This window comes from Oncorhynchus clarkii, chromosome 23, assembly GCF_045791955.1.
Source record: "Oncorhynchus clarkii lewisi isolate Uvic-CL-2024 chromosome 23, UVic_Ocla_1.0, whole genome shotgun sequence".
NCBI lineage: Eukaryota > Metazoa > Chordata > Actinopteri > Salmoniformes > Salmonidae > Oncorhynchus > Oncorhynchus clarkii.
The window spans coordinates 1,189,271-1,305,773 of NC_092169.1; the positions used below are offsets into that span (position 1 = coordinate 1,189,271).

General features: G+C 42.5%; 3 protein-coding genes across 3 annotated transcripts; all 3 read left to right on the plus strand.

Moving 5' to 3' along the window:
• Positions 1-7,600: 7,600 nt before the first annotated feature.
• Positions 7,601-40,392, plus strand: LOC139381561 (peroxisome proliferator-activated receptor gamma coactivator-related protein 1-like). The gene is made up of 14 exons (XM_071125196.1): positions 7,601-7,701; positions 11,290-11,427; positions 11,612-11,764; positions 15,370-15,450; positions 15,694-17,791; positions 17,940-17,993; positions 22,894-22,954; positions 23,224-23,273; positions 23,587-24,304; positions 27,292-27,477; positions 28,259-28,337; positions 28,618-28,739; positions 32,201-32,352; positions 38,254-40,392. The coding sequence occupies exons 1-14, from the start codon at positions 7,621-7,623 to the stop codon at positions 38,355-38,357; spliced, it is 4,077 nt and encodes a 1,358-aa protein (XP_070981297.1). The 5' UTR covers positions 7,601-7,620; the 3' UTR covers positions 38,358-40,392.
• A 17,543-nt stretch (positions 40,393-57,935) lies between these two features.
• LOC139382041 (protein O-GlcNAcase-like) lies at positions 57,936-92,673 on the plus strand. The gene is made up of 18 exons (XM_071125990.1): positions 57,936-58,695; positions 66,182-66,233; positions 66,437-66,534; positions 66,933-67,063; positions 67,346-67,517; positions 67,621-67,719; positions 67,874-68,158; positions 68,892-69,050; positions 70,472-70,659; positions 70,901-71,155; positions 71,659-71,862; positions 74,968-75,142; positions 81,283-81,368; positions 85,660-85,764; positions 86,058-86,149; positions 86,243-86,435; positions 86,822-86,981; positions 87,342-92,673. Exons 1-18 carry the CDS (start codon positions 58,524-58,526, stop codon positions 87,476-87,478), a joined length of 2,763 nt encoding a protein of 920 aa, XP_070982091.1. The 5' UTR covers positions 57,936-58,523; the 3' UTR covers positions 87,479-92,673.
• Positions 92,674-94,512: 1,839 nt separating this feature from the next.
• On the plus strand, positions 94,513-97,229 carry LOC139381425 (nucleophosmin/nucleoplasmin, 3). Its single transcript, XM_071124935.1, has 5 exons — positions 94,513-94,693; positions 94,980-95,065; positions 95,333-95,452; positions 95,707-95,800; positions 96,152-97,229. The coding sequence occupies exons 1-5, from the start codon at positions 94,609-94,611 to the stop codon at positions 96,247-96,249; spliced, it is 483 nt and encodes a 160-aa protein (XP_070981036.1). The 5' UTR covers positions 94,513-94,608; the 3' UTR covers positions 96,250-97,229.
• Positions 97,230-116,503: the final 19,274 nt, after the last annotated feature.

Here is a 116,503-nt window from a genome sequence, read left to right on the forward strand (position 1 = left end):
AGTGCCTGCCATATAACATGAAATAAAATAGTCACCGTATATCAAAATTAAGTCACATAGCAGTGCCTTAAACAAAATAGGACCCCTTGAGACTAGTTACCCATAGTCATCAATATGCCTTAACCTACCATTTAGTTCCACCTCCCACATATGCGGTGACATCACCTGGCTTAAACGTCTCTAGAGACAATATCACTCATCATTACTCAATGCCTAGGTTTACCTCCAATGTACCCACATCCTACCATACCTCTGTCTGTACATTATGCCTTGAATCTATTCTCTCACGCCCAGACAACTATAGCCGTACCCTCATCCTAGTCATCCTCTGTTCCTCTGGTGATGTAGAGGTTAATCCAGGCCCTGCAGTGCTTAGCTCCACTCCTACTCCCCAGGTGCTCTCATTTGTTGACTTCTGTAATCGTAAAAGCCTTGGTTTCATGCATGTTAACATTAGAAGCCTCCTCCCTAAGTTTGTTTTATTCACTACTTTAGCACGCTCTGCTTAGCCGAATGTCCTAGCCGTGTCTGAATCCTGGCTTAGGAAATCCACCAAAACCCCTGAAATTTCCATCCCTTACTATAACATTTTCTGACAAGATAGAACTGCCAAAAGGGGCGGTATTGCAATCTATTGCAGAGATAACCTACAGAGTTCTGTCTTATTATCCAGGTCTGTAACCAAACAATTCAAACTTCTACTTTTAAAAATCCATCTTTCCAGAAACAAGTCTCTCACTGTTTCCACTTGCTATAGACCACCCTCTGCCCCCAGCTATGCCCTGGACACCATATGTGAATTGATTGCCCCCCATCTATCTTCTGAGGTGACCTAAACTATGACGTGCTTAACACCCCGGCCATCCTACAATCTAAGCTTGATGCCCTCAATCACACACAAATTATCAATGAACCCACCAGGTACAACCCCAAATCCGTAAACACAGGGACCCTCATAGATATCATCCTAACTAACTTGCCCTCAAAATACACCTCTGCTGTTTTCAACCAAGATCTCAGCGATCACTGCCTCATTGATGCATCCGTAATGGGTCTGCAGTCAAACAACCACCCCTCATCACTGTCAAAGGCTCCCTAAAACACTTCAGCGAGCAGGCCTTTCTAATCGATCTGGCCTGGGTGTCCTGGAAGAATATTGACCTCATCCCGTCAGTAGAGGATGCCTGGTTATTGTTAAATAGGCATGCCCCATTCAAAAAATGTAGAACCAGGAACCGATATAGCCCCTGGTTCTCTCCAGACCTGACTGCCCTTGACCAGCACAAAAACATCCTGTGGCGGTCTGCATTAGCATCGAACAGCCCCCGTGATATGCAACTTTTCAGGGAAGTGTTGTCTTTACTATCATTAAATTGAAGACTTAGTTTTTATCAAAGATTCTCTGTAATTAGTATTACGTGATTAGACTGATTAATCATGTAACCGTAATTAACTAGGAAGTCAGGGCACCAAGGAAAATATTCAGATTACAAAGTTATAATTTCCCAATATAACCTTTCAGATATTTTCATATCTGATCAATAGTCTTCTGATTAATTAATTATATATTTTTACCTCACGTTAGTCTCATTCCAAACGTCGTAAATTGTTGGTTATCTGCACTAACCCACTCTTCACTATGGGTCATCCATACATCAATTGTCTTAAATAATTTATTTATTAATAACTAAGTAATTCACAGAAATGCATAAACAAAGTAAATATGGTTACAAGAAATGATAGGAGAATGTGCCCTAGTGGGCTAAACCGGCATCGCGGCTTGGTGGACACAATGGGGAGTGGGGGTCAGCTGAGAAGTCACTACAGAGTTGATAATTATAACAATTGAAATGATAATCCTTTGCACATGAACGCTCACTCATTCGGGAACAATTGCAATCAATATATATATATTTACGCTCAGTGTGTCATCTTGATCGCTGGTGAAAAGTTTGTTTCTTTTGTAGAATTGAATCTCTCTCTCTCTCTGTTGTGGTTAGAGTGGATTGTTGAGTGACATTCCTTCATTCGTAATAGAATTGTTGTTTCGGCGGTTGTCGTTCTTCGCGTTCAATGATACCGAATTCCTAGCTGCAGACTAGTAATTAATATCAAAGACTTGTTCTTATTCTGTCGGTATCGATAGTCTAAGAGTTTACCCACATGTATGGTTAAAAGATTCAGCAATGGTCTACAACCTTTGTACTCCGTGATTGAGAGAAACATGGTCTATTTGAGAATTTCTCCAAGTTGGGTTTTATTCGGAATTGCAGAAAAGGGGCTGTCCCAGGATGCCTGACCCTAACTGGGCTCATAGGCGGTCCTCTGATTTAGTTCAACTCAAAAGGGAATTTCCTTCATTAAACAGTCCAAAATCACATTACACAATTTTACAACCAGTATCAAACTCACTCATTCATCGTATACAACAATTAGATGTAAACCTCATATCTGAGGCTATTATACAAACAGAGTTATGGTAATGTGGCCACACCGTCTCCCATGAGCTTCCCCAAAATGTAACAAATGGACCAGTTCGTAGCTGGATTCTTCACCGATCTTTTATACCTTGCCCGGAACATGAAATTTGTTCGGACCTCAAGTTCTGTGAGGTGGAAGAAATTCCTTTGTTCTCTATGAAAATTCACTCTGTCTCTATACTGTGTGCATGAGGAGATCCTCTCCTCAAGAATTGACGACCTCTCTCTGACCACAGCCAACTAGTTGATGGAGGCAGGGAGAGGGGGATGGGGCTTGCTGTACCCAAAGAGGGCAACGTCATGACAGAAGTTGGGAACAAATATACACAGGCAGTTAGGAAAGCTAAGGCTAGCTTTTTCAAGCAGAAATTTGCATCCTGTAGCACAAACTCAAAAAAAGTTATGGGACACTGTAAAGTCCATGAAGAATAAGAGCACCTCCTCCCAGCTGCCCACTGCATTGAGGCTAGGAAACACTGTTACCACCCATAAATCCACAATAATTAAGAACTTCAATAAGCATTTTTCTACGGCTGGCCATGCTTTCCACCTGGCTACCCCTACCCCGGGTCAACAGCCGGAAAGCTGCCCCGGTCATCCCCCTCTTCAAAGGGGGAGACACTCTAGACCCAAACTGCTACAGACCTATATCTATTCTACCCTGACTTTCTATGGTCTTTGAAAGCCAAGTTAGCAAACATTACCGACCATTTTGAATCTCACAGTACCTTCTCCGCTATGCAATCTGGTTTCAGAGCTGGTCATGGGTGCACCTCATCCACGCTCAAGGTCCTAAACGATATCATAACCACCATCAATAAGAAACATTACTGTGCAGCCCTACTCATCGACCTGGCTAAGGCTTTCGACTCTATCAATCACAACATTCTTATTGGCAGACTCAACAGCATTGGTTTCTCAAATGATTGCCTCACCTGGTTCACCAACTACCTCTCCAATAGAGTTGAGTCTGTCAAATCGGAGGGCCTGTTGTCCGGACCACTGGCAGTCTCTATGGGGGTGCCACAGGGTTCAATTCTCGGGCCGACTCTCTTCTCTGTATACGTCAATGATGTTGCTCTCACTGCTGGTGATTCTTTGATCCACCTCTACGCAGACAACACCATTCTGTATACCTCTGGCCCTTCTTTGTACACTGTGTTAACAACCCTCCAGATGAGTTTCAATGCCATACAACTCTCCTTCCGTGGCCTCCAACTGCTCTTAAATGCAAGTAAAACTAAATGCATGCTCTTCAACCGATCGTAGCTCGCACCTGCCCGCCCGTCCAGCATCACTTCTCTGAACGGTTCTGACTTAGAAAATGTGGACAACTACAAATACCTAGGTGTCTGGTTAGACTGTAAACTCTCCTTCCAAACTCAGGTTAAACATCTCCAATCCAAAATTAAATCTAGAATCGGCTTCCTATTTCGCAACAAAACATCCTTCACTCATGCTGCCAAACATACCCTCGTAAAACTGACCCTCCTACTGATCCTCGACTTCGGCGATGTCATTTACAAAATAGCCCATCCAGCCCATCTGTAAATAGCCCATCCAACTACCTCATCTCCATACTGTATTTTTTTTATTTATCTTGCTCCTTTGCACCCCAGAATCTCTACTTGCACATTCATCTTCTGCACAAATTACCATTCCAGTGTTTAATTGCTTTATTGTAATTACTTCACCACCATTTCCTATTTATTGTCTTACCTCTCTTATCCTACCTCATTTGCACATGCTGTATATAGATTTTTCTACTGTATTATTGATTGAATGTTTGTTTATTCCATGTGTAACTCTGTATGTGTCGAACTGCTTTGCTTAATCTTGGCCAGGTCGCAGTTGCAAATGAGAACTTGTTCTCAACTAGCCTACCTGGTTAAATAAAGGTGATATATATGTTTTAATAAACTACAAAGACTTTAGATGCATGGTTTCCAGTTTCTTAACAATCAAACCATTTTGAATGACTACAATCAAGACAGGCCTTTAAAATACAATGATGATATATGTTACCTCATCCCTGGCCATTTGTTACTCTTTTTTTATCCAGACACTTCAATCTGTCACATGCACCGTTATATTCTGACATGTCAGAAAATATTAAAGGACTTTGTGGCTGGGAACAACGAACTTGGACCGGAGGCTGTTCGAGCACAATTTAGGACAATGGGAATCCGGGTGCTTCGTGTTAACCCAAGTGCGGCTGCCCTCAGCCATGTCGCAGAGGCTGCATAGAAGGTCATACCGTACATTGTAACATTGTACATTGTCACGTCTCAAATTGTTCATCAACTGACAGTTCAGTTTAGCAAGCAATGGCCCTTGATACCATATGTCACTCATGGATAATAATTGTTTTATTGTGGTTCTGCTACTTCTGTGATTGATAGAATATCTGCATCATGAAATTAACAAACATGCTTACATTGAGGACATACGGAGGTAAAAACAGTTGGAGAAAAGTATTTGTGCCTAAGTGTGAACAACAGGAAAGTCTGTCCTTTTGACTCAAGATAAACATGGTTATTTTTCCAATTGAAGTAGATATTGTAATCACACATCTACCGCTGCAGGAAACAGTCTTGCACAAACCCTTGTTGTAGCCTTTAGAGGGCTAACAGAAGTACTTATAGTTGTGATCCGCGGTTAACATTGTTCCACATTTTGGATGTTCATTTAAAATTCGGTCTGCTGCTTTGTTATATACTGCAGGAACCTTTTGCAGCATCTAAGTGGTAAAGGAGGATGGTGATGTTTGTATATTTAATGTGTCTTCAGCTTTTGTATCAACCAGTGCTGTATTTTCTGATTTAGGTGGAGGATAGTCATACATGGGGAAGGAGCATGCACAATCAGCAGATTGAGAGACTATGGGGTGACCTGTGGTTTGGTATGACCAATGTGTACCATGGCCTGTTCAAATGATTTAAGTGCGAGTGCATTGTGGATGTGGACAATGAAATGCACCTCTGGGCTCTGTATTACGTGTGCCTGCCGAGAATCAATAGAGACTTAACGGAATTCTGCAACCAGTGGAACCATCATGGTTTAAGGACTGAGATGCACCAGTCCCCTCTGCAAATTGTTATTAGGGGTTGCCTTGCACAGCAAAGACTACCAAACATTGCAATGCATGACCTGTTTGCTGCCATACCCTCAGCAGTTGAAGGTTGGTAGATTGTTCATTAACAATCTACCAACACCAACAGGAGCTTCCGGGACAGGAGACGGCGGTGCTTCCGGGACAGGAGATGGTGGTGCTTCCCGGGACAGGAGACCGTTCTACAGCAGAAGAGTCTGTTGTAGCCTGGCCAGAGAGGGTGATTTTACCTCAAAACCCATTTGTTTAGGACAATGCTCACATGCAACTACTTGTCGAGCAAATTAATTTTCTCCAGAGGCTCTAGAGCAGGCCTAGGAATGAACATTCTTCAAGTCATATCTTTCCTTGGGTCCTCAAATGTTCAATAACTGTTGCGCATGTAAGATTTATTTTGCCTCTTGCTAATGCATACAAAATGCATGTTGAAAATGTCAACGTTGTTTTCTTATTCCATAACTTTTTTAATGTTTTAATTCAGTCTATGCTCAGTGAAGAAAATGAGTTAGTAACAGTAAAGTGAGCAGTGAAGTCCTATCTAGTATAAAGTACACCCATTCATTAAGCTAACATTGTATGACGGTCATTAATAATCACATTTTCATGAATAGCTGTCTAATGCGGTCTGTATTATCTACGTAACTGAAGCTTTTTATTATTTCACTGAGTATCTGTGTATTCTACAGTCAAGTCAGATTGACATCTAGTGGACAAATTAATACCTAAACGTTTATTTTGTTTTTACCTTAATATACAGATCCCTTCTATCCCACCCCCGCTCGAATCCCGTTAACGGAATTGATTTGACAACACCCAGTGAAATAGCAGCGAGCCAAATTCAAAAACAGAAATACTCATAATAGTAATTCATAAATTGTACATGTGTTATACATGGGTTTAAAGATGAACTTCTTGTTAATCCAGTCAGTGTCGGATTTCAAAAAGGCTTTACGGCGAAAGCAAACCATGCTATTATCTGAGCACAGCACCCCAGCAAACATACACATGAATATCACAATTCAACCCGCCAGGCACAACACAAAAGTCAGAAATAACATTTCATGCATGCCTTACCTTTGAAGATCTTCTTCTGTTGGCACTCCAATATGTCCATTAAACATCACAAATCGTCCTTTTGTTCGATAAATTCTGTCGTTATATATATATATCCAAAATGTACATTTATTTGGCACGTATGATTCAGAAAATACACTGGTTCCAACTCGCGCAACATGACTACACATTATCTAATTAGTTACCTGTAAACTTGATCCAAACATTTCAAACAACTTTCCTAATCCAACTTCAGATATTTTTAAACGTAAATAAGTGCGCAGAAGGGCATGAGACAAAGGAATGCGTAGTATTGGGGAAAGTTGTGGAATGTGTTAATTGTAGGGGTGCCCATGGAGCTGGGGATCAGACATGTTCCGTGCGAGAGAGGCAGGTTGAAGTTTCCAGGGTTAGAGTAGTGCAGAAGTTGTCATATGCTGAGGCAGTGAAGAAAGTAGAGGAAGATGGGTTAAGGGGGAGGAGTGGTGAGAGTAGTAGAGATATACCAGTACAGAGGGATGGGCCAAAAAGTGATATACATTTCAGTAAGATTGGATTTTTAGCATTTATAGCAATGGTTATCAACTGTACTGCAGAGATGGAACGGAAGTCGCAGAAAATTGATGTGGTGGCTGCTGCAGAGAGGTATTTGGGTATGTGAGACTTGACATCAGAAGAGTTATAGGGTGTGTTAAGTGGTGATATTCCATCCTTTCAGGTTGATGTCATGAGGTAGGAATACATACATTGAATTAGTGGAGTAGGGTGGTGTTAATTTTATTTTATAAAATTTGGAAATTAGTGAGTGTAGTGTCAGATGGTAGGGTATTTAAGTACATTTGTATTTTTCAAGAAAAGTGCAAGGGAGTTGTACTCCAGTCTAGTAGGTGGCGGTAATGCAACAAATTGGATGCCAACCACCGTTAAACCTCATAGAAGAAGAATTTTCACAGCGCGAGAGTGTTGTTAACTAAAATGGCGGCGCGGTGGGGAGCAGGCGATGAGATTTTAGCTGCCTGCAACATGGAATTGTTCTCTACAAATACACTAGACGAGGTAAAGTACAGTGATACCGTTGTATATTTGGTATCATCCGTGTATCTGTGCTGTATGGGAATGTCTCGTGTGCTGGGAATGATGCGCTGAAAAAGTGACACGTGGATACAGCCACTGTCCAGAACAATCATGGCATGGTTGATTATTAGCAGCCGGGTGGAGAATACCGATTACATCTAATCCCTTGATAAGTAGATCGATATTTGTGTTTTCATGGGTGTTTGTTTTAACTGCTATAGTGACTCGGTAGTATGTGAAGTTGCCGGCTGCATAACTAATGCATTGCTAGCCCGGTTGTGTAGTTAGCTAACAGTTAGACAACGTGCTTTTTGGCTTTAAATGTGTTGAACTCAGTCTTTTGGATTTCATTGTTTACTAACTGCCTCGGCCAAACGAACGTGGATGATTTATATAGTGTAGTTATCCAATGGCCGTTCTTTAATGTACAAATATAGCAAACGTAAAACCACTTGGACGAGTAACGTTAGCTAGCTACTGTAACGTTAGCTTTAAGTTGGGAGATGTCCAGTTTGTTCGTCCGAGGTGAGGCCATTGACAGCTAGTTGGAAGTCTGTAAAACATCGTGAAAGTCAATGTCTGGCAATGACATGATTGAACCAAATGTGCTGATTTTAATGAACCTTTAATATCTATCTATATGCCTCGTTGTTGATGGATGTTTCTTTAGCCTGTGCCTCTTCAAATTCAGTCTCGAGTCGGAGCCATTTACACGTGGTTCTAAATGCATGCCGTCGTAAAACGCTAAATTAGACTGCGTTCTCGTTATTATAAGTATTGTTAATAGCTAGTTACAGTATGTAATGTACAAAATTGTCACTACCGGTTACGTTATTTTACAGTTGGCTGCAGGTAACTCGAGCTTGATGTGTTGAAATGAACGAAATCCCTAGCTAACTTACACTGAGTTGAAAACATGCAGGAATTTTTATTTAAATAAATATATGTTGGCACCACCTTGGGTGATTGGCAACACATCTCTTCTTGCCTGAAGTTGTATATGATTATAATCGTTTGTAAAACAAAACAAAAACAATCCTCTGCCATGCTTATTTATGAGAAACACGTGGTGGGGAATGCATCACATGTTGACGGATTCAAACAGCTATACATTTACTCATTCAACTCAGAAACCAGCATACCAGTCATTGTGTACATTTCAGACCACAAAAATATATTTGCGGTATTATGAGCACAAGTGTGTTTACAATACTGCCTGTCTAGATTCCATGAGGTACCTTGCTTCTGCGATAGCGGAGCCCGGTTTGTTGCAGTGCAAAACGTGATAATTAGGAAGGAGATCTCTTGGGGCAAGGTGCGTGGTAGCAACATTTCCTTCTGGGCAGGGTCCAGTTCAATGGTGCACATTGGTGCACATTGAACACGTGGGTCCAGTTCAATGGTGCACATTGCACACGTGGGTTACATATGTTGGATACTTTTGTAACGGATGTAAAATTTCTAGCTAGTTAGCGGTGGTGCGCGCTAAATAGCGTTTCAATCGGTGACGTCACTTGCTCTTAGACCTTGAAGTAGTAGTTCCCCTTGCTCTGCAAGGGTCGCGGCTTTTGTGGAGCGATGGGTAACGATGCTTCGAGGGGTGACTGTTGATGTGTGCAGAGGGTCCCTGGTTCGCGCCCGGGTATGGGCGAAGGGACGGTCTAAAGTTATACGCTTACACTTGATACTGTGTTTGGACCATGAGTTTGTTGGTGACACTAACATCTGCGGAAGTTTCAAGTTTCTTGGTGTCCAAAGGGCTACTGTTAATTAATGATATTTATTATGCCCCGGCCGTGTTCTCCGCATCCCAGATTTTATAGCCGCCCCCTCGCACACCATCTGGATTTCGCTGTCATTATTTTGTATACCTTTACTTCACGTTCTGTGGGCAGTTGGTAATTTGCGTCCGAATGCTCCCCTCATGGCTCATTTTCATATTTGTTGAGGGGTGTAGTTTGTTTGTCCTGGCCTGCACCCATCGATTTGATTTTGATTTGATTCAGCCTATTTTTTGTCAATTTTGCTGCGGAAATTCTAAGGGGTCGACAAGCAGTCACATTTTTGCCATATGGTAAAAAAAAAAAACGTGACCAATTGAAAATACTGTGCAAGTAACTTACATTTTTCATTAAGAGCTTAATGAAAACAGGCTTGCTATTGTTGTACAGTCAAACGGCTATAGCCCATTATTGAACATGCAACTGCTCTGATGATGCAGCTTTTTGCAGGAAAACACTTCTAAACAGCGCATCTAATGCCAGCACATGTGACCGATATGAAGATCTCCTTTAAACATTTAGAGGGGGGAGTCTTGGTAGAAACAACAAGGATGTGTTGCTAATATGACAAGGATTGTGCCTTTGGGCTTCTGGACAAAGAAAGTTTATGAAAACCAATGCAACAAGAGAGAAATGCTGGTTATTCCTCGAGTCAATTTCCACTGCCCCACATAATTTTAATTACTATAATAAAAAAAATCCTAATTTAAAAAAAGTTGTTTTCATTATTTTTTTTTATACATTGGTTGGGTCTGTCTGTCAATATTGGCCTTCTGCAGTGAAAGGTGGCAGAGCAACAGCGGTCTTTCAGACCATGAGACATCCCTAAAATCTGTCTTCTCGTGAAAATATCTAGCGTCTGAACTGTTTGTCCTACAAACTATTATGAAGGTGAGATTCACAAACATGTACAGTAACAGTCAAAAGTTTGGACGTCTACTCAGTCCAGGTTTTTTTAAATATATTTACATTTTTACTAGATTCTACATTGTAGAATAATAAAGACACCAACGCTATGAAATAACACATGGAATCATGTAGTAACCAAAAAAGGGTTAAACAAATCAATATATTTTAGATTTTTCAAAGTAGCCACCATTTGCCTTGACAGCTTTGCACACGCTTGGCATTCTCTCAACCAGCTTCACCTGGAATGCTTTTCCAACTGCCTTGAAGGAGTTCCCACATATGCTGAGCACTTGTTGGCTGCTTTTCCTTCACTCTGCGTTTCTATGGTCTAATGGCAGTAACAGTAAGGCCCCTATTTTAATGTCTCATCAAATAATTATTTTACCATTACACTCCATTATCAGCTTTTTGAGGAGCTGCTTTCACGCTGTCTGACAGGTGATGGGCCATTTTCTTCTGCAAACTAGGCTCTGTATGCTATGCATGTGTGACAACTAACGAAAATACATGGGTCAATTTAAAGTCCACAAAATTATGCAAATTGACCTGTAGACTGATAAGAATGACCGGTAAAACGTATTTTCGGCAGCTAACCAATTTTAAAGGTTAACAGCTAACATCCCTAACGGACTTCATCATCTGCTAGTGTGTAGGTAGGCCCTCTCTCCATGTGTAGGTTTGAGAGGAATGGAGCATGCTTAAAGTAAAAACCGTGAAAAATAAATACCACCCAGCCTGTCAAATGGTAAGATGAAGCTATCAATAACTACTGGATATACTTCAAATATGACTTAGACACGACTTGCTTAGGTGCTTGGGGGGCGATTTTTGGATCGTTTGACTGTCTCCGGGCTTACTGACCCAATTTCCCCCCCATCAGGTGGTGGATCTCCATGGGGGCCTGTCCAGTGAAAGCCTGGCCAGACTGGAGCTGGATACAGGAGAGGCCCTGGAGGCCCTCCACTGCTGTTTGGACCCCTCCATTCTGTCCATCTTTGAAGACACACCCTCAGGAGAGGTAAGGCCCCAAGGACAAAGGTCAAACCACGCCCTGTTTCCAATATAGTACACTACTTTACTTCAGACCAGAGACACGTTTATGTAGTAATTTTACTTTTTTGGTAATTGTACAATAGTTCTAACTTTTAACAAACTTGTCTACTACTTTTTTTTCTTTCTGTTAATTAATTTTTCTCTCACAGAATAAATTTGGACTTGATGAGGTGAACCAGGCTACGCTCCTCACAGCTTTGACTGAAATCCTGGATAACGTGGACAATGAGAATATATCACACTTTGACACACTGTCAGACTCAGACCTACTGTCTGGCCAGAAACGTCGGGAACACTCTCCGGTGAGTCCTAATGCACACCATACACATAGGAACTGTGACCGTATCCCTCTTTGACATACTGCCCGAATCTGAACTATTATCAGTTCAGGGAACACACCCCGTGAGTTCCCAGCTGGTCCTGGCCAACGTGCAAGCACAGCTTGCACTAGGCTTGGGCAGTGTACTGGGGTATATGGAAATGGCCCCATTGTGGTTTTTCAATACCATTGAAACTATTTCTTTGAACTTTTTCTATATTTTAATATTTGTAGCTACTTAATCTTTCTAGTGTAAGCGTTCCGCTAGCGGAACCCCTCGACAACATTCCGCTGAAAAGGCAGCGCGGGAAATTAAAAAATATTTTGGGGAAATATGTTAATGTGTGAAAGTTGCAAGTTCAATACAGAAAATTAAAGATAAACATCTTGTTAATCTACCCATCGTGTCCGAAAAAAATATATTAAAAACAAATATGCTTCACAGCGAAAGCACAACATATGAGTATGTTAGGTCATAGCCAAGTCAAAAAAAACACACAGCTGTTTTTCCAGCCAAAGATAGGAGTCACAAAAAGCAGAAATATAGATAAAATTAATCACTAACCTTTGATGATCTTCATCAGATGACACTCATAGGACATCATGTCACCCAATACATGTATGTTTTGTTCGATAATGTGCACATTTATATCCAAATATCTCAGTTACATTGGCGCGTTACGTGCAATAATGTTTTGATTCCAAAACATCCAGTGATTTTGCAGAAATACTCATAATAAACATTGATAAAAGATACTAGTGTTATTCACAGAATTAGAGATGGACTTCTCCTTAATGCAACCGCTGTGTCAGATTTTTTAAAACTTTATGGAAAAGGCATGATCTGAGAATGGCGCTAAGAGCCCAATCCAGCCAGAGAAATATCTGCCATTTTGCAGTCAACAGAAGGTAGAAATAACACTATAAATATTCACTTACCTTTGATCTTCATCAGAAGACACTCCCAGGAATCCCAGTTCGACAATAAATGACTGATTTGTTCCATAAAGTTCCATCATTTATGTCCAAATAGCCACTTGTTGTTTGCGTGTTCAGCCCAGTAATCCATCTTCATGAGGCGTGAGCACTTCGTCCTGACAAAAACTCTAAGTTCCGTTACAGGTCGTAGAAACAAGTCAAACGATGTATTGAATCAATCTTTAGGATGTTTTTAACATAAAACATCAATGTCCCAACCGGAGAATTCCTATGAAGAAAAGCACTGGAACGAGAGGTTACTCTGTCGGGAGCCTGAGACACTCTGCCAGACCACTGAATCAAACAGGCCTCATGAGCCCCTCCTTTATAGTAGAATCCTCATTCACGTTTCTAAAGACGGTTGATATCTAGTGGAAGCCGTAGGAAGTGCAACTTTATCCATTGCCCACTGTGTATTGAAGAACTACAAACCACCTATATCCTACTTCCTGGTTGGATTTTTCTCAGGTTTTCACCTGCCATATAAGTTCTGTTATTCTCACAGACATCATTCAAACAGTTTTAGAAACTTCAGTGTTTTCTATCCAATACTACTACTAATATGCATATATTCGCATCTGGGACAGAGTAGGAGGCAGTTACCTCTGGGCACGCTATTCATCCAAAAGTGAAAATGCTGCCCCCTATCCCAAAAAGGTTTTAACTTCTTGACGCTACCATCCCTTAAGCGGGATAATTGTCATCAGCAACCGCTGAATAGCATAGCGCCTCAGTCAAATAATATTACTACAAATATTCATGAAATCACAAGTGCAATATTGCAAAACACAGTTTAGCCTTTTGTTAATCCACCTGTCGTCTCAGATTTTGAAATTATGCTTTACAGCGAAAGCAATCCAAGCAGTTGTAAGTTTATCGATCGCACGACAAAACATTAAGTACACTTAGCATCAGGTAGCTTGGTCACAAATCAGAAAAGTAATCAAATTAATAGTTTACCTTTGATCTTCGGATGTTTTCACTCACGAGACTCCCAGTTACACAACAAATGTTCCTTTTGTTCCATTAAGATTATTTTTATACCCAAAATATCTCCGTTTGTTTGTCGCATTGTGTTCAGAAATCCACAGGAAAGAGTGGCAACGACAACGCAGACAAATTCCAAATAGTTTCCATAATGTCCACAGAAACATGTCAAATGTTTTTTATAATCAATCCTCAGGTTGTTTTAAATATATATAATCGATAATATATCAACTGCAAATGTCTTTCACAGTAGGAGAGGGAAAAGCAATACCTATCCAAACTATGTTGCGCGAGCAAAACTCATGTGACCACTTGACGCGATGTTATCGTTCTGGCTCATTTTTCAAAATAAAAGCCTGAAACTATGTCTGAAGACTGACACCTTGAGGAAGCGATAGGAAATAGGATTATGGTTGATATCCCTTTAAATGGAGCAATGGGAGGCTATGGAACATGGAGTTTTCAAAATAGAAGCCACTTCCTGTTTTGATTTTCCTCAGGGTTTCGCCTCTAATATCAGTTCTGTTATACTCACAGACAATATTTTGACAGTTTTAACTTTAGTGTTTTCTATCCTAATCTGTCAATTATTTGCATATTTTAGCATCTGGTCCTGAGAAATAGGCCGTTTACTTTGGGAACGTTATTTTTCCTAACATAAAAATAGTGCCCCCTGGCTTCAAAACGTTAAGTAAATACCTGCAGTCAACTTGTGCAATATGTTAGAAGATAACGCAGACTGTGATCTTCATTTAACCTGTCACATTATGAAACTTTCCAATCTTCCCCTGTAACAGCTGAGACAGTACACGTGTTTTACACGCTTCAGCACTAGGCAGTCCCGTTCTGTGAACCGTTGTTGCTCTTAGTTGTTCCACTTCACAATAACATTTACAGTTGTCCAGGGCAGAAATTTGACTAAATTACTTGTTGGGAAGGTGGCATGGTACGGGGTTCAACGTTACTGAGCTCTAAAGTACGGCCGTTCTACTGCCAATGCTTGTCTATGGAGATTGCATGGCTTTTTGCACCAGTCGGCAACGGGTGTGGCTGAAATAGCTGAATCCACTAATTTGATGGCGTGTCCACATACTTTTGTGCATACATAGTGTATTTCTTATGCTTTTATCTTATTTTCCTGCGTGGAAAAATATGTTTAACTTGCTAGTTACCTAAGTGGCTGAATTAATAAGGTGACTGGGCATCATATTGTGTTGGCTTTCTGCCATGTTTGAGAAGTCAAAGCCCATTGGATGAGTTATCTGTACAGCTGCCACTGCTGTTTTTTAAAATGTATTTCTTTGCATTTTTTCTTCTGACATCTTTGCTGCAGTTCTCTTTTTCAAAACAAGATAATTAGCTCACTGAGGACTAGCATTTCTTTAGGATCTATAATTTGGATATGCCATGTAGTAGTGCATATGTCTTAGTCACTTGGTTGCAGAAGGTTGAATGGACACTGAGTATAATCTAGTGGAGGATAAGATTTAAGAAGCAAGGCTGTCTAAACTAATAGGCAACTGGAATTAATGACACCGTTTTATGCTTAAACTGTGTTGTGTTGATTCACTGTTGAGGTTGTCCTATGTGTGATTGTAATGTTTGTTTCTTCTCATATTGCAGCTGAGGAGAATGCTGTGCTTGTCCTGCTCGCCTCCAGAGAGAGAGACACTCTGCAACACACGACAGTTCTCCACAGGAAAGGTAGTTCATCTGCTTTCATTACCTCCCAGTTGTAAATGCATTAGACTGTATCACTTTAGTTATTTTGGTATTTTCATATTGACACATGCATAGGAAGTTCATGCAAATCATAATTATTGCTAGACATAACAAATAGTGTAGCTAGTGAGAAAGTCTGCATATACAGGTGGTCCAGGCATTTTAAACCTCCAAGCTGAACGGAGAAAGCCCCAGACGTTGACCTGATGTTTCCCCTCTATCTAGAGTCTCCCCAGGACACAGAAGTCTGTCCAGAGGAGTGACGGAGAGGAGGAAGAGGATGGAGAGCAAGAGTTCCTGAACTGGGATGGCCTGAACCTGCCTCTCCCACTGGCTCTGGAGCAGCACATGGAGGAAGAAGGCGAGGATGGAGAAAGCATGTCAGTGAGTCTAGGAGAGCTGGTCAGACATATGCACCCTTGCTGCATGGCCGTGTGCATGGAGAATGGAGAAGGGGAAGAACAGATGCTGGCAGAGAAAAGGATACTGCTGGAGGTGGTGGACCAGGGAGCACATAGAGAATCTATATTTGCCCTCCCAGATATGGGCCTCTCCCTCTGTCATCCCTCTTTCTCCCTGTCTGGAGTAGAAGACTCGTCCGAAGCGGAGCAGAGGGTTCCAGATGAAGTTTTGGAGGCCACCATTTTGGAGACGCCAGAGTCTGCGAATGATGATGTCGTAGTTGAGGATGACCCAGCAGAGGTGGCCGGCCCTTCTGACCCCGCGGTGACCCTGAGGTCAGAGGCAAGGGGTGAGAAGGTCATCGACAGGAGACCAAAGGAGGAGACTGCAGAGAGATGTCCGTCTCGTAGGAAAAGGAAACGGAAAAACAAAATTGAGAATTCACCTCCTGAAGTAACACCTGAACCTGACCAGGCAGAGGGGAGGGTCCTGAGGAGAGTAGCCCAGGAATCCTCGCCCCTCGAGCCTGTCAAGGAGACAACCAAACCAAAGAAAAAGGACAAGAACATGTCATTAACTTCCGCCATTTCTACGGCCGCCCCCGAGGCCCCAAAACACAAGACGAGTGTGACACATGCCGCCGAAACACAACGGCAGAGCCATGTGGAAGTCACCACCCTAGTACTGCCCACACAACCCAGCATTAAGGTCATCCCCGCCTCTGACCTGTTGCCAATGACTATGACCCCCGAGAAGGTCTCCCAACCAACCACAGCCTGCAGGAAGCCTCAAGGCCCCCCAGCTTCTACAGCTAACCCAACTGCCCACCAGATGATGGAAGCCCCCCAGGCAATGACAATTAAAGCTCCCAGTGCCAACCCTGTATCAGTGGCCCCTCAGCCAATGATGCAGCTCAACGTTGCCCCTCTAGTGGCCCCCCAGGTGATCCCACAGCCCATTGAGGCCCCTCAGGCTATTGAACCCAAACCCAAGCCCCTGTCCCTCCAGCAGTACCGGCTGCTGCGCCAGCAGAAGAAACTTGCCCCCCTAGAGAGACTGGTGGACCAGAGCGTCAAGTGGCCCATCCTCCTTGAGGCCCCTACAGAGCTGCCCCCCATCCCCTGCCTCCCCACCCCCTCCTCCAGAGGCCCCCACCCCTCCCTGGGGAAGAATGATATGGAGGAAGTGAAAGCAGCCTGGCAGCCCATGGGGCCAGGAGCACCTCCTACACCTGAAGCCCTGCTGGTGCATCCTACTTACATGCAGTCCCCCAAATCATATTCCTCTAGCAAAGTTGCTAGTGCAAACGCGGCCCTTACCACCCCTCCCCAGCAAGCGGCTGTTCCTACTCCACAGTCATCTAAAGCTAGCCAACTCCAGCCCCTAATCTCTGCTATGCCTGCATCCAGTACTGTGAAGGTGATACCACCCCAGACCCTTTCTGTGAAGTGTTGTATACCCCAGGCCCCCCAGCTTGCACTCTCAAACCCCCTGCTCCAGTCTCAGTTACCCTACTTGAAGCCCGTGGCCCTTATTAAAGGAGCCTATTCTAAAACCACTACAGCTGCCCACAGGTCCACCTTAATTGGTACTATACCCCAAAAACCCACCCTCGACGCTACTACTGTACCCAAGAGAACTTTAAACCCCAATGCTGCTGCTGTTTGTGTACAGAAACCTACCCCTGTTGCTCCTCTGAAGGTGGCTACTAATCTCCAGAAGGGAGTAGTTGCTCTGCCCCAGCCTAGGGTGCCTGAGCTACCTACCATCACTCCTGTGTCTACCCCAGCCAAGCCCTCCAACGACCAGGCCTTCAAACCTCCAGTCTTCAAACCTCCAGTGAGGTGTTCTCCAGCCCAGGAAGCCCCCAAAGCCAAGAGTCCTACTCAGGAGCTGATGGAGGCCTTCACCATTGAAATCGGTGAGAGGATATACTGAATTTACTATTGAGCCTCTGGTTGCTTGGATGCCACATCCGTAGAGCAATTACAAGCATGTAAAGTGTTTTCTCCTGGCTGTAGTTGTTGTGGTTTATTGGTATAGTAGTGAGTGGTTGTTCTCTCTCACAGGTATTGAAGCTGCAGACCTCACCAGCCTGCTGGAGCAGTTTGAAGAGACACAAGGTGAGTGATATGGACTCGGAGCTATTGACACGAGTTCTCTCTGGCTGTAGGGGAAACCGTAAAAAAAAAAATAAGTAGTTGCCATTTCTTTTACATTTCCATGTTTCTTTGGCATTGCCGATATTTCATATGTGACAAGGTACCGAAAAATAGCATTTCTGTTAGAAAACAGCCAGGAATTCTGTGCCGATTTTTATTTTTGATATTTTTTTATAGAATAATGACAATTACAACAATACTGAATGAACACTTATTTTAACTTAATACATCAATAAAATCAATTTAGCTTCAAATAAATAATGAAACACGTTCAATGTGGTTTAAATAATGCAAAAACATAGTTTTGGAGAAAGTAAAAGTGCAATATGTGCTATGTAAGAAAGCAAACGTTTCACTTCCATGCTCAGAACATGAGAACATATGAAAGCTGGTGGTTCCATTTAACATGAGTCTTCAATATTCCCAGGTAAGAAGTTTTAGGTTGTAGTTATTATAGGAATTATAGGTCTATTTGGATGTTCTTATAGGCACTTTAGTATTGCCAGTGTAACAGTATAGCTTCCGTCCCTCTCCTCGCTCCTCCCTGGGCTTGAACCAGCAACACAATGACAACAGCCACCACATCGAAGCAGCGTTACCCATGCAGAGCAAGGGAAACAACCACCCCAAGGCTCAGAGCGAGTGAAGTTTGAAATGCTATTAGCGTGCGCTAACTAGCTAGCTATTTCACTTCGGTTACACCAGCCCCATCTCGGGAGTTGATAGGCTTGAAGTCATAAACAGCTTGACGCACAACGAAGAGCTGCTGGCAAAACGCACGAAAGTGCTGTTTGAATGAATGTTTACGCGCCTGCTTCTGCCTACCACTGCTCAGTCAGATACTTAGATACTTGTATGCCTGTATACTCAGTCCCATTATATGCAACGCAGGACATGCTAGATAATATCTAGTAATATCATCAACCATGTGTAGTTAACTAGTGATTATGATTGATTGTTTTTTATAAGATAAGTTTAATGCTAGCTAGCAACTTATCTTGGCTTACTGCATTCGTGTAACAGGCAGTGTGGAGTGTAACGAGAGAGAGGCAGGTTATTGCATTGGACTAGTAAACTGTAAGGTTGCAAGGTTGGATCCCCCGAGCTGACAAGGTGAAAATCTGTCTTTCTGCCCCTGAACGAGGCAGTTAACCAACCGTTCCTAGGCCGTCATTGAAAATAAGAATGTGTTCTTAACTGACTTGCCTAGTTAAATAAAGGTATAATTTTTTTTTTTTTATCAGCAAATCGGCGCCCAAAAATACCAATTTCCGATTGTTATGAAAACGTGAAATCGGCCCTAATTAATCGACCATTCCGATTAACCGGTCGACCTCTAGTCTCCAGGATCACTTTCACTGGATTGTGTGATGGAAAAGCGGGGTGAAGGGTTGCAGAGCAGGTCTACCTCTGGCCTTAATTGACTGATGAGATGGTTGGAGGAATTTAGTGCCAAGACTCTTATGGTCCTTAAGAATTTAACCCAAGCATTTGGCTTTGCAGGTCGATCTGGAACGTGCTCACTTAGGTGTTTTGGTGCAGGTTAGGAGCTTGAGAAGCAGCGCTAGACGTTGTCTTTATTATTCATGGGTTATCTAGAGGGGCGTTCATACTTTGGTTTTGAGAACCACATTTTCCTTTGGTTAGTGAGGATGCTGGTTAAGTCTTGTCATGTAGAAACATCCCATTATCAACTGTTCACATGTAAGGAGCATTCTCAGTAGGTTATCAGTATGTCCTTCCTGGAGGCCTTTCTGTGTTTTAGCCTAGTTTTTCCATTCCAACACACTAAGGCAATTGAGTTCATTGTTGGTTACTTCATATACTGTTTTATGGTGGTGTATATTCTACACATGAACATGGTGGTGACATGATCTAATCTAGCTACGTGCCACCTCTGGCATTTTAGAAAGCATTGGTTTTCAGGTCCAAACATTGAGGTGTCAGTTGGAAACATGGGATATGGCTGTTTCAGGAGATGGATTTTGAGAACACTATGCTTTTTAGTAACCTGTTCCCATGTAATTATCCCCAAGGAGGAAATTGGGTTAACATTTTCTACCATTACTACTTTAATGTGTGAAGGTGCTGCGTAGTGAAATCAAATTGTATTCGTCAACAACAGGTTGTAGAATAACAGTGAAATGCTTCTTTACGCACCACACCCCCCAACAATGCAGAGAATGAAAATAAAGAAATAATAGGGAAATTATAACGCATAATAATAATAATAATATTATTATTATTATTATTATTATTATTGAGTAAAAATAACTTGGCTATATACACAGAGTACCAGTCCCGAGTTGATGTTCAGGGCTACAAGGCAATTTTGGTAGATACAGTTGATGTCGGAAGTTTACATACTTTCGCCAAATACATTTACTCAGTTTTTCACAATTCCTGACGATTAATCCTAGTAAAGATTCCCTGTCTTAGGTCAGTTAGGATCACCACTTTATTTTAAGAATGTAAAATGTCAGAATAATAGTAGAGGATTATTTATATCAGCTTTTATTTCTTTCATCACATTCCCAGTGGGTCAGAAGTTTACATGCACTCAATTAATACTTCAAACCAAAGTTTATTTGTCACGTGCGCTGAATACAACAGGTGAAATGCTTACTTACAGGCTCTAACCAAAAGTGCAAAAAAGGTGTTAGGTGAATAATAGGTAGGTAAAGAAATTAAACAACAGTAAAAAGACAGGCTATATACAGTAGCGAGGCTACATATATGATGAACAGAGAGTAGCAGTAGCGTAAAGGAGGGGGTGGTGGGTGGCAGGACGCAATGCATATAGCCCGGTTAGCCAATGGGCAGGAGCACTGGTTGGTCGGCCCAATTGAGGTAGTATGTACATGACTGTGGCTATGCAAATATGATTAACAGAGAGTAGCAGCAGCTTAAAAGGAGGGGTTGGGGGGGGCACACTGCAAATAGTCCGGGTAACCATTTGATTACCTGTTCAGGAGTCATATGGCTTGGGGGTAAAAGCTTTTGAAGCCTTTTTGTCCTAGACTTGGCACTCCGGTACCGCTTGCCATGCAGTAGTAGAGAGAACAGTCTATGGCTGGGGTCTTTGACCATTTTTAGGGCCTTCCTCTGATACTGGTGTAGAGGTCCTGGATGGCAGGCAGCTTATCCCCAGTGATGTACTGGGCCGTACGCACTACCCTCTGTAGTGCCTTGCGATCAGATCCCAAGCAGTTGCCACACCAAGTGGTGATGCTCTCAATTGTGCAGCTGTAGGACTTTTTGAGGATCTGAGGGCCCATGCCAAGTCTTTTTAGCCTCTTGAGTGGATGAGGCATTGTCATTGCCACGATTGATCCTTCGTGATGTCGACACTGAGGTACTTGAAGCTCTCGACCTGCTCCACTACAGACCTGTAATGTGAATGGTGGCGTCCTTGGCCCCTCAATTCTTGGGAGTCCACGATCAGCTCATTTTATCTTTCTGGCGTTAAGGGGGAGGTTGTTGTCTTGAGACCACACTGCCAGGTCTCTGACCAACTCCCTATTGGCTGTCTCATCGTTGTCGGTGATCAGGCCTTCCATCGTTGTGTCTTCATCAAAGACATTGCGCTGCAATGCAGTCGTTGGTGAACTGGAAGTACAGGAGAGGACTAAGCATGCACCCCTGAAAGGCCCCTGTGTTGAGGGTCAGCGTGGCAGATCTGTTGTTGCCTACCCTCACCACCTGATGGTGGCCCGTCAGGAAGTCCAGTATCCAGTTACAGAGGGAGGTGTCCCAGGGTCCTTAGCTTAGTGATGAGCTTGAAGGACACTGGTGTTTAACGCTGAGCTGTAGTCAATGAACAGTTTCTCACTTAGGTGTTCCTCTTGTCCAGGTGGTAGTGCAATTAAGATTGCGTCATCTGTGGATCTGTTGGGGCAGTATACAAATTGGAGTGGATGCAGGGTGTCTGGGATGATGGTGTTGTGAGTCATGACCAGACTTTTGAAGCATTTTATGGCTACAGGTAGTCATTTAGACAGGTTACCTTGGTGTTCTTTGGCACATGGACTATGGTGGTCTGCTTGAAACAGGGAGCATTTAAAAATGTCAGTGAAGACAATTGCAAACTGGTCAGCTCATGGTAATCCATCTGGCCCTGTGAATGTTAACCAGTTTGCCTTGCTCGCATAGGCTATGGCGAGCGTGTTCACACAGGTGTCTGGAACAGCTGGTGCTTTCATGTATGTTTGTCCTGTATTGAGGCTTTGCCTGTTTGATGGCTTGTCATGGCGGGATTTCTTATAAGCGTCTGGATTAGTGTCCTGCTCCTTGAAAGCGGCAGCTCTAGCCTTTAGCATAGTCCAAATGTTGCCTGTAATCCATTGCTTCTGCTACGTACGTTCACTCTGTGGTCGACGCACTTATTAATGAAGCCGGTGACACATCTGCTAAACACCTCAATGCAATTGGATGAATCCCGGAACATATTCCAGTCTGTGCTAGCAAAACAGTCCTGTTGCTTAGTCAGGGCAGCTGGTATGTGGTCATGTCGGCTGAGCTGCTGGAGTTCTGCCCTGTCCACAATTCCATTTAACTCGCACACCGCTGCCTTTCTCTGGCTGGAAGTACAGGCCCCAGCTAGAACAAGGAGCCAGGTGTGTTTGTGTCCGCCCCTACATTGGCGCGTGTGTTATGACTCCACAACTGACTAGTCCAGGCCTAGCAAAATGTCTGAAACCTCCATGTAGATGTCCCGAAATCTAAATTATATAATGGAAACAAGTCCGTATGAATGTTTTGTTGGTGGAGAATGGTTACTGTGCTCCCCTACCCCCTTCATCCTTTGCTTTTACTCATGCTTTCTCTTCCCCCCCCCCCCCCCCCCCCCCCCCCTCTCCAGCAAAAGAGGAGCCGTGTGTTCCGGAGGTCTCTGGTAGAGCAGCCGCTGTAGGAAACTCTAGGTGAGTTACCCTACAGCCCCATGCTGCTCTGGGTCGGTATGTGTGTGTGAATGGAGGGCCTTCGCCAAGACCTACCGCAAACCGAAGACCTTGACTTCTGACCCCACAATGGGCCAAGCGCTCAACCATTTTCTATTTGTTTCTGTTCAGCAGTTCGAAAATGTTCTACTGTCTTCGTCTGTGTGGTTTTTCTGGACTAAGCCATAGGCCCCCTCTTAGAATGTACATGTTCAATAAAGCACTGTGTTGAAGGTTTGTTTCTATCACAGTGTGGCGCCTGTGGAGAGAGTCCGAGCGCACGACCTGACAGGCACTGCAGGTACGAACTATTGTACACACACTGGTCACCCTGTTAGCTGCTAATGGTAATTTTATAGTGCAAATGCTAATCACAAAACAATCACCCGGTACATTGCTAATAATACACTGCTAACATACTAAAAAACAAGGAAGAAGTTTACACCACTAACCTATATCGCACTGTCACTCGGAGTAAATGAAAAGTTACCTGTTTCTCTTGGTAAAATGATTTATATCCATTTGTCTTGTGAAATCTACCTTCAAATGGCTGCCAGAGGTATTCTTCTTCAGATGGAACAGTAGCTGACTACTTTGTTCCCATCTCTTACCAGGTCTGACTCCTCCAGCTACCCCTCCTCACCAGATGTGGATGCCCCTGGTCCCAGTTGCCCTCCTTGGTAAGAGTCGAGCCACTGAGGCCCCCAAATCATCGCCCTCCAAGGCAATCCAGAATGACGCACGGCCCCTGCCCTCCAACAAGCTTCAGAGCAAGCCCCCCAGCCCCCCTATAACTCCCACCCCCAATCCAGTGTGTCTCACCCTGGCCTTCTCAGACCACGACTACTCCCTCCTTCAGAAGGAACCCATGGCTATTGCAAGAGAGCCAGGCAGGCGCTGGAATGTCAAACAGCAAGCAGCCATCACCATCGAGCCACTTGGCAGCAACACTACCTGGGTACCGCAGAGGATCCCTGCCCCCTCCCTCCAAACCCTCACAACTGCCCTCGGTACGAAGAACCATCAGGCCCCCCTAGGTCCCCAGCCCCTGGATGTAAAGACTGACAGGACTAGCTCTGTGCTGGAGACCCCTGATGCCTCTCCCACCAGGCTGATGGACCAGGCTGGTCACCTGGAGAGGAGTCCCAAGGCAGGAAGGTCTTACCGGGGCTACAATAATACCTTCTCCCCCAGGCCTAGCCCAAGCCCCAGGGAAGGAAAGCGAGGAAGGAGGAGGAAAAGGAGAATCCACCGTTCCTCCAGCCCCGGCTCTACTGACTCTGAGTCGGACTCCTCTTCTCAGTCTAGATCTCGCTCTCTACTCAGGAAGAGGTGAGATGCTCATCTCGTCTTTTATTTCTGTCTTTATAGCTATTTGTCCCCCCTGTCCCTGGGCAAGGCGGTGTCCTCTAATGGCACAGAGTATTATATCTGGCAGGGGAAAAGAGAATGTCATTATTCATCCTAGTCATCTCTATTCAGTGAGGAAAAAGGCTAGTTCATGGGCACAGATTAGAGGTCGACTGATCATGAATTTTTAACGCCGATACCGATTATTGGTGGACCAAGAAAGCCGATACCGATTTAATCGGGCGTTTTTCAAAAATATATCTATCTGTAATAATGACAATTACAACAATACTGAATGAACAATTAACCCTTTTATTTTAACTTAATATAATACATAAATAACATCTATTTAGTCTCAAATAAATAATGAAACATGTTCAATTTGGTTTAAATAATGCAAAAACAGTGTTGGAGAAGGAAGTGCAATATGTGCCATGTACATTTTATTTTTTTTAAAGCTAACGTTTAAGTTCCTTGCTCAGAACATATGAATGCTGGTGGTTCAATATTCCCAGTTAAGAAGTTTTTGGTTGTAATTACTATAGGAATTATGACGCGTCGAATATTTCTCGAAACCATTTTTACACTGCTCAAAAAAATAAAGGAACACTTAAACAACACAATTTAACTCCAAGTCAATCGCACTTCTGTGAAATCAAACTGTCCACTTAGGTTGCAACACTGATTGACAATACATTTCACATGCTGTTGTGCAAATGGAATAGACAACAGGTGGAAATTATAGGCAATTAGCAAGACACCCCCAATAAAGGAGTGGTTCTGCAGGTGGTGACCACAGACCACTTCTCAGTTCCTATGCTTCCTGGCTGATGTTTTGGTCACTTTTGAATGCTGGCGGTGCTTTCACTCTAGTGGTAGCATGAGACGGAGTCTACAACCCACACAAGTGGCTCAGGTAGTGCAGCTCATCCAGGATGGCACATCAATGCGAGCTGTGGCAAGAAGGTTTGCTGTGTCTGTCAGCGTAGTGTCCAGAGCATGGAGGTGCTACCAGGAGACAGGCCAGTACATCAGGAGACGTGGACGAGGCCGTAGGAGGGCAACAACCCAGCAGCAGGACCGCTACCTTTGCCTTTGTACAAGGAGGAGCACTGCCAGAGCCCTGCAAAATGACCTCCAGCAGGCCACAAATGTGCATGTGTCTCCTCAAACGGTCAGAAAGACTTCATGAGGGTGGTATGAGGGCCCGACGTCCACAGGTGGGGGTTGTGCTTACAGCCCAACACCGTGCAGGACGTTTGGCATTTGCCAGAGATCACCAAGATTGGCAAATTCGCCACTGGCGCCCTGTGCTCTTCACAGATGAAAGCAGGTTCACACTGAGCACATGTGACAGAGTCTGGAGACGCCGTGTAGAACGTTCTGCTGCCTGCAACATCCTCCAGCATGACCGGTTTGGCGGTGGGTCAGTCATGGTGTGGGGTGGCATTACTTTGGGGGGCTGCACAGCCCTCCATGTGCTCGCCAGAGGTAGCCTGACTGCCATTAGGTACCGAGATGAGATCCTCAGACCCCTTGTGAGACCATATGCTGGTGCGGTTGGCCCTGGGTTCCTCCTAATGCAAGACAATGCTAGACCTCATGTGGCTGGAGTGTGTCAGCAGTTCCTGCAAGAGGAAGTCATTGATGCTATGGACTGGCCCACCTTTCCCCAGACCTGAATCCAATTGAGCACATCTGGGACATGTCTCGCTCCATCTACCAACGCCACGTTGCACCACAGACTGTCCAGGAGTTGGCGGATGCTTTAGTCCCGTTCTGGGAGGAGATCCCTCAGGAGACCATCCGCCACCTCATCAGGAGCATGCCCAGGTGTTGTAGGGAGGTCATACAGGCACGTGGAGGCCACACACTACTGAGCCTCATTTTGACTTGTTTTAAGGACATTACATCAAAGTTGGATCAGCCTGTAGTGTGGTTTTCCACTTTAATTTTGAGTGTGACTCCAAATCCAGACCTCCATGGGTTGATAAATTTGATTTCCATTGATAATTTGTGTGATTTTGTTGTCAGCACATTCAACTATGTAAAGAAAAAGTATTTAATAAGAATATTTCATTCAGATCTAGGATGTTATTTTTGAGCAGTGTATTTTATATACCTTTGACTATTGGATGTTCTTATAGGCACTTTAGTATTGCCAGCCTAATCTCGGGAGTTGATAGGCTTGAAGTCATAAACAGAGCTGTGCTTCAAGGTTTGCTACGCGCTGCTCGAATGAATGAATGCTTACGAGCCTGCTGCTGCCTACCACCGCTCAGACTGCTCTATCAAATATCAAATCATAAACTTAATTATAATAAACACACAGAAATACGAGCCTTTGGTCATTAATATGATCAAATCCGGAAAATATCATTTTGAAAACAAAACGATTATTCTTTCAGTGAAATACGGAACCGTTCCGTATTTTGAAGAACGGGTGGCAACCCTAAGTCTAAATATTGCTGTTACATTGCACAACCTTCAATGTTATGTAAAATTCTAGCAAATTAATATGGTCTTTGTTAGGAAGAAACACAGTTCGCAATGAGCCAGGCTGCCCAAACTGTTGCATAAACCCTGACTCTGCTTGCACTGAACGCAAGAGAAGTGACACAATTTCACTAGTTAATATTACCTGCTAACATGAACTCCTTAACTAAATATGCAGATTTAAAAAAAAATAGAACTTCTGTGTATTGGTTTTAAGAAAGGCATTGATGACTCCTCTGTGTCCAAATTTGAGATTTTTGGTTACAACCGCCGTGTCTTTGTTTTCATTTGTTTAACACTTTTTTTTTGTTACTACATGATTCCATTCTGTCCCCCCCCTCCATCTGCTACCAATGTAGCAATCAAAAAGGTGATGTCATTGGCTTAAACCAATATGACTAATGGCGATATCCAGTCCATCCTAATCTGACATTACTGACAGATTCCCTTCTTCCCGTTCATCTCTCCTCCAGGTACAGGCCCCGTCACTCTGATAGCAGCTCATCTGGCTCCTCTTCTCGTTCCTCCTCTCCTTCCCTGGACTGCTCTCCAAGGCGGCGGCGATATTCCTACTCCTCTTCCCGATCAAGATCATGGAGTAGGTCCCGTTCCCGCTCTCCCCACAGACGGGCGTGGAGTAGATGCAGCAGACAACGCAGGTAATTTAAGCACTTTCCTCATAAACAACCATGAGTTTCATTTTTTTCTATGGTATTGGTCAGTTCAAATTAACCAAAAATGCATGCAGTGCAGTCAGATCAGTGTATGTTTTCCTGACTACTTGGGATAGGATAACATAATTTACAGTGCATTCGTAAAGTATTCAGCCCCCTTGACTTTTTCCACATTTTGTTACGTTACAGCCTTATTCTAAAATTGATTAAATTGTTTTTTCCCATACCCCATAATGACAAAGCAAAAACTGTTTTTAGAAATGTTTGCAAAATTATAAAAAATGAAATATAAAATGTACGTAAGTATTAAGACCTTTTTACTCATTGTTTTGTTGAAGCACCTTTGGCAGCGATTACAGCCTTGCGTCTTCTTGGGTATGAAGCTACAAGCTTGGCACACCTGTATTTGGGGAGTTTCTCCCATTCTTCTCTGCAGATCCTCAAGGTCTGTCAGGTTGGATGGGGAGCGTCACTGCACAGCTATTTTCAGGTCTCTCCAGAGATGTTTGATTGGGTTCAAGTCCTGACTCTGGCTGGTCAACTCAAAGACATTCAGAGACTTGTCCCGAAGCCACTCCTGCATTGTCTTGGCTATGTGTTTAGGGTCATTGCCCTGTTGGAAGGTGAACCTTCGTCCCCGTCTGAAGTCCTGAGCACTCTGGAGCATGTTTTCATGCTTTAGAATGCACTGTACTTAGCTTCATGGATACAGATTTTTTCAATTGTATAACATTGACCACGTCTCCTATTCCATTTCTTTTTACAGCCCGTTTTTCAGACCAGGCTACCGGCCTGAATCTAGAGAAAACAGTGAGGTGGTGAAGAGACTCAAAGATAAAGCCATTGTGAGTGCATACTTTTCTATTAAAGTGAAGTTGACCAGTGATGATACGATGATAAGTCGGAACAGGACAGTCTGTCTCTGGGGGTCACTGGGTCAAGGTCACGTTCTGTCTCTGGGTTCAGTTCCCCAGAGCAGCGTCTCCTTTTCAGTTGAAGACATAGGCATTTGTCTGAGAAGGGCCCCTTCTCAGACATTGAAGTCAATAGTGCCTTGTCTGATACCGTGTGCATGGTGCAGAGAAATAATTGTCAGCTGACTAATGCCGTGCTCTCTCCCCTCAGGAGGAGCGTAGGGTTGTTTACGTAGGGCGAATCCGAGAGACAATGACTCATAAAGAGCTGAAGAAACGCTTCTCTCTGTACGGAGAGATTGAGGAGTGCACTTTACATTTCAGAGGCCATGGGTAAGTACTCTGAAACACCAGTCATGTTTTGTTTCAATAACGAGTAATGCCTGGAACGGCACGATATGGAAAACATTTTTAAACTAAAAACTAGTTCTATTGAACAGGTCTGAATCCTACCTAGGGCTGTTTACGGTGATCATTTTACCTCCACACCGGCAGTCACGAGTCATGATTGCAGTCAAATTCCACGTGACCGCTGAGTCATGGTAACGAGGCTTCTCCAAAACTGCGCTCTGATGGCAAACTTGCTAACGGCAAGTCGCTAATGGCCTGGTACTCAATGCTCTATTGTCCCTCTAATCACGCTGACATCAATGTAAATGCAATCGAAAATCAAACATTTCATGAGAGCCCTGGCATTGAGATTGAGTGGAATAGGATCACTTGTTGTGTAGCGAGAGCCAGCTCCTCATAGCTGGTTGATGCATGCAATTAAATAAGTGGTCCTATAAGCCCACGTTGTGCAACATTTCTATAGGCTATGCAATTGTGTAAGAACAGTTTTGATGGCCTCCATCAGCTTTCTATAGACTAGGCCTACTATTTTATTTCTCAATTTTCCTAATGTTGATAATATTAAGCACAACTGGAGTAGCCTACCTAGCTGGAATGAAAATGAACCGCGGGAAAACGTCCTCCATTCGCTATTCAAGTGTGTACGGATGTCTTTGTTATGCCCCTGTTCCGACAGGTGCATAATGGCCCATTTTCTAAATCAAAGGTGATTTCACACATAATATTTAGTACATGTAAAGACAAGACTAAATTGCATAGTCTGGAGAGCCCATAGCCTACAGAGCCTAGTGAAATGTGTTCTTATAAGGCTAGTCATTGTGCAATTGCATGTGAAGTGTTTTGACTGCTCACTATATGAGGGTCCCAGCTTTCTCGTCCTGCTGTATTTATTGATAAATACCTTAAATTAAGCACATTCATTCACTTTACAACTGGTAAAGCCTACCTGGCATATTAAAAACATAATCGCACATATTCGCTACTTGAATGCAGGCAACAGATTACTTTTTTTGTGGCCCATTCTAAATAAGAAATAATTGCACCTGTGGCGATCAGTGCCGTTTTAAGAGGACGATTTGTTTCTCATGAGTATGGCCTTATTTCTATTAACAACCTATTGGGTGACTGTTACTCAAATTCCATTCACCCAGTTCAATGTAACAGCGATAGGTTTAGAATACTCAAATTTTCCCTATACCCATCAGGTTGCTACAACAAATTTGATGTGACAGACAGTAACACATGGACAGACAGTGTCATTCAATACCGCCTTGCACACTCTTGCCTGCATCTAGTTGATATAGGCTGTATTCATTAGTCCAACAGTTGCAAATGAGCGTTTCTGTTGGACAAATTCGGGTGTTTATCCCTGTTCCATTTAAGTAACATTTAACAGAATCAGTGGAATGAATACAACCCTGATCACGTGAAAGCACAGTGATTATTTTATAGCAGTAGTATTCCTTCTCGGATTTATGCGCTTTACCTCTTCCCTTTGCTTGTGGACTTCAATACACAACACATCAGCTGTGTGTCACAAGCCAAACCGCTACACACAGCCTACATCGTCACCATATTTGCTAAAGTAACCTCATAGTCAGCATAGCTAATAGAACTAATGCGTTACTAAACCCGCTACAATCATGCAGTAACGTTAGTAAGCAGTTACACCAGCTGGCCGCAGTGGCAATACATTTGTAAAACCAAAAGCTTACCTTGACTTGGAAGAGTTCCAGTGTTGCGTTGGATAGTCATAGCCAGCTAGCTAACATAACATCCCTCTGTTTCAGCAGGGTGTTTGAGTAGGTGACAATAGCTAGCTAGCTAAGTGAAACTGGGGAGGGGACACTTTCTCACTAATCCATTTTTGAATAAATTAATTTCAAACTGTTCAACTATCATCTTTCAACTACTCACTACATTTTAATGCACCGTAGTTCTAGCTAGCTATAGCTTATGCTTTATATACTAGATTCATTCTCTGATTCTTTGATTGGGTGGACAACATGTCAGTTCATGCTGCAAGAGCTCTGATAGGTTGGAGGACCTCTCTGGAAGCTGTCATAATTACTATGTAATTCTATGGAAGGGGGTGAGAACCATGCGCCTCCTAGGTTTTGTATTGAAGTCAATGTACCCAGAGGAGGACGGGAAGCTAGCTGTCCTCCGGCTGCACCATGGTGCTACCCTACAGTCCTGTTGAGGCTACTGTAGACCTTCTTTGAAAAAGTGTTTTAATCAATTATTTGGTGATATGTGATTATATTTAGTATAGTGTAATCGACAAATGTTTACTTTTTAAATGTTTGAAATGTAGTTTTTACAAAATTCACCGAGGATGGTCCTCTAATTACACACATTTAGGTCATAAGTAAAGACAAGATTACTTTGAATAGTCTGATGGGTGAGAATATTATGAAGTGCTTGTCAAATTGCGAGAATGGTGAAGTCTGTGCAGCCTGCACAAGAAACGGAGCAGAGTGCATGGCTTCACTTTTTTCAAATCATCATTAGTCGCATCATGCAGCCTTAGAATGTATTAGAAATCTAAACAAGGTTTGTGTCACACAATTTTTTTTCAAATTCTCAACACCAAATTGCAGCATGTGCGCATTCCATGGGAAATTGTTTGGAGAAAAATATCATTTTTATTTTATTCAGCCATGTTGAATTGTATTCTTACTATAAAATAATGCCACGGGAATTCTGAGCAAATCTTGTCTGCTTAATAAACTAGTGTAGCCCATAGTCACATGGCATATCAAGGGCAGAGCCTAACACAAGGATGTCTCAGAATATGCTATTCTGTTTTGTAAAATGTGCTACATTTTCTTTGTTTTTTTAGACCTGCCTAAAATGGATCTATTGTGATGGTCTAGGCTATATTGAATGGTTTTATTTGACTTTTTTGAAGTGTAGATGTTTCAAAGGTTTGCATTAGTTGCTTGTTGGCTAAGTGTGGAACCCCGAAGATGCTAAACGTGTTTGTTAATTAACGGTAAATGACTAAGACCAGCAGTTACTTGCATGATGGTTATGACAAAATTTGATGACCGCCACATCCATGGTCTTACCACTTCCGTCGCTAAACATTTTGTGCTTGCTGAAAACATCTTGAAGACTAATTTTCTTCCCAGACCCAGAACACCAACCCTTGCTTGACCCTTTCCGTGGTCTCTCAGGCCAAACTATAGCTGCTACAGCAACAACCAGGCTAAACCACCAGTGGCTCTTTTAAGAACTCACACCTCAACACGATCTAGTAGTGTTCATGTCACCAAGCAGCAGAAAACCAACCAACAGGGAGGGACTACCCAACATTGTCCACTAATTAATGCAAATGTTTGTCTTTTGAATTTTAAAATGTTTTCCATTTTGTGCCATAATGAATCAACCCTCTGTCTCTTGCATGTTTAATATTTGCTATTCAATCTCTGTGACAGGGATAACTATGGGTTTGTGACCTACTACGATACGAAGGATGCATTCACAGCCATCGAGAACGGCAGCAAGCTCCGTAAGCCTGACGAACTCCCCTTTGACCTCTGCTTCGGAGGAAGGAGACAGTTCTGCAAGACGAGCTATGCTGATCTAGGTAAAACATGACTTATAGAAATAATTTGTGTAAATATGAATGCCATTTTTTGGTTGTCAACACTGGTACTAGTTGTCAGTATTACGATAAAATTATCATATTGTACTGTCACCTTTCTTGGTATACACCTACATCTGATTGCAGTGATGCAAGGAGAGCTAGCAAAGAGTATGTTCCCTCAAAAATCCTGCAGGTGATGCTAATTAGGGTTGGACAGTATCCAGATTTCCATACCTACTGTTCCTGTACCAGTAGGTATGTCAAGTCAACAAACGGGTCACTGACCATCTCGAATCCCACCGTACCTTCTCCGCTGTGCAATCTGGTTTCCGAGCCGGTCACGGGTGCACCTCAGCCAGGCTCAAGGTACTAAACGATATCAAAACCGCCATCGATAAAAGACCGTACTGTGTAGCCGTCTTCATCGACCTTGCCAAGGCTTTCGACTCTGTCAATCACCATATTCTTATCGGCAGACTCAGTAGCCTCGGTTTTTCTAATGACTGCCTTGCCTGGTTCACCAACTACTTTGCAGACAGAGTTCAGTGTGTCAAATCGGAGGGCATGCTGTCCGGTCCTCTGGCAGTCTCTATGGGGGTTCCACATGGTTCAATTCTCGGGCCGACTCTTTTCTCTGTATATATCAATGATGTTGCTCTTGCTGCGGGCGATTCCCTGATCCACCTCTACGCAGACGACACCATTCTGTATACTTCCGGCCCGTCCTTGGACACTGTGCTATCTAACCTCCAAACGAGCTTCAATGCCATACAACACTCCTTCTGTGGCCTCCAACTGCTCTTAAACGTTAGTAAAACCAAATGCATGCTTTTCAACCGTTCGCTGCCTGTACCCGCACGCCCGACTAGCATCACCACCCTGGATGGTTCCGACCTAGAATATGTGGACATCTATAAGTACCTAGGTGTCTGGCTAGACTGTAAACTCTCCTTCCAGACTCATATCAAACATCTCCAATCTAAAATCAAATCTAGAGTCGGCTTTCTATTCCGCAACAAAGCCTCCTTCACTCACGCCGCCAAACTTACCCTAGTAAAACTGACTATCCTACCGATCCTCGACTTCGGCGACGTCATCTACAAAATACCAGGGTGTACGGTACTCCTGGAAATGCACACAAGGAGTGCTATTTCTTAACCAAAAAATGCAATCAAATGCTAACAAAGTACTAGCAAATTCCCATAGTGGATGCTAGCTAAATGCTAATAAGCTCAAGCAAATTCCATGGACAGACAACCATGCTCCTAGTTGTGTAACTATCTCAAAGGGGTACTCACATTTTGATGCTCTGCTCGAACCAAGATGCTTGATCTTGCAAACTATAGGTGGGTAGCTGGCACATTAACAAACCAAATGCGTAGTTGCACTACAAGCTTCCTCAGACCACTCATAGAACAGCTGCGTCATTTAGGTCTTTTTTTTGTTCATTACTTTATACAGTGCCTTGCGAAAGTATTCGGCCCCCTTGAACTTTGCGACCTTTTGCCACATTTCAGGCTTCAAACATAAAGATATAAAACTGTATTTTTTTGTGAAGAATCAACAAGTGGGACACAATCATGAAGTGGAACGACATTTATTGGATATTTCAAACTTTTTTAACAAATCAAAAATGGAAAAATTGGGCGTGCAAAATTATTCAGCCCCTTTACTTTCAGTGCAGCAAACTCTCTCCAGAAGTTCAGTGAGGATCTCTGAATGATCCAATGTTGACCTAAATGACTAATGATGATAAATACAATCCACCTGTGTGTAATCAAGTCTCCATATAAATGCACCTGCACTGTGATAGGTTCAGAGGTCCGTTAAAAGCGCAGAGAGCATCATGAAGAACAAGGAACACACCAGGCAGGTCCGAGATACTGTTGTGAAGAAGTTTAAAGCCGGATTTGGATACAAAAAGATTTCCCAAGCTTTAAACATCCCAAGGAGCACTGTGCAAGCGATAATATTGAAATGGAAGGAGTATCAGACCACTGCAAATCTACCAAGACCTGGCCGTCCCTCTAAACTTTCAGCTCATACAAGGAGAAGACTGGTCAGAGATGCAGCCAAGAGGCCCATGATCACTCTGGATGAACTGCAGAGATCTACAGCTGAGGTGGGAGACTCTGTCCATAGGACAACAATCAGTCGTATATTGCACAAATCTGGCCTTTATGGAAGAGTGGCAAGAAGAAAGCCATTTCTTAAAGATATCCATAAAAAGTGTTGTTTAAAGTTTGCCACAAGACACCTGGGAGACACACCAAACATGTGGAAGAAGGTGCTCTGGTCAGATGAAACCAAAATTGAACTTTTTGGCAACAATGCAAAACGTTATGTTTGGCGTAAAAGCAACACAGCTGAACACACCATCCCCACTGTCAAACATGGTGGTGGCAGCATCATGGTTTGGGCCTGCTTTTCTTCAGCAGGGACAGGGAAGATGGTTAAAATTGATGGGAAGATGGATGGAGCCAAATACAGGACCATTCTGGAAGAAAACCTGATGGAGTCTGCAAAAGACCTGAGACTGGGACGGAGATTTGTCTTCCAACAAGACAATGATCCAAAACATAAAGCAAAATCTACAATGGAATGGTTCAAAAATAAACATATCCAGGTGTTAGAATGGCCAAGTCAAAGTCCAGACCTGAATCCAATCGAGAATCTGTGGAAAGAACTGAAAACTGCTGTTCACAAATGCTCTCCATCCAACCTCACTGAGCTCGAGCTGTTTTGCAAGGAGGAATGGGAAAACATTTCAGTCTCTCGATGTGCAAAACTGATAGACATACCCCAAGCGACTTACAGCTGTAATCGCAGCAAAAGGTGGCGCTACAAAGTATTAACTTAAGGGGGCTGAATAATTTTGCACGCCCAATTTTTCAGTTTGATTTGTTAAAGTTTGAAATATCCAATAAATGTCGTTCCACTTCATGATTGTGTCCCACTTGTTGTTGATTCTTCACAAAAAAATACAGTTTTATATCTTTATGTTTGAAGCCTGAAATGTGGCAAAAGGTCGCAAAGTTCAAGGGGGCCGAATACTTTCGCAAGGCACTGTATAATGCATTGTCAGAAGTTTACATACACTAAGTTGACTGTGCCTTTACACAGCTTGGAAAATTCCAGAAAATGTAATGTCTTTAGAAGCTTCTGATAGGCTAATTGACATAATTTGAGTCAATTAAAGGTGCACCTGTGGATGTATTTCAAGGCCTACCTTCAAACTCAGTGTCTCTTTGCTTGACATCATGGGAAAAATCAAAAGAAATCAGAGAAGACCTCAGAAAATAATTGTAGACCTCCACAAGTCTGGTTCATCCTTGGGAGCAATTTCCAAACACCTGAATGTACTACTTTCATCTGTACAAACAATAGTACGCAAGTATAAACAACATGGAACCACGCAGCCATCATACCGCTCAGGAAGGAGATGCGTTCTGTCTCCCAGAGATGAATGTACTTTGTTGTGAAAAGTGCAAATCAATCCCAAAACAACAGCAAAGGACCTTGTGAAGATGCTGGAGGAAACGGGTACAAAATTATCTATATCCACAGTAAAACGAGTCCTATATCGACAGCAAGGAAGAAGCCACTGCTCCAAAACCACCATAAAAAAAGACTATGGTTTGCAACTGCACATGGGGACAAAGATCATACTTTTTGTAGAATTGTCCTCTGGTCTGATGAAACAAAATTAGAACTGTTTGGTCATAATGACTATCGTTATGTTTGGAGGAAAAACAGGGAGGCTTGCAAGCTGCATAACACCTTCCCAACCTTGACGCACGGGGGTGGCAGCATCATGTTGCGGGAGTGCTTTTCTGCAGGAGGGACAGGTGCATTTCACAAAATTGATGGCATCATGAGGTAGGAACATGATGTGGCATTCTTGAAGCAACATCTCAAGACATCAGTCAGGAAGTTAAAGCTTGGTCGCAAATGGGTCTTCCAAATGGACAATGACCCCAACCATACTTCCAAAGCTGTGGCAAAATGGCTTAAGGACAACACAGTAAAGTTATTAGAGGGGCCATCACGAAGCCCTGACCTCAATCCCATAGAAAATGTGTGGGCAGAACTGAAAAGGCGTGTGTGAGCAAGGAGGCCTACAAACCTAACTCTGTTACACCAGCTCTGTCAGGGGGAATGGGCCAAAATTCACCCAACTTATTGTGGGAGACTTGTAGAATGCTACCCGAAACGTTTGACCCAAGTTAAACCATTTAAAGGCAATGCTACCAAATACTAATTGAGTGTATGTAAACTTCTGACCCACTGGGAATGTGATGAAAGAAATCAAAAAATTATATATATATCTCTACTATTATTCTGACATTTCACTTTCTTAAAATAGTGGTGATAACTGACCTAAGACAGGGAATTTTTACTAGGATTAAATGTCAGGAATTGTGATTTGGCTAAGTTGTATGTAAACTTCCGACTTCAATTGTATGAGATGGGAGTGATCAGATGTCAGATGAGAAAGATGCAGAGGCAACTCGGTTACAGCAAAGACTAGCTAACTTGTAGCAGCCACAATGTTATCACATAACAGTTACTGTCTTTAATGGAGTAGCTGAGACAAGCTGGCTTGCAAGCTAAGCTGGGTAGCTGTAGCTAGCTGGGCTAGTTGAGGCCACATGCTCCCCAAACCCTTTCAGATAAAACGGCATCCTACCTATTGGTTGGTTGTTTTTGCCCACTCCTCATTTCGCTAACTTCATTCCGAAATGTTATTTCATCTTGCATTATATTGCGTTAGTGATCATCACTCCACTTGCTACACATTGAGTGTCTTTGCCACTTTCACTTTTTGATTGTCCAACATAAACAACAAGCTACACATCAAGTCTTCCGGTCTGCTACTAGGTACTTTTACGGGGCGCATTTCAAATTAATAATTTGAATGGTCATGGTATATTCATGTATGCAACAATGTCACGTGTATACTTTATTTGTATAGTCTTTTCAGTGTTAAAATAGGGCTTTAATTTCTCACAAGTATTCGAATACTAATGTCTGTTCGGATATTAAAATAACAATGCACATCCCTACAAACTAGCAAAGAATAAAAATATGTTTCAAATTAAAACTGAAATGACTGCATTAAAAGATAAATAGCCTACATTATTGGCCTATATAATTAAATAATAATGAAATGTAATTTTCATTCAGTTAGCCTACAATTTTTCAAATGAATCTCGTCTAATTTTTTTCCCAGTATGTTGCATGATGTGTAACATTGCCACAATGAGGTGCCTATTATAGGCTAAGCATTAGTATTAGATAACTCAATATTTGCAGCCATAGTTGATATCTTTCTAGGAGCTGATCTGTTGTCAGTGTTGTAGAATAATTATGGTAATAATTATGGTTCCGGTAAGATTTGAATGGAGAAAGCTGATCTGAGAGCAGCGCTGCCTGTCGATCCTATCCGTATCGACGTGCGACACACTTGGCGAGTGCTCTTTCTACGTGGTGTTTTGAGAAACGCATGTTACGTCTTCGGTCGTTTGTAGGAAAGCTGCATCATTAAAACACCTGTAAGCCCAAGTTCCCTCGCTGTCAGGAAATCGGGCCCAGAGCTGGAGAAAATGTATTTGGCACATTTTAGGTAGTTAAGATATTTAGTTGGGTAACATTAGTTGTGGGACTTTCAAGTGTAACTTTATCACCTCTTGCGCTGCTCAACAGTAGATCGTCATGTCAAGAAACTTAGATCGCGCCGTGTGCTCTTTGTTAACAAACATGCCATGTGACTTTCTCAATTGAATACTGACTTAAAATTTTTAAAAAAATACAAATTATGGCATTAAATCATAGTGGGTATTTCAAAATACCCCGGTATACCGCCTAATACTAATCTTCTTTCCCTCTTCACTCCTCCAGATTCTAACCGCGAGTATGACCCGTCGGCCCCCGTGACTGGCAAGTTTGATGCCCTTGACTTTGACACTTTACTGAAGCAGGCCCAGAAGAGTCTGAAGAGGTAACAGAGGTCAGCCCACTGGGGGTGCCACACTAAGACTTACCTTAGAGCCATTGGCAGGCTCCTCCCACTATCATTGTTGGCTTCGCCTTGACTGAGGGGTGGACCACAACGCACGGTCGATACATTAGCCAGCTAACATTAATTTACATGCAGAGAGAGCTCTTTTCTGGTTCATACAAGACAGTTTTAAAGCTGTAATCAGAAATTATAGAGTAATAGAACCTTTACATCTTGGTTTAAGGCATTGTACGAAGCTAATAAGGCATAGTTCTATTCAAGAATCAAATGTAATCAATGTCATTGATTGAAGCAATATATCAGAATCATTATTTGGAAACTGTTGAATTGAGGAAGTCTGCCTTTTTAATATGGGTTGTTTAAGTGTGAAATCATTCATGCCATGTTCATTTCAAGCCTGTCTATCTTTGAACTCTGAAATGCTATTTCTGAATGTTTCGACATGTTAGCTGTATAACACATTTTCCTGCTTTGTGATATACAGTGCATTCGGAAAGTATTCAGACCCTTTGACTTTTTCCACATTTTGTTACCTTACAACCTTATTCTAAAATGGGTTAATAAAATTTCTCCCCCTCATCAATCTACACACAATACCCCATAATGACAAAGCAAAAACCGGTTTGAAATTTTTGCAAATGTATTAAAAATAAACGGAAGTATTCAGACCTTTTACTCAGTACTTTGTTTAAGCACATTTGGCAGTGATTACAGCCTCGAGTCTAATTGGGTATGACTATGTAAGCTTGGCACACCTGTATTTAGGGAGTTTCTCCCATTCTTCTCTGCAGATCCGGACTCTGGCTGGGCAACTCAGGGACATTCAGAGACTTGTCCTGAAGCCACTCCTTCATTGTGTGCTTAGGGTCGTTGTCCTTTTGGAAGGTGAACCTTAGACTGGGACGAAGGTCCTGAGCTCCATGGAGCAGATTTTCATCAAGGATTTCTGTACTTTGTTCCATTCATCTTTCCCTCAATCCTGACTAGTCTCCCAGTCCAAAACATCCTCACAGCATGATGCTGCCACCATTCTTCACCTTAGGGATGGTGCCAGGTTTCCTCCAGACATGACGCTTGTCATTCTGGCCAAAGATCCTAGTTTCATCAGACCAGAGAATCTTGTTTCTCATGGTCTGAGAGTCCCGTAGGTGCCTTTTTGCAAACGCCAAGCAGGCTGTCGTGCCTTTTACTTAGGAGTGGCTTCCGTCTGGCCACTTTACCATAAAGGCCTGATTGAAGTGCTGCGAAAATGGTTGTCCATCTGGAAGGTTTTGCTATCCACAGAGGAACACTTGAGCTCTGGTTCTTGGTCTCCTCCCTGGCCATAGCCCTTACGCCCCGATTGCTCAGTTTGGCCGGGTGACCAGCTCTAGAAATAGTCTTGGTGGTTCCAAACTTCTTCCATTTAACAATGATGGTGGCCACTGTGTTCTTGGGGGCCTTGAATAGTGCAGACTTTTTTTGGTACACTTCCCCAGATCTGTGCCCCAGCTCTACGGACAATTCCTTCGACCTCATGGCTTGGTTTTTGCTCTGACATGCACGGTCAACTGCGGGACCTTATATAGGTGTGTGTGTGCGCGCCTTTCCAAATCCTGTCCAATCAATTTAATTTACCACATGTGGACTCCAATCCCAGTTGTAGAAACAGCTCAAGGAATTTCAATGAAAACAGGATGCACCTGAGCTCAATTGAGTCTCATAGCAAAGGGTCTGAATAGTTATGTAATTAAGGTATCTGTTAATACTTTGGCAAAAATGTCTAAACCTGTTTTGCTTTGTCATTATGGGGTATTGTGTTGATTTGATGAGAAAATAATTTAACCATTTTATAAAAGACTAATGTGGAAAAAGTAAAGTGGTCTGAATACTTTCCGAATGCACTGTAGCTACCAGTCTTTGTTTTGGTTGTTTCTTTTGTTTTTGCAAGCTTACACCTTCTATTGAAGTGAAGATTTGTATGAAAAGATTAAAAGCAATAATAAAAAAAAAGAAATAAAGGAAATGAGAAACTATGATTAACATTAGATCTGTCCTTTTTTAGATAACTACTAAATATTTTTATGTCACAATAATTGATATCAAACACTGTTTTAAGGTCCACAGTAGCATCAACAGCACTCAGAAGGGTAGCGCCATGATGGAGCCGAAGGCCAGCTAGTTTCTGTCCTCAGCATATGTTTACTTGGATACAAAACCTAGGAGGCTAATGGTTCTCGCCCCCTTCCGTAGACTTAGAGTAATTATGACAACTTCCGGAGGACATCCTCCAACCAATCAGAGCTCTTGCAGCATGATCTGACACCCAATAAAAGGATCAAAGAATGGATCTATACTAAATAAAAATATAAATGCAAATATGTCAAAGATGTTATAGTTCATAAGGAAATCAGTCAATTGAAATCAATTCATTAGGCCCTAATCTATGGATTTTACCTGACTGGGAATACAGATATGAGTCTGGTCACAGATACCTATATATTTTTTTGAAGGTAAGTGTGGATCAGAAACCAAGTCAGTATCTGGTGTGACCACCATTTGCCTCATGCAGCGCGATTATGGTGTCAATTTCACGCCATATGTATTGAATTCAAAATAAAATAAATAGTGAACATGAAAAATAAAGTTGAGAATGTAACATTCTCAAGGACCGGTGAAGTAATGAATGTTGATATCAAAAACCAAACAATTGAAAGCAAAATGTATTTAATTGTAAACGAATAAGACCTCAAAAGAAAAACGTCTAAGCAAGTCATTTTAAAGCTAGAGCAAAATGATAAAAAAAATATATTTGAAAATAAATGCAAAAATTGTATTTGGTTAAACTTTCCCAGCGACCAATCCTATTGAATACATTTTGCCTACGTTCTTGCCTGCATGTACTACCTTTTGGTTACGCTACTCATATCTTTTGGTTACGCTACTCATATCTTTTGCTTTCGATGTCTGTTTCTTTGCTTTCACTGCCAGTCTTTTCGATTTGCGAGTTTTGGTATTATTTTTCCGTGAAGGGTGAGGTTTAGAGGGAGGCATAGACAATGAGTCTTCATTGGTCCGCTAGTTTTGGAGAGACGGTTCGTCTTAACCCAATCAATGAACATGATTGTACATTATAATCAAGAAGTATTCAGACCCCCTTTTCCACATTTTGTTAGGTTAAAGCCTTATTGATCAAACATTTATTAGATCATGTAGATTGAGAGAAATAAACCCCCCCTACCCCATAACCACAGAGCAAAAACAGGTTTTTATATATGTTTGCTAATTTATACAAATAAAAAAGCACTAACAAAAGTATTCAGCCCCTTTTACTTTGTACTTTGTTGAAGCACCTTTTGCAGTGATTACAGCATTGAGTCTTGGGTATGACGCTACAAGCTTTGCACACCTGTATTTGGGGAATTCTCCCATTTTTTTATTTTTTGCAGATCCTCTCAAGCTCTGTCAGGTTGGATGGGGAGCGTTGCTGCACAGCTATTTTCAGGGTCTCTCCAGAGATGTACGATCGGGTTCAAGTCTGAGCTCTGGCTGGGCTACTCAAGGACATTGAGACTTGTCCCGAAGCCACTCCTGCGTTGTCTTGGCTGGGTGCTTAGGGTCGTTGTCCTGTTGGAAGGTACACTTTTCGCCCCAGTCTGAGGTCCTGAGCGATCTGGAGCAGGTTTTCATCAAGAATATCTCTGTACTTTGCTCCGTTCATCTTTCCCTCGATCCTGACTAGTCTCCCAGTCCCTGCCGCTGAATAACATCCCCACAACATGATGCTGCCACCACCATGCTTCACAGTAGGGATGGTGCCAGGTTTTATCCAAATGTGATGCTTGGCATACAGGCTAAAGAGTTCAATCTTGGTTTCATTAGACCAGATAATCTTGTTTCTCATGGTCTGTGAGTCCTTTAGGCAAATTCCAAGCAGTCTGTCATGTGCCTTTTACTGAGGGGCTTCCGTCTGGCCACTCTATCATAAAGCAATGATTGGTGGAGTGCTCCACAGAGGAACTCTGGAGCTCTGTCAGAGTGACCATCGGGTTCTTGGTCACCTCCCTGACCAAGGCCCTCCTCTCCTGATTGCTCAGTTTTCCCACGTGGCCAGCTCTAGGAAGAGTCTTGGTGGTTACAAACTTTTTACATTAAACAATGATGGAGGCCCCTGTGTCCTTGGGGACCTTCAATGTTGCAGACATTTTTTGGTACCCTTCCCCAGATCTGTGCCTCAACACAATCCTGTCTCTGAGCTCTACGGACAATTCCTTCGACCTCGTGGCTTGGTTTTTGTCTGACATGCACTGTCAACTGTGGGATCTTATATAGAGAGGTGTGTGCCTTTCCAAATCATGTCCAATTTACCACAGGTAAAACCACATCCAATCAAGGATGCTCAATGGAAACAGGATGCACCTGAGCTCAATTTTGAGTCCCATAGTGAAGGGTCTGAATACTTAAAGGTATGTCGTGACTTTCATTAATGTGATGACTTATTTATTCAATCCACGATGTTTAATTGTTACCTGATTAAATTACTGTAACAACTAACTCATTAGGAATTTGAGGCACAACGGAAGTTGTTTAACGAGATACCATCTCCCGATTTAAACTCTAGAAGAGATAACAATATATTGATAAATCACTTATTAATCATTACCTCATATCAGTTCTCATTCTGAACAGTCATGACCTTGCATCCGCAAGAACCCAAACTTTTGCTGATTATTCAGTACTACACATTGGTTTCATAATTTATTTACTAACTAACTAATAACACAGAATACACGTACACACTTTCATGACACAAGTCCCTAGTGGACTGACAAGATATGACTGCTTGTTACACATATGGAGAGGGTTGGGGAAAGAGATAGTGAAAGGGGACCTTTATTGTGGATACATTCTAGGACTGTCCTCATATTAAGCACATACCTTGCACATGAACTTCTGCCCGTTTGGGGATAAGAAATTAATTTACGTGTTGAATGTTCCCCTTTCTCTGTCAGAACGAAGCCCTCTCGGAAAGTTGTTTCGTTGAGCCTTTCCTGTGGGCCACTTGTACATGCTCTGATTGTCCACCAGAAGTCACAATGTCCTTCTTAGTTGTCCCATCTCCAATTGTGATGAGCGTAGTAGTATAGTCGTTTAAATTAGCTGTCTTACATTAGATATCGAGAAAAGCTAATCAGCTGTACCAGGGATTGTCTGAGGTGAGATTCTCACCTATTTTCATCCTCCGGTAGATAGTCAAAGTTCCACACCACTTTACACCTTGCAGCTGCAGATTGACAGTGTTTCTGGTATGGTAGGTGAGGTTATTTTCTTCAACTCGTGTTGCTCTGCACTTTACTGGTCTCGTGTGAATTTCATTACCAAGGCTTTTGCCCTCTGGGGGCATGGCTAGTCACTGTGCATAGTTTATATGAAAAACAATTGTCATTAGACACTAAAATCATATTCCTATCTTAACAAAAATAATTTCATCCATTTTCATATTACATAGACAATGTATTGGAAGGAAACTTGACATAAAATGGGTACACTTTGAGTTACAGTATTTTCTTGATACCATTCTTAATGACATCACAAAATAATAAACTGTGACATGATTATTCCCTAATGACCATTCTTAACATTCTCATCTTAGAAATATTGTTGCAATATTCACTTTTTGGGTGTTACAGTTTTGGCGGCAAAAGTATTCTGGGGGACAAAGGCATTACTTTCATTGATAATGAAAAGCAGGAGGGAGATTCCCCTCCCTAATTTGAGAGGGGTCTGGTCATCGTCTGCCATTTGCCAAGCTGATCTGAGGCCTTGGATCCTCACCCAGGAGAGTTATTTCTGTTTTTCAGCGACAGGGACTGGGAGACTAGTCAGGGTTGAGGGAAAAATGAACAGAGCAAAGTACAGAGAGATCCTTGATGAAAACTTGTTCCAGAGTGCTCAGGACCTCAGACTAGGGCGATGGTTCACCTTCCAACAGGACAACGACCCTAAGCACCCAGCCAAGCAGGAGTGGCTTCGGGACAAGTCTCTGAATGTCCTTGAGTGGCCCAAACATGTCTAGAGACACCTGAAAATAGCTGTGCAGCGACGCTTCCCATCCAACCTGACAGAGCTTGGGAGGATCTGTGGAGAAGACTGGGAGAAACTCCCCAAATACAGGTGTGCCAAGCTTGTAGCTTCATACCCAAGAAGAACCGAGGCTGTAATCGCTGCCAAAGGTGCTTCAACAAAGTATTGAGTAAAGAGTCTGAATACTTATGGAAATGTGATTATTCAGTGTTTTTTATTTGACAACATTTCTAAAAACCTGTTTGGCTTTGTCATTATGGGGTATTGTGTGTAGATTGATGAGGAAAAGGCTGTAGCTAGTGATGCACCGATATGACAATTTTGGCCGATATCCGATATTTTCCTTGCCCCAAAAAATAATACCGATAACCTTCTAAGCATTCTAGTACAGTTAAATAGTTAACACACACACATGGACGCAGCGGTCTAAGGCATTGCATCTCAGTGCAGGAGGTGTCACTACAGTCCCTGGTTCGAATCCAGGCTATATCACATCCGGCCGTGATTGGATGTCCCACATTGGGCGGCGCACAATTGGCCCAATGTTGACCGGGGTAGGCAGTCATTGTAAATAACAATTTGTTCTTAACTGACTTCCCTAGTTTAAATAAAGGTTACACACACACCACACTGAACAAAAAGTTATTTTGTTGGCATTTACGTATGTCCCCATTACCAGTAAAACAATCTAAACCTATTTCTTTCACTTACTTGCTGTGCTGTTTTGTTCATTTGTTCAGTCGTTTCATTCTCAAACAGGATTTCTATGGAACACCGTTGGGGTCTTTGACGTGTCAAATAACCTCATTGACAAATCAGGACCTGAATATGACTGCACGTCACATAATAATTTAACGCTTTCATATTTTTTTTTACATATTTATTAAACATTGATTACACTCACTCGTATTTCATATGTCACAACGATTCATCAATACATATGCTGGTAAAGTTGTCTCGCGCACCTACAGTGCTGGTCATAAAAAAAGCTAGCTAGCTCATGGATGCAAACAATGTTCTTCCCCAAAAACATAGCAAAACGACAATCTGTTTCAGTAGCTATAGTTAGCGAGCTAACTAAACTCAGCAAAAAGAAACGTCCTTTTTCAAAACCCTGTCTTTCAAAGATAATTCGTAAAAATCCAAATAACTTCACAGATCTTCATTGTAAAGTGTTTAAACACTGTTTCCCAAGCTTGTTCAATTAATCATAAAAATGTTATGAACCTGTGGAACGGTCATTAAGACACTAACAGCTTACAGACGGTAGGCAATTAAGGTCACAGTTATGAAAACTTAGGACACTAGAGGCCTTTCTACTGACTCTGGAAAAACACCAAAAGAAAGATGCCCAGGGTCCCTGCTCAGTTGTTGAATCTGATGTTAATACAAATATTTACACATGTTAAGTTTGCTGTAAATAAATGCAGTTGACAGTGAGAGGACGTTTATTTTTTTTGCTGGGTTTTTTATAGCTAGGTGTCATCTAAAATAACCCAAATTTTATAAGACCGTTCTTATTTGATTAATGGTGATCGGACCCATCTATGTGAAGCTAGCCACAATAAGGATTAGCCACAATAGTGGACTTTGCGGTTAGCCATCAAAATAAAAGTACAGCATAGTTCTACTATTTGTATTCATTTGCATCACTGTCAATTTCATACTTTTATTTTGAAAGCAACCCGCAAATTCCACTATTGTGCCTAATCCTTATCGTGTCTAGCTTCACAACACATAACCCAGTCCGGTCGAGCCTTACTAGCCAGATGAAGCTAGCTGGCTGCTTATAACATTAGCTTTGGGAAACAGGGTTAAGTAGCTGGCAAGCTATTTATTTTCATGAACTTAAAATCAATTTCAATAGGCGAACAAGTGGCAACCTAGCTAATACTAGCAAGGATTCCTAAATCATTGCTAATGATAATGATTGCAGTTTCTACTAGAAACAGGCTTTCAGGCTGGCTAAAGCTAGCTACCCCAGAAGTTGCGGTCGAACAAATTATGCTTTATTACCAACGCAGTATTGTAAACACATTCGTGGCCGGTGATTGCTGACTTTTTTGTACAATGTTGTGGAATAATCAGAATTTTTTGGTAACATAGGTAAAATGTTTTATATTCATCATATGTTTGTAAGTTACTTCTCATCAGAATGGTATTTTTGTATAATACTGTGGCGAGGTTGCAGTTATCTGTTCTATGTCAAGACTAAGTTGCATGGGTCGCAGAGAGGGGAGAGGTCAAAGTGTCATCATGTGTAAACATATATTTTGCTCCACCGTGTCTGTGCCAGTCACTCCCTACTTTTCCCATCGGGGAAAGGAGGATGGCAGTGTCTGGAATCATTCTATCCTCTCCGTGAGCTTGTCCAGGATTGGTTGTATTTAGAGTTGGTTGTATCTAAATGACAATTTGATATATGCCTGTTGATATGGAGGATTGGTTTATGGTTCTAGGGTTTGAGTAAGGAGACAAAGCTGAACGATTTATAATGTCTATGCTGTCTGACTGTGTGTTCTTTGCTATTAAAGGATCGCAGTTGCAATGCAGAGGGGGCTCTCAGAGAATTCATTGAGAGACACTGAATTTATCTGAGAGTCACAGGATTGTGATAGAGCTGATATAATTAAAGATGGACTTTGATAACTAACTCTGACTTGTGTGTGGTTTGCTCCCATGATTTGGTAAATAGAGGAAATTTCCACGACATTTGGCGACGAGGAGTGGATGTGAATCTTCACCCGGTGACCGTTCCTACGATCTAGGTAAATAAATCGTGCGCGAGGGATCCCCTAAACTTGGGATCTCAGGGAGAACCACACTTTGGGAACGAAGCAGATGGACCAACCTTTGATCTAAGAGGAAGCGAGCCGAGTGGATACCACATCTCAAACTGAGTTTTTTTAAAGAAAAAGGTGCGCGAACCACACAGATTTGAAGTCGAGTTTTTTAATTATGCCTGTTACGTATACTCTGAGCGTGAATTCCTTTGTAAGGAAGGCACCTTGGCGGCGTAAGCAGGGCCGAATCAGAGGAGAGTAATCTGGGGGTTTTGTGGACTCAAAAGATACTCTGCACTGTCCGGTTGCCAGTGACCAAGAGCCCTCCTGACACTGAATTGATCACAGTGGGGATTTGGTGAGGTCTGTCGGGGTGATGGGCCAGGGGGTCTGTGTGTTCTAGATGAAACACGGCACTTGGTGAAGCCCTATTGGAAGAAGGACCTCATTCTGTGCGTCTGTGTGATTTGTCTAAGTGACCCTCAGATGTGGTGAATTCCAATTATTTTAAATGTGCTAGCCAGGTATGCCCTGGGTTACTCTGTGTGAGTATTTTGTTATGGGATCACTAGGTAATAGTTGTCGGACCGTTCTGTGTGAGCGGGGTAGGGTTGACTCTGTGTGGGCAAACCTTTTTTTCTGATGTTCTGTGTGGACGTCTGACCAGTTCTATGTGAACATCTGACCAATCCTGTGTGATGTTGTGATAGAGCTGATATAATTAAAGATGGACTTTGATAACTAACTCTGACGTGTGTGTGGTTTGCTCCCATGATTTGGTAAATAAAGGAAATTTCCACGACAACAGCTTTGACAGTGTTACTGTATATTTTTTGACACGCAAAGACCCAAATGGCATTCCATAATATGTATGTCGTGAAGCTAATAGCAGGGACGCTATGACTGTGTTACTCCGGTAGGGCAACATCGGAAAAATAGCGCACTTGGTAGTGTTAACCGGTACTCGACCAGTCGGCGAAAGCCAACATCACCCACGCGACAGAGAACAGTTAATTGTCAAGGGCAATGAATTCCGTCATGTACCTTCATTATATAGGTATGCACGTCAGCTTTGACATCGGTTTTTCACATTGGGCGTTAAACTAGACATTGGCCGATACGGATGTTGGCATTTTTCGCTAATATCGGCCGATTCCGATATGTTCACCGATTTATCGCGCATCCCTAGCTGTAACCTAACAAAATGTGGAAAAAGGTTAGGGGTCTGAATACTTTACGAATGCACTGTAACTAACGAGATTACAGTGAACGAAAATATACACTTAATCCAGTATAAATTAATGTATATAATTTATTATACAAGAAACAACATTCACAAATTCTACAGCACAATGGCAGAGTCATGTCTGAAGTGTAAAACTAATAATGACTCAATAATCCAAGCCTAGGGCTATTACGGTGACCATATTACTGCCACACCGGTCACTGCCACACCAGTGGTTACGAGTCATGACCATAGTCAAATCCAACGTGACCATTCAGAAAATGGAAACTAGGCTTCTCCAACTCTGATGCTGCTGATGGTCATTAGTAGTCTACCAAACTTGCTAACTACCTGCTACTCAGCACTCTATTTTCCCTCTAATCACTCTGACGTCAATGCAAATGTAATTGAGAATCGAATCAAACACTTCATGTTGCCCATGAGCTCAACATTTTTATAGGCTATACAATTGCGAGAGAAAACACGAGTTTTGAGGAGAATCCCATCAGCTTTTTATAGGCTAGGCCTAGTATACTGTATATTTATTTGTCAACTTTACTAATATTAAGCACATTGCTTCACTGGGGCAGCAGTGTAGCCTAGTGGTTAGAGCATTGGACTAACAACCGAAAGGTTGCAAGTTCAAATCCCCAAGCTGAAAAGGTACAAATCTGTCGTTCTGCCCCTGAACAAGGCAGTTAACCCACTAGGCTGTCATTGAAAATAAGAATTTGTTCTTAACTGCCTAGTTAAATAGTAAAGGTAAAATAGCCTACCTGGCTGGCATGAAAATTAACCAAGGGAAAAGTGTCCTCCATTAGGTATTTAAGTGCATAGATGACATGTCATTTTTCCCCTGCTCCGAGACAGGTGCATGATAATGGTCCAATCATTTTTAATATATGTAAAGACAAGATTAAATAAAGAATAGTCTGATAGGCGACAATATTAGCATATCACTTGTGTATGATATATTATCACTTGTGAATGATGGCCACCTTTTTTTGCTACTTTTTCAAATCGTAGTCGCACACCTCCTGTTCCCTAGCCCATAGGCCTCTAAGGTTTGTATCACAACTAAAGTGGCCAAATAACTAAATTAATAACATTTATCTGCTTTACAACGGGTGTAGAGCCTAACTGGCATACATACACAGCCGTGAGTTTCAAGTTTTGGGAAGATAATTTTCACCATAAAAATGCACCTTTATAATAAAGCATTACATGCATAATCGCAAAAGCGGTAGCTTTTAAGAATGGTGTTTTCCCACTAATTGATTGCATTCTGAAACATTCATGCTTATAGCCTATTGCTGTGAGAGAGAATACAGTAGACGGCACATGTCAAATGTGTGATTTATGACCCTATGTCATGGTCACATGTGTATGCCCATATATGAGCATCCTGTCAGGACATCCTGGCGGGAAGTTATCACGTGCTCTAGGGAGTGCCCATATATGGGCATCCTGTCATTCCTGTTCTCACGCTTTAGAGTGAGTGTTAATTTATGTATACAGTGCCTTGCGAAAGTATTCGGCCCCCTTGAACTTTGCGACCTTTTGCCACATTTCAGGCTTCAAACATAAAGATATAAAACTGTATTTTTTTGTGAAGAATCAACAACAAGTGGGACACAATCATGAAGTGGAACGACATTTATTGGATATTTCAAACTTTTTTAACAAATCAAAAACTGAAAAATTGGGCGTGCAAAATTATTCAGCCCCCTTAAGTTAATACTTTGTAGCGCCACCTTTTGCTACGATTACAGCTGTAAGTCGCTTGGGGTATGTCTATCAGTTTTGCACATCGAGAGACTGAAATGTTTTCCCATTCCTCCTTGCAAAACAGCTCGAGCTCAGTGAGGTTGGATGGAGAGCATTTGTGAACAGCAGTTTTCAGTTCTTTCCACAGATTCTCGATTGGATTCAGGTCTGGACTTTGACTTGGCCATTCTAACACCTGGATATGTTTATTTTTGAAGCATTCCATTGTAGATTTTGCTTTATGTTTTGGATCATTGTCTTGTTGGAAGACAAATCTCCGTCCCAGTCTCAGGTCTTTTGCAGACTCCATCAGGTTTTCTTCCAGAATGGTCCTGTATTTGGCTCCATCCATCTTCCCATCAATTTTAACCATCTTCCCTGTCCCTGCTGAAGAAAAGCAGGCCCAAACCATGATGCTGCCACCACCATGTTTGACAGTGGGGATGGTGTGTTCAGCTGTGTTGCTTTTACGCCAAACATAACGTTTTGCATTGTTGCCAAAAAGTTCAATTTTGGTTTCATCTGACCAGAGCACATTCTTCCACATGTTTGGTGTGTCTCCCAGGTGGCTTGTGGCAAACTTTAAACAACACTTTTTATGGATATCTTTAAGAAATGGCTTTCTTCTTGCCACTCTTCCATAAAGGCCAGATTTGTGCAATATACGACTGATTGTTGTCCTATGGACAGAGTCTCCCACCTCAGCTGTAGATCTCTGCAGTTCATCCAGAGTGATCATGGGCCTCTTGGCTGCATCTCTGATCAGTCTTCTCCTTGTATGAGCTGAAAGTTTAGAGGGACGGCCAGGTCTTGGTAGATTTGCAGTGGTCTGATACTCCTTCCATTTCAATATTATCGCTTGCACAGTGCTCCTTGGGATGTTTAAAGCTTGGGAAATCTTTTTGTATCCAAATTCGGCTTTAAACTTCTTCACAACAGTATCTCGGACCTGCCTGGTGTGTTCCTTGTTCTTCATGATGCTCTCTGCGCTTTTAACGGACCTCTGAGACTATCACAGTGCAGGTGCATTTATACGGAGACTTGATTACACACAGGTGGATTGTATTTATCATCATTAGTCATTTAGGTCAACATTGGATCATTCAGAGATCCTCACTGAACTTCTGGAGAGAGTTTGCTGCACTGAAAGTAAAGGGGCTGAATCATTTTGCACGCCCTGAGCTCGAGCTGTTTTGCAAGGAGGAATGGGAAAAAATGTCAGTCTCTCGATGTGCAAAACTGATAGAGACATACCCCAAGCGACTTACAGCTGTAATCGCAGCAAAAGGTGGCGCTACAAAGTATTAACTTAAGGGGGCTGAATAATTTTGCACGCCCAATTTTTCAGTATTTAATTTGTTTAAAAAGTTTGAAATATCCAATAAATGTCGTTCCACTTCATGATTGTGTCCCACTTGTTGTTGATTCTTCACAAAAAAATACAGTTTTATATCTTTATGTTTGAAGCCTGAAATGTGGCAAAAGGTCGCAAAGTTCAAGGGGGCCGAATACTTTCGCAAGGCACTGTATAAGAGAAAAATGCATCGGTTGTGAGCTCAATCACCCCAGCCAACGACGACATCCATGTTTATACGACCCCCCACGGTACTACTTCTTCAACCATTTTGAGGAGCTGGTGAAAAGACTGTGGTCCAGGCGGTTTATACCTTCGACGGTCAGAGCCCTGGAGTCTATGGGTCTTGTGCCGTCTATTCCCACGGGGTAACAGAGGCTTTCCTACATGAACTGAAGGAGGCTATCTACATCCACGAGAAACTCAAAGAAATCCGGCACACCCTGGTGGACGACAACAAATACAAGGAAGCTTTGGTGGCTGGTGTGGTGACTTTCTGGCTCAATAAACTGCAAGAGACCGAGTAACAATACATATTTTTTATTTAGATGTAAAGCAATGGGTAACTATATGCATACGATGTTAGAGAGAATAAATACAACATTTATTTTGAGAGAACTTACAAATGTTATGCAGCAAATGATTGGAAATAAAGTGAACAATGTATCGTTCTACACAACCCACAATACATGGGCTAATGCAGAGCGTGTTCTAAAAATTGAGCAAATGATGAATCATGTACGACATACGGGCGAGAGTCTACAATGGACACAACTGATATCCCGTCTTGTGGATGATTCTGAAGAACTAGAAACAACCTTGTCTAAGATTTTACTTTATTTGTTTGAAACACCATTAAATTGTAACGTATCATATTTTTTGTTTATATACTTATATAATATCAAAAAATTCATCGACACAAGCCTGTAAATATAAACCAAATATACAAGGTGTTGCATACCTGGATCGTTGAGAAAACGGAGACTAGTATCCTGTTACGTATCCTGAATTGTCTGTATACATCATAAATTCAAAATGAAAATGAAATGTTCTTGTTATTTGAAAGGGGCTCATTAACGTTATTGTACATCAGAGAGGCAAGAAGAATGGCGGAGCAGATGTTGAAAAACATGTATTATACCCCCTCTAACCCAGGGTCTTATGGGGGTAAGGAGCGGTTACAGAGAGCTATACCCGAAGAAACAGGTAGCAGGTTAGGCACTGCTCAAGTGAATGAATGAGCAGAGCAGGATGCTTACACTGTATAAACCTGTGTGAAAACAATTTCCACAAAATAGTTCTCTAACCATTCCTTGTCCCAGTTTCAGGCAGATCTATGTGACATGCAGGCCCTTGCAGATAAAAAATGATGGAAATCGCTACATGTTATCGGTTATAGATACAGTATATGAATAACCAAAGTTAGAATTATACAACCAATTTTCCAAAGCCTATAGAGTTATCAGAGGCCTGGGAAGTAGGTCTCAGCGAGATAACATGCCCCCATAGTTGGTATAATATCAAGGATAAGGACCGTGATATTTATTGCAAAAGGATATTGCAACCCCCAAAACTTATAAAGGTTAAAAAAAGGGTTCTATAGAACCGTCGACAGGATTGTCTCAGAGTTGAACGAACACCTAACCCTGAACAATATGGAAATACTCTTGAACTACAACCCTGTTCATAAACGTATACAAATCTCAGTGGCTGCTGATGGGGGTATAAAGACCAGCGGTAATTTAGCCTACATGTTGGGGATGAGTTCAAATAAATGGACGTATGTGAGAGAGATTATTCCCATTCCCTGCGGATATACATGCTGGGTTTTTACAACATATTTGTGGATACCGACATCATATCCTATCAAAGGGTAGGAGACAGATATGTGAACCCCTGAGAACAGTGCATATAGAGGGAAAGGATGGTGATGTAGTCACTGTTAACTATGACAAGCCATACTATGTACTTGTAAGCAAGAAATATATTGAAAACATTCTGGTTGATCTTAAAACGGATCAGAACGAAAACATTGAATTTACATATCGTAAAACTCCACTTTAGACCCACCAAAACCTCTCTACATATCTAATATATTATTAGTATTATATATATATTTTTTTAATAAACATAATACAATTTTTTAAAAATGGTTATGAAACACAACCACCATCTCGACCCTAACCGCTATGTCTCATACTATGTTGATCAAGTGGGTAATGGATTACCCGGCTATCACGGATCCCCGACCATGTACGGTTCGGGGATAGGAGACATTTCGTAACCTCTTTAGGATGGTTTTACCGTTTATAAAGAGAGGCCTCAATATAGCCAAACCACATATAAAATCAGCTGCTAAAAATATTATGAGGTTGTAGCCAATGCTATGACCAGAAGGGCGTCATTAGATGCCGAGCATCAAGAAGGCTCCGGGCTTATGCTGTTGCCTCGAAGACCAAAAAAGAGACCTCTGGGTATAAGGGGCAGGCCTGCCCCTAAAAAGCGGAGGTTAACCGTTAAAATAAACTCAGTAAGTCAAAGACGTGGTAAAGTGAGGAGGTCTGGACCAAAAACGTCAAAAGGAATACTCAGAAGTATTTTCTAAAAGAACAAGCAACATGGCTCTTTTACACCGCATGTCCTCTGAAGCTATAAAGACAGAGCTCGATCTTTTCACGGCCCCCTTAACCCAATTTTCAATAGATAGGTCCTGTTATGTGGAGATAGCCCCACTCTCTGCCATTACAGACAATGGTCATTTAGAATTTTTCATACCAGGCCACGGTGACAACTACCTGAACCTCAACAACACCTTATTGCATTTACATCTCAAAGTGACCAAAAGAGATGGTACTAATATTGCAAATGATGCCAAAGTGAGTCTTATTAATTACCCCTTGGCGACCATCTTCTCCCAAGTGGATGTGACTTTGGGTGAACGCCTAATCAGTCAAAGCAGTGCCACCTACCCTTTGAGGGCCATCCTGGAATGTTTACTAAACTACTCCGAAGACACTCTCAAGACACAATTCAGTGCCGGGCTGTTTAGCAAGGATACTGCAGGAGTCTCTATGGAATCTATATACCCTTCCACCGGTGCAAACAAAGGACTGGCTGCACGTGCTCGCCACTCTCCACCATAATTTGCAAATAACTTCATTAAAAATCCTACAATGTGATTTTCTGGATTTATTTTCTTCTCATTTTGTCTGTCATAGTTGAAGTGTACCTATGATGAAAATTACAAGCCTCTCATCTTTTTAAGTGGGAGAACTTGCACAATTGGTGGCTGACTAAATACTTTTTTGCCCCACTGTATGTAGGCATCTTAATGCACTGAAAGATCTCTCACAGCTGCTTTACTGGGATGGTTAGCGCGGCCTGTATGATTGCTTTCAGTGATGGGAACATATCAGGGTCTAACAGTTTAAACACACAGGATATGTCAGAAGTGGCATTTTTCTTTTTTGAGAGGTAAGGTTTAGCAAGAATTACTACTTCTGGCTTGAGAGAAATATGACATGTTTGTCTTGTGTGGACCTCTCTATGCTCTCTCCGTACCTCCTGCTACTCTCTCTCGCTCCCCTCTCTTCTTTGCTGTCTGAAGTTCTGCTTTCCTGGAGCTCCTATATTATTACAGAGACGGCATAGTCTCAGAGCCTTCTCAGTGAATATTCTGATCAGACAAACACATACACAAGCAATATACAGTTGAAGTCAGAAGTTTACATACATTTAAGTTGGAGTCATTAAAACTTGTTTTTCAACCACTCCACAAATGTCTTGTTAACAAACTATAGTTTTGGCAAGTCGGTTAGGACATCTACTTTGTGCATGACACAAAGTAATTTTTCCAACAATTGTTTACAGACAGATTATTTCACTTATAATAAATTGTATCACAATTCCAGTGGGCCAGAAGTTTACATACACTAAGTTAACTGTGCCATTAAACAGCTTGGAAAATTCCAGAAAATTATGTCATGGCTTTAGAAGCTTCTGATAGGCTAATTGACATCATTTGAGTCAATTGGAGGTGTACCTGTGGATGTATTTCAAGGCCTACCTTCAAACTCATTGCCTCTGCTTGACATCATGGGAAAATCAAAAGAAATCAGCCAAGAACTCAGAAAAAAATTGTAGACCTCCACAAGTCTGGTTCATCCTTTGGAGCAATTTCCAAACGCTTGAAGGTACCACGTTCATCTGTACAAACAATAGTACGCAAGTATAAACACCATGGGACCACGCAGCCGTCATACCGCTCAGGAAGGAGAAGCGTTCTGTCCCCTAGAGATTAACATACTTTGGTGTGAAAAGTGCAAATCAATCCCAGAACAACAGCAAAGGACCTTGTGAAGATTCTGGAGGAAACAGGTACAAAAGTATCGATATCCACAGGAAAACGAGACCTATATCGACATAACCTGAAAGGCCGCTCAGCAAGGAAGAAGCCACTGCTCCAAAACGGCCATAAAAAAAACTGTGGTTTGCAACTGCACATGGGGACAAAGATTGTACTTTTTGGAGAAATGTTCTCTGGTATGATGAAACATAATATATAACTGTTTAGCCATAATGACCATCGTTACGTTTGGAGGAAAATGGGGGAGGCTTGCAAGCCAAAGAACACCATCCCAACTGTGAAGCATGGGGGTGGCAGCATCGTGTTGTGGGGGTGCTTTGCTGCAGGAGGGACTGGTGCACTTCACAAAATAGATGGCTTCATGAGGATGGAAAATTATGTGGATATATTGAAGCAACACCTCAAGACATCAGTCAGGAAGTTAAAGCGTGGTTGCAAATGGGTCTTCCAAATGGACAATGACCCCAAGCATACTTCCAAAGTTGTGGCACAATGGCTGAAGGACAACAAAGTCAAGGTATTGGAGTGGCCATCACAAAGCCCTGACCTCAATCCCATAGAAAATTTGTGGGCAGAACTGAAAAAGCGTGTGTGAGCAAGGAGGACTACAAACCTGACTCAGTTACACCATCTCTGTCAGGAGGAATGGGCCAAAATTCACCCAATTTATTGTGGGAAGCATGTGGAAGGCTACCCGACACATTTGACCCAAGTTAAACAATTTAAAGGCAATGCTACCAAATACTAATTGAGTGTATGTAAACTTCTGACCCACTGGGAATGTGATGAAAGAAATAAAAGCTGAAAGAAATCATCCCCTCTACTATTATTCTGACATTTCACATCCTTAAAATCAAGTGCTGATCCTAACTGACCTAAGACCGGGAATGTTTACTTGGAATGAATGTCAGGAACATTGAAAAACTGAGTTTAAATGTATTTGGCTAAGGTGTATGTAAACTTCCGACTTCAACTGTAGCTCGCTAGATGCTAAATAATTGTATTGTAAACACACACAAAATCTCTTCACTTACTCCTGCAAATACAGCAGTCTCTGTGTTTGCCGAGCTGCGTCTCTCACCCTCTTTCTCAAGAATAAATACCATATGTCCATCTTCTATAAATTATCTGTCAGTGCAGCTTTTGAGTCAACATGTTGAAATGTAAGTTACTCGAATATGGCTTACTTGTGAGTTCAATAACTCTGAATAACATCTTCATGCGCTAACAACATGTGCTATAGTAATAGCATGTGCTATAGTAATAGTCTCTTGTTCCCAACTTTGCGCGCGCCAAAATATAATTTCTTAGGACAAATCAAAAATGACTTTGGAAAACCACTTTGACTCCTCCTCATAAAGTGCCACCGTACACAGACGTTATGGTTTTAGGCAGCACTAAAAGGGTAGGGCACATGATTGGAGTGTTGCCCAGTTTGTTTTACACCATGCCAGCAGAGGAAAAGAGTCGGGGCTGAGGCAAAATCAGTCAGGGCCAAAGCCCTGAAAGCCCGAGTCTGGTGACTCCAATGCCCATGGGACTGGAGATCAGTGGTGTCCGGTGAGAGAAAAGCAGGTTGAGGTTGCCGGGGTTAGAGTAGAACACAAAGTGTTGTATCCTGAAGCAGTGAAGAGAGTGGTAGTGAAAGATGGGTACAGGGTGAGGTTGGCGGCAGCTGCATTGAAGTATTCGGGATTGAGAGATTTTACTGCAGAAGATTTGCAGGGGGTGTTGAGTGGTAGTGTTCTGTCCTCCCAAACCGTTGGCATGGAGTAGGATTAGGTAGGGGTAAATTGTAGAATGGGGTGGTGCTTTTCACTTTTTGTGTGGGCTAATAGCTGGCAGGGTAATTCTCCTTTTCCCCAATTTTGTATTACTGGATGTTAATGTTGGTCGGCCGTGACTGGCCTCACACTCCAGTACAGTAGGTGGCGGCGTACGCACCCAAAAGTTGGATGCCAACCCAAAGAAGAAGATGTCCACTATCTTGGTTATGGAACTCTACTATCTTGGTTATGGAATTGTGTTTTGCCACAAAAGTCCGGTTGTGACTGGTTTGATCCAGTCTTCTGAGCATGCGCAATCGGTGTAAACAGGAAGAAGCTGCGAAAACCAGGGAAAATCTAGAAGACGAAAATATATTCAACGGGGAAAAAATCATAACGTTCATTGATTACTCGTAATTTTATTATTTTAGCGCACGAATATGTAAACGAATATTATTCTGAATTAAGTGTTTTAGCACAGCGGTACACGACGATAGTCAGCAACGTTACATTAGATAGACCTTTTCTTTATTTATTTTTACAGATTGGCAACTAACTGAAGCTAGTAGCTTTCGTTTCGTTTTACTAGAAAATAGTTTGCAAGAATCTAATTTGGACAGACAAGTCGAGCAATATTTTTTCACACTGCGGCCTGTGAACAACGCCGGGGATTGTCAGTAAACTAACGTTACACGGTTCATTTCCCCTCTCCTTTCAAGTCGTCCGGATGGCCTGCTAACCTATTGTCGGAGTTTCGGGTCATACTCCCCTCGTCTCCCCTAAACCCTGTCTGTTGCTAGCTACGATAACAGACAGTCTATAGAAATGGTTCAGAAAGGTAAGGCGGTGGTGGGGACGTCTCAAGTGGAGGTTGAGGCGAGCCCAAGCTCGGGGCCATCTGAGGCTGGTTCAGAAGCCCCTGGCTCAGTGGAAGAACCGAGAAGCATCGGGGTGGAACTATCGGGCCGCAGGAAATTCATCAGTGGAGTCGTGGAGGGTGAGGAGAACATATTATATTGAACAAAAATCACATTGATTTGGTATAGCTAGTGATTTTCGTGTTGTGATGTTGATGCATACAAGATTTGCATACTGGTCAAATGCAGAAAGAATGCCAGAATAATTGTGATTATGCAGGACACTTATTAACACTCCATTGTACTATTAACAACTGTTCAAGGTCGATGACCCATTCGGAGGAACTATGGGATGTCATTATTTTTTAAATCGATCATGTCTGCTTTCCCAAAAGCATCATAAGGCTATCATTAGAAACTTCGTAGGAGCAATTTAAAGCTGCAATATGTAACTGCTTGGGCCACCTAACCAAATTCACATAGAAATGTGAGTTATAGACCTGTCATTCTCATTGAAAGCAAGTCTATAAAAAGCGATCTTGTGTGCAACTGCAGCCCACAATTTGGGGTGTTCCTGCATGTGGGCATTCCACATGCAATGGGATTCAGGACCCCCCCCCCCTCTAGCATCCCATTTAATGTATTATCTGAATTTTTTTCGCCTCCCGGAGTCCTTGCTAGCTAGCGGGAGCAAAACCGGTAGACAGTGTTCTTCGCTCCCGCCTGCCGAACACCTGCACTCACTGTAGTTAACAGAACAGTGGGAAAACACTGCCTGACAGGCGGGGGTGAAAGGACACTATACCGGTCGCCTCCCTCCTCCTGCTAGCACAGCAGGTGAGAGGCTGGGGCGACACCAGGATGAAAGACACAGTCTACCGGTGTATGGCTACCTAGTTGTCACCCCCACCCCTTCTTCTGGGTGGTTTATCAGCGGCTGGCATACAACGTGATTGTGCATTAACGCCACCTACTGTACTGGAGCGCTCCCACCTCCCGCCTGTCCTAGCTTCTAAATGTACCGACAGAGAAGTATAGAGGGTGTCCTGCATGCCCACATGCAGGAACGCCACGAAATGCAAGCTGCAATTGCACCCTTCTCCTAAGAAGCTGTAGATCTGAGTCACGTTAACAATTCTAACTACATGTACATATTACCTCAATTGCCTCGTCACCTGTGCCCCCGCACATTGGCTATGTACCGGTACCCCCTGTATATAGCCCCGCTATTGTTATTAACTGATTTTTAATTTTATTTAACTAGGCAAGTTAGTTATGAACAAATTCTTATTTACAATGACGTCCTACCAAAAGGCCTCCTGTGGGGACGGGGGCCCGGGATATATTTTTGAAACAATAAATACAATATAATTATAGGCCAAAACATACAACACTACATAAAGAGAGACCTAAGACCACAACATAGCAAGGCAGCAACACATGACAACACAGCATGGTAGCAACACAACATAACAACAACATGGTAGCAGCACAAAACATGGTACAAACATTATTGGGCACAGTCAACAGCATGAAGGTAGAGACAACAATCCATCACACAAAGCAGCCACAACTCTCAGTAAGTGTCCATGATTGAGTCTTTGAATGAAGAGATTGAGATAAAACTGTCCAGTTTGAGTGTTTGTTGTAGCTCGTTCCAGTCTCTAGCTGCAACGATCTGAAAAGAGGAGCGACCCATGGATGTGTGCGCTTTGGGGACATTTAACAGAATGTGACTGGCAGAACAGGTGTTGTATGTGGAGGGTGAGCGCTGCAATAGATATCTCAGATAGGGGGGAGTGAGGCTTTAGAGGGTTTTATAAATAAGCATAAACCAGTGGGTCTTGCGACGGTTACACAGAGATGACCAGTTTACAGAGGAGTATAGGGTGCAGTGATGTGTCCTATAAGGAGCATTGGTGGCAAATCTGATGGCCGAATGGTAAAGAACATCTAGCCGCTCGAGAGCACCCTTACCTGCCGATCTATAAATTACGTCTCCGTAATTTAGCATGGTTAGGATGGTCATCTGAATCAGGGTTAGTTTGGCAGCCGGGGTGAAAGAGGAGCAATTACGATAGAGGAAACCAAGTCTAGATTTAACTTTAGCCTGCTGCTCTTGAATTATTTGTTATTCTTATCTCTTACTTTTTGGGGGGATTTTCTTAAAACTGCATTGTTGGTTAAGGGCTTGTAAGTAAGCATTTTACTGTAAAGTTTACACCTGTTGTATTTGGCGCATGTGACAAATAACATTTGATTTGATCTATTCTAATTGTTCTCTCTGTTCTGTGTGAGCTATCTCTTAGCTTCCCTTTACTAAGTTTCGATCTTAAGTTTTGTACACCAGCTTCAAACAGCTGAAAATACAATATTTTTGGTTATGGAAAATACATTTTACACCTCTTTTAGATGGTACAATGATTCTCTACACTAGAGAATCTACACTGTTTGTTTTGTCACATAAACTGAAATTAGGTGAACTATTAGAATTTTAGCAACCAGGAAATTGCTGAGCGTTTCCTGCATAGTGCTTCTTTAAATATTCGAGCTGTTTCCCAAAGCCATTAACTTTGTATTTGAAAAGTTCGTAATCTAACACCTGCCTCAGACCACTCGTTGAGTCAAATCAAATTGTATTAGTCACATGCACCGAATACAACAGGTAGACCTTACTGTGAAATGCTTACTTATGAGCCCCTAACCAACAGTGCAGTTAAAAAATATATATGATTAAGAATAAGAGACAAGTAATTAAAGAGCAGCAGCAAAAAATAACAATATATACGGGGGTTGGCGGTTCAGAGTCAATGTGCGGGGGGCAGCGGCCAGTTGAGGTAGTATGTACATGTAGGTAGAGTTATCAAAGTGACCATGCATAGATGACCACAGAGTGGGGGGGGGCAAGGCAAATAGTCTGGGTGGCCATTTGACTATTTGTTCAGGAGTCTTATGGCTTGGGGGTAGAAGCTGTTTAGAAACCTCTTGGACCTAGACTTGGTACTCCGGTACCTCTTGCCATGCGGTAGCAGAGAGAACAGTCTATGACTCGGGTGGCTGGAGTATTTGACAATTTTTATGGCCTTCCTTTGACACTGCCTGGTATAGAAGTCCTGGGTGGCAGGAAGCTTGGCCCCAGTGATGTACTGGGCCGTTCTCACTACCCTCTGTAGTGCCTTGCGGCTGGAGGTCGAGCAGTTATGCAACCAGTCAGGATGCTCTCGATGGTGCAGTTGTAGAACCTTTTGAGGATCTGATGACCCATGCCAAGTCTTTTTAGTTTCCTCAGGGGGAATAGGTTTTGTCATGCCTGCTTCACGACTGTCTTGGTGTGCTTGGACCATATTAGTTTGTTGGTGATGTGGACAGCTCTCAACCTTCTCCACTGCAGCCCTGTCAATGAGAATGGGGCCGTGCTTGGTCCTCTTTTTCCTGTAGTCCACAATCATCTCCTTTGTCTTGATCACGTTGAGGGGTAGGTTGTCGTCCTGGCACCACACGGCCAGGTCTCTGACTTCCTTATAGGCTGTCTCGTTGTTGTCGGTGATCAGGCCTACCACTGTTGTGTCATCGGCAAATGTAATGATGGTGTTGGAGTTGTGCCTGGCCGTGCAGTCATGAGTGAACAGGGAGTACAGGAGGGGGCTGAGCACGCACCCCTGTGTTGAGGATCACTGTGGCGGATGTGTTGTTACCTACCCTTACCACCTGGGGGCGTCCAGTCAGGAAGTCCAGGATCCATTTGCAGGGGTAGGTATTTAGTCCCAAGATCCTTAGCTTATTGATGAGCTTTAAGGGCACTATGGTGTTGAATGCTGTGCTGTAGTCAATGAATAGCATTCTCACATAGGTGTTCCTTTTTTCCAGGTGGGAAAGGGCAGTGTGTAGTGCAGTAGAGATGCCATCGTCTGTGGATCTGTTGAGGTGGTATGCAAATTGGAGTGAACAGCTAAGTGCGTGGTTAGATGTTGTTGTTTTTTTGGTTTATCTGCCTCTGTTTTTCTTTGTAATGGCAGTAAAAAATGTATAACATTTGTTGGCACCTTCAATTATTACACATTTTCTCATAAATAGTATATTTCAACACTGCCTGCTAAACTAAACCAACCAGAACTCCTGTACATACCCCTTGTGATGAAGGTAGCCAATGGCCTGCTTCTATCTACGATGTAAACACAGCCTCTTGTGAAAACGCTAGCTACAGTCTGATGAAGAGGAACAGATATAGGTAGCTAGCTTCTAGACTGAAATAAGAAATATATGTTTGAGTGCATTTGAAATATGCAGCGTACCATATGAATGGTCTTGTTCACATGAAGAGGTAACTACGTTGACCATTTAGCCAATTTATTGAAAGCTTGCCAATGTTTTAGACTATCCTTCTACTGTAAATGTCAATTTGTGTTTCATGAGCCATCTCTTTGTCAGTGAGTTCAATTGTTGAATCATGTTTTGGCGTGATTGTCTAATTTCAAGTAATTAACTGCAGGCTTAAAGAAATTCAATCATATATTTTGAATAGAAGCCCAAAATAAAAGCCTTGTAGATAGAATGGAACTTTAAAAATGACAGTTGCATATTAGCCAGTACATATGGCATAGCATACCTTGCAATACAATATTCTCTAAAAACAGTTGTACAATGTGCTCTGCAATAAGAAATCCAGAGTTTGAGTTCTAAACCAGAGTTCTAAACCAGCAGCTTCCCTATACCATGGTGAGCGTACATAATGTTGGATGCATTAGAATATAAGGTATGGAGAATGACAAAGAGCCTGTAGGATTATAGAAAAAGCAGTTGGGAAATTAATGTTTTAGTTTCAAATACTAAATGTTCATTGACTGGGAGTATATTTAGGTGGTTTAAATGATTACATTTCCTACTAACCTTCTAAAAGTTGAGTGCTAAGATCTTGTCAATAAATTCATTATTCTACTAACTACGACTGAGTGCGAGACATGTTTTCAATAATGTACGTTTCATGCATATACATACCGGACAAAGCACACCATCACACATACTGTTTCACCATTTATTGAGTATGGAGATAAATAGCCAAAGTGTCTTAGGTAGTATTTTAAGTATCTAAATATAGTAATCCATGTATATCAAGTGTCGTGGAGGGCACAATCTTACAATGTTGCAGTCCAGGAATGAGAGCTTTACTACCTATGCTAAAAACCTGGGCCAGTGTGTGGAGACTGTACAGTCGTGGCCAAAAGTTTTGAGAATGACGCAAATAATAATTTTTACAAAGTTTGCTGCTTCAGTGTCTTTAGATATGTTTGTCAGATGTTACTATGGAATACTGAAGTATAATTACAAGCATTTCATAAGTGTCAAAGGCTTTTTATTGACAATTACAAGTTTGATGCAGGTTGATGCAAAGACTCAATATTTGCGGTGTTGACCCTTATTTTTCAAGACCTCTGCAATCCGCCCTGACATGCTGTCAATTAACTTCTGGGCCACATCCTGACTGATGGTAGCCCATTCTTGCATAATCAATGCTTGGAGTTTGTCAGAATTTGTGGGTTTTTGTTTGTCCACCCGCCTCTTGAGGATTGACCACAAGCTCTCAATGGTATTAAGGTCTGGCGAGTTTCCTGGCCATGGACTCAAAATATCGATGTTTTGTTCCCCGAGCCACTTAGTTATCACTTTTGCCTTATGGCAAGGTGCTCCATCATGCTGGAAACGGCATTGTTCGTCACCAAACTGTTCCTGGATGGTTGGGAGCAGTTGCTCTCGGAGGATGTGTTGGTACCATTCTTTATTCATTGCTGTGTTCTTAGGCAAAATTGTGAGTGAGCCCACCCCCTTGGCTGAGAAGCAACCCCACACATGAATGGTCTCAGGATGCTTTACTGTTGGCATGACACAGGACTGATGGTAGCGCTCTCCTCGTCTTCTCCGGCCAAGCTTTTTTCCGGATGCCACAAACAATCGAAAAAGGGATTCATCAGAGAAATTGACTTTACCCCAGTCCTCAGCAGTCCAATTCCTGTACCTTTTGTAGAATATCAGTCTGTCCCTGATGTTTTTCCTGAAGAGAAGTGGCTTCTTTGCTGCCCTTCTTGACACCAGGCCATCCTCCAAAAGTCTTCGCCTTACTGTGCGTGCAGATGCACTCACACCTGCCTGCTGCCATTCATGAGCAAGCTCTGTACTGGTGGTGCCCCGATCTAGCAGCTGAATCAACTTTAGGAGACGGTCCTGGCGCTTGCTGGACTTTCTTGGGCGCCCTGATGCCGCCTTCACAACAATTGAACCACTCTCCTTGAAGTTCTTGATGATCTGATAAATGGTTGATTTAGGTGCAATCTTAATGGAATCAATATCCTTGCCTGTGAAGCCCTTTTTGTGCAAAGCAATGATGACAGCACATGTTTCCTTGCAGGTAACCATGGTTTATAGAGGAAGCACAGTGATTCCAAGTAGCACCCTCCTTTTGAAGCTTCCAGTCTCTTATTTGAACTAGAGGTCGACCGATTAATATTTTTCAACGCCGATTATTGGAGGACTAAAAAAGCCGATACCGATTAATCGGACGATTTATATTTAAAAAAATATATATAAAACATGTATTTGTAATAATGACAATTACAACAATATAGAATTAACATTTTTTAAAAACTTAATATAATACATCAATAAAATCAATTTAGCCTCAAGTAGATAATGAAACATGTTCAATTTGGTTTAAAAAATGCAAAAACAAAGTGTTGGAGAAGAACATAAAAGTGCAGTATGTGCTAACGCTTCAGTTCCTTGCTCAGCACATGAGAACATATGAAAGCTGGTGGCTCCTTTTAACATGAGTCTTCAATATTCCCAGGTAAGAAGTTGTAGTTATTATAGGACTATTTCCCTCTATACCATTTGTATTTCATTAAAAAATACCGATTTCCGATTGTTATGAAAACTTGAAATCGCCCCTAATTAATCGGCAATTACGATTAATCGGTCGACCTCTAATTTGAACTCAATTGCATGACAGTGTTCTCCAGCCTTGTCCTTGTCAACACTCACACCTGTGTTAACGAGAGAATCACTGACATGATGTCAGCTGGTCCTTTTGTGGCCAAAACGTTTGGCCACAACTGTACAACGTAGCCCAATGAAATGACCTGGCAGAATTATATTATTATTTTCATCAATCCAGTGGGTATTTGTTTCACAAACTCTACCATCACATGAGCTACAAAAAAACACTGCTAAACAACAGCCTCTTGCTACACTATGTGTGGAAAACACTGATCAAGGAGGAGCCTGATGCAACACCCATACAGTCTTCAGGGCACACACATGGCAGCTGAATGTACACAGCCAGGGGAATAGATAGGGGTGGATGTCTGCAGGCCTGGAATGTTTGCTGTCTGTTAAAGGGATGCTGCGAGATTCTGTCATTTAAGATTCTTTAATTTCTCTACTTACCCAGAGTCGGGTGAACTCGTGGATACCGTTTTTATCCAGTCATTGCGCTCACTAGTTAGCTGAAGTTTCGTGAGATAATGCTAACTTCCTTCATACTGCACACTGAGACATTCAAATAGCATCCGCAAGCCTCTGGGTAAGTAGAACAAAGGGCTTAAATGGCAATCTTTCTTCTTTTGTTTGCAACAGGCTTCTACGGCCGGCCATGGACGATGGAACAGAGGAAAGAGCTGTTCAGGAGGTAATTTAATGGTTATGTACAGCAGGCTGGCATATGGTGTTGAATAGTGCTCTATCATAATGGGATCAGTGAATGTACTGAAGTTTTCAATGTCATCAAATTAGAAATGGCTTAAATCAATGTAGTCAATATGTTCTGTGATAAACAAAACAAACCATGTCACCATGTCACGCCTGTGTTAATCACTATGTGTTGTTCCCCAGACAGCAGAAATGGGGCTTGAACACATACCTCTACGCGCCTAAAGATGACTACAAACACAGGATGTTCTGGAGAGAGATGTACTCAGTAGAAGAAGCAGGTAAAGGTTGTCTCATCATGGCCATGGATTGGACTGATTCCTGTCACATATACAGACAAATATGTAATAAACAAACAAAAGTGCACAGGTGTTGCTGCTTGTGATTGTTGCAATAGTGCTCTGCTTTGAGAAAGAAGCTTGCTCTGAAACGCGTCAGCATGAAACATTTTCGAAGGGAATTAAGTTGCCACCTTGAACCTACTCATAGCATTTGTTTTACATTCCTATGTCTGAGCACCCCTTCAGCATTTCAGGACATATTTGAAATATTAGTTACAATACAGCGATGTAATAAACAAACCATGCCTCACATATTTCACATCCCTACTGAGTGTGTGTGAGTGGGTGTCACGCTGATGTGAAATAGTATCTGAAACTAATGCATCTCTCTCTTATAGAACAACTGATGACCCTGATCAGTGCTGCGAAGGAGTATGGGACCGAGTTCATCTATGCCATCTCCCCAGGCCTAGACATCACCTTCTCTAACCAGAAAGAAGTGTCCACACTCAAGAGGAAACTGGACCAGGTAACCAACTGTTACATTTTTTTTTTTTTTAATGCATCTCTCCTTCCTCCTTGCAGACGACGCACTACAGTAACTCCTTATGTGCGTATAGAGATTTTAGGATTGGGTTAGAGGAGTACTGTCTTGCTAATAACGATAACCTTTAACCACAGTTAAGAATGCAGGCCTATAGTCTAATCTACATCCTTGATGGAATACATAGCCTCTACATCCTTGACGGTCTGCACTCACTCGTTTGCCGGAGTCTTAACATAAAATATCATTATTCATTCTCTCCATTAGGTGACTCACTTTGGCTGCAAGTCATTTGCCTTACTGTTTGACGACATCGACCACAACATGTGCCCCGCCGACAAGGAAGTGTTCAGCTCCTTCGCCCATGCCCAGGTGTCCATCACCAATGAGATCTTTCAGTACCTGGGAGAGCCTGAGACCTTCCTCTTCTGCCCCACAGGTAACAGGTAACCCTGTATGTTGTTACTGAAATTTGGTCTAGATTCAAAGTTGAAGGAAGATATAAATGTCATGTATGTTTTTCATTGTCTCCCTAAAACCAGAGTACTGTGGAACGTTCTGTTACCCCAATGTGGCCCAGTCTCCCTACCTGCACACAGTGGGAGAGAAGCTGCTGCCTGGTATTGAAGTGCTGTGGACAGGTACAGTAGATCCAAACTAGTTCATATCCAACATGTTTTGGCACTCATTAGATGGAATTAACCTAAGATAAAAACACAGTAACGGACCGTGTAACATATTTTTTAATATACATTAGAACTTGCATGACTCCTACATGGGACATAATTTTTCTAGGTCCTAAGGTGGTATCCAAAGACATTACAGTGGAGTCCATAGAGGAGGTCTCTAAGATCCTGAAGAGAGCTCCGGTAATCTGGGACAATATCCATGCCAACGACTACGACCAGAAGCGTCTGTTCCTGGGGCCGTACAAGGGGCGCTCCACAGAGCTCATCCCCCGCCTCAAGGGGGTTCTCACCAACCCCAACTGTGAGTTCGAGTCCAACTTCGTGGCCATCCACACCCTGGCCACCTGGTACAAGTCCAACATGAACGGAGTGCGCAAGGATGTCGCCATGAGTAAGTCTGACTTGATTTCTGGCACATTCGGATTCGGGTACTATGAAATTACATATAATATCATCGTCATGGGTACGTCTGACCGGGGTGGACTTCATTTATTTATTTATTCACTTACTTTATTAGATTTATTCATCAGGGAAATGATGTTCTGTGCCCGATTGAGCTAAAAATACACATTTCTTAAAGCAGGGATGTACAGCTTTGGTTGTCCTGAATCTGAGAGTGTTATTGCCAATTAATGACGACAATTGAGTGAATGTTTTGGTATTTATAGAGTAGGGTCACTCACCGTCACACAAGGTACACGAAGTGGCTGCCAAAGTCTCGTGTCTGTTTGGTTTTTAAGAATGACACAAAATATTATATCTATCCTCGAAAGAGGACAGCGTTGTGTCTATTCAGATTACATGGCTTTCAATTAAATCCAATCACGTTATTGATTACTCCAATATTGGAAGGGAAGGAGGCATTTTCACAGTATTCAAACAGGCCTGTACATTACACCTGGTAATGGTGATCTGTTTGGTTATCAGTGTGGCAGCCCCCCGCACCTCTCCAAAACCTGAATGTGTCTTTCGGGTTAAAAGCAGAAGTCAAATTTCGGTTGGATTTTGTGTGAAATGTACCAATAAAGTAATCTTAATCTTATTTATCTCCCTTCCTCTCTTCCTCCTTCTCTCTCTCCCTTCCCCCCTCTCTCTCCTTCCTCCATCCTCCTCCCTCCTCTCAGCGGATGGAGAGGACAGTACCGTGTCTATCCAGATCAAGCTGGAGAATGAGGGCAGTGATGAGGAGTTAGAGACAGACATGTTGTACAGCCCTCAGCTGGCCCTGAAACTGGCCCTCACAGAGTGGCTGGGGGAGTTTGTAGTGCCTCACCAGTACAACAGTAAGAACCGTCACCTACCTATCATCTCTCATTTATACAACTGGTGGGTCTAATCCTGAATGCTGATTGGTTAAAAGCACATTCCAGCCGGTGTCTGTTCCAAAAGTTACCACCGGCTAAATCTATGACGTTAAAATGCATATTTACTCTGTTCCCCCTGACTGCTCAATCTACTGTCTCATTAGCCCAGTCAGGCACTTTATAAACTTTATCTCCTATAAAAGCATCTTGACATTATCTCACGTTTCTTTTAGACTAACATTTTATTTTCAACAGCGGAGATTTGTATAAACCTTGCTGTCTGTCTCTGACATTTGCAACATTGTTTCAATATTCAAATTCGATCTCCAACTGTCCCATAGTAATGAACGTGTCGGGGTCGGGACTAGACAGAGGAAGGCAGCTTTTCTCAGCCAGTCGAAATCATGAATCAGCTGGCATATTTTTTTATGGATATATGCAAACTAGACTGCTAGTTTGCAGTCTTTCCTGCTTCAGTTTGAAGATATTGTGTTAGCTGTGTTGTTTACTAGCTCCTCTGAGTAACAGTGTCCTGATGTGAGAGTCCATTTTCTATGCCAGGTGAAATCGTGCCTCATTATCTTATTCTTCAGGATGTATCCAAATAAATTTCACTAGAAAACAGCTTATGCAAATGCAGCTACTGTAAATTCTGTCTGCACTGTTTGACATGACTGTAAGTTAGCTGTAGTTGGCTTGCTTTTTTTATATATACATTTTTATTAGGGGATGGATCAGCTTTAATATTGCGGATAGATTGTTGCTTTGTAGTTGGCTAGCTAGCAAGGAAGGGATAAGAACTGGCAATGGAACATTTTAGAACGAAGAATTGGGTCGCGTCCATAGATATAGAACAAAAAGACTGAACGACTGGGTCGCATTTCTGTCAACAGAGCCAATAGAACGAACGACCAGCTGGCTTGGGTAGCAACCCTAGACTTGTGTTGGGACTATATCTTGTGGAAGGATGAAATAGTATGAATAAATGCATCAAAATAATGTTTTTAATGAAAAAATGTCAATCATTATTAGAATATTTTGGTAACCCGTTGTATAAAAGTGACAATGCCCTTGAAGCCAGTGTTTGGATTATATATTGGAACGATTTTCCAGCCCTCGACTTCGTCTTGGGCCTAAACACCCGTGCCAATATATCCTCCGATCACCTGCTTCTCTGGCATTGTCACTTAAATAACGTGTGTGTGTGTTTCCTTACTTCATACTGTATCATTTGAAACAATGGTAAATGTCTCTCGAAAAATTCAGCACTGGATTTTAAACACTTATTTCACTCATGCATTAAAGCTAGCCATTCTATTTTTGTCTAGTATGTTGATATTTGTTATTAAAGCCTCTTGTATAGCATGTTGACAATGTCTCTGTTCTTGTCTCCTCTCCAGGTCGCCAGGTACCCCACAGCGGAGCTAAGAGTTCAGCTATTGACGTGTCATCACTAGGTGCCTCCTCCCTCTGCTCTGCTACTACAGTCACTACAGTGTTCCAACAGCCCATCATGACCCCCACAGGCGCCCCTGACCCCAACAACCACCCCATGGCCAAGAGACTGCAACAACAAGAGGTGGAGGAGGTAGTTACTGATTTAACTTAGATCATTTTTATATTAGATAGGGTAGAACATAATAATAATAATAGGGCAGTGCACATCCAATTTTTTTAAGTTGGTTTCCCTGGTTTGTCTCTGTTGTGCCAAGTCTCACAGTCTACATACAGTACAACAAAACAAAATATTTCATTACAACTGATCAAGAATAACACACAATTCTACATGGGCTCACCAAGATGGTGAGGCAATAACTAATTTTGTTCAGGTGGATGTTGAGAAGAAGGAGTCTGATGAAGAGCCCATGGAGATGGTTGTGGAGAAACCAGATGAGACAGACCCAGAGTCAGACCCTGTAGCGGAGGCTGCAAATGAGACCAAGAGCAGCCTGGTCCTTATAGACAAGATGGCAGAGGATCTGAAGCCCATGGACACAGACAGGGAAGTCCTGGTTCCTGAGTCCAAGTCTCCAGAGGAGGACATTGACATGGCCCCCATGCAGACAGACGAACAGCTCAAACAGGTAAGTCGTTTGTGTGTGTGTTGGAACTGGGTTCAAATACATGTTTTATTATTTGTTATTTAAATACTTATGTTCTGTGTATTTTCAAATAATACGGCCCTAATCAACTACTTCTATTGAAAGTATTTGAAAGTATTTTCAAAACAATTCCTACAAATAGGCTTAGTATTTGAAACTATTTTCAAATACATTATTTCAAATACCAGACCTGGGTTCAAATGCATGGGAGTATTTAAATATTGTATTTTTAAATACTCAAATACACAGACAAGTGTATTTCCAAATGCATTCCAATATTCAACTACTTGTATTTTCAAACAAGAAATATAGAAATACTTACTTTCAAATGTCTTTGTGTCGGGAATATATCTTAAATAGTGTTTGAACCCAGTTCTGGTGTGTGTGACGTACGTGTGTGTGTGTGTGTCTGTGACTCAGATTTTCCAAAGTGATTTGCAATTAAGTGACTTATGTTTAAACAATTACTTGTATTTGTCTTTCAGGATGTCTTTGTACCTGGTCCCAATGAGAAGGCATTGTATACGGCAGAGCCTCTCTCTCTGGAGGACCTGACCCTGCTAGCTGAGCTCTTCTACCTGCCCTATGAATACGGACCCAAAGCCCTGCACATGCTCAAGGAGTTCAACTGGCTACGGGCCAATAGCAGCACCGTCAGCGTCAACTGCGAGGGCAAGGAACCAGAGAAGGTAGGTGTAGGGGATGGAGGGATGGGTAGGGAGGAGGGAAATTATCCCTAAATTAGCCTTGTTAGTCATTAGATTTTTTTTCTGATATTCAGAGCTACAGTGCCTTGCGAAAGTATTCGGCCCCCTTGAACTTTGCGACCTTTTGCCACATTTCAGGCTTCAAACATAAAGATTTAAAACTGTATTTTTTTTGTGAAGAATCAACAACAAGTGGGACACAATCATGAAGTGGAACGACATTTATTGGATGTTTCAAACTTTTTTAACAAATCAAAAACTGAAAATTTGGGCGTGCAAAATGATTCAGCCCCTTTACTTTCAGTGCAGCAAACTCTCTCCAGAAGTTCAGTGAGGATCTCTGAATGATCCAATGTTGACCTAAATGACGAATGATGATAAATACAATCCACCTGTGTGTAATCAAGTCTCCGTATAAATGCACCTGCACTGTGATAGTCTCAGAGGTCCGTTAAAAGCGCAGAGAGCATCATGAAGAACAAGGAACACACCAGGCAGGTCCGAGATACCGTTGTGAAGAAGTTTAAAGCCGGATTTGGATACAAAAAGATTTCCCAAGCTTTAAACATCCCAAGGAGCACTGTGCAAGTGATAATATTGAAATGGAAGGAGTATCAGACCACTGCAAATCTACCAAGACCTGGCCGTCCCTCTAAACTTTCAGCTCATACAAGGAGAAGACTGATCAGAGATGCAGCCAAGAGGCCCATGATCACTCTGGATGAACTGCAGAGATCTACAGCTGAGGTGGGAGACTCTGTCCATAGGACAACAATCATTCGTATATTGCACAAATCTGGCCTTTATGGAAGAGTGGCAAGAAGAAAGCCATTTCTTAAAGATATCCATAAAAAGTGTTGTTTAAAGTTTGCCACAAGCCACCTGGGAGACACACCAAACATGTGGAAGAAGGTGCTCTGGTCAGATGAAACCAAAATTGAACTTTTTGGCAACAATGCAAAACGTTATGTTTGGCGTAAAAGCAACACAGCTGAACACACCATCCCCACTGTCAAACATGGTGGTGGCAGCATCATGGTTTGGGCCTGCTTTTCTTCATCAGGGACAGGGAAGATGGTTAAAATTGATGGGAAGATGGATGGAGCCAAATACAGGACCATTCTGGAAGAAAACCTGATGGAGTCTGCAAAAGACCTGAGACTGGGACGGAGATTTGTCTTCCAACAAGACAATGATCCAAAACATAAAGCAAAATCTACAATGGAATGGTTCAAAAATAAACATATCCAGGTGTTAGAATGGCCAAGTCAAAGTCCAGACCTGAATCCAATCGAGAATCTGTGGAAAGAACTGAAAACTGCTGTTCACAAATGCTCTCCATCCAACCTCACTGAGCTCGAGCTGTTTTGCAAGGAGGAATGGGAAAAAATGTCAGTCTCTCGATGTGCAAAACTGATAGAGACATACCCCAAGCGACTTACAGCTGTAATCGCAGCAAAAGGTGGCGCTACAAAGTATTAACTTAAGGGGGCTGAATCATTTTGCACGCCCAATTTTTCAGTTTTTGATTTGTTAAAAAAGTTTGAAACATCCAATAAATGTCGTTCCACTTCATGATTGTGTCCCACTTGTTGTTGATTCTTCACAAAAAAAATACAGTTTTAAATCTTTGTTTGAAGCCTGAAATGTGGCAAAAGGTCGCAAAGTTCAAGGGGGCCGAATACTTTCGCAAGGCACTGTATGAAATATTCAGGTGTGGTGGTGATCCCCACTGCGGTACAAAATGGTAGTTGTGTAGTACCTTTATGCAGCCATTGGGGGTGGGTCTAAAACACTGAAACTGTATCCATGCTGTGGCACACACAATGTAAAATCTCCTCACTGAGATGACCGTTTTGCCGTGTCGATACATTTATTTCTAACTAAGGCTGTGGATGAGGGGTCGCTCAAGATGGCGGCATGAGAGGTCGTAAAATTTCTAGCTGAGGAACAATTTTAGAGGTTTCTCACAAACTTGTTCATTTTAGGCTGCAGTTGCAACAAAAACAGAGTTTGGACACACCTACACATTCAAGGCTTTTTCTTTACAACTTAACAACACATGGAATCATGTAGTAACCAAAAAAGTGTTAAACAAATCAAAATATATTTGGGATTCTTCAAAGTAGCCACCCATTGCCTTGATGACAGCGTTGCACACTCTTGGCATTCTCTCAACCAGCTTCATGAGGTAGTCACCTGGAATGCATTTCAATTAACAGGTGTGCCTTGTTAATAGTTCATTTGTGGAATTTCTTTCCTTAATGCGTTTGAGTCAATCAGTTGTGTTGTGACAAGGTAGGGAGGGGAGGGGGGGGGTTTATACAGAAGACGGCCCTATTTGGTAAAAGTCCATATTATGGCAAGAACAGCTCAAATAAGCAAAGAGAAACGATGGGGAAAGACATTTCTTGTGACAAAAGAGAGACATAATATAACATCATAAAGGGAATAATGGATTGTACAAAAAAAACTGATCTAACTAATCGGGAATTACTGGAGTTATCATCACTGCAAATGCAGTTAGACTGTATCTACGAGGAAAAGGTCCGGGGAGCATTTGTAAGATCCAGACAAAAATGGATGGAAGCGAGAAATACAAAATATTTCTTTAATTTAGAAAAAAGGGCAGGCGGAATGACTTCTGATGTAAATGAATGATCAAATACTCCAAATGAAAATCCAAAAGAAATCTCTCAGCATGTTTCCCAATTTTATCAGAATCTGTATACATCAGCCCAGTCAACTTCCAATATGGATTTTTTGGGGGGTAATGTAGCAAACACCGCTAAGAAGATTTGTAATCTGTTATCTGAAACAGATTAGGAATATTGTTTGTGATACTACATTTCCCTCAGCAAGATTGTTTTGGTTGAATATCTATGGTATATACGAAGGGGGAAAGCATGGAAAATATTGTATCAGTAAAGGAAGCTTCATTTAAAATTATACATAGAATTGATGCTGTGTTTTGGAAAGATTCAATCTGAATATTGACTAATTGTGATTTCTGGGGGTGTGTATTTAAGATTCTGTTTTAAAGAGATAGGGTGCCCTAAAGAACACCACCCTGTTGTCTGCCCCCAGGTTGCGGAGTGGAAGTGCCGGGCTGAGAAGTTTGAGGAGATGTGTTGCTCGGTCATCCAGATGTTCACCAGGCTCTCTAATTCAGCCAACCGCACCATCCTCTACGACCTCTACCCCTACATCTGGGACATCAAGAGCATCACCTCCATGGTCAAGTCCTTTGTCCAGTGGCTAGGTACGCACGGACACACACACACGCTCACACATCCACACTCATATTAGGCAGGGCAAACCCGTTTTGGTGATTTCTGATATATCATCAAAATAAATCAATCGCGGCACATTTTTGGAATCATTCAGCAGTTTTTACCCGATTTAAAGTACAATGCCATTGGAAATTAATGCTGACGCTGCCTCCGGTTGACAATACATTTTCATAAATAGCCCAATGTCAAAACCATTTTAATGTGTCCAAATCAATAACTAATATGCAGAAACAGTTTATGACACTTAGAACATTTTATGTTTCTGTTTTCAATCTACACATGCATGTACAACAACAATAGTAATCAATCACCAAAAATACAGTTGTCTTGACAAGTGTCAATAAATCACTGAAATAGCGAGGAAATCATGTTGTACATGCTTTTGAAACTAACACAACAAAAAAACGGATTTTTAAAAAAAAAATTTTTACATCACTGGTTAGACAACAACCTGTAAAAGACAGTCAGTTACATTTTGGAGTGATGCATTTTGATTTGTGGGTCACCGAAACAGAAAGAGAAACACAACACTTATTTGTCAACCATTCATATTGATGTCACGTTGAAATTGATTGCGTGACGGGGGGGAGAACTAACACAGCTCAAAAAACACACACTGAATCTGGGAATAATGTGTACATCACTGGTTATAGGACAATTTGTGGAAGACATCATTTTGAAGTGTTGCATTTTGATTCAAGTGGGTCGCCAACGCGGTCAGTGTACTCAACACTTTTTTTGTAATTCACTTCCATCGATATCACGCTAAGATCAATAAAGCAGGGGGAAAATGTTTGGGCTGTAGCGCTGTTCAAACTAACACTCTTCAACGGCCACACTGAAACTTGGAATAACCTATACATGGTTGGTTAGATGAGAACTTGTAGAAGGCTTACAGTGCCTTGCGAAAGTATTCGGCCCCCTTGAACTTTGCGACCTTTTGCCACATTTCAGGCTTCAAACATAAATATATAAAACTGTATTTTTTTGTGAAGAATCAACAACAAGTGGGACACAATCATGAAGTGGAACGACATTTATTGGATATTTCAAACTTTTTTAACAAATCAAAAACTGAAAAATTGGGCGTGCAAAATTATTCAGCCCCCTTAAGTTAATACTTTGTAGCGCCACCTTTTGCTGCGATTACAGCTGTAAGTCGCTTGGGGTATGTCTCTATCAGTTTTGCACATCGAGAGACTGACATTTTTTCCCATTCCTCCTTGCAAAACAGCTCGAGCTCAGTGAGGTTGGATGGAGAGCATTTGTGAACAGCAGTTTTCAGTTCTTTCCACAGATTCTCGATTGGATTCAGGTCTGGACTTTGACTTGGCCATTCTAACACCTGGATATGTTTATTTTTGAACCATTCCATTGTAGATTTTGCTTTATGTTTTGGATCATTGTCTTGTTGGAAGACAAATCTCTGTCCCAGTCTCAGGTTTTTTGCAGACTCCATCAGGTTTTCTTCCAGAATGGTCCTGTATTTGGCTCCATCCATCTTCCCATCAATTTTAACCATCTTCCCTGTCCCTGCTGAAGAAAAGCAGGCCCAAACCATGATGCTGCCACCACCATGTTTGACAGTGGGGATGGTGTGGTCAGGGTGATGATCCTTCCATTTCAATATTATTGCTTGCACAGTGCTCCTTGGGATGTTTAAAGCTTGGGAAATATTTTTGTATCCAAATCCGGCTTTAAACTTCTTCACAACAGTATCTCGGACCTGCCTGGTGTGTTCCTTGTTCTTCATGATGCACTCTGCGCTTTTAACGGACCTCTGAGACTATCACAGTGCAGGTGCATTTATACGGAGACTTGATTACACACAGGTGGATTGTATTTATCATCATTAGTCATTTAGGTCAACATTGGATCATTCAGAGATCCTCACTGAACTTCTGGAGAGAGTTTGCTGCACTGAAAGTAAAGGGGCTGAATAATTTTGCACGCCCAATTTTTCAGTTTTTGATTTGTTAAAAAAGTTTGAAATATCCAATAAATGTCGTTCCACTTCATGATTGTGTCCCACTTGTTGTTGATTCTTCACAAAAAAATACAGTTTTATATCTTTATGTTTGAAGCCTGAAATGTGGCAAAAGGTCGCAAAGTTCAAGGGGGCCGAATACTTTCGCAAGGCACTGTATATCTATGTATTGGATGTTGATTTCGGGAGGCTACCATCATGGAAAAGGGGACAGACTTCATTTTCTGTTAGTTAATGTAAAATAATCACGACGTGGCATAGGACATCAACAGTGACAATGGTTGGCTGCTATTTATGTGATAGTCTGAATGTCAAATCCATGTATTGGTGTGTGGCCAGCGACTTTGATAGAGAGACCGCCCCGACTGTTCCGTGCCATTTCATTAACTCTGCGTTCCAAGTCCTGTGCATCCCAGCATGTTACAAAATCAACGGTACAAAACCTATGATATTGATATGCTTTAAGCAGTCAATCTTATGTCATTGTGATGACTATAAACTTTTATACTAACATCACCAATCTGAGGTAAAAAAGGATGTGTAATTCCACGTAATGTTATAGGGTGACAATGCAAGCTTTGTGTAAGGTAGTAACACAAACTGTCCACGTTAGGGAAATTAGCGCAAAATACAATAATTTGATGTAAAATACTAAGTCATTCAACATGTCAATTTAAGATGATTGTATATGTTGCCCACTCACGAACTAGTACAACAATGACATCTGTTTCTCACTTATTGAACCATTTAGAGAGTTTAAAAATACTCTAGACTAGAGTCTCCATAGTTTCCGTGCAGCAGCCTGAATGTTTGACGTCCCTACTCATACACACAGACCAACTAGGTACGTATGGTATGGACACCTGGAACGATTCAGCATGACTCCGACTCCTCAGAGCAGCAGAACAGTTAGTAAGTGTAGGACATGAAACGACTATACTGTAGGCATGAACAAATAAATGTCACGTCTTTAAGCTTCATGGTGTTAATCCAGTGAAAATGCAGCTATTCTCATGGCTAGTTTTAGATGAGCTGAAAATATACACAAAGGTGAATACCATTGAGGTAAGCATGTTTATGAGCATTACAGATATGTTTGACCATATTACACTTTCTCCATGCTAAAAATTGATAGTGCAGCTGTATGGTTTTTCATCTGCCGTCCAGTCTTAGGTAGTTTAGTCATGCACATATTAATCATCTGCACAGGTACTGTAACTATAGTGCCCACTGCCCAGTCTGCTTAACAGATGGATAAAGCATATTTGACTTGGCAACGCAATATTTCACTTCTCTTGGCTTTCACCTGTGTTCAAGGTGAGTCTAGAGCACTCTTGTTGCCAGCTTTTACGGGCTCGTATTAGGATAACTTAGGCTTAGTTTATATATCCACCAGTGCCAGACAGACATCTGCTACGTTGCTTGTCAATCGTTGTTTTGATTCTGTTTTTATTGCACTTTTTGATTTGTTCATTTTACTTTTCGACTGACTGAATGCCGCTTGCACTGCTAGCCACACCGAAATAAATTGGTCCACCACAACTAAGTGAAGTGTCCGTATCAGTGGTGATAGGTCCAGATATGGGGTACTGCTGCTTGCTGTGTGTCAAGTAACAGGCTTCTGCGTTCACTCCCACCCCTTAGCGTGCCAACGAGCTTGGAGAGCAAGGTGACTGACTGTGGAAGGCCATTCTGGTGCAAGAACAAAGATAACAATGAATGCTCTGAGGCAATGTGTTACCGTATTGAAACTTAGTTTCATAAAATGCCCTCACTAATGCAGTAACTGCAGAGGTCTGCAAGGTCAATGCAGAGCCTATTCTCAACACATGCTCTGTGTACCAGTGCTATTGCTGGCTCTAAGTGCCTGGCCTCTCCTGAATAGTTTATTCTAGCTGTATCGGAGCCAATTCTCTTTGGACTTAAAAACACTCCGTCTTACACGCACCTCAGCTACATGTAACATGTCTTGATAATGAGTCAACCAGATCCCAAATGCACCATTATACAGTTAGAACAACTTTTCTGCGAGAGGTCGTTTGCAGCCATAGAAAGCTGTTTTGATCAACCCTGAAGCACTAGCATGGCCTGTAGGTTACACAGTAACCATGTTTCATTCACAGGTTTCTGTCCAGAGCAGAAGACTCTAACCTATACAGTAAACAGCAGGCAGCAAACCCACACTGGCAGAACCACTGCTATATCATAGCTATAATGGCATTATAAACCAGTATAACATTTTAGACTGTAGAGAACCATTTTGTAGGTCTTTGTGAATAATTTAGTGGAGGTCTGTCTTTCTAAACAGCACTGGCTGTGGGCTAGCTAAACAGAACATTAAGCAACGTAAAGGCTTTCCCTCATCAGGTCAATCTATTGTTTTGTAGACAACACCTTCTCTTTTATTACTAAACCGCCCTCAAGGCCATATCAAAGAGCTGTATTCTTGTATTGTATTCATCCCCTTACTGGTCTGTAGTTGTGCAACCGGCAGTCAGTCTTACCTTCTCCTCGCTGGTGTTTGGACACATTTGCTAACGACTTTCTTCTACTGTTCTCTCCTTTCACCGTGTGCAGATGGACAAATCCTCAGTACCAGTTTCTACTGCTATTGGATCGCAATGGCCGACGTATGCTCACTGCTGGCCTTGTCACCTTTGTAAATGTTTTTTGTTTTGATTGATTTTCATATCAGATTAAGAGATTTGATTTGGGTGATGGAAGGAAAGCTGCCCTCCGGATGAAGTCACAGTCACATTTTGCGCAAGCGATCTGTAGTAGCGAGCGATAAGCGTTAACGGTTTTTATTCTTTTTTTCTCTGACAGCATTTGTTTCTCTCTAACGTATGTTTTTACCAGTAGGCCTTTTCATAGATGTGGCTTGGACAGGCACTGGGTGCACCTACACACTGGGGTTCACACCAGGCTTTCAGATTGTTAGTCTCTCTACCATCCTCTAGTTTTGGGGTGCTAACTACAGTATACACCACATTTTTCAGTCTTTAATATGCTTTGAAGGTGACTAGTCGTTCCTTCACAAAGCGACTGGCAACTTACATTGCAACATGACACGCTGAGGCAAGCAGAACAAAACTGTGAAATAACAATTTTATTAAGATTGAGATCTGTGTCTCCAGTGATTCACTCCCAAGCAGCTAAAAGCTAGCTGTGAGTTCCTCTCTGTGGGTGCATCTGTGTGATGAGTGGAGCCAGCCTCGTCAGAGGAAGTGTTCTAGTCAGGGTGAGGTTGTTACTGTATGTTATAGCAGGAGCGTTCACTCTATTGTAATGTTCTCGTGCTGCATCTGTGTCTACACATGACAGGAGACCTCACCAGATGTGGCATCGTCTATCAATCTGATCTCACTCTATATAGCACTTTTTTTTTGTAACAAAGTGCTTCACAGGCACAAAAACCAATGATGGCAATCACTCATATATTTGAAAGGTGTGACTGACAATACCATTTTCAAGGCTGCTCTTGTAAGAACGGAGCAGAGTGCCAACACCACAGTAGGTACTCCCCAGTCAAGCGAGCACTTGAGGTGCACTGAAACTGCACCCCTTTTAGTTATGTGTCTGCATGGAACTGTCCTCTCTATGTTGAGTTTTTTAAAATTCAAAGCCTCTCGCTCTTCCTGGTTTGAGTCCTTCTCCCTGGTCATGTGCTGAGGCAGGTTAGATGAGAATGTGACTTCAGATGAGGTGCTGGGATCAGTGGGGCGACGGCAGCTGAAGCTTACACAGTAGGACGAGTTCCTCCTAAACACTGATCTAAGGTCAGTTAAGCTAGTTAGAGTATGGATGACTTGGAAGTTCTCACTGCAAGTGAACCAGAATCCGACTGTTTGAGTCAGGCTTTATAACCTCAATGATTCTTCCCAGTGAGACACACAAAAGTAAGCTTTAGTTGCTCGAGCCCCAAGTCCAGCCAAACCCATTTCATACACATTTTATTATTTAAAAAAGCTTTTTATTTTCTTTAGAGTTATTGAAAAATAATGATAACCTGACCCTCCTTGAACCCCCCCCCCCCCCCCCCACCACCTATCTGCAAGTTCCGCTCTATTTCTGGGTCCCATGGTAATGCTGTGTCCATCCGCCGCTGTGTGCTCCTAACAGGGTGCCGTAGTCAGGCCACTGCACAGTTCCTTAGTGGAGACCAAGAGCCTTGGGCCTTTAGGGGCGGTCTAGCAGGAGAGTTCCAGGTATATACCAATGCACTGACTTCACAGATCATAAATGTGATGTAATGCTAGTAAAGAAAATAAGAGTTTTGTGTTGAAGAGAAAGTGGTTGTTGCGCACAGCAGACGTGAAAGGGTTTGGTCTGTCTAAGGTGGGCTTATTACTAGGTTTAAGTCTCTTTAAAGGGTGTATGCCTCAGAATCCTAATATAAATAAGTCCATGTCTTGGACAGAGTGCCTGTGAATTTGTAAAGGTATTGGTCCAACCAGCATCTGGTATGGTCTGATCAGTCTAAAAATGGAAAGGGTGAACTGACATCGTAAAAAGCTAAAGCAGTCACACTGGTTTTCTAATCTCCAAAGTGTCTCAAATTCGAATTTCTTTCAGCTGACTGCCCAAAGGAGATGCTGCTTTTCCTTGGCGCACGCGTTCTGCCTCCTCTCCCCTGAACGTGTGGCATGGCTAGTGTTGGATTTCCATGACATCTCATTTCTTTGCAGGAAACGCTCAGTGCAAAAATCCCCCCTTTGCACACGGAAGCGTATGCATCACAGCGCCAGCGAGAACGCAAGCGAGTCCGCCCGCACAAAAAACTCTGTGAGCAAACACGATTCTCCTAGACTAGAATATACTGTTGGACGATCCTCCTAGACTGTTGGAAACAGTTTTCTTCCCAACTCTGTAGTAGATGATCTTCAAAAGACTTGGTGGTTAGTCTTTAGCTGTATCTAATGTTTAATATACAGTACCAGTCAAAAGTTTGGACACCCACTCATTCCAGTTTTTTCTTCTATTTTCGACATTGTAGAGTAATAGTGAAGACATCAGCAGAATGAAGTAACACATATGGAATCGTGTAGTAACCAAAAAAGGTTAACAAAATCAAAATATTTTTGAGATTCTTCAAAGTAGCCACCCTTTCCCTTAATGACAGCTTTGCACACTCATGGCATTCTCTCAACCAGCTTCATGAGGTAGTCACCTGGAATGCATTTCAATTAACAGGTGTGGCTTGTTAAAATGTAATTTGTGGAATTTCTTTCCTTCTTAATGCGTTTGAGCCAATCAGTTGTGTTGTGACAAGGTAGGAGTGGTATACAGAAGATAGCCCTATTTGGTAAAAGACCAAGTCCATATTATGGCATGAAAAACATCTAATAAGCAAAGAGAAACCACAGTCCATCGTTACTTTAAGACATGAAGGTCAGTCAATCCGGAAAATGTCAAGAACTTTGAAAGTTTCTTCAAGTACAGTCGCAAAAAACATCAAGTGCTATGATGAAACTGACTCTCGTGAGGACCGCCACAGGAAAGGAAGACCCAGAGTTACCTCTGCTGCAGAGTATAAATTCATTAGAATAACTGCACCTCAGATTGCAGCCCAAATACAGTTGAAGTCGGAAGTTTACATACATCTTAGCCAAATACATTTAAACTCAGTTTTTCACAATTCCTGACATTTAATCCAAGTCAAATTCTCTGTCTTAGGTCAGTTAGGATCACAACTTTATTTTAAGAAGGTGAAATAATAGTAGAGTGATTTATTTCATATTTTATTTATTTCATCACATTCCCAGTGGGTCAGAAGTTTACATACACTCAATTAGATTTGGTAGCATTGCCTATACATTTTTTAACTAAGGTCAAATGTTTCGGGTAGCCTTCCACAAGGATCCCACAATAAGTTGGGTGAATTTTGGCCCATTCCTCCTGACAGAGCTGGTATAACTGAGTCAGGTTTGTAGGCCTCCTTGCTCGCACACGCTTTTTCAGTTTTGCCCACAAAATTTCTAAAGGATGGAGGTCAGGGCTTTGTGATGGCCACTCCAATACCTTGACTTTGTTGTCCTTAAGCCATTCTGCCACAACTTTGGAAGTATGCTTGGGGTCATTGTCCATTTGGAAGACCCATTTGCGGCCAAGCTTTAATTTCCTGACTGATGTCTTGAGATGTTGCTTCAATATATCCACATAATTTTCCATCCTCATGACGCCATCTATTTTGTGAAGTGCACCAGTCCCTCCTGCAGCAAAGCACCCCCACAACATGATGCTGCCACCCCCGTGCTTCACGGTTGGGATGGTATTCTTCGGCTTGTAAGCTTCTCTCTTTTTCCTCCAAACGTAACGATGGTCAATATGGCCAAACAGTTATATTTTTGTTTCATCAGACCAGAGGACATTTCTCCAAAAAGTACGATCTTTGTCCCCATGTGCAGTTGCAAACTGTAGTCTGGCTTTTTTACGGCGGTTTTGGAGGAGTGGCTTCTTCCTTGCTGAGAGGCCTTTCAGGTTATGTCGATTTAGGACTCGTTTTACTGTGGATATAGATACTTTTGTACATGTTTCCTCCAGCATCTTCACAAGGTCCTTTGCTGTTTCACACCAAAGTACATTCATCTGTAGGAGACAGAACGCGTCTCCTTCCTGAGTTGATATGACGGCTGCGTGGTCCCATGGTGTTTATACTTGCATACTACTGATTGTACAGATGAACGTGGTACCTTCAGGCATTTGGAAATTGCTCCCAAGGAGGAACCAGACATGCAGAGGTCTACAATTTTTTTTCTGAGCTCTTGGCTGATTTTTTTATTTTTTTCTCATGATGTCAAGCAAAGAGGCACTGAGTTTGAAGGTAGGCCTTGAAATACATCCACAGGTACACCTCCAATTTACTCAAATTGTCAATTATCCTATCAGAAGCCTCTAAAGCCATGACATCATTTTCTGTAATTTTCCAAGCTGTTTAAAGGCACAGTCAACTTAGTGTATGTGTTACCCACTGGAATTGCGATACAGTGAAATAATCTGTCTGTAAACAATTGTTGTAAAAATTAATTGTGTCATGCACAAAGTAGATGTTCTAACCGACTTGCCAAAACTAGTATGTTAACAAGAAATTTGTGGAGTGGTTGAAAAGAGTTTTAATGACTCCAACCTAAATGTATGTAAACTTCCGACTTCAACTGTAAATGCTTCACAGAGTTCAAGTAAGAGACATATCTCAACATCAACTGTTCAGAGGAGACTGTGTGAATCAGGCCTTCTTGGTCGAATTGCTGCAAAGAAATCACTGCTAAAGGACACCAATAAGAAGAAGAGACTTGCTTGGGCCAAGAAACACGAGCAATGGACATTAGACCGTTGGATATCTGTCCTTTGGTCTGATGAGTCCAAATTGTATTTTTTTTTTTGGTTCCAACCGCTGTGTCTTTTTAGACGGATGATCTCCGCATTTGTGGTTCCCACCATGAAGCAATGAGGCGGTGATGTTGGAGTGTTTTGCTGGTGACGATGTTGGTGATTTTATTTAGAATTCAAGTCGCGCTTAACCAGCATGGCACCCACAGCATTCTGCAGCGATACGCCATCCCATCTGGTTGCGCTAAGTGGGACTATCATTTGTTTTTCAACAGGACAATGACCCAACACACCTCCAGGCTGAGTAAGGGCTATTTGACCAAGAAGGAGAGTGATGGAGTGCTGCATCAGATGACCTGGCCTCCACAATCACCCGATCTCAACCCAATTGAGATGGTTTGGGATGAGTTGGAGTGAAGGAAAAGCAGCCAAAAAATGCTCAACATACGTGGGAACTCCTTCAAGACTGTTGGAAAAGCATTCCAGGTGAAGCTGGTTGAGCGAATCCCAAGAGTGTGCAACGCTGTCATCAAGGCAAAGGTTACTACATGATTCCATACGTGTTATTTCATAGTTTTGATGTCTTCACTATTATTCTACAATGTAGAAAAAAGTACAAATAAAGAAAAACCCTTGAATGAACTTTTGACTGGTCCTGTATGTTAGACTTAAGTAGTTTTGTAGTTTTGCTCCTGGAGTTTTATCACTGTGTCAGCGCCAGCATCATGACTTCTCTCTACAGGAGGGCCTTGCCCTGCCCAGCGACTCAAAGTGATGCCTTAGACCAGACACGGGGAATGGAGCAGCAGTATCTCCTTTAGCCAGCAGCACCTTTCTCAGACCAAGCCTTTACTCCTCCCATATACACCTGTAACTCATATTCCTCTGTCTTTTTAAAAGAAAACATTCTTTATGTGCTATGCTCTCATAAAAACAGTTGTGATGATTTGCTACTGCTGCTCACTGTCTAGCCAAAAGTGCCACAGAAGCCATTTTTAGTCATGTTACTTCCATGTCTTGGACCATTGGCTGGTTTAACCTTCCTTTGACACCCAGCCATTGTTGGTGCCACAGTGTCTTAGCAGTAGCAAAGGAGCTCTGAGACAGTGAATGCTGAGACCGTGCCTGATGTCAGTTATACTGAACCTTTCTGTTTTGATCCCTCGACAGAGATTGTTGCCAATCGACGGGGCAAATGATCTTTTCTTCCAGCCTCCTCCCGCACTGCCAACATCCAAAATCTATTCCATCAGGCCCTACTATGCTAAAGATGAGGTAAGGAGAGTTTTTATGGCACCGTTGCCCTACATCAGTAGGTGTGTCTGTCTGTGTGTGGGTATGGGTGGGTGTTATTTCCCTGTATGCAGTCAGTGATTAGCTGAACAGACTGGGTGTAGCTACACGCTATTGGTATCTGAGCTGTCCTCACTTAAACACTGCTTTGAGGTTCATCGGTAGGTAGGACTGTTTACCCATTCTTCACTGTCAGCAGTCTCCTCCATTCCTGTGTGTGTGCGCATGCACGTGTGCGTCATCCTGAGTCCTTTCTAACTGCTCGTGTGTTCCAGCATGCAGTTTATAAGATCTGCAGAGAGATGTACTCTGAAGGAGTGGAGGAACTGCCCTTCTCTGGAGAGGAGCCAGACCTCATAGGCGACAGGTAAGAACCTTTTTATTTTAGTTGTCATCTAACATTTATTTTGAAAACTATTGAAGTGGAGACAATTCACCCTAATGTGAATTGTTTCTCAAGGTTAGTAGGAGGGTTCCTGAACCTGAGTCCAGACTATGGGTTTGTCTTGGAGGACGAGGAGGGGATCTGTGGTTACGCTCTGGGCACTGTGGACGTCAAGCCCTTTGTCAAGAAGTGTAAAATGAGCTGGATCCCCTCCATGCAGGAGAAATACAACAAGCCCGACTGCCAGAAGGACCTCTCTGAGGCTGAGGTAGGAGACTGGTTTGACGGAGTCTCTTTCGCTTGACTGTTGTTATTCTAGTTCTGTGATACTTTTTTATATATATATATATATATATATATATAAGTTGTGCCATGAACATGATATCTGGTTGTTTTACCTACTTTGGTCGAATGCACAAATACCCCTTTCACACTACTGAACTGAGCTGAACCAAGCCGAACTGTACTGGGCTGGGCCTGGTTACGCATCCACCATAGTTTCTGGAAAGGACGATGTCAAAGGAAAATAACCGAGACAGCTCAGTACAGTTCAGGTGGGCATGGTAGTGTGAAGGGTATTATTGTCAATTGCCCTGGCTGAGAGTGTCTGTTAAATTACTAAAATGGCAAACGATCTCTCTCCCCTTCCCGTAGAAGATGATGTTGAGTTTCCATGAGGAGGAGGAGGGCCTCCCAGAGTCATTCCTCTCCAACTTCCCGTCCCTCATCAAAGTGGACATACATGCCAAGGTCACCGACCCCAGCGTGGCCAAGAGCATGATGGGATGCCTGCTCTCCTCCCTAAAGGCCAATGGTAGGCGGAGTTGACAGAATCTGTTTTAATCAATCAAGCACATTTGCTCGGGGGAACTAATCTACAAATCATCCCTAGCAAACGTCTATGATCCATTATCGAAAACTTCAGTCGTCCACATCCCAATTATAATGTATAAGGATGCTTGTCATGAGCATGTATGACCCCCTTATGTTTTATCCTCATCTCACAATGGTCCTAGCTAAATCCTACGTCGAGAGACGTAACATTGTTATCCTTATAATAGTATATAAAGGCTCATACATGCTTATACCAAATTCTAACGCATATCTGCAGGTTTTAAGTAGTGTTACCATAACTGTTACTTATGTTGCTAAGCTGTTTACTCTTTCCCCCCAGGTTCCATTGGTGCGTTCTGTGAGGTGCGTCAGGCAGACAAGAGGATGATGGACTTCTACAGTAAGCTTGGCTGCTTCGAGGTTGCCAAGATGGAGGGCTTCCCCAAAGACATAATCATCATGGGCCGCAGCCTTTGAGAACAACTACGAGATCATCAACACGGGACGCAGCTTCTGAGACAGTTGACAGCCTGGCTAACCAAGCAACCATGGAGCTGTATAGAAAGCTTAAGTCAGCCAGGCTAAGGATCACTGTCTGTTACCTTTACAAAACAACCAATACTTGATGATTTTATACTTCAACCACCTGGACTAGACGAGGCTAGAGGCCGCCTGTTTTTAGACCGTGTTCAGAAACATCGCATCTTGTACAGATTCACTGTGCTGCCGCTAAAGGCCCAGAGCTCTACCGGATTGAAACAGAATCCGAAACTGTTAAGAGCCACAGAGGTTATCTGTAAAGCCCTGTGTGTGTTGATTTGAGCCAAGATGGCGGACGGTTTCCCTCTGTCTTTGGTCTCCAGAATGGAGGTGATGACTGTTCCACATGCGGCTGCAGGAAGTAGGAGCTGGTCAGGTGCCATCCACTCCCATTAGCCTTTCAGACCATTCGACTTGACTGTCAGTAGCCCCGAGTGGGGGTCTGTCTGTGTCTCACGTGTATTGAGATATTACTCCATCTGAAATTGCACCGTATTCCCCATGTAACACATTACTTGTGTCTGGTTAAAGGTAGTGCAGTGTATAGAGAATATGGAGTTATTTGAGACTTGGTAGTAGATCCTGACACTACACCCTAGTATAGGCCTAGCTGATGGGGTGCTGGTTGGGGAAAAGGGGCCTGTAAAGTATATTACAGTTTTCTCCTGCACCACCTCTTCACAGGTGGTCCTCCTAGCTAACAGAGTGGAAAGTGGTTTATGATTCCACCTATACTGTTTTCTAGTGCGTCCATTTCACTCTTTGAGTTTGAAAAATTCTCTCTTTCTGGTGTGTTAGATTCCTCAATAGTTTACCTAACCATGACAGACATGCAGATGAAATCATATGTTTGAGTGTTCGAGGAAACTTCTGAAGACTTAAGTAACGAGTTGTTTGCTTGAAACCCACCTGAGTAGAAATGGGTAACCTTGAAGAGAGAGAAAGGAATATGTGGAAGTTGTCACTTATGTTATGGTTTGTCTATTCCCTTAACCCTTTGCTTTTGGCCATGCTTTTTTACTAGGGATTTAACGATTTACCCAATACGCATCGGTCCCCAATTTGAAATGTTTTAAGATATAAGTGCACCGGTCCATGGACCCCAAACCGATCCAAATGTAGCATGCATCGGTCAGAAAACGATTTAAACGTTACAAATTGCCGGTTCACCAAAATGTTTTGCTCATTACATTCTTTCTGCCTTCTGAAAATACTTCTCAACTTTTGTGTCAATGTCAAACTGCATGTAACTGTTGACAGTCATTGATCTACAAGGCGTTTTGCATGTCCAACAACCCCCAGGCAATATCAGTAGCCTAGTCAAACTGATACCCTTTACAGACAGACTTTACCGTATGTTTTTTTTAAACAGGCACTGTTTTTTAGGACCCAATTCATAGTCACATTCTTGCCAGGATAAGCCTTTTTTTTATATCTCCCGTGCACATGCCGGCAAGTGTGGGAGTAGACGTGGGGCCAATGTGGGTGGACATCCTATTTTAATAAATCCATTATTAATTCATTTTAGGCTGGACCTAAGAAACATAACTCATTTTTCCCCCCAAAAAATAGAATGCCATGTATTGAGTTTAATTATGCTACTGGTCTGTGTGGCCTATATGGCTGCAACATGCATGTGAAATCAATATTTATTTTGTTAATTAAACAGACAAGACATACTTGGGCTACATTATTGCATGCTAAACGTTTCCGAACAGTGATGGATGAGCAAACCGTTCGATGAGCTATACCACCTCCACTTATTTTCCCAGACAGAGAATTAACAAAATATACAGACAAGAGATTCAGTGAAACAAAATCACCTTGATTAAGACAAGTCAGAGGCTTTTGGTCGGGAGTAGGCCTAGGCTACTAAGTGACTGCCAGTGAAGAGCAAAATAATCTACTTGTTAAGCTACATAACATGCTGGCAAAATGTTCTGACCACTGCTAATAAATGTGCCAACCAGACAAGATGATCATGAGCAGCACTCACCTCAACTTAGCTAACATTACCACAGCCTAATTGTAGTCTTACCAATGTCCAAACAGAGGTTCGGTGAAAAGAAAAATCTGACATTGATTTATCAAGACCCCATGCTTGTCTCAAAGCTGAAATAGTTGACCACACGCAGGAAGGCCGCTGCGTCAATCAAATGTATTATAACAGCTGGATGACTGGGAGTTTCAGTAAGCAACAATTTGATGCCTTCAATTGGATTGGCCTACTTTATTCCAATATTTTTGTCATTCGGTGATGTCTATTCCAACGATAATTATTTATGGATCCATCCAGTTATAGTTAAGAAAAGTGTGCATATGGTGGGCAACGCGAAGATGGGTGAAGTGACATGTCTCGCCAAGTTTAGAACTGCCAGGATGATAGTAGTAACTGGTGGTGCCTAGCTACCATCAAGACCTTAAGAGCGTGCCAATGCCGCCTCAGCATTACGGCTACATTTCATACTAAGCCATAGGCAGAACTGTACCGCAACCAAGTCGCCATCAATACCTTTCATATATAAAGAGAAGTCGGCAAAAAGTTATTGGGATGCTAAATAAAAAAGCGGATAAGATCTTGATCTCCTACTTCCTGCATATTCAGGATAAGAATGGCCACATTCAGGAATGCCCCAAATTGCAGGCTGCATTCACACACTGTTGGTCAAACTGCGCACAGTGCCCAGTTTTGCACACTGACCAACACAAGGTAGGCGACCTGTTCCTGCTCTTGCACATCTGTGCGGCACCTTCAGCATGCAAATGCTGAAATGGCTTTCATGATATCAAGCTTTATTAGTTGAGTGACAACTTCTGTAATTTGCTACGTTATTGCTATCTATGTGCTGTTGAAAATAAAAGTAAGCTACCAGAGACCACTCATCTGGCTATACCTGCTGAACAGGGATTAACACTAGATTGTTCTGATTATTCAGGTTCACCATCAGCAATAGTTTTGATAGTTTTGCTTTTAACAATCTGTGTAGATGGTCGTTTTTAGACATACAGGGTAAATTTGATAATTTCATGACAAGGATACCAATCACTTTTGCGAGGCGCACTGCATGGTCCACACGAGGATATCACTCCATAACTTCCAAGCGGTCAAAACCATTCAATTTTGAAACAAAGTTGTGCCATATATTCATTGCCTAGGTCATAGCTAATTTGTGAACAATAAATATTGATACTTTGCTAGCTCAAACACTTAATCTGCACAATTTCTCAATTTTGATTTCAGAATCAGTGGGGGGACAAAAAAACATGCCTGTCCCCAAATCTGGTAATGGGGTGGTAGATGCCGAGTCTCCCTTATGGCTCATCTCAGGTGCCTGCATAGTACATACACCGCATAGAAAGAAATAGTTTACACGAACACACACATACAGAGGCCCAGCTCATTAGCTCCATCAACAGCAGATTTGAATTTAGAATGGAAAATGAATGTGTTTATGCAACAAATGTTAGTGCATCGCCTCGACCGAATCGCATCGATTCCTTCTCTAATCAAACCTATTGGCACAGAATTGTTTCAAACTAAAACGTATCGTTCCTGTATCGTATCTAGATACGTATAGAATCGTCTTAAAAAGGAAAGATGAGCATCCCTATTTTTTACAGTATGTTTATATTGCTTTTGTATTGCCTTTTGGTTCATTGCCTTTCTATATGATTTTTCTACCTGTGGATATCTCCAAGGGGCCTATTGCCCTGTACTGTAGCTCACAGGTGATTATCATGCACTCTTATCTACTGTCAATCCACCTGACATATACATAAGGGGACTTGAGAATGGGTGGGTTCATGAACGCACCTTGCCTCAACGGTGGGCCATCTGCTCTGAAAGGTCTCTAGATTCAGTCACAAATCCAGTGCTCTGGCTCTTAAGCCAAGAGAGATGAGCCAAATCTTAATGTTAGAAAATGTGAAAATAGGACGGAACAGTTTGCAGATGCTTTAGCACTCCCACTATAATACAGCTGCTCTATTTCCCAACTTCCCATGATGTGCTGAGGAAAGCTAACCACTAACCAGAATCTTATCCAGGACAGCATGTTCAGTTAGAAATATACTGTGTAGAACAGACGCGATTCAACGCAAAGCAGAATGAGGAACCATGTCGGCCCTGTACGCCACATTTCTATCTGCAACGTCCTACAACATTGCACCCACTTGAATACCATTGCTGCCCTTCTCCCAGTTAGGGTTGTTAAGCTAGAGTGACATTGACTGACTACCTTCACTGGCCCTGGCTGTGTCAAGAGAAATGGAGGGAGTGATATACTATACCTAGGCCTTTTGTATCTACGTATGTGTTAAATGTTTTATACTCAGTGTTTCTCATTTTGCTGTTTTTGTTCATGTAAAGCACTTTGATCCTAACATGAAGCCTTCTTTTTGTAACAGGAGGATCAGCCGTAGCTCATGTTGTTGCTTTGTCCTAGCTGCCTGCCAATGTGATGTTTTGATACTGCTACATACAGTACATCTGTGCTATGCATGATGCTTATTAGATTTGTTTGGTTTAGCAAACAGAAATAAAAAAATCACATCCATATTACAGTCTATATGGGGGGGGGGGGGGTTGATAGCTTGATGCCCTTCCTCAACCTATGACGTCACCGCAGACAAGAGACAAGTCAATTAAAAGGAATAGGGGGAAAAGATGACAAGTATTTTTGTTAACAAAAAATGAGCTTTCTGATTTGTCATTTCTCAATGAGCACAAGCCTGAATCAGTTCAAACATTTTAAACACTAGTTAGATTGAAGTATATTAGTCTGCTCTATTCAACACGTCACCCTCCGTACTATATTATTCTGTGGTGGTCAAGTAAATTTCCCAGAGAGAATAGGAACATGTATCCTCCCAGTTCTCCACTGATATTGAAGGATTCACTTTTCCATAACGTCTGACATTTTATCATTGCTTGTGCTATTGTGACGACTGCTTTTTTTTCTGCCTCCTGAAAGTATAGCTGCAGTTGGAAGGGATTATTGTAGGCCTGCATTTGATGATACATACATAGGGACATAGTTTTTTTTTGAGGGGGACGTTTACTGAAACTCATTTCTGTAAAATGTGTATGTAAAAGAAATGGTTTATAATATTAATAAACAATTTTAAAAGTGTTTTGAGTAGTGTATTGTATGAACTCGTGAAAAATGTGTTATGATTACTGATATGACTGGGTGAGTTGTGTAAACAGCTGCAACTATTTAACAGGTATTGTGTAGGCTACTGTACTATTAGGATCCCCATTAGTTATAGCCTAAGCAGCCGACAGTGCGATATCTGCACTAGGCTGGATGTGCCCAGTAATACACGTGTTCCCCATGGACCGGCTCCAGCATCCTCCATTCAGGCTGCAAATTTCCCTTAACTAGTTTTAATTTCAAGAAGGTGGTGTAGGTCTGAGGAGTTTCCTGGCCATGGACCCAAAATATCGATGTTTTGTTCCCCGAGCCACTTAGTTATCACTTTTGTTTCCTTGCAGGTAACCATGGTTTACAGAAGAAGAAGAATGATTCCAAGCACCACCCTCCTTTTGAAGCTTCCAGTCTGTTATTCGAACTCAATCAGCATGACCGAGTGATCTCCAGCCTTGTCCTCGTCAACACTCACACCTGTGTTAACGAGAAAATCACTGACATGATGTGTGGCAGGGCTGAAATGCAGTGGAAATGTTTTTGGGGGATTCGGTTAATTTGCATGGCAAAGAGGGACTTTGCAATTCATCTGATCACTCTTCATAACATTCTGGAGTATATACAAACTGAGGCAGCAGACTGAAAATTAATGTGTCATTCTCAACTTTTGGCCACGACTGTACATAGGATTCGATCATGTTCTCTAACCACGTTTCCATCCATAGTTTTTATTTGCGTAAAGTCATACCAAAGATGTTTTTAACTAACCCAAAATAGACCAGAGCCTGTTTCCAATGGGAGCAAGTGTATCATAGTGGGCAGAACAAGCAAGTAAACAGCTGTAACTATGTAACGGGTATTATGTAGACTACTGTATTTAGTATTTATTAGGATCCCCATTAGTTGGGATGAGTTGGACCGCAGAGTGAATAAAAAGCAGCCAACCCGTGCTCAGCATATATGGGAACTTCTTCAAGACTGTTTGAAAAGCATTTCAGGTGAAACTGGTTGAGAAAATGCTAAGTGTGCAAAGGTTGTCATCAAGTCAAAGGGTGGCTACTTTGAAGAATCTCAAATCTAAAATATATTTTGATTTGTTTAACACTTGTTTGGTTACTACATGATATCATGTGTTATTCCATAGTTTTGATGTCTTCACTATTCTACAATGTTGAAAATAGTAAAAATAAAGAAAAACCCTTGAATGAGTAGGTGTGTCCAAACTTTTGACTGGTACTGTATATAATAGCATCATGTAGAGTATCGCACAGTCTACCCACACTTTATCTGCCACTTTCCTGGGCGCTCTGAAGCCTTCTTCACAACAATTGAACCGCTCTCCTTGAGGTTCTTGATTGTTGGCTAGAGTCTGCCAGTTGTTGGCTAGAGTACACTTGCAAAGACCAAAGTAGGCATATTTGCTATTTAACGCAAAAGTGTTTGTAACAAAACTATCAGTAGAGTTGAACATGCGATGGAAACATCAACTTTTTATTTTTTATTTGGTGCATGAAAACGGAAGTGGAAAATATATTTTGTGTGCACTATGCCATCACGCCCTGATTTTTAGTCCATTCGGTGGAAACACACCACTGATGGGAAAATGCGAGTATTTTCGTTATGTGGATTCTGGAATATTCGCATGAAAATCTGTCGCCAATTGGATGGAAACCTAGTTTATAAGGAATTAGTTGTTCTAACTTCTTATATTGATAGACCAACAGTAACTCATGCTGTAACAAGTAAACTCCAGATCCAAACCAAAGCCCATTGGCCCCTCCCCTTCAAACACACGTTGAAACGTATTTACGCCTGCGACGCGATTTGTTTTGACGTCATATGTTGCATCTCTTGAAAGCGAGTCTGATCTTCAATCGAGCTAGCTAATACATTTACTTTATTTTCACACAATCAATTATGTCGCACAGTCACGGAGAAGATGATTGCTGCTCGGAAGATCACGGGAGTGTTGGCCAATCGAGACTGGAGAGCTATGTATTCAGTAAGGATCGCCTTTTCCTAAACAATCTGTTGTATAAAATGCTTGGGAGCAGCACACGTGGGGATGCCATCATGTATTTTGGATCGTGTTTGATTGTAAAACTAAAATGTAAAAAATGCAATGAGAGTAACCGATTTAGAGAGAAATGTATTGTAAGAAAGACTGCTGAAATGTATTTAGATTTTGTCATAATTTTTATACACCCCAACTGTACGCGCTAATGTTACATCCGTCTCTGAAACACACGTGTAACGTTAGCTAAAATTGCAACATTGTATCTTCGTAGGTTGTGAATTATCCTCCAAAGTGCCGTTCTACACATTCCAAGGGGACGAAGAGGAGGATTTGGAACACTTTCTCGAGCTACGGACGGTAGGTTTTTACTTTAATAAGCTAGCTAACTACTTCACTCTCTTTGTACAATTAGACTAACTTTTTTCTAAGACATGATAATCATGACATTGGAACCAGTGGTATCAGGTGTGCCAGGGTCCAGAGTTCTGTTGCTGTAGCATAGCTTACATGCCTCTGATACAGAAACATTTGTGAATCAATGATGTAATGCCTCTAAAAAATCCACTATAATGATTGTATTTTGAGGGAGCGAAGTCCCTGTACAAATGTTGTATACATCTCTAGGTTTGCTTGGGAGAGGGAGCGAAGGAGGAGAGTAATGTGGTGGAGGTGACCGCTATGAACCACCAGGGGAAAACTATTTCTGTACCTGTCGCCAACCTCCATATCAACTGCCTGCCAATGGTGAGTGGCACACATACACCACCACCTACTTCAGACTGGGAGGGGAATGAAACATGAGATTCATAAGAAGACAATTCTACATTCTCCTACACACTGCTTATTTGTAAAGTTTCTGACTTTCCACGTGGGAAATGCATTGGCCACCTGTAACACTGAGGTTTCAGAGGATCTGAAAGTGCTAGGGATTGATTTTGGATTAAATGTCTGCCGTGTGTGTGTGTGTGGTTGGAAATCTCAATTGTTTTCTTTCTCAGGTGAGTCTTGGGGAGTTTGAGCTGAAGGCCCCTGTCACCATTAGACTGAAGTCGGGTACCGGACCAGTGACAGTTAGCGGTCTGCACCTCATTGGTAAAATGATTGTTTTAATAATTGGCCTGTAAGGACATGATCATGACCACATATACATTAAAGGAGAAGATTCACCCATCATATGATGCAAAACTCGCCATACCGGCTGTATTTCTGCCTATTTGAGTGTCAATGGCTCAGATACACATGGAAACATGAAATGACCCTGGGAATGGGTGTAGCAGTGCTTAGAGATGCACAAAAAAACTAACATTCAAAATTGGTGAATCTTTCCTTTTAAAGGGATAGTCTGTAAGTTCTGACCTGTTGGCAGTGAGACAGAGTAAACAGTCATAACTGAGGAACTGCTTTTTTCCTAGTGATTTGATAACTTGTGTCCTCCTCTACCAGCCTCTGACAACGCTGACTCTGACTTGTCTAGCGAAGAAGAAGACTTGGACGAAGAGATAATCCCCATCAAACCAGCCAAAAAGAAACAGAAGTTGTAAAGGGACTGGATATCTGATTAATAAATGTTTCTTTAGGGAATAAAGATTTTCTTGTACCAATAGGAAACGTGAAATGCAGATTCTCTATCCCACTGGAAAGTTGTTTAGGAATGTGGGAAGAAACATACCGGGGGGAAATTATGGATGAAAGATGCAGGAATATGGACCTAATTTTTGATCTTTGACTGTGGCCATGTTTGGGTTGTGGTTACTGAACCATGTCCTAGGGATTAGTCTACTCTCTTTGGCCTGTTGGAGTGAGCGCTTGTTTTCAGCTGTGGAAGTGTTTGGTTCCATTATAAAGAATCAATTGCAATGTATTAAATACAATCAAGATCCTAAGATGGTTTTATTATTATTGTAACAAGTGTTTGGTTGAGTGGAAATGGATAACTAAGCTTTTAGGGAATATTAGGCTGGGACCCAATCCGATCGGCCATGCGGAAACCACATTCACGGTAAATGGTACATGTCGGTTCAGTCAGAAATGACATTTTAATTGTCAACGATCTGAATGAATCCCTGCCATAGTTTCCTACATACTTTCTTCTCATGGTTGGTTACAACACCATCAGTTGACAGAATTTTTTATACTATTGACTTTCAGAGTTGAAATGTACCTTTTGTTGGTGAAAGTGGATATACATTCATGTTTGCATGCTATCGTTTATTTGGATAACATTAAACCTAATTGTAAAATGGGGTTTGTGGGGAAGGGGGTTGGAGAGGTGGGTGTTAATCTATTGGTTTTCTTGCTCTTCTGGCTGGGTTGGATTTGAACAAATCAGGATAAATAAGTTAGCCAGGTAGCCTTGAGAAACACTCAAGCTTACATTGAACATTGGTTATTGAAAATAGCCGCACAAAAAAAGTTATGGTCCGTTTTGTACTATTTAGGGAAATGAAAGCTTGCTAATTAATTGATTATTTGATCACTTTTGTTGTACATTTTCAGATTCTATAAATAAAAACACTTTTGGTATTATGTCTCATTTATTGGCTTTTTAACAAATCAATTGTACATTTGAGTCTGACATCTCATGTTGCGCCCAGTGTTGATTGGTCATCAGAGGCTATGGTATTTCATTGAATTGTGTTATTAAGATATGCCCTGCCCCTTCACACACAAACAATAGGCAGACGTACCCTTACACATAGCTTTAGGTGTAAGACAGAGTTTCCCAAACTCTGTCCTGGGTGCACGTGTTGGTTTTTGCCCTAGCGCTACTCAGCGGATTCAAATAAGCAAAGCTCGATGGTGGGTTGGTTATTTGAATCAGCTGGTTAGTGCTAGGGCAAAAAACTAAATGTGCACCAAGTGGGGGCCCCAGGACCGAGTTTGGGAAACCCTGGTATAAGGCATTCCATTTGGCTTAAATGCAGGCACTTGATAAACACAGCCCAGTTTCAAAGGTTAATAAATGTGAGCTTCTCTTTCCAGACATTTATTGGTTTTGAGAGGGGAATCTGGCTGAACATAATTTATGGAAGAGAACTTTAAGAGCGTCAGGAATAGTTTCACACATAGAAGACATTTGTTTTCCCTCACTTTAAAGGCTTGCAGATGTACTATGGCTTATAGCAGGACATGGCTGAGAACTGTAGGAGGCTAGATCTGACTATCGACTATATAAAATTAAAACAACCAATAGGTGAGAAATATGAACACTAGGGGGCCTAACATAACTGCCTGTGTGAAATCCACTAAACAGAAATCCTCAGCACAGACAGAGCTGTTGGTTCTCTCTCTACAGAATAGATCCAATGCCTTAATGTGTTTGTCTGACAACCCAAAAACATGTAACTCACCATACAAAACAATGCTATTTTGCATATAAACATGATTTGTAAAGTGGGGCAAACAAGTATTTAGTCAGCCACCAATTGTGCAAGTTCTCCCACTTAAAAAGATGAGAGAGGCCTGTAATTTTCATCATAGGTACACTTCAACTATGACCGACAAAATGAGAAAATAAAATCCAGAAAATCACATTGTAGGATTTTTTATGAATTTATTTGCAAATTATGGTGGAAAATAAGTATTTGATCAATAACAACAGTTTCTCAATACTTTGTTATATACCCTTTGTTGGCAATGACAGAGGTCAAATGTTTTCTGTAAGTCTTCACAAGGTTTTCACACACTGTTGGTGGTATTTTCGCCCATTCCTCCATGCAGATCTCCTCTAGAGCAGTGATGTTTTGGGGCTGTTGCTGGGCAACACGGACTTTCAACTCCCTCCAAAGATTTTCTATGGGGTTGAGATCTGGAGACTGGCTAGGCCACTCAAGGACCTTGAAATGCTTTTTACGAAGCCACTCCTTCGTTGCCCGGGCGTTGTGTTTGCTGAAAGACCCAGCCACGTTTCATCTTCAATGCCCTTGCTGATGGTAGGCTTTGTTACTTTGGTCCCAGCTCTCTGCAGGTCATTCACTAGGTCACTCCTAGTGTGGTGCTGGGATTTTTTCTCACCGTTCTTCTGATCATTTTGACCCCAAGGGGTGAGATCTTGCGTGGAGCCCCAGATCGAGGGAGATTATCAGTGGTCTTGTATGTCTTCCATTTCCTAATAATTGCTCCCACAGTTGATTTCTTCAAACTAAGCTGCTTACCTATTGCAGATTCAGTCTTCCCAGCCTGGTGCAGGTCTACAATTTTGTTTCTGGTGTCCTTTGACAGCTCTTTCGTCTTGGCCATAATGGAGTTTGGAGTGTGACTGTTTGAGGTTGTGGACAGGTGTCTTTTATACTGATAACAAGTTCAAACAGGTGCCATTAATACAGGTGGAGGACAGAGGAGCCTCTTAAAGAAGAAGTTACAGGTCTGTGAGAGCCAGAAATCTTGCTTGTTTGTAGGTGACCAAATACTTATTTTCCACCATAATTTGCAAATAAATTCATTAAAAATCCTACAATGTGATTTTCTGGATTTTTTTTCTCTCAATTTGTCTGTGTACATATGATGAAAATTACAAGCCTCTCATCTTCTTAAGTGGGAGAACTTGCACAATTGGTGGCTGACTAAATACTTTTTTTGCCCCACTGTATCTCTCCAGTTATGCAGTGACCAAGCTTTAACTTCCTAACTGATGTCTTGAGATGTTGCTTCAATATGTCTACATAATTTTCAATCCTCAGGATGCCATCTATTTTGTGAAGTGCACCAGTCCCTCCTGCAGCAAAGCACCCCACAAACAGTTATATTTGTGTTTCATCAGACCAGAGGACATTTCTCCAAAAAGTACGATCTTTGTCCCCATTGTGCAGTTGCAATCCGTAGTCTGGCTTTTTTATGGCGGTTTTGGAGCAGTGGGTTCTTCCTTGCTGAGTGGCCTTTCAGGTTATGTCGACATAGGACTCGTTTTACTGTGGATGTATATATACTTTTGTACCCGTTTCCTCCAGCATCTTCACAAGGTCCCTTGCTGTTGTTCTGGGATTGATTTGCACATTTCGTACAAAAATACTTTAATCTCTAGGAGACAGAATGCGTCTCCTTCCTGAGCAGTATGACAGCTCCATGGTGTTTATACTTGTGTACTATTGTTTGTACAGATGAACATGGTATCTTCAGGTGTTTGGAAATTGCTCCAAAGGATGAAGCAGACCTGTGGAGCTCTACAATTTGTTTTCCTGAGGTCATGGCTGATTTCTTTTGATTTTCCAATGATGTCAAGCAAAGAGGCACTGAGTTTGAAGGTAGACCTTGAAATACATCCACAAGTACACCTCAAACTGACTCAAATTATGTCAATTAGCCTATCGGAAGCTTCTAAAGCCATGACATCATTTTCTGGAATTTTCCAAGCTGTTTAAAAGGCACAGTCAACTTAGTGTATGTAAACTTCTGACCTACTGGAATTGATACAGTGAATTATAAGTGAAATAATCTGTCTGTAAACAATTTTTGGAAAAATTACGTGTCATGCACAAAGTAGGTGTCCTAACCGACTTGCCAAAGCTAACAAGAAATGTGTGGAGTGGTTGAAGAATGAGTTTTAATGACTCCCACCTAAGTGTATGTAAACTGCCGACTTCAACTGTATCTAAATTATGTACGCTTTATATGGGCATATATGGTGGAAACATAGGCTTATAAATGTATCCACACATACAAGTACATATAAGTACATACACTGTATGACACATGTTGAAATATAAAATAATTGGCCGTTTTCATACAGTATATACAGTGCATTCGGAAAGTATTCAGATCCCTTGACTTTCCACATTTTGTTACAGCCTTATTCTAAAATTGATTAAATAAAAACACTGTCCTAATCAATCTACACACAATAATGACAAAACAAACAGGTTTTTTAGAAATGTTAGCACATTTATTACAAATAAAAACAGAAATTCTAATCCTTCTGGCTTCAAGGATTAAGCGGGCATTGTCAAGAAGGATTAGAATTTCGCTTTATATGGGCATATATGGTGGAAACATAGGCTTATATTAGCTTTTTAGCATTCATAGCAATGGTTATCAACTGTACCACAGGGATGGAATGTTAGTAGCAGAAAATAGAGTTTGTGGTGGCAGCTGCAGAGAAGTATTTGGGTGTACAAGATTTTACGTCAGAAGAGTTACAGGGTGTTTTGAGTGGTGGAGTCCCATCCTCCCAGGCCATTGGCTTAAGGTAGGACCAGGCAGCATTGCAATTCTTGACACAATCAAACCGGTGCACCTGGCACCTACTACCAAACCCTGGTCAAAGCATTCAACTATTTTGTCTTGCCCATTCACCCTCTGCATGGCACACATACACAATCCATGTCTCAATTGTCTCAAGGCTTAAACATCGTCCTTTAACCAGTCCCATCCCCTTCATCTACACTGATTGAAGTGGATATAACAGCTGATATCAATAAGGGATCATAGCTTTCACCTGGATTCATCTGGTCAGTAATGTTCCTCAAATTTTCACTGGTACGGAGCAAATTTCAGGTCTGTTGAGCTCAAAGTTGAAAGTTGTGAAAATTCTGTGCAACTTCCAGCACGCGTTTACTGTGAAAACTTAAAACTGTAACTAAAACTGCTTTAACAGTGGCCATGTAGGCTACTGTGGCTATTTGATCAAAATGTAGGCCTACCAGAGTGGCTTAACATCAAAAACAAAGGAGAAAATGCCTCCCCTAACATTTTAACATGGAAATAGCTGTTCTATCATTCAGCCTACAGTAGGTCTGCATTCCATGAGACTTTTGAAAATATGCAGGGCTTGACATTAACCTTTTTATCCGTCCTCCAGACAAGGTGACTGTCACGTTCTGACCTCTATTTCCTTTGTTTTTGTATTTATTTAGTATGGTCAGGGCGTGAGTTGGGTGGGCAGTCTATGTTTGTTTTTCTATGTTTTGGGGCAGTTCTATGTTTTCGGCCTAGTATGGTTCTCAATCAGAGGCAGGTGTCATTAGTTGTCTCTGATTGAGAATCATACTTAGGTAGCCTGGGTTTCACTGTGTGTTGGTGGGTGATTGTTCCTGTCCTTAGTGTTAGTTTGCACCAGTTTAGGCTGTTTCGGTTTTCATTACGTTTATTATTTTGTAGTGTTTGTATTTAGATTCGTGTTGCTATAGTCACAATAAACATGGATCGCAATCTACACGCCGCATTTTGGTCCGACTCTCCTTCACACCTAGAAAACCGTTACAGAATCACCCACCACAACAGGACCAAGCGGTGTGGTAATGGGCAAAGGAGAAAGCAGCAGCAGGAGCAGCGCGAGGAGGTATGGACATGGGAGGACGAATTAGACGGTAAAGGACCTTGGGCTCAGCCAGGAGAATATCGCCGCCCCAAGGAAGAACGGGAGGCGGCGAAAGCGGAGAGGCGCTGGTATGAGGAGGCAGCGCGGCGTCGTGGATGGAAGCCCGGGAGTCAGCCCCAAAAATTTCTTGGGGGGGGGCTAACAGGGAGTATGGCTACGCCAGGTAGGAGACCTGAGCCAACTTCCTGTGGTTACCGGGGGGCTAGAGAGACCGGGCAGGCACCGTGTTATGCTGTGGAGCGCACGGTGTCCCCAGTGCTGGTGCACAGCCCGGTGCGGTACATTCCAGCTCCGCGTATCGGCCGGGCTAGAGTGGGCATCGAGCCAAGTGCCATGAAGCCAGCTCTACGCATCTGGTCTCCAGTGCGTCTCCTTGGGCCGGCTTACATGGCACCAGCCTTGCGCACGGTGTCCCCGGTTCGCCTGCATAGCCCAGTGCGGGCTATTCCACCTCGCCGCACTGGCAGGGCGACCGGGACCATTCAACCGGGTAAGGTTGGGCAGGCTCGGTGCTCAAGAGCTCCAGTGCGCCTGCACGGCCCGGTCTATCCGTCACCACCTCCACACCCCAGCCCTCCGGTGGCAGCTCCCCGTACCAGGCTGTCTCTCCGGCCCATCCGTCCAGAGCCTTCCTCCTCTCCAGCGCTGCCGGAGTCTCCCGCCTCTCCGGCGCTACCAGAGCCTTCCTCCTCTCCAGCGCTGCCGGAGTCTCCCGTCTGTCCGGCGCCTCTGCCGGAGCCTCCCGTCTGTCCGGCGCCTCTGCCGGAGCCTCCCGTCTGTCCGGCGCCTCTGCCGGAGCCTCCCGTCTGTCCGGCGCCTCTGCCGGAGCCTCCCGTCTGTCCGGCGCCGCTGCCGGAGCCTCCCGTCTGTCCGGCGCCGCTGCCGGAGCCTCCCGCCTGTCCGGCGCCGCTGCCGGAGCCTCCCGCCTGTCCGGCGCCGCTGCCGGAGCCTCCCGCCTGTCCGGCGCCGCTGCCGGAGCCTCCCGCCTGTCCGGCGCCGCTGCCGGAGCCTCCCGCCTGTCCGGCGCCGCTGCCGGAGCCTCCCGCCTGTCCGGCGCCGCTGCCGGAGCCTCCCGCCTGTCCGGCGCCGCTGCCGGAGCCTCCCGCCTGTCCGGCGCCGCTGCCGGAGCCTCCCGCCTGTCCGGCGCCGCTGCCGGAGCCTCCCGCCTGTCCGGCGCCGCTGCCGGAGCCTCCCGCCTGTCCGGCGCCGCTGCCGGAGCCTCCCGCCTGTCCGGCGCCTCTGCCGGGGTCTCCCGTCTGTCCGGCGCCTCTGCCGGAGCCTCCCGCCTGTCCGGCGCCTCTGCCGGAGCCTCCCGCCTGTCCGGCGCCTCTGCCGGAGCCTCCCGCCTGTCCGGCGCCTCTGCCGGAGCCTCCCGCCTGTCCGGCGCCTCTGCCGGAGCCTCCCGCCTGTCCGGCGCCTCTGCCGGAGCCTCCCGCCTGTCCGGCGCCTCTGCCGGAGCCTCCCGCCTGTCCGGCGCCTCTGCCGGAGCCTCCCGTCTGCCCAGCGCCATCTGAGCTTCCCGTCTGCCCAGGGCCAGCGCCGCCCGTCTGCCCAGCGCCGCCAGTGCCGCCCGTCTGCCCAGCGCCGCCAGCGCCGCCCGTCTGCCCAGCGCCGCCCGTCTGCCAAGCGCCGCCAGTGCCGCCCGTCTGCCAGGAGCCGCCAATGCCGCCCGTCAGCCAGGAGCCGCCAGTGCCGCCCGTCAGCCAGGGGCCGCCAGTGCCGCCCGTCAGCCAGGGGCCGCCAGTGCCGCCCGTCAGCCAGGGGCCGCCAGTGCCGCCAGTCAGCCAGGGGCCGCCAGTGCCGCCAGTCAGCCAGGGGCCGCCAGTGCCGCCAGTCAGCCAGGGGCCGCCAGTGCCGCCAGTCAGCCAGGGGCCGCTAGAGCCCCTCCGCCCGGAGCAGCTGCCCTTCTGTCCCGAGCTGCTGCCGCCCTTCTGTCCCGAGCTGCTGCCGCCCCTCGGTCCCGAGCTGCTGCCGCCCCTCTGTCCCGAGCAGCTGTCCCTCTGTCCCGAGCAGCTGTCCCTCTGTCCCGAGAAGCTGCCCCTCTGTCCCAAGCAGCCCCTCTGTCCAGTGGGGTCATTGAGAGGGGTGGGCATGGTGAGTAAGCCACGGAGGCGGACAATAAGGCGGACTGAGACAATGGCGAAGTGGGGTCCGCGTCCCGCGCCAGAGCCGCCACCGCGGACAGACGCCCACCCAGACCCTCCCCTATAGGTCAAGGTTTTGCGGCCGGAGTCCGCACCTTTGGGGGAGGGTACTGTCACGTTCTGACCTCTATTTCCTTTGTTTTTGTATTTATTTAGTATGGTTAGGGCGTGAGTTGGGTGGGCAGTCTATGTTTGTTTTTCTATGTTTTGGGGCAGTTCTATGTTTTCGGCCTAGTATGGTTCTCAATCAGAGGCAGGTGTCATTAGTTGTCTCTGATTGAGAATCATACTTAGGTAGCCTGGGTTTCACTGTGTGTTGGTGGGTGATTGTTCCTGTCCTTAGTGTTAGTTTGCACCAGTTTAGGCTGTTTCGGTTTTCATTACGTTTATTATTTTGTAGTGTTTGTATTTAGATTCGTGTTGCTATAGTCACAATAAACATGGATCGCAATCTACACGCCGCATTTTGGTCCGACTCTCCTTCACACCTAGAAAACCGTTACAGTGACTGAAAATATAGTTGTGGTGTTTGATGCCAGAAACCACTTTACAACATAAAATGCATTATTATTCCCACACCATTATTACAGAAAATCAGGCAAATTATGCTACCCTATGCATGCTGGCTACTTAGCTTAGCTTTTTTCCTTACTTGATTTTCAAAGATGTCTAGAAATGTGTATGTTTTGTGCTCTTGTAGGAAGCAATCATTCCCCTATTGCTGGGCTATTAACTCACTAACTAGCAAAGGATATGAACAAAATGTGCACACGTGGCTACATGCAGCTCTCGCTTTGATCTCAGAACAAGCGCATCGACTAATGAGCTCATGCTATAAACACATATGGCATGGAAAAAGCAGGTGGTCCTAATGGTTTGTACACTCAGTGTATATAGCAAATTCAAAACATAACTAGCCATACTACAAATGATCTTGCTTTTACTACATGTACATAGACTTTTCTATTGTGGTATTGACTGTACATTTGTTTATCCCATGTGTAACTCTGTGTTGTTGTTTTTGTCGCACTGCTTTGCTTTATCTTGGCCAGGTCGCAGTTGTAAATGAGAACTTGTTCTCAACTGGCCTACCTGGTTAAATAAAGGTGGAGGAAAAAAATAAAATAATAAGTGAACTATTTAGTAATGTCACCTTTGCACCGGTACCGTTGATAAATACATCTTACACTGTTATTGGAAAGCTGTGATTCCCCTCTATTAAACAGTAGACTAGCCATGTAATTCTGACTATGTTAAAAAATATTCTAAAAATAGCCAAATTGACAAATAACTTCCATAGATCTCCACTTAAACGTGAACATTTTAGCCTTAAGGCTATAGATAAACATATCTTAATTAACTACCTTGCTTTGAAATTGCCTACCTTATCCATTTTTATCCCTGATTAATTGAATGAGGGAATAATTGTATAAAGACATAAGTATTTGGTTGTAATGTTGCTATATTTTTATATCAAGGGTGGCCAAACATTCTCCAGGAGAGCTATTGGGTGTGCAGGCTTTTGTTCGAGCCGTGCTCTAACACACCAAATTCCCACTGGGCACACACTTAACATTGTTTCAATTAAATTACATTGAACAGACGTGGAATAGACATTAAATTGACATCTGTGCCCAGTGGGATTGTAGCCTAAACATCAGCTGTTCAACAGAACCTTGACAAGCAGACTCGGGTGTGTTTCAGGGCTGGATCTTTTCATGTAATCCAACAAATGTAAACACCTGGAGTTAGCTAAATGGCATTGGCACTTGGATTGGAACCGGTGCTATGGTCAGATGACATGAAAATAGACCTCTTTGGCCACGCACACCAGTGGTGGCTTTTGTGTCAAAATAAGGATGCATAAGCAGATACCCATTGTAAAATATGGTGGTGGATCTTTGGTATTATGTGGATATTTTCCTTCCACTGGTCCTGGGTCCCTTGTTAAGATCAATGGCATCTTGAACTTTACCCAGTACCAGGACATTTTAGCCAAACACCTGGTTGCCTCTGCCAGGAGGCTGAAATTGAAGCCGCATGTGGATCTTCCAGCAAGACAAGAACCTCAAACAAAATCTAAATCAACAAAGAAATTGATAATTGACCACAAAATCAACATTTTGCAATGGCCATCTACCTCTGGACGTGAACCCTATTGAAAACCGGTGGTTTGAATTGAAGAGTGCAGTCCATAAGCGCAGGCGACAGATATCAAAGATCTGGAAAGATTCTGTATGGAAGAATGGTCTAATATCCCTCCCAATGTGTTCTCCAGTCTTAAAAAACATTTTAGTGTCATTATCCTCACAAGGTGAGGTATTGAAAGGTATAGAAAATAAAAAATAAAATAAACATTACTTCCAAATATTTTTTTGCATACAACATACATACAGTGGGGCAAAAAAGTATTTAGTCAGCCACCAATTGTGCAAGTTCTCCCACTTAAAAATATGAGGCCTGTAATTTTCATCATAGGTACACTTCAACTATGACAGACAAAAGGAGAATAAAAAATCCAGAAAATCATATTGTAAGATTTTTAATGAATTTATTTGCAAATTATGGTGGAAAATAAGTATTTGGTCACCTACAAACAAGCAAGATTTCTGCCTCTCACAGACCTGTAACAACTTCTTTAAGAGGCTCCTCTGTCCTCCACTCGTTACCTGTATTAATGGCACCTGTTTGAACTTGTTATCAGTATAAAAGACCTGTCCACAACCTCAAACAGTCACACGCCAAACTCCACTATGGCCAAGACCAAAGAGCTGTCAAAGGACACCAGAAACAAAATTGTTAGACCTGCACCAGGCTGGGAAGACTGAATCTGCAATAGGTAAGCAGCTTGGTTTGAAGAAATCAACTGTGGGAGCAATTATTAGGAAATGGAAGACATACAAGACCACTGATAATCTCCCTCGATCTGGGGCTCCACGCAAGATTCCACCCCATGGGGTCAAAATGATCACAAGAACGGTGAGCAAAAAGCCCAGAACCATCCCAGGACCAGGACGACTGATCCGTGTAAAGGAAAGAATGAATGGGGCCATGTATCGTGAGATTTTGAGTGGAAACCTCCTTCCATCAGCAAGGGCATTGAAGATGAAACGTGGCTGGGTCTTTCAGCATGACAATGATCCCAAACACACCGCCCGGGCAATGGAGTGGCTTCGTAAGAAGCATTTCAAGGTCCTGGAGTGGCCTAGCCAGTCTCCAGATCTCAACTCCATAGAAAATCTTTGGAGGGAGTTGAAAGTCCGTGTTGCCCAGCAACAGCCCCAAAACATCACTGCTCTAGAGGAGATCTGCATGGAGGAATGGGCCAAAACACCAGCAACAGTGTGTGAAAACCTTGTGAAGACTTACAGAAAACGTTTGACCTCAGTCATTGCCAACAAAGGATTGAGATAAACTTTTGTTATTGACCAAACACTTATTTTCCACCATAATAAGTAATTTGCAAATAAATTCATTAAAAATCCTACAATGTGATTTTATGGATTTTTTTTCAAAATCAAATCAAATCAAATTTATTTATATAGCCCTTCGTACATCAGCTGATATCTCAAAGTGCTGTACAGAAACCCAGCCTAAAACCCCAAACAGCAAGCAAAACAGGTGTAGAAGCACGGTGGCTAGGAAAAACTCCCTAGAAAGGCCAAAACCTAGGAAGAAACCTAGAGAGGAACCAGGCTATGTGGGGTGGCCAGTCCTCTTCTGGCTGTGCCGGGTGGAGATTATAACAGAACATGGTCAAGATGTTCAAATGTTCATAAATGACCAGCATGGTCGAATAATAATAAGGCAGAACAGTTGAAACTGGAGCAGCAGCACAGTCAGGTGGACTGGGGACAGCAAGAATTCATCATGTCAGGTATTCCTGGGGCATGGTCCTAGGGCTCAGGTCCTCCGAGAGAGAGAAAGAAAGAGAGAATTAGAGAGAGCATATGTGGGATGGCCAGTCCTCTTCTGGCTGTGCCGGGTGGAGATTATAACAGAATATGGCCAAGATGTTCAAATGTTCATAAATGACCAGCATAAATACTGGAGGCTGAGACAGGAGGGGTCAGGAGACACTGTGGCCCCATCCGAGGACACCCCCGGACAGGGCCAAACAGGAAGGATATAACCCCACCCACTTTGCCAAAGCACAGCCCCCACGCCACTAGAGGAATATCTTCAACCACCAACTTACCATCCTGAGACAAGGCTGAGTATAGCCCACAAAGACCTCCGCCACGGCACAACCCAAGGGGGGGGAGCCAACCCAGACAGGATGACCACATCAGTGACTCAACCCACTCAGGTGACGCACCCCCTCCAGGGACGGCATGAGAGAGCCCCAGTAAGCCAGTGACTCAGCCCCTGTAATAGGGTTAGAGGCAGAGAATCCCAGTGGAAAGAGGGGAACCGGCCAGGCAGAGACAGCAAGGGCGGTTCGTTGCTCCAGAGCCTTTCCGTTCACCCTCCCACTCCTGGGCCAGACTACACTCAATCATATGACCCACTGAAGAGATGAGTCTTCAGTAGAGACTTAAAGGTTGAGACCGAGTTTGCGTCTCTGACATGGGTAGGCAGACAGTTCCATAAAAATGGAGCGCTATAGGAGAAAGCCCTGCCTCCAGCTGTTTGCTTAGAAATTCTAGGGACAATTAGGAGGCCTGCGTCTTGTGACCGTAGCGTACGTGTAGGTATGTACGGCAGGACCAAATCAGAGAGATAGGTAGGAGCAAGCCCATGTAATGCTTTGTAGGTTAGCAGTAAAACCTTGAAAGCAGCCCTTGCTTTGACAGGAAGCCAGTGTAGAGAGGCTAGCACTGGAGTAATATGATCAAATTTTTTGGTTCTAGTCAGGATTCTAGCAGCCGTATTTAGCACTAACTGAAGTTTATTTAGTGCTTTATCCGGGTAGCCGGAAAGTAGAGCATTGCAGTAGTCTAACCTAGAAGTGACAAAAGCATGGATTAATTTTTCTGCTTCATTTTTGGACAGAAAGTTTCTGATTTTTGCAATGTTACGTAGATGGAAAAAAGCTGTCCTTGAAATGGTCTTGATATGTTCTTCAAAAGAGAGATCAGGGTCCAGAAGCATTTCGTATACATTGTTTGTCTTCAGGAAGGCAGTGAGTTGTTGCGCAACAGCCTTTTCTAAAGTTTTTGAGAGGAATGGAAGATTCGATATAGGCCGATAGTTTTTTATATTTTCTGGGTCAAGGTTTGGCTTTTTCAAGAGAGGCTTTATTACTGCCACTTTTAGTGAGTTTGGTACACATCCGGTGGATAGAGAGCCGTTTATTATGTTCAACATAGGAGGGCCAAGCACAGGAAGCAGCTCTTTCAGTAGTTTAGTTGGAATAGGGTCCAGTATGCAGCTTGAAGGTTTAGAGGCCATGATTATTTTAATCATTGTGTCAAGAGATATAGTACTAAAACACTTGAGCGTCTCTCTTGATCCTAGGTCCTGGCAGAGTTGTGCAGACTCAGGACAACTGAGCTTTGAAGGAATACGCAGATTTAAGGAGGAGTTCGAAATTTGCTTTCTAATAATCATAATCTTTTCCTCAAAGAAGTTCATGAATTTATCACTGCTAAAGTGAAAGTCATCCTCTCTTGGGGAATGCTGCTTTTTAGTTAGCTTTGCGACAGTATCAAAAAGGAATTTCGACAGCGACTGCAATTAGAAGGCATCATGTTAATGTTACTACTTAGCTTCGGCTGTTGGAGGTCCTGACGAACCGTGTCCAGATAAAGCGTCCGGAGTGAAAAGGTTGAGGAGGAAAAAACAAAAATATAAACGGTAATTAAAAAGTAAAAACCGTAAATTTGTCAGGTAGCAAAACAGGTTGGCAACAAAACGCACAGCAAATCGAAAACAAGTCTCTAACAATGTTGATTCGGTGGAAGCTGACATTATCCCACACAATTACATGATTTGGCAAATCTAGTTTAACTTAATTTAACCTCTTTCGTATTCTGGTATTAGTTCTCTGTAAAGTGCATTTAGGAAGGTCAGGAGAAGTTGGGTGTTATAGGGCCCAATTTGTGGAAAATGTGTGCTCACACCATTCTCAGAAATGGCAGCACACATTGTAGTACTGCCCACACGTTGGCCTGGTGTGCCCATTTTGTTTCGGTGTCCAATGAGATTGCAGCCACGTCTCCTGCCTTTGGCCAGATTGAACCCAGCCTCATCCACAAAAACAAGAATGTGAGCCATTTCATGTCCTTCCAGCTCCATTATTCTCTATATAGTAACACAGAAACAAAATATGGAGTTAGTTTTACATAGTCTATTCTAGAATCAGACAGTTTAGTAAAGTAGAAATGCTTTCTGTTCTTATGGGTATCTACAACTTCAAGAAGTATATACAGGCATCATTGAAGTACAGTAAAACTCCCTGTACAATATACCATGTGCACACCAATGGTTTATCTGGACATACTTGTACCGCAGCTCCTTCAATCGGTCACTATTCCTCTCAAATGGCACCTTGTAGAGTTGTTTCATAGTCAGTCATAGTCAGTCTAGTTTCAAAACTGTCTAGTGGAAATGCTGAATTGATATTTGCAAAGCTATTGTTGTCATTTATGATTGCACTTTGGATATTTCTTAGTCTGATGGAATTGAGGGCTATGACCATGTTGCAAATGTCTTGTTGATGGCTGAATACTGCTGCTCTGCCACCAGCATGAGGTCGTTGTGCAGTCCTATATATATGACATGTAGAATTCACAATTAGATACTGTTGCAGATAGTATATTGTATTCAGATTGTGCAGTATTACTGTATATTCCTCATACGTGATTTTCAGACTGGTGTGTACCTTTACAATAGTTGCTGTATCGTTGTGAATTAAATGCTGTAACAAAAGTAAAGAACGAGTACATATTTATCTGTTTTCACTACGGAATGTTTGCACAATTGATGACACCGTGGACCTGTTTACATTAGGCTGTACTCTCCGACCAGCCTCTTCCATTGTACGACCATGGTTTATGATATGGTCAACAATTGTGACTCTGATTTCATCAGGGACTCTTATTCTTTGCCTCTACCTCTTCCTCTATTATGTCTTCCTCTGACACCACCACCACGCATTCTTACACATCTTCTTATTTCTCTTCCACGAGCATGTAGCTGCTGTTCAGGGTTGTGATGTTCCGCCATGTTCAAAAATGGTAGTGATTGTGCTGTGGGCAAGCTCCATATATATGCTTCCAAACTTGATTGGTTGATTGGTAAGATTGTGATTACTATTTCATTACTATGTCACCTGGCAGGTGCCAATTTAGCAGACATCACAAACATGTAGGTGGGGGGAGGAAAGGTGACGGGGGTGGATAATGGCAGTTTTAGATGGCAGTTGTGTAAGCACAGCACACTCATCCTTTTTATGAACAGCTTTGTTACTGAGGGCATGGCCTGACACTTCAAGACTTTCAAATACAAAATGGTTGAGACTCTTCACAAAACTTGGTATAATAATGACATAGTATTTGCCTCTAGGGTCGATGGCCTCACCATGATGGATCATATGGCATTTGGGCCTGCTGAACCAATTTCCGTGAAACTTCAGCATCTATAGACCAGGATCTTATTAATACGTTCCAAAAACTAAGATGATATTTTTATGTCGCTGTGAGCCAATGAATTTGAGTGAATGCGTGGCCTGACACCTCAAGTCTTTCAAATACAAAATGGTTGAGAATGTTCACAAAACATGGTAAAACAATTATAACAATTAGGAGCCCAAATGTAAAAGTTCCTATGATGGTAATATTGGAGGCATATATTCTGCCGTTCATACATACATGTGTCATCGTCCATGGTTTTCAAACACGATATGTTCTATGAGGCATGCGTAAGGTTAGTGTCCTTTTCTGGTAATACATACTGAGTTCAAATCTGTTTTTTTTCTCCTTCAGATTTTCACAAAACTTTTAATAACAATTACATAGAGGTCACAAATGAGCCCAAATGCTAAATATTAATACGATGTCAATATAGGAAGTATATTCTGCAATTCATACATGCATGCTCTTCCATGGTTTTCGAGCCTCAGACTTGCCTGAGGCGCTGATCTAGCGATACATACAGACCCATGGTGGGCCAGGTTTGAATCATGTCACTGCTGCTTTCAGAAAGGGATCCCTTGACAGTGAGGGATTGTTGATGTTGTGCCTAAACCAAGTTTGATGACAAAATAATAAATGGCTTAAAATAAGGGTGTTATAAGAAAGCAAAAAGGGTAAAAGAACCCTGGGTCATCACTGCTTGTAGCTTTATTTATAGTTTTTTTTGTTGGATAATTTATTTGTTCACAAACACTTAATTGCCTATACATAAATACGGTCACTCACTTCACGGTTGTGGTCTTGGGACAGGGAGTTGAACTACGCAGTGACCCAGACCCTCCACTGTCGGAGACAACACACTCCTATTCATATGTTTTGTATATGTAATTTATTTAGAGCATTTGGAAAATATATACTGTATATAATAATGCTGTTCTATAAATTGTAACGTTGTTAAAATGAAAATGAATAAACTGAAATTGCTATTTCTCTCCCGAGTGGCGCAGCGGTTGAAGACACTACATCCCAGTGCTAGAGGCGTCACTACAGACCCTGGTTCAATCCCAGCTGGATCACAACTGGTTGTGATCAGGAGTCCCATGGGTGGTGCACAGCGTTGTCCGGTTTAGGGGAGGGTTTGGCCGGAGTAGGCCGCCATTGTAAAATAAGAATGTGTTCTTTAACTTACTTACCTAGTTAAATAAAGGAAATTTTTTTGAATGTTTTCATTTTTAAAAAAATAATCTGGTGTCCCTCAAAAATGTCCAGTTTATGTGTGTGGACACAATACATGAGTCAAACATGCTTTTGAAAATAAAAAAGGATACACTGTACACCTGGCGACCGTGTCAGCATGCATTGACATTATACAGGATTATCAAAGATACTGCATGAATTTGCCATGAATTCATCTAGTCCTTTAGAAATAATTGTACAGAAATAAATCCTACAGGATCTGCCTCTGCCTATTAACTTAATTTGACCTTTCCCTGCACGAATTTGCTTTGCCTTACAGAAATAAATGAATCCTGCAGGATCTGCCTCTGCAGTGTTCACTGCAGGAATTTGTCTTGAACGGCAGAAATGTACCTTGTCCTGCAGGAATATTTTTTTTCAACCTGCAGGACAATACAAAGTCCGGCAGAAGCATAGGAAAACTTGACAGTTATCAACTTTTGACCTGCATCTCACCTGTACAATTCCTTCACAGAGGCTCAAATTCTTGCAGATTCCTGTGGGACATTTTTGTAGGGGTCAAATTGCAAGGTCTCCCGAGTGGTGCAGTGGTCTAAGACACTGCATCGCAGTGCTAGTTGTGCTACTAGAGATCCTGGTTAGAGTCCAGGCTCTGTCGCAGCTTTCTGCGACCGGGAGACTCATGGGGTGGCGCCCAATTGGTCCAGCATCGTCTGGGATTGGGGAGGGTTTGGCCAACAGGGATGTTCTTGTCCCATCGTGCTCTAATGACTCCTGTGCCGGGCTGGGTGCAATGCATGCTGACACGGTCACCAGGTGTACAGGTGTTTCCTCCAGCACATTGGTGTGGCTGGCTTCCGGGTTAAGTGGACATTGTGCCAAGAAGCAGTGTGGCTCAGCTGAGTTGTGTTTCGGAGGATGCACGACTCTCGACCATCGCCTCTCCTGAGTCCGTACGGGAGTTGCAGCGATGGAACAAGACTGTAACTACCAATTGGATTTTTGTTTTTGTTTTAAATTTGTTCATTGGTTTGCTTACCCTGCAAGCAGTCGATGAACAAGTTTAAGACAGCAATCCATGCTTTAGTTTTGTGTAGCATTTACATTTGAGTCATTTAGCAGATGCTCTTATCGAGGACAATTAGGGTTAAGTAACACAAAACCAATGCAAGTGGATTTCCCTGATATATTATCACCTTCCATGTCCAAATCATCCGAAAGTGTCAAAATGTATTGTGTAGCTCAATAAAGTTTTGCTGACATTGTTTTTTTTTGCTATACTGTAAATGCTAAAAAGCTGGAGACAGCTACCAGGTAAACAAAACCCAGGCATGGATTGCTGTCTTATCTTGTTCATAGACTGCTTCCAGAGTAAGGAAACCAGTATGTAATTCGTGTGAACTATCCCTTTAAGCCCACATCCCAGGCCATTCATTGTGGAAATACACTGATATGCAAAAACCCCCAAATGAATGAAAAAGATAAGCACCAAATAAGATCTGGAAATGATGTGGTGTTCATCTTTTCCTGTTGGTGTTGAGCCATAGAGCTGGCTCTACATGTGTAAATAGCATCGGGTGTGTATTCATCTTCCGAAAAAGCATCAGCTGGCGCACACCCACACATAAGTTACTAGAGCTGCTTACTAATGGTGAGAAAACTGAAGGCTATAAAAATAATGAGAGTCGCAAACTCTGTATATAATCTCCCAGTAATTTATTGGGTAAACCACCAATGTTTTGGCATCATCTTGTATTCATCTTGACAATTTATCTTAGATTTTTCTGTGTAACGTCCTTTAACACAGTTTATATCAACCTTTGTCAGATTTCTTCAGACATCAAAAGTAGTGTAATGTCAAGAAGAGGCCACTTCACATGCCAACAATTATAACATCATGCTATATGCCTCAATCTGGAAATTATTTGATGCTCACTTTTGAAGCTTTAGATTTTTAAATGTCATTTTTTTAGTGTTTTAGTCTTTTTTTTGTTGCAGTGGTGGGACGCAAAAGGGTCGTGGAGGTGGGGGGGTGTTATAGCACTGTTGTTTGGTCAGCGGTGTATCTGTTGTGTACATAGTGTGATGGAGTTACATTATTCATTACTGTAACTGACAACAATGTCACGGTAATGAGAAATGGGCATTATGTTAATGAGAAGACCTTAGCAAATGTTGCTAACAATGGCAGAATGACTCAGCAAAGCAATTGACATGATCAATTCATGCTCTTTCTAATCTATTATACTGTAAAAGTTGAATTAATAATTTTGCTCAAACCTGAAATATTACACAGTTACGCAATGAACATCTAAAATGGGTCATGTGTACGAGGACAATTATCACATTTAAACTTGTCATATTTTTTGTCTAAAATATGACTAGTTTATGTGAATATGTGAACTTTATACAATATTTCATTGGTTTTAATTAAATGTGTTAGTTATTTCTATAAATTAAATGCATCTAAAGTACATTTTATAAATAAGATTTAAGGACAAAAAAAGTTAAAGAACCAGAAACCAAGCACAGTGAGCTTTAATGTGATAGTAAATTATTAAAACATTTTAGAGGCTATATAGCTGAATTTATCACAGACATGGTTTCAGTTGGTTTCACGAGAATCACCCTGCTGTGCCCCAACATCTCAGTAACCACCACCTACTGCTGCTCGTTGTTGCCATGGATACAGTGCCCTCTCTCTGTGGGTATGGAGGGATGGGGTGGAGGAGAGGAGAGGAAAGAAGTGACTCTGGCTGCTGCCTCTGCGTCATATTTATACCAGCAGAGAGCTAGCCGGCTCCCTTCCTCATCATCTGCGCGCTCCACTACATCTCTTTCTTTTTGTCTCCTTTTCTGACAATCTATTTTTCTCTGCAGTTGACTTGGTGGATGTTTTAGTGAACAGGCTCTGGTGTTTCCACAGCCACAGACAGAGGACAGGAGGAGATAAAAGGGGGGGAAAGGTAAGCATGGATGGCGTGTGTGTGTGTCGTGAGTTGCCGAGTAGACAGATAGACAAAGAGGAGAGGTAAGCATTATTTTGTGACCTCACCTAAAATGGACTGGGACTGGGGGATTAGGCTAGCTATGCCAATGTCATTAGTGTGTGTTTGTGTGTGTGTAAAATGTCATATTCATAATGAGTGTTTGTTTACCTCCAGAGAACATGTTCTTCACAAGAGGTGAAGTGTGACCGTTCTCATTCAGGTGTGTGTGTGTGTGTTTGTGCAAGTACCTGACTCCTCCTGTGACATTGCTGTTGCTGCGTGCCTTCTGACAGGGAAAGATAGACCTACACCATCTTTGTTTTCGGGAAAAACTGCTTTAGAGAGTGAGCCCCAGTGCGAGAGACACTGCCTGTTTGTGCAGTCAGCGAAGTGTATATCTCTAGCCTCAACGCCTTTCTGGCGTAGAAACAAAAGCCATTTCCCCAAAGCTGGAGTGGAGACAGACACACAGACATACACAAACAGAAACAAACACACACACTCCTCTATCTCTCTCTCTCTGTGAAATGACTCATATCTGCCTTTGTTCTCAGTGCACCCTTTTAAAAGCAGAG

What these genes read in the sequence shown, in the direction of transcription:
- LOC139381561 (XM_071125196.1), top strand. Translation starts at nt 7,621, where the DNA reads ATGGCGGCGCGGTGGGGAGCAGGCGATGAGATTTTAGCTGCCTGCAAC. An exon ending in AACGTCGGGAACACTCTCCG is followed by an intron (nt 11,765 to 15,369) that starts GTGAGTCCTAAT and finishes CTCATATTGCAG; the next exon opens with CTGAGGAGAATGCTGTGCTT. An exon ending in GACGAGCTATGCTGATCTAG is followed by an intron (nt 32,353 to 38,253) that starts GTAAAACATGAC and finishes TCACTCCTCCAG; the next exon opens with ATTCTAACCGCGAGTATGAC.
- LOC139382041 (XM_071125990.1), top strand. Translation starts at nt 58,524, where the DNA reads ATGGTTCAGAAAGGTAAGGCGGTGGTGGGGACGTCTCAAGTGGAGGTT. An exon ending in CATCAGTGGAGTCGTGGAGG is followed by an intron (nt 58,696 to 66,181) that starts GTGAGGAGAACA and finishes TGTTTGCAACAG; the next exon opens with GCTTCTACGGCCGGCCATGG. An exon ending in TCAAGAGGAAACTGGACCAG is followed by an intron (nt 67,064 to 67,345) that starts GTAACCAACTGT and finishes TCTCTCCATTAG; the next exon opens with GTGACTCACTTTGGCTGCAA.
- LOC139381425 (XM_071124935.1), top strand. Translation starts at nt 94,609, where the DNA reads ATGTCGCACAGTCACGGAGAAGATGATTGCTGCTCGGAAGATCACGGG. An exon ending in ACTTTCTCGAGCTACGGACG is followed by an intron (nt 95,066 to 95,332) that starts GTAGGTTTTTAC and finishes ATACATCTCTAG; the next exon opens with GTTTGCTTGGGAGAGGGAGC. An exon ending in TAGCGGTCTGCACCTCATTG is followed by an intron (nt 95,801 to 96,151) that starts GTAAAATGATTG and finishes CTCCTCTACCAG; the next exon opens with CCTCTGACAACGCTGACTCT.